Here is a 144,179-nt window from a genome sequence, read left to right on the forward strand (position 1 = left end):
AAATAAAATTCGAACTTAAGTGCATAGAATAGCTACCTGAACCAATATTTTTTTTAACTGCTAGTGGTAGATCTGACAATTAAACATGGCCCAATTTTGAAGATCAAGCGTGGCCCAGTTTTAGAGATTGAGCCTGGCCCCATCTTAACATTAGGCGTGGCTCAATCTTAAAAATTCAGCGTGGCCCAGTTGTAGCAACCAAGCTTGGCACGACGTTATCATTCCAGACTTTTACTAAGACTGGGCCAAAACTGGTTTGCGAGCTTGGTCCAGAACTTTACAGCACTGAACGAGGCCTGAGCCAAATCTAAGCCCATTGTTTGATCCTGTATGTGAACTCATCATTTGATACATTATTTACGTAGAATGTATAAATTTGAGTTAAGTAATGCCCTGAATTGTTCATATTTATAAGTGCATACACGGAAAGATTGGAACCCGACTGGTTACTGTTCTGTTTCCGACTCAGTACGGTGCAGAACAGTAATAAGTCGGGTTCCAATCTTTCCGTGTAGCAGACTACAGAAGCAGACTACATTCCAGCAATTAGTAAACTTAAGCAGCTTCGACGTGGGACATTAATTTGATGGTTGACCCCTTAGTAAATAGCAGTTATTAACTGATAGTTAATATTTTTTTTTTATTTTAAAATCACTGACATTTATATCACTGAAGACAATGAATCCAAATTTAATTACTCAATTAATAATTTACAGATATTTTAAATGAGATTTCATGAATGACTATTATATTCATTCATGCATTATATATGATTAGATCTGATTATATTTAGAATCATATATAATTACATATAATTATACAAAATTATTTTTCATCGGGGATTTTTCAATAATGATTTAATTATTTATATATCTACTTAATAACTTAACGTAATAAAAATTTTATTTTTTTTATTATTTTATATTTACGGAATTACATACTGAGATAACGGTTGTAATGAATAAATCAGAATTAGCGGTTTCGCAAATCAGATGCATGGTTTTCATTCCACTTATCACGTCATAGAATCTACTGATCACATTTTAATGCTGTCCATATCTGTACTTTTTGAAGTTGGGCCTCGTTATAGGTCTGTTGTTTTCATTATGACAGAGCAAAAAAAAATTCGAAAAAACCAGTAGCGTTTAAATACATACGGAAAAAAATTAGTACGTATCGTGACATTCATTAATGACTGAAAGGTTAGTTACGTTAAAAACACAGTACGCCAATTACAGTGATCTTATTACAGTTAGCAATGAGAAACGGATCGTTATTATAGCCATACGCATTGCTACTATTTATACATATAATGATATATCAATTCATCACAGAGGATTGCTTCCGTTACTAGACCCATTTTACGATGCTATGGATAACTCAAATAGTGAAAACTTTTTTTTCCATGATCTATTACGTCACCAAATTATAGTTTACATTTTTCATTATTGAGACCTGTGTCGTCGGCCAGACTCAATGTGTGGAAGGACTAATATCAATTGACCCTTTTCGTGACAATAATATTCATTACTATGGAACAAGAGCCACGAAAAAGCGTGCATGACTTATATTTGCTCCGAAATATAAATTAGTAGCGTTTAATTGCATTAATCTTTAAATGGAATTTTTATGAGTAATAGGATAAAAATTCACATACATGCTCAATATACATCCCTGTTAAGTTTATTTCAATCCTAAAATTCTTTTCATGTATGTAGAAAATGAAGAACCCAAATCTCACAAGGATTTTTTTTAGCTGTAAAATGACTAAAATCTTTTGATTCTTAAACCCATTAATTATTGTGGCCTTTTTATTTTATTTAGATTATATTATTTTATTTAACTCCAATTTTTCCTATATTAAAAATCTGGCTGTGTAGAAAAAACAGGAAACCTCTTCCGGCAGTAGGTTTAGCAAGTATACAAATATAGAATTGGTTTTATTGTTTGCTTTTTTCTCTGTTTTCTCTTGGGTTATTTTATAGCTATATATATGTATATATATATACATATATATAAATCGAAAACGAGTTGCACAGTTTGCCCATTTATTTTTCTCTCTCTCTCGCTTTTATTTTTTCATATATTGCTCAAAACAATTTTTGTGTATCAGCGTTATACCAGTTGGCGTTTTAGCCCACGGGGAAGTAAACGCCCATAGGGTTGCCACAAAAGATATCCGCTAGTAACGAAATAGTGGCTACTTAAAATCGATTTGATGCTACATCTCAGTAAATTATACCTTTGATGAATGAATTTTTCAATTCATTATTTTATTTTTCTTTTTCTCTTTCCATGTTTCTTTATTTATTTATACTCTATACATATTTTATTTTTGTGGAATTCTCTTTGACGTCTGTTCCTGTATTTCTGGTTATCTAAAAAAAAGCAGATTGAAAGAACTTTGCTACCGTTTTCAAAATTAGTAATCTCACTTTTTCTGATCAACATCTGAGATTGCCCAAAACGTTTATATATTATACCCACTCGTTTATTATTTGGACCTCATTTATCCATTTTGACGTTTTTGTGGTCTTTCTTATTTTTAAACTTAAATAAAATAGGGTAGACGAGCATTTTTAAAACCAGAGCATATCTGAGATAACGTCACGTAATACTTATACCTGAGTGTTGCATTTAAGATAAAGAAAAGAGGCACCTCTGCTACTATTAGACTCCATCAGGGGTGGTGCTTACGTCAAAGATTGTCAGATCGACAATTAGACAGTTAAAACTAAAGCCGTACTTGAGTTAAACAAATGTAAGATAAAGATTAAAAACTCGAAGAATCTCATGACTATATACCACTTTGTAATGCCTGTCTTAGGTAAAAATATAAAGCATTGTAATTTTGAAAGTATTTAGATGGAAGTAGTATATTTCATTTTGTAGTATACCCCTCAGATTTTTATCATGCCTAATAGGATCCGGTCAAATACAATTTCCGATATCAGATTCCTAGGAACATCTATGGATTCAACAGACTTATATAAACTATGTATATATATATATATATATATATATGTATGCTACATTTAAATGCACTTTTTTATACTTTTGTCTCGATAACACGAACAAAATTTGCCCATTTATATTTATTTGTATTACTCCCAAGCATTTTTTGTTTTAAACATAGAAAGAGTTATTATAATATATCATGCCCTTGGTTTCAATACGATACAATATGTTTTATACATTAGCTACATATAAATATATTTATAGAGATATTTCAGATATCTTTATAAAGGAATGTTTCTTAAGATGAATAAGCTACTGTTGTAGACGAATTGAACATCAAATAATTTCAGCTCTATTTTCATTGATCCACAAAACAGATTTGCTGAGGTCCGACTCTTGTAGGTCTATTGGATAGCCGAGTGGACACGATCGGCTTGGTCAACAATACCAAAAGATTGAGTATTTTCAATAACGAAAAGAGCAGTCCTATAATACACAAACGCTCGAAGAAATTCAAGACTGTTTGCAAATCCGAGAACAATGAAAAAAAAAAAGAATTAGTTCATAGTCGTCGTCGTCGGTGGTTTAAAGTAATATAGAAGACATACTAAAAGATGAATTGTCGTGTGAGGGGAGGATAAAGATATATCGCAGCTGTAGTGTTGTGATCAGTCCGAGCAGATAAGTCTAATTTCGTTTTGGAGCCTGCGGCATTCAAGTGGAGAAATCCGCTCTAATTTTCCATTGGCTCGTCTCTCTTCTTTTATTTTTCTTTCTTTTTCTTCATTTCACATACACTTGAGAGGTGCGAACGCACGGTGCGTATATGGTTGAGAAAAACTTATTTACTTATATATTATTATTGTTGAAAAAAACTTATTTACTTATATATTACTATTGTTGAGAAAAGAATCAGCTACTAAGATTACCACCCGCTACTGTTTACTGGATTGCCTGGTTTACAGTATGACCCGTAATAAAGCAAATGCTAGTGTTCACACCAGGTGGCGATGTTTTCGCCCTTTTATAAAGTCCTATTCCAAATATGTTTCATTGTGCTCTTTTACACTGGCTGCTGGAGATTTTATGTGGCGAGTGCTTGACAAGTTTGGGAAAATTCACAGCAGGCTATCGAAAATGATGAGAGACAAGCCGCGCACGAGGATAGAGAATCCGAAAATTTTTTTATCCTTAATCCGATTTTTTCAGATGGGATACATTGTATAAAAATGAATATTTTCGGCACGAGTAAATTTACAGATAGCTTTAACTTATTACCTATTTATAAAAATCGGAAATATAAAAATATTTTTTATGAAAAATAGCAAGTTACAATAAAAAAAATCTGGGCATCGGTTGGCCCTGCAGGCCAGCCTCCAAACTTCCCGCTGTTTTCGAGCTCGAAAACATTAGTATAAATACATTTTCAAGCTCTCCGAGCTCGAAAATACCTTTGTTTCCCTTTTTTATGAACTTTTCAAGCGCAATAGGGTTACGTTTTATGTTGAAGTTTAAAAATTTAGAATCCAAAATAATGAATGAATGAGCGTTTTCTATATATTTATTTACAATTATGTTCAATAATTAGCTCAAAAATAAGTATTTACGTGATACGTTATATCTATATCGTGTAAGTATATCGTGATACGAGCAAACATGACGATTTTTGAGCAGTCACTTCCAATGTCTTATATAGAGAAGAACGTATTAGCTTTGAATAATTTTGTTCAGTAACTATGATGTTATTCACTGAAAAAAGCAGATATAGATTTTACATTCATTATTCCGTCGACGATATCTCTCGAACAGATTATCTGATTGGGTCGTTCTTGGCAGCAGTCGAATGATTTTATCGAATTCTACAGTTGATTAGATTATGGAATTGATCGATTCAACAGTTTTCATAATATCCAAAAAAAACGAAAAGAAAAAATTTTTTTTTTCGTATTTCTTAAATATCTCAGAGTCTATTTGACTAAATGATCTAAAATTTTCTGAAAATCTAAATTCAGAAGAAATCTTTCGAATGCCGCAAGAACCATCTAAATCGGTTCATTCATTAAAAAGATGAGAGGCTTACATCCACACACACACACACACACACACACACACACACACACACACGCACACACACACACACACACACACACACACACACACACACACACACACACACACACACACACACACACACACACACACACACACACACACACATACCGACATCGCTCTGAAAATGTCAGAATAGCATCCTAGTACCTTTAAACGTTGACATATGATGAAAACCTGATATTTGAAAATCGGGATGAAACCAATAACCCCGAATTTTTTGAAAATCGTCGATTTTCTTCCCGACTAGAAATTGTAGTGAGGCGGTAGTTTGCTCCAAATGAGGCATGCCGAATGTCAAACTTGTGGCAAGTGAGGCATCCAAATGAGGCCGATGTTTGGGATGTAACGCAGTTGCGAGACTCAGCGTTACTTGGCTTCCAAATTCGGCGGCAGTTTAGAAGCCACACTTGCTACAAGGGTCCTAAGCCTAAAGTGTCCTAAGCTTAGCTTCCGAATTCGGTGGCAGTTTGGAAGCCAAAGAATAGAAATAATTGTATTTATCAAATAGTTATTTAATTGTCCGGTAAAAGTGAATTATATATGGCCATATATTAAAACTTCCAATATATACAAAGCCATGTATAGAAATTTCAACTAAATTAAAAAAAAAAGACTTATTCAATTTCTGCATTTTTTTTTTTTTTTTTTTTTTTTTAATGATGCGGGAATCAATCAGATTTGTGATCAATTCAATTTCTAACTAAGTAGAAATTTTTAATTTAGGGAAAAAACGCTATAAATATTAACCGACCGCACACGATGTAGTGGGATTCGAACCCGGGACCTCACGCACGAAAGCCCGACGCTTTAACGACTAGGCTACGCTACCGACAGCGACAACTAAGTTTACTTGTGCTATATGAGATTGAAAGGATACATCACTTTGAAAGAGCAAAATATAATTGAAAATCTATTATTATTAATAACAAAGAAATTTCTTATTTTGCGATTTTCGGCCTCTTTAAGAAGAATTAAAATTATTCGGCTGTTTTTCAGCCTATTTAATGACATGAAAAATTTTCCGGCCTTTTGTCGGCCAAATTTCGGCCTCTTTCAATAAAATTTAACAGCTTCGGCGTGTTTTCGGCCAAATATTTTCACCTGGGTTGCAGGAAGTAACGGTAACCGAAGGTTTGCCGAAGTTCGGCTTGCCATAGATATCCCGAATTCCATCCATATTTGGCAAACCGATCTTCGCTTTGCCTAACATGGATGTAATAAGGCGCATATTACGCTTGCCTAAGTTAGGCAAGCCAAACTTGCCCCTCACTAATTCTTCGGCATTCCACACTATCATTTCTAGTCGGGTATAAGAAATAACTCATGAATTTTTATAATAAATGTTATTTTTAATAATAGTGGTAGAGCAAGATAATTCAACTGGGTTCTTGATAAATAATCAATTAAATTTAATAAATTTTATTTTTTAAAATTATGTAATTATAATAAAAATAATACGAAATTATTATTTTTTTTTTTTTAATCGAAAATATTTATTTAATTGCTCTTTATATTTCATAAAACCAAATGGTTGTAGTAAAATGAATAAGTACAACATATAAAAGTAACAGTTCAACATTAGTAGGTTCGTCCAGTAGCTACCGTTCAAATCTAGCGATCAGAAAGACGGCTGTTCGCGCCCAGAGCCCAGCAGAATTTTCACCGAGTTTTTTTCACATCATCTACTTCACTTAAAAAGTTTAAACGTTAATGATTACAAACTCTATTAGGATAATAATAATAACATTTTTTAAAAATTAAATTTATTTGTTTTGTTGATGCATGGGCCACGTCTGGCAACCAAGCCTGGGTCAGGGCTAGCAACCAGGCTTGGCATGATGTTATCATTCCAGACTTCTACCAAGGCTGGCTTACAAGTTTGGCCCAGAGTTCTACGTAGTTGAACCAAGCCTGGGCTCATTGTACTTTCCTGTCTGGGATAGAGAAAGAGAATAGAGCCAAGAAGTACCCAGTTTTACATCGTAGTTGTTTCCCAGTCTAGACCCAAGATATTGGGTAATTATAGGTGGCCAAAGTTCAATTACCCAGCCTTGGAGTGAGCTCGGGTTGCCATAGAATGGCCGAAGCTGGTTTACTCAGTCTTAGACCAAGCCTGGGTCACCATAAAATGGCCAAAGTTGGGTATCCCAGTCTTAACCCAAGGTTGGGAATTTATAAGAGTGGCCAAGGCTGGTTTACTCATTCTTGGACCAAGCCTAGGTCATCATATATGAAGAAAAGATTTCAATTACCCATCCAAAGTTTGGAAACCGGCCCTTGGATGGCCCATCGCCGGGCGAAGTATGATGATTAACGGCCAGTCAATAGCAACTTTTAATGGCCCATGGACGGCTGAATATACAAATAATAACCCCGGCCCATTAATGGCGATCGACTATCGGCCGATTAATGGCAGCCAGCAATCGGCCAAGCAAGCAAGTAAATTTAATTTAAAAAATTTTTTATTATTGTTATCCTACACTGTGAAAAGAGCGGTGTTAAAAATTACACCGGTGTAGGAGAGGAGTAATTCACTGGCATTAAAAATACCGGTGTTAAATGGGGATAACCGGTGTAAAAGCGGAGTAAAATCGGTGTAAAAGCGGGGTAACCGGTGTGAAAACGCAGTAATATCGGGGTAACCGGTGTAAAAGCGGAGTAATACCGGTGTAAAAGCAGGGTAAACTGCGTCCACTTGGAGCATTAACTTTAAAGATTGTAAAACACAAAAAATGTCAGTTCTTCATGAAAATTAATGAGAAATATCATTTATTAACAAGTATAGTGATCGAGTAAGTAAAAATATTCACAAAATAAAATATATATTTTAACACTGGTAAAGAATATCTACACCGGCGGTGGCGTTATTTTAACACCGGTACAGAATATATTTACACCGGCGGCGGCGTTATTTTTACACCGCCTTCGGTGTTGAAATTTAACACCGCCGATTTTAACACCTACACCGCTTGAACTTACCCCGGTGATTTTTTACAGTGTACACGGAGAGAAAAATATCGCCAGATTAAGTATACGTATCGCTATTCTGGCTATACGCTGTATAGTCATCTTACTTAACGATACGCCGTATAGCCAATTCAGCTATACAGAGTATCCTCACAGTGGATCGTCAAAATGACGATCCGTATCCTTATTTTAGGCATTTTATGAATCGCTGACATGACTATTGCGCAAACTCTGTATTTAGGCATCCGGCAACCGAGAACGATGATACGTATAGCCAATTTAGCTATACGGATCCTCACGCTGGCGATACAAATACCTATATCAACGAAACTACATATCGTTATAAAGGCTATTCGTCGTATTGTTAAATTAAATAAACAAATACTTAACCTAACCCAAATACGTATCTTTATTTTAACGATACTATAAATTATTAAATTAATATGAAAGTGTTCTTAAATTAGGTATACGAATCGTTATTCTGACGATACGTCATTTGAGGATAGATTGGATAGTCATTTTGGCGATATTTTTCTCTCCGTGTAGTAGAGTTCATCATTATTAACGTTTAAACTAATTCAGTGAGGTAAATGATGTTGAAAAACCTCGATGAAAAATTCTGCTGGGCTCTAGGCGCGAACTGGACGAACCTACCAATGTTGAGTTGATACTTTTTAATGATATCTACTTATTCATTCTACTACAGCCACTCGGTTTTATCAAATATAAAGAGGAATTTAATTAATATTTTCGATTATTTAGAAAGAAAAAAAAAATAATTTCGTACTATTTTTATTATAATCACATAACTTTTAAAAATAAAACTTATTAAATTTAATTGATTATTTATCAAGGACCTAGTTGAATTATCTTGCTCTACTACTATTATCAAAAATGACATTTATTATAAAAATTTCTGACTTATTTTTTAATTAACTTAATTTGTATAAATAAAGTTATAAAATTGCGGTTGTTGATTGCAAATAATAGCGAACTAAAAAATATTTTAATTGTTAGTTGTAAATAACTTTAATCGGAAAATTAAAATATATTATTAATTAAAAATTAGTTTACTTCAATACTAAATAATTATTAATTAAAGAAAACTATAATAACAAGTTATTTGAATAATTATTAATTGATTAGTAGATTTTTTCATTTAACAAAAATCAATCATGGACCACTGATTCACCAACAGTAGCCCAACGTTACGAACCGATAATCAGCCAGTCATGAGTAGACATTTATTGGCCAGCCATTGGCAGCGTCGTATGACTGTCGTTTCCGATACGGGAAGTCATATTCTGATATGATACCAGCGATGCCATTACGCTATCTTGATAAAAAATTAAATGGCTGCTAGAAATTAAGTAGGTTTGGCCCATTACGAATTGCCAATGATTGGCCGAGCGATGGCAGTCAGGCATCGGCCAACCTACGGCATTTTTTCCATTAACGGCGACTTTGTATGGGATAGTGGTAATACACTTTTGGGACTATTTATGCAGTACATTTTCACCGATTAGAGTTATTTCTTTTGATTCATTTTAAGAAATCCAAAATATATCATATATCGAATTTAATAAATTCCAGGAGTATCGATTTAAACATTGAATATCCCAGAGAGGAAAGTACCACGGGCCCAGGCTTGGCCCAGACTTGGCCCAACTTTGTAGAACCTTGGGCCAGGCTTGTAAGCCAGTCTTGGCCCAGCCTTGGTAGAAGCCTGGAATGATAATCTCGGGCCAAGCCTGGTTGCCAGACCTGGTCCATGCTTGGTTATCAGACCTGGCCCATGCTTGGTTGCCAGACCTGGCCCAGGCTTCCAGGAAACGAATAAATTTAATTAAAAAAAATTTATTATCATTAACCTCGCAGAATTCATGATCATTAACGTTTTAATTATCTAAGGGAGGTAAATAATGTGAAAAAAACTTGGTGGAAATTTTGCTGGACTCTGGGCGCGAACTGCCGTCCTCCTGATTACTGGGCCCGAACGGTAGCTACTGGACGAACCTACTAACGTTGAACTGGTACATTTATATGATCTACTTATATAAATCATAGGTATATCCAAACTTGGGTAATCCTACCTTGGCCCAAGTCTGGGTTGCCATTGGACGGCCAAGGCTAAGTTACCCAGTCCTGGCCCAAGCCTGGGCCAATATAGGTGTGCCAAAGCTAGGTTCCCCAGTGCTGGGCCAAGTAGGGGCCCGTTGTTCAACTATGGCAGCTCCTGTATGGGATATTATAGAGTTACTAGGGGAGACCGGGGCAAGACGGCCCACCTGGGGCAAGAAGGCCCACCTCAAAAATTAACCAAAATTTTTTTTTTCTTGTTTTCTTTTGATTATCATAAATTCAGATTATTTACTCATTTTTAGCCCGATACGTGAAACTTGGGGCAAAATGAACCACTCAAAAATTATAAAAGAAAATGTATTTCATAGTATTATAACCTAGTTTAATGATTAATTTAATAGAAATATCATTTTTTGGTTAATTATATGGATTTGGATTAAAATAGAGCATTTGAAAAAGTTAAAAAAACCAATAATCAATTTTAATTAAATAATTTCAATAACTTCTTAATTTAATAATTAATTTAAATTAAAATTCAGTTGTACAGTATTTGGTAATATGTTTGGAAAAAAATTAAAACACTCAATTTTTTTCTACAGAAGTGAAAAAATGACTCGTATTATATCAAAAAAGGTTATTTCGAGTAATATTAAAGTAAATACAGTTGTTAAAGAGAAAAATATAAACATTTGTTACGCGGGAAATTTTTTTACAATTAAAAAAAAAAAATTTTTTTTTTCAGTTTTTTTCGGAGGGGGCCGTCTTGCCCCAAAAAAAAAAAATTTTTTTCAGGAGCTTCACCAAAATTTTGGTGAATTGAGTTCAAGTTGGACAAGAGTAAATCAACTTGATGGTTAAAAGCCACAAATAATAATAACCGGCTTAGGTGGACCGTCTTGCCCCGGTTTCCCCTACTCTTAGTTCAATACATTCTTGTTAGTATTTATATACTTGAAATTGTAATAAACAAACTAATTTATCTTAAATACGAAAAAAAATAATAATAATAATAATAATAATAACATTTTTCTCTGAATACTCTTTATTCAATTGAGTATAATATAATATAGGAATAAAAACAGTATATGTAGTATAATTGAAAGAGCTAAATATGTAACCATAAGTAGGATAAAAAGTCTAAAAACATTTTAGTGTTTATTGTTGAGGAAACAACGGGAGTATAACAGTATACAAGCGGTAAGCTTCACCTCGTTTCTGGCAATTACAGGGGATGCCAGAATCCGCCACAAGAATCGTCAACTCACACCGGCAAACTTGTAGCCGCAGGCTTGCGTGCATCTTCCTCCCTTAGTATAGTCTATTTCCTTGTTTATCTCTATAAACATGGGATTCTACTCTCTTTATTCCACTTGGCACACACTAATGTGGTATCACAGAAGCCCAAACACCCGGACAACTTTGACTCCGTCGCGCTCATTCGCACATACTTGCCCATGTAATCGCACCCTCTCGCACCACAAAATTAACCCCTCCCTTTAGCACAAAGAGCTTCGGGACTCGTGGATCAATTGGTGCAAGAGAGAAATCTAAACTTTGGGGTAGTTAACAAAGATAGTGATAACAGACACTCCCTTGAAGAGGGTGAAATTGAGCACCACTGACTCGCCATGTTCGCCGCGAAATTACCCCATTGGCTGACAGATAATTCACTTCTATCACCATTGGCTAAACCCAGATACGCCTACTAACAAACAATTCCAGTACTGCCTTTCAGGTTTTCCCTCTCTTTTTTAATTCACACGACTCGTACGGCTTGGCTCTTGGCATACTCTTAGTTTCCCCCTCGAAACCTCAGCTATCAGCCGGCTAGTAGTGCACGCTCGTAAACAACATACGGATCATCACAATTACGATTTAATAATCTTTAATTCATAAATCATAAGTGGGTAATAATTTGTTTGCTCCAAAAATATAAAAAATGTTTTATTGATGGATTATTTTAAAAATAGTTATCACAATAAATTTTTGCCTTACAAATTAATAATCAAATAGCTTTTATTAAAAATGTGGAATTTATTATTGTTTATAGAAATTTTTAATTAATATACGTAAATTTTAATTATTTACAGTGTGACCAAAATTATGAAAAAGTTTCAAGACATAAAAATAATTTGTGCCAGATACTTTCATGTGATGTGTGTCATTTTATGCTTGTTTTACAATGTGCATTCAAATTAAGTTTTAACTATTCAAATTTATTCAAAACAATTTATGTAGCTGAAAAATAAAATCTTAAAAAATAAAAAAATTATATGGTGGTGATTTAATGTACTACTAGTGAATTAGTTTGATTAAAAAAATATTAGTTAATTGATTGATTGATGCGATGGAGTCGCAGCCACTGATCGAGACTTCGTCGCAAAATAGCCAAGACATAGTTTTACCAAAGCCTGCAACGAGTATTCCGAGACATAGCATCGATTATATTTTGAAACGTGCCGGACAAAAAAGGACTCATCAAGAGAATGAAGAGATTTCACTAACATCGAGGGACACACAAGAGAGCACTGGTACTTAATGATTTATTTTTATTTACTTGAAATAAAACAATTAAAATTTATTTTTTATCTTTATATAAAAATAAATTTTTCATGTTCAAAATATATTGAATTAATTAAAATGTTGATAAATATCATTTTAATAATTAATGAATAATTCATAAATCGTGTTTCTATAAGTTAATTAATTCGTGATAATTGCATGAGGAAATTAATTTTGAGGGGTTATGTGATGTAATATAAAAGAAGGTACATAAAAAAATTGTGCTTGAGAATATATAATTACGGAGCCCTCGGTTAAACCAGTGCATGACATTACATACACACGAATACTTTGTATTGTATAGTATACAGTATACAATGTGTATAGGGACTAAATAAGCGTCCGACGGTGACTAAAATGTTCGTCTGCAATCTAACCCTCTCCTACACAACACGCGTATGCTTTCAACCCACACCCAAAAAGGGCGCACGACGCAATTAATCACGACGATAATCAGAATTAGGAGTACAACCGCGAGACTACATTGCTGCATGTGGTGAATCGAGACTAAAACAACCGGACAACCACTTGTAAATAATTCATTTTCAATAAGGCATAAAATTTTTTTAATTTATTAAATAATTATTTTCATTGTAATTGGTGATGGCTATTATTATTTATTCTAACAACAATATATACATATTAGGGAGGTCTTTATTTGGGCTATGTTCGAATTTTTTTTTGCGATAGTCCTGAATAGGTTCCAAATATATTAAAAAAAATTCGTGCCAAATTGCAGCTCTTAATTTTCAAATTAACCCGGCCCCCACGACAGCCAAAATTTTAAAATGGAAATAACATGGGAAAATTTCTGTTATTACTTTGGAATTTTTTAAGTCATGAACTAATGAACGGGTTTTATCGAGACATTAATATTCTTATAGCAAATTTAACGCTCTACAAAAAAGGTATCTTGTGATTTTTTGCTAACTTTACTAGTTCAATAGTTATTCGAGGTCAAAATCGAAGTTCTAGTCAATTTCATGGTTTTTTCATTTTTATCGTAGTTTAATGATTCGAAAATGTAAAAAGTGTTATAATTTATATTTTAGGTGACTTTTCTTACCTTGAGGTTTACTCTAATAGTAAACTACTATTAAGTCTAAAAATACTAATTGATTAAATATTATTAAAATTTCAATGGAAAATAAAAAATACCAACACTATTATATTTTTTTTTTAATCACAGAGATTTTCATGAAGTTGTTACATTAGTTTTTTTAGCGCATCAAGAAACATTCATGGATGATCTTTAACCAATTGTAAAACGTATTGCAATTGTCTTTCATTCTTAGTATAATGTTTACAAAACCCTTGCAATAGTTCAACTCCTCTCTCAGACCAGTCATTCACAACCGATAGTTTTTTGACGAACCCTAATGCAGTCATATAGCTTTCATTTTCAGCCCATTTAGAAGGATCAATTTCTAAAAATTCTGTTTGTAACTCAAATCTTTCAAAAAATTTAATTGATTCAGCGGTTACAAAAAAATCGATATCATAATACAATAAATCGTTTATACTCTTGCATTGCAAGCGTTTTACGCTACATTTTTCACTTGTATGATCCAGGTCTTCTTCTTCCGGAATAGCATCGATTGTAATCTTTTCTTTTTCCGTATGCAGCTTACTCACAATTTTTAATTTTGATTCTAATGAAACATATTCATCAATAATTGCCATGATCGATAACTCCGGCGATAAGTACCATAGATGCTTCATGAAATTAGTTTGAATTTAAAACTAGAGTTTATCAAAATTTTTACCAATAAATATCAAAATCTTTCGACAATATGACCAAAATATCTTGCGTATCCCGAAATTTAAAAAATACTTGAAACTGCCAATTCAAGAATAACAAAAAATTTGGTGTAACTAACTTTTTAGGGTCACGGTTACCCTGGAATTTTCCTGAAAAATAGAGCCATCTGGAACATAAATTATAACACTTTTTACATTTTTTAATCATTAAACCACGATAAAAATTTAAAAACCATGAAATTGACTAGAACTTCGATTTTGACCTCGAATAACTTTTGAACTAGTAAAGTTAGCAAAAAATCACAAGATACCTTTTTTATAGAGCGTTAAATTTGCTACAAGAATATTAATGTCTCAATAAAATCCGTTCATTAGTTCATGACTTAAATAATTCCAAAGTAATAACAGAAATTTTCCCATGTTATTTCCATTTAAAACTTTGGCTGTCGTGGGGGACGGGTTAATTTTAAAATTAAGAGCTGCTATTTGGCACGAATTTTTTTTGATATATTTGGAACCTATTCAGGACTATCCCAGAGAGGAAAGTATACGACGGGCCCAGGCTTGGCGCAGGCTTGACCCAAGTATATAAAACCTTGGCCCAGCCTTGGTAGGACTCGGGAATGATAACATAGGGCCAGAAATGGTTGCTAGACCTAGCCCATGCTTGGTTGCCAGTCCTGTCCCTGACTTTTTTGCCAGACCTTGCCCATACCTCGAGGAAACGAATACATTTAATTAAAAAAAAATTTTATTATTATTAACCTCGTAGAATTTATGATAATTAACGTTTAAACTATCTAAAGGAGGTAAATGATGTGAAAAAAACTCGGTGAAAATTCTGCTGGGCTCCGAGCGCGAACTGCCGTCCTTCTGATTGCTGGGTCCGAACGATAGCTACTGAACGAACCTATTCTAATGTTGAACTGATACATTTATATGATCTACTTATTAAACCATAGGTATAGCCAAACTTGGGCAATTTTACCTTGGCCCAAGTCTGGGTTGCCATTGGACGGCCAAGGCTAGGTTACTCAGTCTTGGCCCAAGCTCGGGTAATCATTGTAACGGCCAGGACTGAGTACCCAATTTTGAGCCAAGCATGGGCCAATACAGATGTGCCAAAGCTAGGTTCCCCAGCGCTGGGCCAAATAGGGCCCTGTCGTTCAACTCTGGCGGCTCCTGCATGGGTCGCGAAAAAAAATTCGAACATAGCCTAAATAAGGACCACCCTAATACATATTATATAATATGTTTTATAATTATAAATATTATTATAATACATATAATATATATATATATATGTATATTTATATATATTTATATATATTTGTATATATTTATATATATATTACTCTATTGAATTATTAAATGCAACTCAATGAATAATTTTTTAAAATTAAAAGTGGATTATTCAATGGAAAAAAAATGTAAAATAGTAGGATATATAAAAAACATACAATATATATACGAAACACGTGATGTAGACTTAAACACGCGGTAATGTCAACGTATAATTGGAAAATCGTTACTATCGTATAATAGTGATCTCTAATATAAAACCCGCGTCTGTTACCACACGACTAATTTGTTGTCAGTGTGCTATATGTATACGAGTAAAGCGATATACCATCAACAAACGAATCGTCGGTACGTGCAAGACCATAAAAATAATTACCGTCATTTTATCATTACTTCACTCATTTAAAACTAATTATAATTATATATATATATATATATATATATATATATATATATATATATATATATATCATAAATATAGATGTGTACGTGTGTATATATGTATCGTAATTTAAAACTTTGTTATTAAATTCAATGTTACTGATTGAAAAATGAATGTTTGAAACAAAAAATAAAATAAAAAAAGGATTCTTAGGTTTTTGTTCGTTTTATAGGGGAGGGAGGGGCAAAATGGGGTACTGAAGGAAAAACCAAGTTTTCGAGGACTCAAATACATTAAATCTTTTTTTTTTTTTAATGATATCCAAAGTAAATAGAAAAAATTTTCAGTTACCGTTAAAAAAAAAATTTCCATTATTGCGGGCAAAATGGGGTATCCCCCAAAAAAAATAAAAAAATAAAATTTCTGGATTTTAAATGAGTTTGATTAAGTTAAATGTTGTTATAAGTAATTTACATGAAAAAAAAAACTGAAAACCACCTGGCCCTGCAGGCCAGTCCCAAAACTTCCTGCTGTTTCCGAGCTCAGGGAGCTCGTAAACATTATTACTTGTAAATTTTTAAGCTCTTCAAGCTCAAAAATTTGTTGGGCCGGTAAAATATACCTTCACTGGAAAATTATAATTTTTGTCGGACGATATCTTTGGAACGAATGAACCGATTTGAACGTTCTTGGTGGCAATTAAAAGGGCTTAACAAGACTTAAAACTGATTACACTTTAAGGCGAATCGGGCAAGTAGTCTATAAATTATACGCAAAAAACTGAAAACAGAAAAAAATTTTAATTGCACACCTCAAGCGCGAAAGCGCTGAGGGTGCTTTACGATCGCTCTAAATTTTTTGACTTATTCACTCACATTAAATTATCTCTAGACTTTTTCGATTACACTGAAATGGGTCAAATTTTATACCAACACAAAGACAATCTATTAAAGAATAATTTCGATCCAATTTCTAGTCGATTAATTATTCAATTAATTAAATATAAATTATTTTAATCCCAGTGACACGAGTTGTCAATTGTCGTGTATGAAACTTAGTAAACCAAGTAACTCTCGATAGACACAATTAATCGGCCTAACTTTTTTTTTATTATCTTTGTATTTTTGATCACAAGAACCCTATTGAAAATTACTGTCTAAATCCTTTTAGTTTAATTGTAATTAATTAAAAACGTAAAACTGATTATTCACGAAAAGTTTAGCGGCCATTTTCATTTTTGCTATTATTATTATTACAAAAGTAAAATTTTTTTTGTCTTTTTTTCTTCCCATCAACTACTGACAGCAGCACTAGCGTAAAACAGTAGGCTTGAAAAAAAAAAAAAGAGCGACATCTACAACAAAAATGCGGGATATTTAGAAAAAATTTAAATAAAACAAAAATATTAAACTGAAATCAAGAAATGAAAAAATCAAATTAATAATTCAAAAGTTAAATGAAAATTCATATTAAGAAAAAAAAAAATTAACGTAATGATTAAAAATAAAATGAGCGATTGAGGTGTGCAATTTTGGACTTTCCAACTCGATTTTCAGAAATCGGACCGAAACCAATAACTTCCCTTTTTTTGAAAATTTGTAATTTTCTTAGCGGGAAGTTAAATATTATATTTTACATGATTATAGGATACAAAAAAAGAAAAACAAATTTTTAATAGTTTTTATCATAAAACAAAAGTCATAAATATTTTTCAACTGACAATTGATTTTTGAAAAAGTTTAACAAAAACAATTAAAATAACGCTCAATTATATTTACAAAAGTGATTTTGGAATGTTTAAAAACCATTTAAAATATAAAATTTTTTTTTTAATAAATTTTCGGGGCATCCCGTTTTGCCTACCCTACCTACTTTTGCCCCCCTCCCCCTTTCCCTAATTGAATCATTGAATATTTTACTTTGATTTTATGAATATTTATTATTTTCATGATGCCAACATCGAAACTTAAAGTTTCAGTATTTCTACAGCCCGTCGAAACAAGTCAATTTCCAGCCGATGCTGCAAACAACTGCTAGCGAATTCGTAATTCAAAAATACTTTCATACAGCGGGCAAAAACATGCGTGTTTTTTCCCAAGGGAAGAAACACAATTGTTTCTGCCCGGTGTCAGTTATATTTAATGTTCATTTGCAGCCTTATTACTCTAATTTGTTTACTTGTCACTTCATTTTTTAAGTGACAGTTTTAAATAACCAAATAAAATTACTAAAAAATGAGTGAAAATAACATTTTTTTCTTATTTGCTATTTAATAAGTGACTGTAAATCACATATTTCTCATTCTCTAACAGTTCTCCGCATCATCGGCTTGAAATTAACTTGTTTCTTACTGGCTGCTGATACTGAATCTTGAAGTTCCGATATAGGTAATTATGAAAAATATAGTGTGTGACTCAGGATAAAACACAATTTCAGACTGCGGGTGATGTCAGCTCTCGCCTGCAGCTCAGGCAGCCAACCTCACACTAGTCTGAAATCGTCTTGTTTCATCCCTTGTCACATAATATACTATATCTATATTTCGTTTTTTATTTTTTTCTGTAATTTAATCACTTAAATAAATGATAGAACTGTACACGTGAAAGCAATTATTAACGCATATTTTATTCAGTGCTCTAATAACTGAATAAGGCCTCACGTTATACCGCGATCAATATATACATAACTATATACAAATATATACATATATATTACAAATAAATAATATATAGTATTTAAAGATTACCAAAACCAATACAAACGTTAGTTGACTTATTATATATTCTAATCATGTTAATTGTAATTAAACAAATAATAAAGTACAGTGTTTTTACACACTTCCATGTGGTTTTACTAGATTAATAAATTAAAGGGTTACTTAATCACAAAATTATCTTTTTTTCCTACAAGTTACTAATAAAAATATTAATATTTCATTGTACTCACGTAAACGCAATAAGTATATAATTCTTTATAATCTTATATTATTTTTTCCACTAAGACCTCAATTATCAACGCATATAATCTATTTTATCGTGTATTTTAATATAAAATTATAATGAATAAAAATAAAATAATAGAATTTTTAATTTAAGCATTAATAAGCTAATAAACGAGTACACGAGTTGAAGAATAAAATTATGCAAAAAAATAAGTTCGAATAGCCAAGAACCCAATCTTGTTTCACTAATCGAATTATCATTAATTATGATACCGCGCACGAGAATAAAAGAGAAGCTAAAGGCCTGTATACTTGCTAATAAGGCTTATAAAAAAAGAATAAAAATTGAAAAAAAAAAAAAAAAAAAAAACGAATGAAGAGACAAGACCGCACTTTAAGAGCTGAATTGACGTGTCTACTAATGGATCGCATTTCTCCCTGGATCTCCCTTATACTTGTTTTCTTTCTTCATCATCATCCTTATTTGCCTCTCCTTCTTTTCTTGACCTGTATAATCTTAAAACCACGCACCGTCACTTAGCTCGATAAGTCTTTGAGGATAGCAGAGAATTATTGGTAGCAAGAAGCATTCGAGGAATTTAACTAAAAAGTATACATACATACAGATAAATGAATATATATATATACAAAGTGAGTCAGTAATTAGTTTTATGATATAGAAAAAAAAAAAAAGAAAAAAAATATAAAATAAAAAGCTAAGAGAATTTTAGGAAGGGATAATGTCTGTATTGCAGATGATAGTAAGAAACACAAGTTCCACGAGATTAGCTAGGGCTGCGCCATGAGGAATAAGTGGTAAAAGTACAGGGAACGCTCATAAAACTCTTTGTTAGGGGTAATTCCGATCGCGTGACAGTACCACAGGGCCACTGAGCAATTACGTGTAATTTCATACCCGTTTATATTGCGAATACCTTGTTTTTCGGCCGTAAGTCACACTCCCGATGGAAGCACCCAAGGTAAAAGACGAAAAACATTAAAAAAAAAAAAAATCAAATGCGAATGAAACGAGGATAACAGGCGGGTAAGCTGGTTGGCTGGCAGACAGGCAACGTTGTGTTCAACGACTTATAACGCGATCAAACTTCTCGAAGTAAATTAATCCGATCGCTTTCAATCCATTTACTCTAAATTCATTGCATCTGTTCATTAAACTGCTATCGTATATTTAAATCTATCTATTGTTTTACGTTCAAGCTATTATATTATTTTTTGTTATCAATTGAATCAATAACCAATTATCTATACTTATAATTTAATAAAAAAAATTTTTTTTTTTTTATTCAATAGAAATTTTCATAAATTTAAATAAAAAAGAAAAATTCTCTACGTTTTACCAAAAAATCGAAAAAAACTATATGAAATAACAAGAATTCATCTCTACCGATAATGAAGTAATACTATTTTTATTTCAAGATTTTAGTTAGCAAACATTTTAATTTACTTATTTACAAATTTTATTTTTTATTTTTAGATTATAGACAATTTTTTTGTTTTTAATTATACAGTAAATAATTTAATAAAGTTCACAGCTGTCATATATTTATCTGATGGTTCTCACCGTAATTTTAAATTAAAATTTCTTTTATAATGGATAATAAAATATATATAAAAAGTAAACACTATGTAGACATGCTGCAGTAATACTTGAGCACCTGTAATAGAATAACTTCCTCTTCGTTGCTAGGACACGTGGCGAAACGGAAGCAAATCGGTAGGTTCTACTCGTGCATGGTTGTGAAGGTGGTACGGCATGCCAATGAAATCGATCAATTTATTAACTCTCTACTTTGTATATATCTTTCGTAAAATCCAAATAAGTTGATAAATTTATAAAAACATTATTAATATGGTTAAATTTAATTTGCCAATTTGATATCATCTATTATTACAATGTTGATAAATAAATACATAAATTGATGCAATGTGTGTTTAATAACCCGACAAATTGATTTCCGTTTTATTTGTTAAATTGTCTTCGTTATCTCGACGATCTCGCGAACGATTTAAGTGAATTATCGTCTCGATCAACTCTCCCAGGTGAGGATGTTATAGTTACATCATCGTATGTATGTACATTCTATCTTTCTCTCTATAAAGTGTATTTGGTATGTAACATATATGTAATAGTGTATATACACATACATAGAAGACCATTAATCGGCACAATTATCGTGTATATCGCAATGCACGGCTAGCCGTGAGTATTAGAGTAAGTGGTTTATTAATATACGACTTCGATCTAAATTGGCTTTATATACTTTGTTCTGATCATTTGCGAGATATGTTCGATCATATTGTATATGTGTATACATTATACATATATATAAATACTGAAGAGAGTTAGAAAATAGAGTAAACTCGACACATCGTCGGCAGTCTGATGCCGCTAGAGATATCCCAATAAAGCTCGCACGCCACCAAACAATTAAATTATTAACCAACAGCGATAACGTGGCACGGTAGCGCTGATTACTATTATAATGAACGTCGCTTGTACCTTTATGTTATTTCTTTCCTTTATATTATATTCACTCTCTTTACACTTGAGTATATTCATTTACTCTGAATAAAAAAAAACAATTATGAATTAATTATCAGTATGATTAAAAGTAGAACTTATTTTTTTTTTTTTATTAAATAAAATAATTAAATTTTTTAAATAAGATGAAATTGTATTTGACATTTAATAAATGCATATATATTTTTATAAACGGAAAAAATGGTAAAGGTCGAAAAAAATGTAATAATACATGAAAAATGAAAAGAATTTCTGAGGAAAAAGATATATCCTTTGAAATTCAGAGGTATATATATTCAATTTTGTATAAGGAAATCGAGACGCATGCCATGAAAAATTGTTTGTATGTGACAGTTTGATTTTTGTTGGGGACACATGTTTTATGTTAAAGAAAATAATTCAAGTTTAAAAAGAGAAAATTGTATTAAAAAAAAAAAAAAAAATTTTGTTGTGATAAAAATGATAGTCTTATTTTTGATAATCTAAAAAATATATTGAATACACTGAAAAAAAAATAAATAAATAAATAATGCTGATGACAGCTTAAGAGCCTTTTCACAAATGTATCTGATACCAGCATTATAGCCACACTCTAATTATATCTAATAATTTATTAAACCTGTTTAAAGTAATATTCGATGATGAAAACAAAAAATAAATAATCAAATTTGTTAAACTCTTTTATTAAGATTACCTTCCTGGAAGATTGGCTGTTGCTTTTAGCAAGATTGTGAATGAATAAAAAAAAACTAAAGAAATATATAAAAAACATAAAAAAAATACTAAATTCCATATAATCCTCTTTGGTCTTTGATGGCGGCAAGCCCCGCTCACTGTTTGACGGTATATGCTTTTTGTACACTTTAATATAATTTTTTTTTTATTTTAATCTCTTTCGATTCTAGTTTTAAATGCTGTAAAAAATTATACGACCGCTTGAAACGCAAAGGAAATGTTGTATAAAGAAAATTATAGATTGAATGATATAGACGGTTGAATATTACTTGAAAGGAAGTTGGGTGCAGTACACAAACATGTCGATAGGCATTTTCCTCCTGCGGGAAACTCTGCAATTATACGCGATAAAGCGATGGTAGATAGTTACTGTTAGTCGATCGCTAATGAACCGTCAATTAATAAGCCGCGAGTCGACTTTAATATGATTAACTCACAGACATCAATTTACTCGAAAGTGAGAAGTGTGTTGTTGAGGAACACACTTTCTTATGTTACTCAATATCATCACATCCGATCATGTATATTTAGGAGTAATAAAAAGTCTCAAATTTATAAACATATAAGTAAGAAAAAAAAATATAATTGAATCAAGAATTATTTTTCTTTGACATGGAAATCTTGTTTGAAGTCATTCGATTTTTTTAATTTTACAAAATTGCACTGATGGAAGGATTTCTTAGAATTAAAAAAAATTTTTTAGTATTTAAGAAAGCATTTCTTAAACATCATTTCTTTGGATTTAATAAATATTTCTTAATATTTAAGAGCTTGTTAGCCATCAACTTTCCTGTGAATTTCCTGAAGAAATACGGAAAAAAAAAATTATTTGTAGTTTTTTTTTAAATTCCTCATAAACAATCAATTTCAGAATCAAGTCAGCTATAGAACTCAATGAAGCGCATCGATTGCCGCAAGAACCATCTCAATTTGGTAATTTATTCGAGAGATATCGTTGTAGAAAGAAATGGTGAAAAACGGTTTTTCCAAATATCAAAAAAATTGGGTCGATCGATTTCAAATTCTAATCAGCTCTAGAACTCGGTAAGCTGCACCAATAGCCGCAAGAACCATTTCAATTGGTTAATTGAGAGATTTCGTTGGAACGAAAAATGATAAAAAATGGTTGTTTCTAAATATCTCTGAAAAGATTGAATTGATCGATTTCAAATTTTAATGGGCTTCAATCCTTAATAAAATTCGTTGAATTCTGCCTTAACCATCGAAATCGGAACGTTTCTTCATGTGCTATCGTTGTCGAGAAAAATTTCAGAATAGAGTTTTTTTTCTAATAAATTCAAAATCACTAAACTGATTGATTCACAAAACATTAATATTTTTAACAAAAAATTTTTTATTTAACAAATTTAGCGTCGAAGAAGCTTCGTTTGAATCTCTCTATATCATGAGGAAAATTTTTACACTATTTTGCAAAAAAAAAGTTTTATGACATTATGGGAATAGTTCCCATACCATTATGGGAATGGTTTCCATACCTATAGGCATTGTACCCATGCTATTCTGGGAACCATTCCCACACAGAAAAAACAGTTTACTTGGTTCAAGAAAAATATTGTCTTCCGAATTTTCTTTCTTGATTTAATAAAAGTAGATCACTTGATTCAAAAACTTTTTTTTGGTTCAAGACAGTAAATTCTCTTGCTCCAAAAAAATTTATTTTTGAAGCGAAATTGAAAATTTCTTGGTTTAAGAAAAAAAATTCTTGGCTACAGAAAATAAGTCATCTCTTGCCAAAAAATCAACGTTTTGAACGAAAAAAAGTTTAACTTCGGCCAAAAAACTTTTTCTTGCCCCAAGAAAAAAAATTTCTTACTTCAAAAAATCAAAGTTTTGAACGAAAAAAAGTTAACTTGGGCTAAGAAAAAATTTCTTGGCCCAAGAAAAAAATGTTCTTGCTCCAAAAAATAAACGTCTTGATTGAAAAAAAAAAAAAAACCCTTGGGCCAAGAAAAAAATCTCTTGGCCCAAAAAAAAAAAATTCTCTTGCTCCGAAAGTTTGCTTCTTCAATAAAGACTTAAATTTTTCTTAGTCAAAAATGTATTCTCTCTCCGAAAGGTTGACATGTTAATTCAATTTTTTTTTTTTAATCTGAAACGTAATTTTTTTTTTTTTTTTTCCGAGCAAAATTATTCAAGACTTGAATTTCAAGTAAACTTTAATATTAAATATTAAAGTCATGATGTATTATAGGATATACTATAGTACAATTCAAAAGGGTACTTGTAATTCTGTCAAATGACAGAAAAGTACTCGAACAAAATCGTAATGAATTTTGGAATATAACACTTCTAAAATAAATGTCTTACCAGGGACACTACATGTCGTAGGCGCGATCTCGTGGCGAGCACCGAACTACTCCCGCTGCTGCTGTCTAGCACCAGTGACTTTCCCCTTCTCCATATCGATCATTTCTCCCAAGAAATTTTTTCTCTTGGCTTAAGCAACTTTTGTTTTCTTGGTCGGAGAATACAAAAATACTTGCGTAAAAAGAATAGTACTTGTTCCGAGAAATTTTATTTTCTTTAACGAAAAAAATGCAATATTGCTACAATAAAATAATGTATCTTGCTCCAAAAAAAAATATATCTCACTTTAAGAAATATAAACTCTTGAAACAAGTGAAAATTTTTTGATTTGAGCGTAAAAATATGTTGACGTGAGAAAAAAAATTTGAAGATAATTGTTTACTTGGGGCAAGTAAATTTTTATTTTCCGAATAGATCAAAAAAAATATCTTGAATTAAGAATATTTTCCTTGATTCAAGTTAACTGTTTTTTCTGTGCATATATTATGAAAACCAACCCTATAATAGTATGGTCACAATTCCAATATCATTGGATAAGTATTGGCCCGATATCGAGTGTCAGTATTGAGCCAAGACTGTAGCTAAATGAAAAAGCATCTATACTCATTAAAAGTAAATTGAAAAAAAAAAAAAAATACATCGGTAGAAATGTGCGTGACAGTATCATATGGAAGTAAATTTGGACATAGAGAAATCGAGTAGACCGATGGAAATAATTTTCGTTGCATTAGCTAGGTCTCGAACCTGGTCCTTCATGGCTGCTAGGAAAGTCTCTTTTCTACTCGGCCTTGAGACTATAGATAGAAGCCGGATGTTTTAAACTATTATTTGTTAGTTAGCTGTCTTATAAGTATAATATGTGTGGAATTTTTAAATAATATAAAATCATAATATTTACAGCTTGAAGTTATTTGAATTCAAATTAAAATAAAATTATTAGCGAACTTGAATAAATTTGATAAAAAATTGACTCGTAGGCCGAGACTAGCAAATTGAGGCTCGGGAGTCGAAGATGGGCAAACTCTGGGGCCACGACTATCAAACCCAGGCTCGGGAGTCGAAAATTATCTAAATCTTGGGCCAAGACTAGCAGGCCAAGGCTTGGTAGTCGAAGATTAGCAAACTCTTGGGCGAAGACTGGCGAACTGAGGCTCGGGAGCCCAATATTTTACCAAGACAGGTTCCGTCGTAAAAATAATTTTTCCTACAAGGCTTGTCGTGTGTTTCAAAACTTATATCAGCCCTATACCTTCTTAGTACCTGATGTTTGCTACATAAATTATTGCAATCAGCGCGTTAGCTGAAATAATATAATCATCGAAAATTTTGAAAAATCACTGACATTTTATTCCGTATGTTTCATATACAGTTATCCAAAGAATTAAAGGAACAATAAAATTTTATAAATTTTTTAGTGATTTTTGGAAGGCTGTATTTTCGTGAAAAATGATCGTATCGAAAAAACAAAAAAAGCAAATTGAAGCTTGAAATCTCTAGTTTAAAGATCTTCCAGCAAAATATTTTTTCGAGCTACGGTTTTAGCGGAATCATAAGAAAAAGGTCGAGACAAAATTTTTCTAAATTTTTTGGTTTTGTTTTTAAGGTCTACGGGGCCAGGAAAAATTAAAAAAAAAAAAAAACAAATTCATGGCTCGCTTAGGAAATTTATTCAGCTACAATTTGCTTTTTTTTTGTTTCTCTGTACGTTAATTTGCTGCTGAGATAACAGCCTTCAAATGAAAAAGGATCCTTTTGTCTTTGATTATTGATATCTCAGCAAATAATGGCCGCACAGTAATTTAAAGGGCAGTTTGAGGAACTTGAATAAATTCCCTACAAACTTCATTTTCGATTTTCAAAAAAAAAATTTTTTTCATCCTTGATATCCATTTGAAAAACCCTTAAAAAATGGCCATTTTCTGGGTTTATAGTCGACTCATCGCTACTCTGCAAATATTGATAAAAAAAAATAATGTTGCCAGGTAATTTTACAGCTTAATGTACCCCAGTAAACCCTGGAAATTTTCAGATTGATCCATTGAACCGTTTGTCCGGGCCGATTGCTCAAAGTCTTACAAAACAATTAAAGGAACAAGTTTTGTTCCTTAATTTGTGTAATCATTACCAAAATAAAAAAATCAATTTTTTTCGGATTTTCTTTCATTTTTGCGTTAGTTATTCAGTAAATGTAAGGTAAAGAGAAAAAAAAAAAAATTTCTGAAAAACGAGATAAAACAAGAATTTTTTTACTTTTTTTTTTTCGTTTTTCGGAAATTTTTTTTTTTTTTCTCTTTACTTTACATTTACTGAATAACTAACGCAAAAATGAAAGAAAATCCGAAAAAAATTGATTTTTTCATTTTGGTAATGATTACACAAATTAAGGAACAAAACTTGTTCCTTTAATTGTTTTGTAAGACTTTGAGCAATCGGCCCGGACAAACGGTTCAATGGATCAATCTGAAAATTTCCAGGGTTTACTGGGGTACATTAAGCTGTAAAATTACCTGGCAACATTATTTTTTTTTATCAATATTTGCAGAGTAGCGATGAGTCGACTATAAACCCAGAAAATGGCCATTTTTTAAGGGTTTTTCAAATGGATATCAAGGATGAAAAAAATTTTTTTTTTGAAAATCGAAAATGAAGTTTGTAGGGAATTTATTCAAGTTCCTCAAACTGCCCTTTAAATTACTGTGCGGCCATTATTTGCTGAGATATCAATAATCAAAGACAAAAGGATCCTTTTTCATTTGAAGGCTGTTATCTCAGCAGCAAATTAACGTACAGAGAAACAAAAAAAAAGCAAATTGTAGCTGAATAAATTTCCTAAGCGAGCCATGAATTTGTTTTTTTTTTTTTTTAATTTTTCCTGGCCCCGTAGACCTTAAAAACAAAACCAAAAAATTTAGAAAAATTTTGTCTCGACCTTTTTCTTATGATTCCGCTAAAACCGTGGCTCGAAAAAATATTTTGCTGGAAGATCTTCAAACTAGAGATTTCAAGCTTCAATTTGCTTTTTTTGTTTTTTCGATACGATCATTTTTCACGAAAATACAGCCTTCCAAACATCACTAAAAAATTTATAAAATTTTTTTGTTCCTTTAATTCTTTGGATAAGTGTATTAACGCGCTGTTTTAATTTCAAGTTCTTGCAACTCCCCATCTTGATCATTTTTATTAATTTCTGTCCAGAAACATTGAACTTATCAAGCATAATAGTAAGCAAAGCTTCAAAAAACGATCTTTATTAATTATTTTCAATTTCTTGAATTCTCGATGATTACTAAAAAACCAAACTTTATTTGAGCTCAAAAATAGCAATACATTTAAAGGTATTGTCGACCTAAAAGAGCTCGAACCCTTGTAGGAAAAAAATTTTTTACGACGGGACCTGTCTTGGCAGAATATTGGGCTATACTGAACCTCAGTTTGTCAGTTTTGGCCCAAGAGTTTGCTAATCTTCGACTACCAAGCCTTGGCCTGCTAGTCTTGGCCCAAGATTTAGTGTTGTAAAAATTTCTCTCGGTGTCAAGCGGTATTGAAAAAAAAGTAGTTTTGTTTTTGGAATATTTACATAAGAATTTATACTATGTAGCATAATAATAATTCCTATGTTAACATAGCAAAATTTCTTATGTCAATATTGGAAAAATACCTTTGCGAAACTAGAAAAGATAGCTTTTTTCCGTATAGAATACGTTCCATGTAGGGTATACTCCATGTATACCCTCATTTCAAAAATCTTAAGTCTAGGCGCTGCAAAACTTTTTTTATATACACGCTGACAAACAAATGCTAACTATCACCATCTTGTAATAGGGAATGATTACCATATATATGTGATAATCATTATCATGTTTTTATGTTAACTATTTGTTTCTCATGTAGTAATAATTACTAATGCCAATAGTAGTACAGTAGGACGTCGTTATAAGACTAGCTCAGGGCTGTAGGGGAAAAAATTCTTTAAATTGAGATACCCCCACTATTGTGCTTAACAGCGTTTGTGCCCAAACCTTGCTATAAGACTATCGCCGTTGTGCGTTTTATTTATGTATTCGGTTCAACTCTACTCTATGATACAGTGAATCTATTTCATGTATAATTATAAATATACAGAATTTTGTCGTTCTTTTCTGTTAATTAATTATGTGATACCACAAAATTTCAAGTATTCTTTATGAAAATAAATTATTTAATCTACAATCTTTATGTACACTGTAAAAAATCCGGAGTGAATCCGGATTGAAATTAAATCCGAATTCACTCCGGATTCACTCCGCCACTCGGAGTTCCGGAGTTTTAACATTTAAATTAATTTACATTAAATTGTTAAACAGCGTGTGTGTGCGAGTGTCTGTGTGTGCGCGTGTCTGTGGATGTGTGTGCGTGTGTGTGTTCGGGTGTGTGCTTATGTGTCTGATCGGGTGTTTGAATTTGTGCGAATATGCTTGGGTGTGGGCGCGTGTGTTCGGGTGTGTGCGAATGTGTGGTATGTATGCGAATATGTGCGTGTGTATGCGTGCGTGTGTGCGAATGTGTGCGTGCGTGTGTTCGGGTGTGTGCGTATGTGTGTTCGGATGTGCGCGTGTGTGCGAATATGTGCGTGTGTGTGTTCGGGTGTGTGTGCGTATCGGTTGATCGGTACTGTAATACGCGAATTTTTGTTTCGATTTTACTTGGTGGAGTTATATTTTATTAATAACATTTTTAAAACTCCCCTCCGGAGTGAATTTCACTCTGGAGGGATTTAAAAAAAAAATTATTCACTCCGCGAAAACTCCCCTGCGGAGTGAATTTCACTCCGAGGGAAGTGAATAATTAAAAATTCATTCCCTCCGCATTCCCTCCGCATTCACTCCGGATTTAATCCGCATTCACTCCGCGAATTTTTCACAGTGTATTTACATTTTATCTCGATTTTAGTCGTAATTGTCATCAGTCTTATAGCGAGGTTTCAGCGCAAAACTTTTATTGAGTTGTTGGTGGGGGAAGCGTTCCGAACGAATTTTAACAAATTGAGGTGAAGAGTCTTATAACGCGTAGTCTTATAACGAGGACCTACTGTAGTTACCGCATCTAGATAGTAATATTTCTTGTCTGAAAAATTTTTTAATTTTGCCTTCTAAGATAGTAATGATTATCATCACGGATAAGAATAATTGCCATCTAGATAAGAATGCTTACCACCTCCGATAGTAATAGTTAACATAAAAGCATGATTATGATTATCACATACAGATGGTAATCATTCATTACAAGATGGTGATAGTTAGTATTTTTTTTTCAGCGTATATGGGTCATGTAAAGTATTCAAACTTGCTATATACATTTATTGACAGTACAAAGTCCAATTTATAACTTGTAAATAAAATAAGAATATTGATAAATATGTAAAATATTTTCAAAGTAAAGAAATTTGTTGTTGTTGTTGTTAAGTTATGTCAATTTTTTAAATTATATTTCATCGCGTTTTAATGTTGGCTTTGATTTTTTTTAATATGATGCATTCTTCTGAGTGATAAAAAAAAAGTCTTTAATAATATAAATTTATTTTTAAGTATTAAAAAGCACTATCTGTAAGACACAAATTTTTTCAAAGGTTACGCGTGTCTTTTATTGACGTATAACTCGATTAAGACGAAAGAAAATTGACGATAAATTTAAAGGCGTTTCGAATTTGTAAATCAAGAATCAGTATGTTGACCCATTGGATTCGCTTCGACAAGAGTATTTCAGTAGAGGAGACTGTGGTCCTAAGTGTTCGTCCATTACGTTATCTCCACGTGTCAATCTCTTAAGTAGCTAGAGGACTCAACTAAGACCCCCTTCACATACTACCGTTGATACAATCTTTCGTTTCTCTTTCTTCACGCTCACTGTATACATTATAATGTATAGCCTTGAAAAAGAAAAAAAAATACAAAATATCAAGTCATACAGGGAAATATTTCTTCCATGTTATCTAAATTATTTCACAAATTGTTAAATATATTAGACATATTACAGTCAAAGGAATTTAATAAAACATTGGAATTAATGGGATTTACACCTAATGAATAATTTAATAAGAAAATATTTTATCGAAAATTGATTAATTAAATTACAATAAATATAGCACGTAATGTAAATATTACAGCAATTATTGTAATATAAATATATTTTTGTGTAACTGTTGATATTAGGAGTACTATGTCACATTATTGACTATTTTGTTGATAATTATCAGGCACTCAAGCGTCTATCAACATCGCCATGGAAGGTCAAATTATTAGCTTGTTGGTTAACTAACGTGGCTTTGGGAAGTGAACCATAGGATGCTATATAGCCTCTACTCGGTAGCTGTTTATAACCCCGCAATTCGATACGATGCACGATGAGAGAAGGTTAATTGTGCAGTTAACGAGATCCCGGTAATTTGTCGTCACACTATAAATCTTCTCTGTAACTGCAATTATGGTAAAATTAAGATAATTAACATTTTGGAATATTTATAGTAGTCAATTCTTTCGATTACACTTTACTTATGATATTTCGTTAAAACATATAACATCATATCTTTTCATTGTGGATAAAATACTATCTTGATAATTATTATAATTATATAGCTACCAAAATTATTATACTGCAGGAAATTAAAAGCAAACAAGAGAGGTCCAATAATGTATATACTTAATTTCGTTTATAAAAATATTTTTTCTTTGTTAATTTATTTATAGTCATTTTAATCTTCGTGCCGAAATAGTATATAACACACCAAGGAAGAAAAGTTGAATATTCTAACCCATGTGTGTAATTGCCTACCCGATCTGAAGGTATGAGGATGGAAAACACACGAATTGTTAATGTCCTCCTTTCCTTTAAAGGAAAGCGATAAACACAATTGTGGTATGTAGGGGAGAAGTGCTGCAATTGTAACAAAAAATTTTATTTTTTCTATTTCATTTGTTTTTTTTTTAAGATAGTAAACTTAAAAACTGTCAGAAAGTTAGTTGATAGTATCTTTTATGTGACTGACTTAGTTAATTAGTAAAAAGTCAACGTTAACTTATCAAAAAATCAATTTAGTTAACTAAAGTCAGGGACCAAGATGCCGGCGCGCATGGTTTGCAATTGTAACACAGTGCAGGGGCAATTGTAACACTGAACGAAATAGATATTTTTCATCAAATTGCTTTTATTATTCAGTCTTAATACATACTATTATACTTTATTAACTCCTAACAATAACAAAAATCATCAAATTTATATGAAATTCGATTATACAATACTCTTGATATGTCTTTTAAACTATCAATACAAGTCTCACATCATAACATTAGAAAACAAATTTGTTATTAAAAAAATTGTGAAGCGTACAAAAAAAAGTTTTCACGCTTATTTTCAACAATTCTCAATATTTTGATATCGGAACAAAATTAATAACTGAATCTTTGATAAAATCCTCTTGTAGAAAAAACAATAGGCCCAAACTTGGCCGAGACTTGGCGCAAGACTTATTAACTCTAGGGAAAGCTTGAAATCCAAGCTTGGCCCGAGTCTGTCTAAGCATCGAAATGATAACACTGAGCCAAGCTTGAGAGACAGTATTGTGCCAAGACTGCGTCTAAGTATTTGCCCAATATCGAGAGCCAGTATTGTGCCAAGACTGTTGCTAAATAAGCACCTATACTTATTAAAAATAAATTTAAAAAAAAATATGAGTAGACATGTGGGTGACGGTAACATATGGAAATAAATTTGTACACAGAGAAATTGTACACAGGTGGATCGATGAAATTAATTTTTTTTGCATTTGCTGGGTCTCGAACCTGCATGGTCCTTCATGGCTGCTAGGCAAGTGTCTTATCCACTAGGCTGTTACGCTATTCACAGAAGCCAGATATTTTTAGGTACCATTTGTTATTTAGACTGGCAAACCAAGGCTTGTCACTTCAGTATTGGCTGAACCTTGTCCCAAGACTGACAAACCAAGGCTTGTTACTTGAGTAGTGGCTGAATCTTGGTCCAAGACTGGCGAATCGAGGCTCGTCACTTGAACGTTGGTCGGATCTCGGACCAACCTTTGGAGGCCGTGCCTGAGTAGCCCAGTATTGTGCCAAGACTGGCCCCGTTGTCAATATTTTTTTTCCTACAAGGGATTGCAGCACCTCTCCCCTACGTCTTTTTTTCCGCGAAACAGGGCAGGAATTTAAACTTTCGGTGTAAATATGGTAAAAAAATTATTAAATCAATAAAATGCTATTGTTTTTATTATTACATTACTTAAATTGCATATTTAAAATTCAACATTATTATTTTCCGGCGCTATCAGTCAGAAATTAGCCTGTTTTGACTGAGTCCATACATTAAAACTTCCAGCATCAATGCACGTAATGTGCTAAATATAGTGTGTGGCACGAAATAAAATACAATTTTAGACTTCGGGTGATGTCAGCCCTCACCTTCGCCATGAGCAATCAACTTCAATCTCGTCTGAAATTGTCGTTTATCATTCTCTGCCACGCAATATACTATTCCTTCATTAAAATTTCTAGAATAGAATTAAAATAATTTGACTAAAAAATATTTAGTTATTGCTTAGAATCGTGATTCCATCTGTTCATAACAAGCAAAAATCAAATTTAAGACAAATTGCTTTGAAACCAGGTTTTTCAGTAAGTATTTGTCGGCGGATTGATGGTATATTTACTTAATTAGGTATTGTGTAAGCATCAATAACTTATAATCTTATACATATGATATAAAATGTATTTATAATTTCAAGATTATTTTTGAAATTTTTTACTTTCGTGCCGGCTTACACTATTTGACATAATTTTCTTATTTTTTTATGTATTGACTCTTATGTCAACCACCAAAACTTAAGTAATCTGTAAGGGGGTTCGGCAAAATGAGCTAGGGCCGTCAAATCGGGTTCAGTGCTCCCCCCTTAAGATATCAGACTCGGGGCTCTGGTTCCAGGAAAAATATCTTAGAGCGGTACCCCTTCCACTCTTAAAAGGTGGAGCATTGAAAATAGAAGCATGTGCAGTCTTACTATCTATAAGTATATCTATGTGTATGAAAACAGCTGACTTATAGTAGCGGCTCAAACGCATACGCAAGTAAATTCCACTGAGTGTACCCTAGTTGGAAGGAACCATTGGCCAGAGCTTTAGCCAACCTTGGCCCATCGTCAGCCAATGCTCCTCGGCTTCGCACAAGGCTTGGGTCGAGCATTGGCTGACCATTGGGCGAGCCATGGTTCAATCCTTGGATGATAGCCATGATCCAAGCCTTGGGAAACAAAAAATCAAGCTTCGGCCAAACCTCGGGAAGCAAACATCTAAGGCTCACCCAATGCTCGATCGAAATTATTATTATTTAAATTAATAAATATAATTAAAAAAAAGTTTGACCACACTTTTATTGACATTACATTGGAGTGTAATTAACTAATTACTGAATTAATCGGAAATAACGAATAAAATTATTTGGGGGCTATCAGGGTTCGAACTGAGATCCTTCTGATTACTGGGCCGGGATGCTATCTACTGTACAAAATCTGATGTTCAGACAATCATGTTTTTTTTGCTTGTTAATTATTTAAATACAATTTAATTCAGAAATATTAGATCGTAAAAGTGGCCATCAAATTTGGCCCCGTTTAATTATAATTAATAAAAAGAACTTAACTAAATTTCTATATCTATATATGTTTTTTACATATACTTCCGTCATACCAGTCGCGCCTGCGCGAAAAAAAAATCTGACTATTTTTTGGAGCGAAATTTAAATTTCTAGTGTAATAGAAAGGAAAAAAACATATTGTCCTTGAAACTTTTATCGTACATTTTTCTTTTTTTTTTTTTTTTGCAAATGAGCATTAAGAGTCGTGCACTTTTGGATTTACCAAACTTTTTTTTTCTCTATGTAAATTAATTACAAAAAAATTTTAATGAATCAAATTTATTTTATATCCAGAAATTTTTTTTTCACCTTCTTTAGGGGGTACCCCATTTTACCCGAAAAAATGCAATTTTTTTTTTAACGGCAACTGAAACTTTTTTCTATGTCCCAGGTAGGAAAGAACAACTGGACAAGGCTTGGACCGAGCCTGAGCCACCAGTCAGCAGCCTTGGATAAGGCTTGGCTAAACATTGGACCAAGGATCGGTCCAGGCCTAGGATGATAACAATGTCCCCAAGCCTTGGTAAAAAAAAAACCAGGCTTGGATCAAGCCTTAGGAAACAAAAAAATCAGGCTTGGTCCCAGCCTCTGGGACCAAAAAAACCAAGGTACCCAGGTAGGAATTGCCAATGCTGACAATTGGCCGAGCCTTGGGCCAGTTGTCATTTTCCGAGCCTTGAATAGCCTGGGCCCAGGCTTGGGCCAATGGTGTGATATTTTTAAACTAAGCCTTGGGAACTTACCACTGGGCCAAGCCTGAGCCGAGACTTGGACGAATGGTGTGATATTTTCAAACTAAGCCTTGGGAACCTACCACTGGGCTAAGTCAGAACCGAAGCTTGGGCCAATGGTGCGATATTTTTAAACCAAGCCTTGGGAACTTACCACTGGGCCAAGCCTGAGTCCAACTTTGAAAATTTGTTATCAGGCCAAGTCATCAAGCCTGAGACGAGTTTCTCAAGACTCATTTAAGCTTGTAGCTTTTATATTAATAGAAACAATTTTTTTTTCTTTTACAGTTTATTAAAATACCCATAAATACTAAGAATGATTAACAATTTTTTATTTAATTTCTACATTACACTATTATTTGTAGATGGTTGAAATAATTATCAACAAGAGAATATTAATAATGAAATTAAATTATTTAAAAATTATTGAATAAAATAATCAGTTATTACTTTAAATTACGCAAACACATTATATGGCACTCTAAATATATTACATTTTATTTCTCTCCGTATATGATTATTTCTCGTTAAACATCCAAATTTGGATGTTCAACGAGAGATTTAAACTACGCACTACACGCGTCTTAATTTTTCGACCAATAAAAAATCAAGGATACATTTTCGATGTATCGATACTAAATATTAGCACATAGATTGGCGTGAGCGTAGTATTACATAACCTGCAATACATCTCAACGTATTATTATGGCTCCAAAACGTTTTATGGAAAAATATAATTCTGATTCCGAGTGAGAAAATACCGCAATTTGTAATTATTTAAGTGCTGCGGATGTACTAGTTATAAAATTCCGATGCTACTGAAGTATTGTCATTGATTCGAGGTTAAATATTAAATCATAATAATATTTATGTTTTTATTATTATAATAAACATTAAATTTAATATTGCAGAGTTTATCGCAAACAAATATTCTAATAAAAAAAAAAACAATTAAGATTATCAGTGTTATAAGTACGTAGCTATCTAGAGCTCGAGATCGCGAGGGTGGAAGATGAACACGGAAAAAAGATTAAATAAAATAATCTATATTTTATTAAATTCATTGATATGTTTTAAAAGTTCTTTAACATCACTAAAATTTAAAATGTTTTTATTTGGAGGACTTTTCATTGATTCATTTTAAGAGAGCGAAGAAATTATTCTTGCTTAAAATATAATGCTATCCAAATAACATCGGACTATGTTTTAAAAATTACTATGTCCATAATAAAATATATAGTGGTCATAGTAAATTTCGATTTAAATATTGTCGATGTTACTATTGCCATAGTAATTTTTTAATCATGTTTATTTCAATTCGCGTTAGGTCGCTAACATAGTCTGACATCATTATGATACCGTTAGCATTTCAAACGAAAATAATTGTATCCTATGGTTTATTTATTCCTTAAATTGATCTAAGATTTGAAGATGACAAATTTTTTTGAATAATAAAACATGTCATTGAATAATAACTTTCGATATAACAATAAAATGCTAGAAAATTACAAGGTATATATATAGTCCTAAACCAAAATCAGAGTGGAAAAAGACTAAAGCGCGTGATCGGACAGACAAGTAAACAAACAGACGTTCCGAATGACTTAATTAAAGGTATATATATATATACTAGTTTTTATTAAAAATATTGATTACAAAAACAAACATGGTTATTTAATAAAATTATGGTGTTTGTAATTCAATAATCTCCAACAAATACAAATGCTGGTTCTTAATTAATTAATCTTTGTTGTTAAAAAATTCAAAGAATAAAATGCTTTACTTGGAATAACAGTAACATGTAAAAACAAAATAATTTATATCGAGGAGTAAAGGTATTCGTGGACAAAATGAATCTTATCAGTATTTAAATAATTATAAAAAAAATTTTTTTATTAACAGGAGAAAACAGTTGTAATTCGACGGGAGGCGGAAGTGATGAAGAACTTGGAACTGGATGTGATGATGCTAATGGTACAAATGGTAAAAAGAAACATCGACGTAATCGAACGACCTTCACAACTTACCAGTTACATGAACTTGAACGAGCTTTTGAAAAGTCACATTATCCTGATGTTTATTCTCGAGAAGAACTTGCGATGAAAGTCAGCTTACCAGAAGTTAGAGTTCAGGTGAGTTTGATCGGTGCGGTAATTATTAGGTTATACAGTATATATAAATAATATATAATGGTTAGATCAGAAGGATAATATAACAAGCTCGGTTAATCAAAGAAAATTTAATTAATTATATCTGGTGACAGCGATAAAACCACGCAATCGCGTGTATTTCAACACATATCGATCAGAGTTATATTAACTAGAACTCTCTACCACAGTTTATATTAAATTTTTTTTGTCCATTGATTGATTATACAAAATGCAAAATACTATTTGTGAAAAAAATCATAAATTTTGTTATAATATATTCATTATATAAAAGCATATTTCATTCTATAAATAAACTTACCACAAAATATCACAATTAATTAACCAGATTGAGTAACCACAGGAACCGGTAGCTGACAAAGAAAATTTTCCAAAGTAAAGAGAGAAAGATAAAGTGAAAAAGAGCGAGAAAGAATAATATTAACGATAAAAAAAAAATTTTTTTAAATAATAATAATAAAATAAAGTAGTGCGTCTGTTATGAGGAAAAGAATAGTAATTAAAATTTTTAATTGCATTTAGAAGCTGCCGTCGAGTTCATCCTTTCCCCCTTCACTACTTTTTTTACTCTAGTTCTCTTTTACCTGCCACTCTATACTCGGTCCCAGTCGTCGTGTGCCTGTGCCATACTCACCAACGACGATGAGACTTTTTCCAATTTTCACTAAGTGGAGACGAACTTTTTTACTGGTTTATTTTGTCCGTTCGACGATGCGAGCGTGGGTACTCTTGATCTCTTAAGCTTATTACCAAAGAGAGTAAGAGAGAGTTAGAGCTGAGAAAGAGTAAGAGAGAAATAAAAAATAAAAATCACACATGAGCTTTATCATTTTTAATTGACAACATGCTCATGTCACTCATTGTCAGATTTATCCCCATAATAACGTCCAACCAAATTACTAATTCCCAAAGGAAACAATTATCCGTCTATAACAATTGCACGTGACATTCAGCCAATATCGTATAACACAGTAATCTACCAATGCAATATAACCAGAAACTAATATAGATGATTACGGATATATATCTCGAGGTTAAATGGCTATTTATGCTCGCCTAAATTCAGCTCAGTGATTGCGCGCACTATCGACTATAGTATAGTCATCAAGACCATTAAATCGCCGCGCGATCACCACGCTAATTTATTCAGAGTCGGCGGTTGTGATAAAGCCCCCCTATAACTTGTGTATTGGCCGCTCAAATGGAATCCACTCTGTGCGCACGTTCATCCCATCTCAATAAATATATATATTATATATGTATATATTCCACGATCTGTTGTCCGCAAGCGCCGCCCCTTCTACCGCACCTTACGTACTCAATTGTTCTCGTGGTAAATCCATTTTAGAATTTGTCTCATCACATTTTGCCATAACCAATAACAACCTGTTATATGTAATGTCAGAGAGTACATTATCATGAACAATAATCACGAATTGGCGGAAGCTTTATGACTTAATGCACCAAGAACATATAGTACAGTATAATAATATATTTATAAAATGTAACAATGATGATTTCTGCATAAAGTAAGAACCATTAAATGGCATTTCTCTGTCATCGTAATGCGCTAGAGATGGCATTATATAATATAAAATAAGCTTTTCTACTTGTATTGGAACTACCTCGACGCCGTTACATTATATTATGAGCCTATTGTCGAGGCCACGTATTACCCTTCCTGTCACGCGATCACTTATTCTAACCATCCCTTTTTCTCGTTTGCTTTTACTAATATACTTTCTCTCTTTTCTGTTCATCGTATTACAGAGGGAATATACAAAAGATAGTAGATATCCAATGTAACTAATTTGACGATTTCGTTGCTTGACTCTCGTAATCGATATGTCGTTCATGTTCGTGAATATTTTTTTATTTTTTTTTATTTGCACGGAATCACTATTTTATGATAGTTTAGTTCATATACAACACTGAATAAATTTAAATAACTTTATGCTGTATAAAAATTATCAAGATTTAAAATTATGAGTTGTAAAAATAAATTTTATTTGTTTTTTGGAGATCGTTACGAAAATACGATAAATAAATTTATTGTATATATATATATATGAACATGTATTCATCAGTTAAATTATATTTGTTATTTTGTTTTTGATTTTTATCTGTACTGAAAATCTATATTGAAATTGAATCGTCCAGAGAATGCGGAAATTAAAAGGTATTTCCTCCATCGTGAACAAACTATTTTCAGAGTGGACCTATTTTATTTTGGTCAATGTGAAATTGGCAATGACAGGTCTGACAGGTTTGTGAACGCTCGGAAAAGAGCCATGAGGAATGAGAGAAAAAAAGGAGATTGATTTTTCGCGGTATCCCAACTAATTTGGCGTCCAATCGTTTAGCTTTTCCCTCTCTATACTTCTATTTCTACCCTATTTGGACTCTTTTTGTGATTTAGCATGGCACAATTGACAATTGGAATGCATCCGATTGCCTGCAACACTCGATCACTAACTTATATATATATATATGTATATATTCATTTATTTATTTATAATTTTTACTTTTTATATATTTTCGTGCACAAAATGATATTTTTTAAAAAAGTAAACAATGTTATCCTGTAACTTTATGTTTTTCGTCATGATATATAAATTGTCTCAATAGCCAAACAATAATGCAACATTCTCGTTTGAAGTTTGACTCTTCTTAACTCGCAACATACCGTTGAGGAATCACGCAAAGTTATAGCTCGAGACATCGTGCGATAATAGTATACAGAAAAAAATAAAATAAAATCGACAAAAAAACAAAAAGTCGTTGGTAACAAGAAAAGATATTTATATTATTTACCAGACAGTTGGCACGGTAACGTTACGCCCGAATTTATACTAAAGTAGTCCAACATTTTACGTATTGACTTTCTTAAAAATGACATTAAAAAATCATCAAGCATGACGATTGTTCATGTATTAATCAAATTCCTCAAATATATATGTATATATATTAGGGTGAGCCAAAAAAACCAACCTATCGAATTTGTGTCTTAAAAAGGACCTATATATTGAGAAAAAAATTCTCCCACTGGGCAAAATTTTTAGCTCAATTTTAAAAGGTGTCGGTAGCCATCTGAAATTTCCCATTTAAATAACATGCAAAAAAATTTTTTTTGATTAAAAATATTATAACTTTTGAACCATGGGAGACAAAAATTCGGCTCTAGAATATTGTTGTAGGGCATTAAATTTCTTGAAAGATAGTCCTGGGAGTCGAATTTGTAAACTTGATATTTCGTATACTAACAGGCTATCAAAGTCTAGAGTCAACAGAATCATACAAATTTGAGGCTTTATTTGGATTTTCCAAATACTTTTCTTTTATTGTGATCGATAACAAAATATTATTTGTTACAACGTGGATATTGTTGGTAATTTCATTGCACTACATGTAGAACAAATTTTCTCATAGTATTGATATTTTTAATAATAAAGTCTTAAATTTGTATGATTCTGTTTACTCTAGACTTTGATAGCCTGTTAGAATACGAAATATCCAGCTTACAAATTCGACTCCCAGGACTTTTTTTAAAGAAATTTAATGCCATACAAGAATATTCTAGAGCCGAATTTTTATCTCACACGGTTCAAAAGTTATGATATTTTTAATCAAAAAAAATTTTTTTGCATGTTATTTAAATGGGAAATTTCAGATGGCTACCGACACCTTTTAAAATTGAGCTAAAAATTTTGCCCAGTGGGAGAATTTTTTTCTCGATATATAGGTCCTTTTTAAGACACAAATTCGATAGGTTGTTTTTTTTGGCTCACCCTAATATATATATATATATATATTAGACTGGGCCAAAAAAATCGACTATTTATTTTATTCAACGATACTGTAAAAATATTATTTGGGATGACAAAAAAAAATTATTGTGAAAATTTAAGCTCTCAATATTGATATTAAGAAGTGTATCCTAGCAATTTTTGATTTTTTTTTTAATGAGCGGGTTTTTTTCTCATAACTCTAAAACAATCGAGATAAACGAAATAGACTTTTTTTCAGATGAACCGTTTCCTTATAATTATGCCTTGAACATTGGTATGATTTTACAATTTGATTGTTCAACTTTGAAATTTTGTAATTAATGTAAAAATCAGTTTCCGAAAAAAAGCCAATGAATATTCTCAAAGGAAATTGAATGCTCTAAAAAAAAGTCTCTTAACAATTTTTGCTAAATTCACTCCTTCGAAAGTTATTTAAGGTTGAAGTTGACTCATAAAAAAAAATAGTCTTGTGATCAATTTTAAGAGCTTGACATTGAAATGAAAATAACTAGAAAATAATGCGGAATTCGAAAAAACTTTATTGTAAATAACTTCTACGCAATAAAATTGTCTAGTAAAAAGGTCCCATGATATTTTGTAATAGGTCTGATAGTTTCGCCGGAAAAGTAAAAAGATCTCAAAATTTAATATGAATTCGACTTCAATTTTAAATAACTCTTGAATAACTAGATTGATCAAAAAATGATATGAAACTTTTTTTGTAGAGCATTCAATTACCTACAAAAATATGCCTACCAATCATTCCTATGATGCATCGTTAGCTATTTATAAAAATCAGAAGACGTAAAAAAAATTGTTTCCATGTTATTCTTATGGAAAATAGAAAAGTGCGATGAGAAACCTCATAATGTTAATATTAAGAGCTCTAATTTTCACAGGCATCTTTTTTTATCTAAATAAAACTTTTGAACCTGTTTCCGAGAAAAAAAAAAAATTTGTTATTTTTTGGATCACTCTAATATATATTATATATTATCGGATAAAATGACTTCGGATAAGAAGTGACGGTACCGATTTGATGACTATTAATGGTACTAGGTTTCTATTCCAGTTTTCAAGATTGGTAAAACAAATGCGGAAATGTGTAAAGACTATTACAATCGAAAGAAGATACTATGGCAGTGGAAATAATTTAAAAATAACATTCGAATAATGAGAGAATTTATGTTACACTTAATATAAGAAAATAGATATTTATTTATTTAATTTTTCAAATTTAAACTGAGCTTTATTGACTGTGTTGACTATCTTTTTCTAGTCCTTTTATTATTTTATTGTAATTAATTATTTGCATGCAATTAAAAACTATTTTTTTATGATGTCAAAGAAGTATAACTTTTTACGCGCGTACATAAGTACACGTACCAATTTTTTTCTTTTTCGAAAAGTACAATTAAAAACAAAAATTTTGAATCAAAAAAACATCCGAATCAGTCAAATTTAAAAAAAGTTGTAGCTGGTTGAAAAAAAAAAAACATTTTTTTCAAAAATTTATAACTATTTTTTGGTTAGGTGAAAAAATTTGAAAAAATCATGAGAAACGTTTTTGATAAGGTAGAAAAAGAGAATAAATTTTTAGCCAAATCAAAAGAGGTCGGATACTGAAGTGATCGATTTGGCGTGGAATGCCCCATATATTATTTGAATTTGTCCAGTTCAGTCAAAGTATAAGTTTGAGTTTCACTTTTAATTGAAATCTTATTGCAGAAAGTGAAAAAACGTAAATCGAATATAATTCGAATAGAAAATATAAATATGGTGCTGGTTCGCGTGCGACTGTGCGTGTCATAGGTGAGTGACCACGCAAGTCTTTGTGTATACATATGTTCACTAGATGTTTATGTATTTGTGCACACACGAAGTGTTAAATTGGTCACGCACGTCCAAAAGTATACTTTTCTAAATGGGTGTAACCATGACTACTCCTATGCTATTGTTTAATTTATACTCGATTACACGTCATATATAATAATAATCTTTCTTATGAATGATAATGTCACTTTTGTTATAGTAAATTAAGATATATATATATATATGCATAGGGGAAGGAGGGGCAAAACGGATTAAGGGACAAAACAGGGGCCCCCTAAAATTTGATAAACAAAGCTTGATTTTAAAAGTGTTTTTAAATTTTTAACGTCCTACTAAGAAAATTGTAAATTTTTGAAAAATTTGGGAAGTTATTGTATTTACTCCGATTTTCGAAAGTCGATTTTCATCAAATGCCGACATTTGAGGTCTTAGGAAGCTATTCCGATTAAATTCAGAATGATGTCCGAGCATCTGTGTGTGTGTGGATGTAACTTCCTATCTTTTTAATGAATAACCCGATTGAGATGGTTCTTGCGACAATCAAAAGACTTTGTTGGCCGTCAACTTTCCTGAGAATTTCAGATCGATTTAGCAAATAGACTCTAAGATATGGAAAAAATACGAAAAAAAAATTTTTTTTTCAGTTTTTTTGGAACTTTGCAGAAACGGCTTAATCGATTGGTTTTAAAACCTAATCAGCTCTGGAACCCAATAAAATGCGTCAACCCGACTAGAAATTGTAGTGAGGCGGTAGTTTGCTCCAAATGAGGCATGCCGAATGTCAAACTTGTGGCAAGTGAGGCATCCAAACGAGGCCGATGTTTGGGATGTAACGCAGTTGCGAGACTCAGCGTTACTTGGCTGCCAAATTTGGCGGCAGTTTGGAAGCCACACTTGCTGCAAGGGTCCTAAGCCTAAAGTGTCCTAAGCTTAGCTTCCGAATTCGATGGCAGTTTGGAAGCCAAAGAATAGAAATAATTGTATTTATCAAATAGTTATTTAATTGTTCGGTAAAAGTGAATTATATATGGCCATATATTAAAACTTCCAATATATACAAAGCCATGTATAGAAATTTCAACTAAATTAAAAAAAAAGACTTATTCAATTTCTGTATTGTTTTTTTTTTTTTTTTTTTTTTTTTTTAATGATGCGGAAATCAATCAGACTTGTGATCAATTTAATTTCTAACTAAGTAGAAATTTTTAATTTAGGTAAAAAACGCTATAAATATTAACCGACCGCACACGATTTAGTGGGATTCGAACCCGGGACCTTGCGCACGAAAGACCGACGCTTTAACGACTAGGCTACGCTACCGACAGCGACATCCAAGTTTACTTGTGCTATATGAGATTGAAAGGATACATCACTTTGAAAGAACAAAATATAATTGAAAATCTATTATTAGTAATAACAAAAAAATTTCTTATTTTTCGATTTCCGGCCTCTTTAAGAAGAATTAAAATTTTTCGGCCGATTTTCGGCCTATTTAATAACATGAAAAATTTTTCAGCCATTTGTCGGCCAAATTTCGGCCTCTTTCAATAAAATTTCACAGTTTCGGCCAAATTAAGCTGTTTCGGCTCATTTTCGGCCAAACATTTTCACCTGGGATGCAGGGAGTAACGGTAACCGAAGGTTTACCGAAGTTCGGCCTGCCATAGATGCCCCAATTCCCCTTAAGCTTGGCAAGCCAACTTCTAGAAACCTTTGGAACGCCTAACTTGCAGGAAGTAACGGTAACTGAAGGTTTGCCGAAGTTCGGCTTGCCATAGATATCCCGAATTCCATCCATATTTGGCAAACCGATCTTCGCTTTGCCTAACATGGATGTAATAAGGCGCATATTAGGCTTGCCTGAGTTAGGCAAGCCAAACTTGCCCCTCACTAATTCTTCGGCATTCCACACTATAATTTCTAGTCGGGTTTGTCTTAGATGTCACTTTTTTTCAAACATATTAATACGCTAGTGCTGCCACCAGTAGTTGATAGAGAGAAACAATGAAAAAAATAATAACAACAGTAAAAAAAAATAGCCGCTATATTTTTCACGAATAATCACTTTTACGTCGTTAATTAATTACAATTAAACTAAAAGGATTCATATAGTCATTTTCATAAGGGTTCTTGTGATAAAAAATACAAAGACAATAAAAAAAAAGTTAGGCCAATTAATGGTGTCTATCGAGAGTTATCGTGCTCACGAAGATTCATACGTAACAATTGACAGCACTAGTTTCTTGGATTAAAATAATTAATTTAAAATCAATGAATTCACAAATCGACTCAACGTTGGGTTTTAATTATTCCTTAATAAATTATCTGCATGCGAGTACACAATTTAATAATTTTTTTTGCTATGAAAAGGGTGTAGAAATATTTTTGTATGAGAAAAATTGTCAATGAGGAAGAACCGTCAGTAAAGCACCCCTAGCGCTTTCGCGCTTAAGGTGTGCAAAAAAAAAATCATTCAATGAAAATAAATATTTTGAACTGAAGAATAGAAACAAAATAAATCATTTGAGGTTATACTATAAAAATAATTAAAAAAAAAAAAAAAACTAAACACAAAAATGTATTTTTTATGATTTAAATTAGAGTTTCTCTATATCTAATGCATTTTTATAACAATCCAGTAATAATTAATATTGCACTTGGTTTAGCCAGTTAATAAAACTCACCGTTAATGTCTATCCATAGCATTAATATGACTGACTGTTCCGGTACTGGGCACGGATTCATTTTGGTGTACCAATAGACGAACAGTAAAATTAATATAATAATACTATTTTTTCATATTGTTAATATGTTTTCTTTCATTTTCTGTCATTCAAGATGCATATACAAAAAAAAAATTATTGAAAAGCAATTCTCTACATTTTCTATAAGCTTAAGATCATTGACTAATTTCTTAGCAAAACCATTAAGAGACATGAAAAAGTCATGAATCCGAGACTATTGCTATAATTATCATTTTTTTTTCATATTTCGGATATATTCTAAAATCTATTTTATATCCTATTTTGTAACTAAGAGATTAAGGTTTTAAATAAAGAAAGTTTTATTTAATTTCATCGTGAACGAGTTAAAATATAATATAATGATTATCAAATCGTTCCAGTATTGGGCCTTGTTCCGGTATTGGGACATTTACCTTACTTTGATCCCACACACAACCCAATGAGAAAAACCGATAATCATTTTTTTATTCTCACGTTGGATTTTCCCACTTAGGTCCTACACAGAACTCAATGGGAAAAAATGGCTATTATTTTTTATTTTCACGGTGGGTTTTCCTACGACGGGATCCCCCACAAGCCCCAACAGGATAAAATTTACAATAATTCAATTTCTTTTCAATTAGGAATTCCCAGTTGGGTTTTTATTGGGTCCTCAGATGGATTTCCCTATTGGGCATGCCTTATTGGTACCCAATGAGGTCCACATGTATAGAATAAAAATTGGTAGATTAAGATAAAATATTCACAATAACCGATTAAATGTGGGATCCCAACAGAGTACAAAATCATATAATTACATTACTTCCTCTGTTGTTAAAAAATTACTCTCTAGTAAAGTAAAATATAGCCTAGTGATATTAATATTTTAACGGAAAATATTGAAAGTTGAAATAAGAAATACCAATTTTTTGGAATGGCTCAGGATTGCTTGAAATTGCAGAGTAATTTGCATCAAAAAATTATTTGCGGGTATTTTCGAGCTCACAGATGTATTTACAATAATTCACAATCAAGGAGCTCGAAAACAGCGAGAAGTTTTGGGGCTGGCCCGCAGGGCCAACCGTTGCCCCAATTTTTTTTTATTGTTTTCGAAAAATTTTGGTTTTGTACAAAAATAGTATCAAATCAATTTGATTTTTTTTCTTATTAATTTACAAACAAAGAGCTCCTATTGTCAAATTACTTCAAGTGTATTTCATTTATCAACTTTAAAATATTTACAATTTTGAAATTTAATTAACTTTCAATTATTATTTAATCTATTATTTTAAACAATATACAGTTGGTTTTTTAAAAATATTATCTTCTTTGAAATTAAAACTAACTTAAATCTTTTACTTTCAAGTTAATAAAAAATAGTGATTAACAAATAAAAAATTAACAATGTAAAGTAGGTAATTAAACTTTTTCAAAAATCTAAAGTGTTAGTCGAAAAATGTTAAGAGGATGTGCCATCTATTCTCTTTCTCACACACATGTGCGACTAGAAATTTTTAGGTGCACCCACTTGGGAACCAATTGGGTTGTCCAATGGGGACCCTACATTGGGATGTAACGCAGAAACGTACTTTGGCCCCGATCGGGCAATCCCAATACGTTCCCAATTGGGTAAGACCTACGTAATCCCAAACGTGCGATCCCTATTAAAAAAAATATTAAATTGCAAAAAAAAAATTAATTAATTTTAATTAGATCCGAATTGTAATCTATTTTGTTAGAAGCGTTACTTAAAGGAATTATGTATGATTTTGACTGATGAAAAAATCCCGATGACTGCTGGGCTCGAACCTGCATCTTTCCGATCCAAAGTCTTTGATGCTATCCACTGCGCTGACGCACGTTTGCGATTGCGTGAGTGTAAATAATATATTCATCATAATACCAAAGAATAACTTGGAGATATAAAAAATCCGTGATGGAATAATCGACGTACTCTTTGTATAAATATATTATTATTCTGTACTTTGTTTAATTTTTAGCCAGTAAACAAAATATTAAAAAAAAATTAAAAAATTTCGCGATCAAATGGATTACCAAATTAAAACCTCAGGGTACTTCAAGTAAATCAAGAAAAAATTAGTTGATAAAAATTTTAGTCGATCAAAATTATACTAGAAAAAATTGAAAAGAGAAGAGGGAGGGACACAAAACAGAATATCCTATTCAGAAGAAGTGAAAATCAATTTGATTTGAAAATTAAATAAATTTGATAAAATGAAATTATTTATAAACAATTTAGATAAATAAAAAATTAATTTAAACATAAATATTGTGTACGAGTTTAAAAAACAAATTTCTTTTATTATCGAATTTTTGAAAAAAAAAATTTTCAATAACAAATTTTGAGCATTTCAGATTATATATGAATCATAAAAGTTATTAAAATAATAATAATTTTTCCATTGGGATATCCCAACGAGTTCCCAATCAGGTCCCACTTAGGAATAACTGATGCTGGGTAGGTGATTTTTGCATTGGGCTATCCCAACGAGTTCCCAATTGGGTCCCGATGTGGCAAAACCAATGAAAGTTATTTATTGTTGCATTGGGCTATCCCAACGAGTTCCCAATTGGGTCCCACTTAGGAAAAACTGATGCTGGGTAGGTGATTTTTGCGTTGGGATATCCCAACAAGTTTCCGATCGGGTTCTGACTGGGATAGCCCGACTGGGCATGCCACAGCGATTCCCAATTGGGGCCCAATATATGTATTGGGACAATTTCTAGTCGGGGAATGAACGGAACTGTCCTTGTTGCACTTACATTAGCAAATGGAAATTTCAAATGAGCCGTTCTCAGATATAAACTGCAATTTCCGAACGAGAAACATTTCATTCGATAAATAATAAGTTTACGCATCGAATGACATATTTTGTTTAATAATTTGGGTCTTTACCTGTGAAAACGGTTCATTTGAAAATCACCTGGTACACTCTCTTAATGACTTTTGTTTTATGAAAAGAATTATTGAAAAATTTTTTGTCTTCCTTTGCATCCAATAATTATGTAAGTGTCATCTTTCTTTATGTAAATGACATATAAGACAATTTAATTTAATCAAATTTATGTAATTTCCAGAAATTCGTTTTTTTTTTTTCACCTTTTTTAAGGGGTACTCCATTTTGCCCGCAAAAAATGAAAATTTTTATTCAATGACAGCTGAAAATTTTTTCTATTTACTTTGAATATCATAAAAAATAGAAAATTAACGTATTTTAGTCTCCGAAAACTGAGTATTCTCTTCAGTACGCCGTTTTGCCCCCCCCCCTCCCCTATTTGATTATTGTTTTGTAAAGAGAAATACAAAAAATAAATTGTGAAAAAATTATTGTCGGAAAAGAACATAAGTCTCCATCACCTCGGAAATCAACTTAATCCTCTTAGCTTTATATCGATGATGAACTCCAGACGTTGTTGTCCAACCGTGAACCATAAGCTTCGTGCTTTAGCAATAATAATGATGCCAATACATACTGGCGACACGATAAATCCGTTTAGCTTGGAGAAATCGGTTAGAACAGGCGCACTCGACGCGTCTAAGTTCTTACCCCAATGCGGTTAATATTTGCTATGAGTATATGAGACGGGTGTAAAGCGTGTATAAATCAAATTAACGTTCGAGCAATGAATTGTCGTATACATTTATATATTACATAAGTAGGGAAACATAATAAATGTCACGGAAAGTAATTTTTCTTATATTATTTTTTTATTACAAGGAACAAATATTATGAATTATTTGGATGCTGAGCTAATTGTTCTGGTGCTTTTTTTATAAAGTTAGATCCACGCAATTGTTATACATTTTTATTACTATGACCAGAGCGATAAGAAAAATAATTGCATACACTATGTTATAAATTTCACCGAGTATATATTTATAAATTTTTAAAGTTTATTTTTACACTTGCTGTTTATGGTATCTTTAGCATTAATTTAAATAAGTAAAAAAAATATTGTCATACGCATATTATGATGTTATGAGACTATGAATATAAATATATTTCAATGTACCATACTAAAAAATAAATTTTTATATTTTATAAGTGACGTAAATAAATTTATAAAAATGTTTTTCTTACTATTGGAACGCGTGGGTGAACAATGTTTCCATGCGTAAAATAAGATAATGGCCGTGTATAGTAACAGGCGCGAAAATTTGGGGTGAGACGTTAGAATGTGCAGTGGTGTGGCGTATTATAGGACGAAGGGCGTGAGGATGCCTAGTCGGAAAACAGCAAAGACCGTGAGACGACTGACACCTGTCTGGTCGAAGGGTGAGCAGAAAAAATATAACGAAAAACGGAGATATCTACACGACGAATAGGGGTTGTCTCCAGAAAACTGTGAGCAAAAATATCTATCAAAGTAAAGAAATAAATTGTTTCAGTAAGAAAGAAGAATGAGCTAATCACCAATAATATTTTTTTTTTTTTATCATCTTGTATTAATATGATCTTCAACCTAAATTGTAACTGAATCCCAAATGATTAATAGCTATTTTGTCAATTAATAAATGGTCTGTATTATATCAAATATTATGAGTTTGTTTTGACACATGTTGTCTAAAGTTGCATTATCATTATCAATGAAATATATTTTATCTAAAGATGTGAATTTTCAAGTTTTTCGAACTTTACAATAATTGTTCGTCATAACAATAATAGAAACTAAAAAATTCAAATCATATTAAAAGAAACTCATTTTTTATCTTTATTCTGTTATAATGGAAAATTTTCAAAAAAAAAGGAAAATTATTGATTTCAAATAACCCGATAAAAAAAGATTTTATAAAACTGTACACGTTATATATGAATTATATACAATTGGATAGAGGTAATGCATAATTATATAAAATTTTTATATAATTATATACAATTATATACAATCGTATACAATTCTTTATAAAAATGCAAAAAAGAATAATAAAATTATATACAAATGTATATATTTGTATACAATTATATAGAATTGTATATAATTATATATAATCTATACGAATACAGTATGTGATTATATCTATTTGTATACATATTTATACAAATAAATATAATTATGTACAATTGTATACAATTGGATCGGGCCATTTTTTATATCCAATTTATATATAATTTTATACAATTGTATAAAATCTTTTTTCATCGGGAAATTTTCTAAATTCGTGCTCTTATCAGATGGTGACATTTTGAAGTCATGTAAGAAACGTTTCTGACTAATTTTCGGATGATATTTAGACGGATTGTTTATAATATATTTAAAACTATACCTTATCGTATACTTTTTAATATATTCGAAATTTATAAATTAAACTATACACTGTAAAAAATCACCGGGGTCAGTCCAAGCGGTGTAGGTGTTAAAATTGGCGGTGTTAAATTTCAACACCGAAAGCGGTGTAAAAATAACGCCGCCGCCGGTGTAAATATTCTGTATACAGACACCGGTATACCGGTGTTAAAAAAATTTTCCGGTGTTAAAATAACACCGCTGCTGGTGTAGATATTCTTTACCGGTGTTAAAATATTTTACTTTGTGAATATTTGTACTTACCCGATCACTATACTTGTTAATAAATAAAATTCTTTATTAATTTTCATAAAGAACTGACATTTTTTGTGTTTTATAATCTTTAAAGTTAATACTCCAAGCGGACGCAGTTTACCCAGCTTTTACACCGGTATTACTCCGCTTTTACACCGGTTACCCCGCTTTTACACCGATATTACTCCATTTTTATACCGGTTACCCCGCTTTTATACCGATTTTACTCCGCTTTTACACCAGTTACCCTGATTTAACACCGGTGAATTACTCCTTCTACACCGGTGTAATTTTATTTTAACACCGGGCGGAGTTAAAATGAGTCCATTTTTAACACCGCTCTTTTTACAGTGTAGTCACATGAAAATGAAATAAAGTTTAATCAGCGGTACTAGTTCATTGTGGCCAGAAGGTATCTAAGTATTTCAAAGTCATTTGTATTATTATTAAGTAAATCATATGATCGACTCACTACTATAATATATTGAGGAAAATGAAAAGTAAGTTAAGATAATTGCATAAAACTTTTCATCAACAACATTTGCAAAATTGATTGAAAGAAATCAATGATTTCCATCAACTCAAAACAGTATTTTTTTCAAAATCATAGTTGTCTTATCATATACGTAGATGACTTCAGCTCCATCTCTTATTTTTCACTGTAATCTCACATTTCATTTCATCAAATAGATCGTTTTTGACAAAAATATTTCTATAATAAGCCGAAAACCGTAAAGTCTTTTATTCAAACCTCCCTGTGAAATTTTTCCAATTTTCATGCTTTTGAATCAATTGAAATCCAGTTGACTCAAGTGCGGATAGGCCAAGTACGCAGCGTATTTCGGAAGAAAACACGATTTTTATCAGTGTGGCAATATTTTTTTCTGTATATTCACCATAGATATCATCCTTATTATAAATATTTATAAAATCCTGTTTTTCATTGAAGCAAGTCTAATTGTTGCAAACTTTCAATCCAATCGTATTCAGGCTTACTTAAATTTAAATTTCTCGCAGTCAACAATATCGCATTTTAAATTAATTATATATTTGTAAATTATACTTTTTAATTTTCAATATATTATTATATTCTAAAAATAATTTCAATGAACGATTAACATAAATAAGGAAGCTGTATTTATTCTTATCCTGATAAAGACCACATGTCATAGAATTGATAATAACCGGAAAATAAGAAAACAATATTACTGAAAAATTCTAAACTTCGGTTATATTGAAGCCATTAGCTAAATTAACAACTATTCAATTATAATCGTATTAAAAAACCGCATTAATAATCTTCAAGAGGACACAATAATTGCAAAATATAGTTTAGTATATAGAAGCACACGAGCGTATACCAGGTTTAACTTTATGCAGTGTCGTCTAACGAGTATTATAATCACTGTCGCGTAACTCAATATTGCCCCCTCGATATGCTAAACTTGGTGGAATATAGTGTTAATAGGTGTGGAATGGTGCAGGACAACACTCCCCCGCACCTATTAATTGCGCTTCACCCTAAATGCAAATTGTTCGAAATTGAGCGAGGGCTCCCCGAATATTTGGAAACTCCATTACCAGGCCAGTGTTCGCTCGTCCTTTCGTAAAGTTACCCAGACCACGTAGTAGGTACTTTCCAGACTACTAACATCCTGTGGACGTTAAGACTAAATTAACGTTTTAGGTATAACATTAACATCATGTTTCCTTTCATTATCCACTATTATACTACATACCCACATCCTGAATTTATAAAATTTTTAATTAAATCTTTAATAAACTTGAGTTATTTTTAATAAACCTTTCAATAATATTCGATTTTTCGTAAACAATATACCAGCAAGCGATTGGAAAATAAGCAAATAAGTGGCTAGCAAATTGAAAATAAACTCATTTCACTTGGCAACCCATCAAATACAAGGAAAAGGATAAGAAATTAAACCAAAAGAAAACATACGAATACCGGAAGATTAGCTGTCCATCCAAGTGAAGAACTGTGGCTCAATTAAGTGCTTCGTTCAGCGCTTGGCTAAAAAGGGTTGGCCATGGACTGTTCAAACCCCTTCAATCCTCTACGCTCTTTCTCTGTCGCAGTCTCGATGCCGCTATATAGCCCCTCAAGCATCAATCATGTCGGCAACCCTTTACCTAGGGCGGTTTTACTCTTCATTCAAACGGAGTGTTGTGCTCAAACACAAAAACACTTCATTTGGCAGATTAGCTGTTAAACACTGTGGGGCATTGGTACACGTGTCGTAAAAGAGCTCGAATATACCTCTCGACTGTTGCTATTTTCTTAGAATTTTTGCATTACTTTTTATTGCACTTCATTTACAACCTGTTCTATTTGTAATTAAATAAAAATAAATTAATTTAACTCGTTTTTTGATAGATAACTCACAAAATTAAACTATGCTGTAAAAAATGAGAATCGCTGTGATAAATTCATCATTGACTGTATTTATAAGAGAGACCATACTCTCGTTTTAATATTTTTGACAGTGTACAGAGCAAACGTTGCTCAAATGTACTTTGTCGGCGTCTACGTACAATAATCTAGGCCGGCAATTAACAATTAGCTGGCGGTTCTTGTAATCGAATTACTAGCCCTATTGTCGGTATCCCAGGTACAAACGTATTCAATTCCACTCGACCCTGGACTTGGTTCCTTTTTTTTTTTTTTTTTCATCTTTTTTTATTTTTTTGTTCACTCCTCTTGCTTTTCTCTTTATCATCCTCGTTTAAGATCAAATTTCTTGCCGCTGATCGCAATGCAAGACGAGACTGGCACTTTTAACCAAGAGTAATATATATAAGGAAGTAAACATGATGCAAGCGAATTGCATTTATAGGCCGGCGCGATCTTGAGAAGGATCTTTTACAAAGGCAAAATCCGCTCGTCTCATGAGTCCCTGAATGAATGTCACTTTGTGAAAATATATCCGTTTCAAAGTTCGAGGTTTTTCGGGTCGTTGATACCCTTGTGTATACTAAAACATCTATAATATACACTACATACTGTGTATACCTGGACATATATATATATATATAGTCGCCTATGTAACCTTCGTTACTACCCTTGACATTGTGTCTTCACTCTGTAGTTCTACACTAATAATCCGAGAGGATTAGTAATGCCATGGATATTCTCTCCTTGAGAGAGTTATCAGACTCTGCCAAGAAAACCGATCGTTTAATTTACAGCTAAGTATCGGAATTTCAACCAACAAGTTTTCTTCAGATTTCTTCCTTTCTCAATCTCTCTTTTAGCCGGTTTATAGTCTATCAAGGCAATAATTAGTATAAGAAGTCATGGAAATATACGACTGTTGAGGACGTTGGGATGTTGTCAAGTGCAGAGAGAACCTTGTGGATGGCAAACATTGAATTATAAGATATCCTACGGTCACAACTATTAATTTGGTTCCCAGGCCGCCGGAAAATCGACGGGAGAGCAAGTAAAGAGGAAAGAGACAGCCTCCGGGTCTAACAGATTACTGTCTACAGCTTACTAGTATACTACTGTACCCTCTCTAGTTCTTTCTCGCTTTATATGTATATATACACTCGTGCTGTATGCTATACTGCCAAGTTAATAATCATCAAAAGTCACAGTGTTTGCCGAGGGCGGACGCCCTTTGTGCCCGCACGCGTGCTCCTGACGCTAATATGACTCCGTTGGGATTTATTACGAGTTATTATAGCGACATTACATCCTCGAATTTCACGCTGACAGAATACACAATGTACTATATATATACATATATATATATATATATATCTATATATATATATATATATATATATATATATATATATGTATGTATGTTCACGTTTTGGCCTCTTTGTCATTGTGCTAAATTAAATAAATCAATGTAACGCAGACAAATATATGAGTTATGAATTTTGAAATTACCACAACTAAAATTTAATAGACAAACCATTTTAATTATCACTACCATATGTATTTTTTTTATTATATATATATATATATATATATATATGATTCTATAAACAGCATTATATAACTAAAAATTATAATCTAAAAGCTATGACCTAGGATAACTGTTAAGTGGGCACCCTCTATTCCGTGACTGGAACACACATTGTCTTGACGTTTAACAAAGGGTGCATTGAGTTCAAGTCTTTGTAGAAAATGCACGAGCGCGCCGTCAAAATACGTGGGCCATACGGCTAATTTAGTGAAATTAACCGCGAAAGCCACCAAGGTCTTTTATTTTATTTATTGTCTTTTTTTTTTTTTTGTTTTGTCAACTAATATTATTAAAAATTTTTCCAATAAATGTATTAATGTAATGTATATGTATAAACACATTGTAAAAAAAAAAGAACAATGGATACCCGTTAGTAAACATTTGGGTGAGATTATCCACCCTTATACATAAGGCACACTTGAAAGTTTTATTATTATTTTCCAGTACTATGCATTTTATTCTCATTGTAAAAGCGCAAAAACGTATCCTATTTGAGATGTTATTTGTAGCACATTAGTATTGTATCGCAGACGTTATACAAGACCGGGTTAGAACGCAGGGCGTTAGAGTGTTTAAGGGTGATTACACACGAGGACAGGGGTGGCTTTATATTGCAATAGTTTTGTACCAGTGATTCTCAATTGTACGTTATACTACTATTAACCATCGACATTTCCTTGAATTTATACAGTGGCATTAATATCGTTACAAGTAAGATTTTTGCATAGGATATTAAGTACAATGTAATTCAGTTGACGATACGATGTCCTTTAGGCTTTCAAAATGACAATGTACAAAAAATATTCGGTAGACAATATAAACAGGAAACATTATACGAGAAGATAAAATCTTATCAATTATATTTTCAATGTCGCATACAGTTGGTCATCATACAAGCAACACAAACTCAAAGTTGACGCACGACTACACGGAAAATAAATTTTGTGATTGGAAGTATCTCAGATGTCGCTATACATTTAAAAAAAAAATTCACTTTTATAAAAACAATACTTTCTTAAGTAAACGGAGAGAAATTTATGGTAACAATTACAATATATTATGGGAATGGTTTCCATAATGCATGGTAACCGTTTTTTTTGAAATGTTGATTATAGGAACGGCACCCATATATATTATAGTTATCATTACTATAATATTATAGTAATCGTTACCATAATATTATGGTAACCATCACCATAATATATGGTAACCATTACCATATATTATGGTAATGGTTACCATAACATTCTAGTAACCATTACCACATATATGGTAATCATTACCATAACGGTATGGGATGATATTTCATAAACGTACTATGAACGGTTACCATAAATTTCTCTCCGTGTACGATCTGAGGAAATCAATGAATTTGTTTTATGAAATCGATTCGTATGTAGTTTCCAGGGGTGAAAAAACTAATTATTCACGTTCTTTAGCCAAAAGATCTACAGACTTAAACTTACAAATGAATATTATTTACGAAACAAGGAAATCAATAGGGTAATTATTTTTCTAGAAGATCCATTTTTACAGGGGTTTTTGAGGGTGTCAAAAATGTAACTTTGTCTGATTTTTGGAATGAAAGGAATATATGTAGTCATTTAACATAACAAAAGGTCGGACGGAGCGGGCTGGTAGCAGCTAGTAAGTAAATATTAATAAGCTTTTATTTTCTGCAATTTAAACCCGTCGAAATTTAGATCCTCACAAGGTACTGCTAAGACCTACGTACAGTTGAACTTAAAAGTACTTATTCAAAACCTAATGCATAAAAACAATGTTCTATTTAACACCTACATGGCGAGAATAATCTCGTTAAAACGCAACTATACGTTTACTTATTACAGCTATACTATGTATAGTCAACTTTTTTTTTACGATACTCTGTGTAGTCATTTTGGCGATTCAAATATCGTTGCAGCGTCACGTTAAAATGGCAATACTATTGTCATTACAGATATCCGAAGAATCGCTAATACACAGCTTCACAGCTCGGATAGTAGAAAATCTATCAGGGAATGAACAAGCGGATAATAGCTTGTTAGGAACCCGAAAGACAACAAGTGGAGGAACCCCTTTTCATACACTGAGAAAAAAATTTTCTTCTGACAACTAAATTTTAGTTATGACAACAAAATGATTTGATCGCCCATTGCCAATCATATATTTGGTTGTTTTAACTAAATATTTCATAATCCACCAACAAAACAAATTCTTAGAAACTATAAAACATTTAGTAAAGATAATTACGCGTTAAGTAGCAAGCATAAAATTAAATTGATTACCTGTAGAGCTTATAAAGTAGTCATTATGAAATATATTAGTGAGCCTTAGAGAATGAGTTATTAATAATAATTGAATATTATTTTAAAATTACAGAATATTTATTTAACACTTAAATAAATGCATATTTAGAAAAATAATTTATTTTCTTGCACGGAAAAAAATAAATCGAACTGGCTACCATGTCAGATAGTAGTCAGTGCCATCTGTAGAAAAAAAAAATTGACATAGCAGTGGGTCCTATCTGCGTAGTACTGGCTACTCTCTACATTGTTCTCAGCGCTATGTCGGATGTTGCTCACTACTATCCTACATATTTCACTCTTACATATTGCCCAGTTCTATGTACATAGCAGCCAGCCGTATGTCAGATAGCAAAGGTTACTTTTTAAACATATTACCCACTGCTATCTGCAGATAGTGCCTGCGTCTATTCTTACATATTGCTGGTTACTGTGTATCATAGTAGAGAGTTTTATGTAAGATAGCAATGAGTACTATCTGAGATTTTTTTTCCGTAAGGACTTAAATAATTTTTTTTAGGGATGGCGCTAGTATTTATTATTGACAACGAACAAATAAAATTATTATCATAACTAAATTAATTATGACTTATTCAACGACTTTTACGTATTTAAATATATAATTATTAATTATATATGATATTTGTTTTTATTTGTTTATATTTATTTATATTACGTATTTAAAAATATAATTACATCATATGAGTTCGTTAATTGCTGGACACTTAAATTTTTAATTTTATTTTATAAAATAAGTTTTTTTCATTTACGGTAGTAAATTTATAATAATAATAATTATTATTATAATTAATTTATTTCCATAAATGAAAAAAACTTAATTTTTAAAATAAAATTCAAAATTCAAGTGTTCATTAATTATAATTAATAATCGTAATTGTATAATAATTGTTGTTATAATAAATTTATTATCATGAATGAAAAAAACTTATTTTATAAAATAAAATTAAAAATTTAAGTGTCCAGCAATTAACGAACTCATATGATGTAATTATATTTTTAAATACGTAATATAAATAAATATAAACAAATAAAAACAAATATCATATATAATTAATAATTATATATTTAAATACGTAAAAGTCGTTGAATAAGTCATAATTAATTTAGTTATGATAATAATTTTATTTGTTCGTTGTCAATAATAAATACTAGCGCCATCCCTAAAAAAAATTATTTAAGTCCTTACGGAAAAAAAATCTCAGATAGTACTCATTGCTATCTTACATAAAACTCTCTACTATGATACACAGTAACCAGCAATATGTAAGAATAGACGCAGGCACTATCTGCAGATAGCAGTGGGTAATATGTTTAAAAAGTAACCTTTGCTATCTGACATACGGCTGGCTGCTATGTACATAGAACTGGGCAATATGTAAGAGTGAAATATGTAGGATAGTAGTGAGCAACATCCGACATAGCGCTGAGAACAATGTAGAGAGTAGCCAGTACTACGCAGATAGGACCCACTGCTATGTCAATTTTTTTTTTCTACAGATGGCACTGACTACTATCTGACATGGTAGCCAGTTCGATTTATTTTTTTCCGTGTGGCACGTACTTACTATCAAAACGTTCAATTCACGCTTAAACCGTTAAGACTGTTCAATTTACGTTTAAAACGTCAAGACTGTTCAATTTACGTTTAAAACGTTAAGAACGTTCAACTTACGTCTAATATTTCGACTCGGGCGTGGTTAGATATCACGCGCAATGAGGATTCTTGATTATACCTCCGGTTAATGTCCACCTTAGTCGTCACTTGATTATATTTTTCGACTAACAGTGGGTCGGAAGATGGGGATGACCTCGCAGCGCGTGTATGCCCAAAAGGGTGAGGAAACGGTCTTCGGTCGGCGGAGGTGAACTTAAGTCCCGTTACATTAATTAATTGATTGTCGATAGTTATTGATAAAAAAAATTTAATGTAAATTGGAAGATGTCAAGTTGAAAATACAGTCTCATCTACCATTTCACATGATATATTTCAACATTCAGACTCAGTAACTTGTGTTTATTAATCAATTACTTGTAATAAGTAAAAAAAGGCCATTCGGCAGCCGAAATGGAAGTAGATTTTCCATTATTTATTTAATTATTTAAATCCGTAAGATGGACGATGGCGTTTAAAGGTTCATCTAAAGCTTATAAGGTCAATTATATTTATGGTTGTCAATTTTGAAAAAATACTTTATGTATATGTGCTTTCATTTTCTAGGCTGAAAATTGTTACTACAAAAAAAAAGTTCACTACAATTAATTTTATCGTTTGTAGGTAGGTATTGACTAAAACCTGATCAATTATAATTGTATACGTTTAAGTCGGGTTGCAGGTTCAGACAGCCTCAGACTCTCATTAAAAATTATCATCGGACTTAGAAGAGCTTGTCTAGGCTCTATTTTACATTTTTATAGAACCTGATAGTACTTAGACTGTATTTTATAATCACTGGGAAGATAAAACTCACATAAAACTTAAATATTATCATACATGATACATAAAGATTTAAAAAATTATTTGAATTAAAATGATAGTATGCTTTTATTTACAAATGAAGACCTTGATATCAGGAGATCAAACAGGCTTGCAGCAAAAAATAATAATATGTTCAAAATGCCTAATTTTACTACCATCGTCCATGAGCATTCTTTTTTGGTGTCAGCTATTCGTCTGTGGCAGGAATTACCAGCAGAAATTACAAATTCATCGTCACTTCAAATCTTTAAAAATAAAGCATATGAATTTTTTATGAATAAAGAATCAAATTCTTGACAATTACTATGTTTGCAACCTCTTACTGAACATTGCATAGACTACTGTTTCTCTATATAAATTTGTATGAATTTATATTAGCTTTGCAAAATATCCTTCAGTTTATGTACCTTTACGTATTAGAGAATTATTTCCTTTATGTTCTAAATATATATTATACTTACGTGATTGAATTAAAATGTTACAGTTTTGTACTTGCCATTAGGCTCAATGCCTTGGCATATAAATTTAAAATAAAAAAAAAAAAAAAAAAAAAAATATTCATATATTACTATTTATTATCATTGCTTACAATCAACTTGTTTATAATGATTGTTAATTAATAATTTATTATTTCATCATAATTCTTATGACCGGCACAATACGATTTCCTGACTTCCACGATATTCGTTTAGCTATCTGGAGGTGAATTAGGTTAGCGATCGTTATGAGTAGTACAGATCGCCCCCTTTACGAGATGCGTATTACGATTCATTAGATGCTTCCAATCACAAAAAAGTTTTTTTCAGGTAGAAATAATTTTAGTCCATGAAGGTATTGTATCTTTATCACCATTCGTACACAAGATCCCAAGTCGAAATATTAGACGTAAATTGAACGTTTTTAACGTTTTGAACGTAGATTGGAGTATCATAAATTGAAAACATATTTATCATAAAACTAAAACCTATTTATACTTACAATCAGAAAACATAAGCATACCAAAAAATTTTTTTCATCGATTTTGTACTCCTGGATTATAATCACGTCAATTCCCTAAAATTTTGTCGTCCGCTTTTCTGGCTCTTAAATAAAAAATTGGTAGTTTGAAAAAAAATTTTTTTCAGTTTCATACTTCTATCTTTAACACTATATATGTATATCTGTTCATATATTATGATAGCAAGGTGATGAAAATTGTGATTACAAATATTGAAATAAATTAATTGATGTTATCATTAAACTATAATCATAACTCATGAAATTACCAATTTTTTATGAACCAAAATACAAAAAAATCGTTCAATTTACTTTCAAAATGTTAAAAACGTTCAATTTACGTCTAAAACGTTAAGAACGTTCAATTTACGTTTAAAACGTTAAGAACGTTCAACTTACGTCTAATATTTCGACTCGGGATAGTATACATAACGAATGAGAAAAAGGTTTCGACACTCGTATGTTAGCAACTCGTGAGCCAATTCACACTAGTTGACAAAAGTTCTTCTTATTCAGTTAAATAATATCCTAATAATGTGAATCTTGGCCGCAAACTGTTAATTCGGACGGTAGCGCTTGCACGACATTTGCCTAAGTCATGTGACACTTCTTCACGGAAAATGTGTAATTTAACCCGTCTTCGGCTCGTGCATCAAACTTTATACTTGAAAAGTACATATTACAAATTTCGGTGTATCACCATCAATGTATGAAATGTGATAAATTTTACAAATATACTTTAAACACATGTATTAAAGTAACTCTTACTGTAAATAAACTCGCTTTTTCTTTGCCTTAAATACTAACATTTTTGATTAAAACTGTTAACGTGTAATTAAAAAAAGAAAAAATTAGCAAATTTGAGATTGATAGCTAAGATAAACGACGATTCACTGATCATAATGTTGATTTATTATATTGGTAAAATAAAGTAAAAGCTGTGTAAGCTATATTTATGCATTTTCGATACAAGAATAATAAAATCATACATATAGAGTTCAGGCTGCTAAAACTGAGATATTTTAACATTCCAGTATAGCGCTTGGTAATTTGATGTTTTAAATATAGGGTATTATAAAAATATTTATTACAAAATAATTTAAATGTTAACAAAACAAAATTATAAAAACAAAGAAATTAATCATTATTATTCAACTCATAAAATATTTATTCTTCGATTATTGAATAAATGAAATTAAGTGTGTTTTTCGTAACAATGTAATAGTGAATGAGAACAACTGCAGAAGATTGAATTTAGTCGACAGTTTGACATGGGGTGTATAAAAAGAGTGGTGAATAATAGACTCCAACCCTCTCCCTCTTCAAGGCGCATACCATTCATTCTTTTTTCTCCCTCTGTTTGATGCAACTACGGAATCTCACTTTAGGCTTATTTTAGCATCTCCCCCTAGTGGCAACATCGATAGCTCTTTAATAGATTCATGATGATTACATATCCCTTAAATAAAAATCACGCAGTCGATGTGCTTCACCAACCGAAGATATTGTTTTTTTCTTCTTTGTACCAATTCTACTCGAGTGAATTCTATACATAAACCATTAAACTTATTTCACCCTAAAATGCCTCTGTGGTCTTTCTCACATTATCAACCATTTTAAATTTTTTAGGTATTTACCATTTTATTATAAAATGATGATAAATTTGATGCTTATAACAGCTTAAAAACACATTCCAACAACTCTTTCAAAAACCTATTTTGTTATATACTCCATATATTGTACAATATTAATGGTAAGTGTGTCTAACAATAAAGAAAATCTGGTAATACATCGCGGTCAGGACAAAAGCTTGTCTCTGCATGCAGTTGTTACGAATACCTTTTACCGTCGCTAATCCAGATACGATGAGGCCACGCGAGCTATAAACATAATGTGATCGGTGTCCCAGAAACAACATGAGAAAAGAGGGTTTAGGAATCGAAGCAGAAGAAACAAAATGAAAGTAAACTGATTTTTCGCGCGATATCAAACACCGTGTAGCTCTTGAGATGAATCCATCAAGGACCGTATGTCGTATTTTAAAATATTTTCAACGACTTGATGAACCCTGCGCAATCAAAATATGTCATCTTTATGATAAAAATTATTCGTATGGGACTCAGAGGCATAAAATCTACTCAAAATAAATAATTTGAAAAATTTGTTTTAAATTATTATTTTTTGTTCATCATTTACGCTCGTTTCACTTTCACTAATTAAATGCATTTGTTCATGAAAAAATTAAAATTGATCGAATATCTTGTTCATATCACCTACATTGAAATGCGAAACTTCAATTGAATGCCTGGTTAGCCAGTGGTATCAACCCAATTTCAGACCAACCGAAATTAATGGGTAAAAAATGATTAATATCATCCCGCGGAAAAAATTGTTTTTGCTTTCTACATTAGTTTCTGGCTTCATTTTAACTCCATCTAACATATTTTTTAAAATTAAATATTATTATTCGATTATTATTTAATATTAAGAATATTATGCTACTGCTAAAAGACATGTTACAAAAACCTGTGGCTGCATCAGGAATTAGTGCAGTGGATACGACAGACCAGTCTCCTAAGGCTGCAACAGCAATAGTCTTGATGAAGCTACGGGACGATCTAACAGGACTTGGAGAAGTTGCAGCAACAGGTTTCTTTTTTTACACAAAAATAACAAACGTATAATCTAAATTATTGACTAAGACACAAAGAAGTTTTCAATCACCTTTAGAGTTAAAATAATTTCAGCTGCCAAAGTACAATCCTCATCTTTCTGAGCTTCAGGAATTTAAGATTTTAATTTATCTATAATTTTTGTGGAAAAATTCAGTTCTGAATTTATTCCAGTACTGCATAAAATAAAATAATTCTGATAACAACTACTTGGAAAAAACAAATTTTTTTTGTTACTGAAAATTAAAATATGGCTGCACTCTCCGCACTGATTAACTTACCTCTTGCTTTTCTATAAACCGTAACTGAGCATTTTTAAACAAAAAAATTACTTTTTTCTCTCAAAAATGAATTTTTTTTGCATTAGTCTCCTCTATTTCATCATCGAAATGCTAATATTTTTTATTTATTCATTTACTTAACGTCGCATTAAGGAGGTTCGATCCCGATTTTCGATATAATATCAAAATTCTGAAATTTTTTTTACCGAAAGAGTTATAAAAAAAAGATCACTGTTAAGATTTGAAATCGATTCACTACACCGTTTTCGAGAAATAAATTTTCAAAATTCGTCCTTATACACGGGCGTAAATGGGAATAATTTTTCAAAGTGCTATAGTTTTTACTACAATAATACCATCGCTATAAACTATTCAGTATCAAATAATTAAACATTTCTGAACACATGAATATTTTTTTTAAATTTAATCATGGGTTTGTTAACATGTGATCTAAGACATTTCTTACTTTACTGCCCTAGGTGTGTAATATACTATTTATAAATAAAACAGCTTAAAGTAATATTTTAATCCATTGGTGAAACTTGGGAATAAATTTTAAAGTACTATTTAATGTTCTGATTTTGCACAACTCATGATGCGAAGCGTCAGAGTGTGCTTTACGATCGAAAAATTTTTTTCGCCTCACTTCGGCATCTATTTCAATTATTATACTCTTATTAGATCACGGAATTAAGATATTTTGCATGCTATTCTGAAGATAATTTAATGGAGATTAATTCCATACTTTTCAAAAATTTATTAAGTTCAATAAAAACGGAAAAAACATCAAAATAGTTAAAAAAAAAAGTTCCTGTGCGTCAAGTACGAATCCCGTATATATTCCCGACTAGATATTATCCCCAAGCATACATTGGAACCCCATTGGGTATTGATAGGGCAAGCCCGATAGGGTTATCCCGATTGGGATATGATTGGGAACGTATCGGGTTAGCCCAACATAAAAATAAAAAATTGCGATTGGGTTTATCCAATTGGGATAGGATTGGGAACATGTTGGGTTAACCCAATGCTAAAATTAATGACTCGATAATGGGTTTGCTCGATTGGGATATTTTTGGGAACTTGTTAGAATGACCCAACGTCAAAATTAATAACTAGCTGTTGGTCTTACCCAATCGGGGAATAATTGGAAACACGCTGGGAAAACTAAATGTGAAATTTAAAAAAAACAAAATTTTTACTTTTAAAAATTGAAAATAATTTTTAAATGCTAAATATTTCCGTTTTATTATGTATTTAAAAAAAAAAAAGATCAAACCTCAAAAATAAAGGAAAAAAAAAACAATAGCAAAACATATTTTTGATCTATTGCAGATTACAAATTTAATTATAAACTCAAAAAAAAAACTAAAACTTTAAGGGAAAAATAATCCATATAAAATATCTACGACTTTTATATATTATTATATGTAAAGATAAAAATCGAATAGTTGTGTATGTTGACACCAGTGATGCACGTGGTGACAAAATCTTATGATTATAATACAAGCGTAGACAAGTTCAGACAGGTTCGCGCGTAAAACAAATAACTAGTGGGCAAAACCCCATATACACGTGACTCTTGCGTTGGAAAACGTTGGAAAATGAGAGGATTTAAACAAAAAATTTATTTAAGCAAATTTTTTTTATGTTGGGATTTCAGTGGGATTTTATTGGGTTGGCCTAAAGTTTCTGTAGGGTGTACCTACTTGAAACCCTATAGGGTATGCCTAATTGGGAAACAGTTGGGCATTCCCAATTAGGACTCAATAGGGATGACCCGCTTGGGATGATCTTGGGCTATGCGTTACATCCCAACGTTTGGTTCCCAATGGGGAACCCAATTTTGGATCCCAATAGGTCTTAGAATTTTTTTTCTAGTCGGGACTTCTCAAATGAATTATCAGGTATCATCCTAGAATAATCAGAATAATTTCTGTAGACCAACACTCCGACTAAAAATTCCAATTTTGTTTTCATTAGGTCCGAATCATAACTTAGATCATGCCACAGATTTTTCTTATAACAACAAAGTTTGGAATTCTCGCCACATCCTATTTTAGTTTTCCTCATGAAGACAAAAAAAAGTTCGAATCAGGCTTGCCGTATTCTAGAAAGCCTCATTTGGCCCGAACTAGTCATTCGGCATGCCGCACTGGAATTTCCAGTCAAAATATCGATATCTGTTAAAAACTCGAACTCCGAAAATTGCCTTGAAATCAATAACCTCTTCTTCTACGAATTCTCCATCGCAGGAAGTTGAAAATTGAAAAATATGTCAATCTCATGTAAAGTGTCAGAATAGCCTAATATCATATGACATGGGGGAAGGAGGGACAAAACGGAGTACTCAAGGAGATATTAAGTTTTTGGAGACTAAAATACGTTAAATCTTTTATTTGTAAGATATTGAAAGTGTATAGAAAAAATTTTAAGCTGCCTTAAAAAAAACCATTTTTTAGCATTTCTTTCTCCCACGATATCTCGTAAACGAATTAACCGATATTGATGGTTGAGGCGGCAATCGATGTGTTTTATCAAGTTATAAAGCTGATTAGATTTTGGAATCAATCCATCGAGCAAAATAAAAGTTATCCAAATAAAACATTTTTGAAATATCTCCGAACGCACCCTACCGATTAAGCTCAAATTTTTACAGCTTCAAGATATTAACAAGCCGCGTCGAATGACACCTCAAAGATCGAAATCGGTTCATCCGTTCAAGAGTTATGAATATTTACATACGTACGTACGTACGTACGTACACACATGCATACACTCGGACATCATCGTGAAATTAGTCAGGATAGCTTCCTAGAACCTCAAAACGTCAAAATCTGATAGAAATTCGGTTTTTTCAAATCGGACCGAAACCAATAACTTCCCGAATTTTTGAAAATTTTCAATTTTCTTAGCGAGAAATTAAAAATTTTCTTCTCTGCGGGTAAAATAGGGTACTCCCTAAGAAAGGTGAAAAAAATTAATTTCTTTAAATTAAGAAAATTTGACTCTATGAAACTTTCTCATAAGTAGTTTATATTAAGAAAAATTACATTTCACATAATTATTGGATACAAAGGAAGAAAATAAATTTCTAATAGTTTTCATCATAAAACAAAAGTCATTAAAATTTTCGACTGACACATTCGATTTTCGAAAAAGTTTAACTATAGTATACTAACTTTAAATTGTAAATTTTTTATTTGTTAATCACAATTTATTATTAACTTCAAAGTAAAAGATTTAATTTTTTTTTTTATTCCAAAGAAGATATTTTTAAAAAAGCAATGATATATTGTTTAAAGTAGTAGATCAAAATATTGTTCGAAATTAATTAACTTTCAAAATTGTAATTATTTCCAAGTAGATTATTGAAATACATCTAAAGTAATGAGACACTGTGAGTTCTTTTGTTGTAAATTGAAAAAAAAAAAAAAATTAAATTGATTTCATACTATTTTTTTATAAAAACAAAATTTTTCGAAAACAGTAAGAAAAATCTGGACAACGGTTGGCCCTTTAGGCCAGACCTACAACATCCCGCTCTTCAAGCTCGAAAATACATTTGAATCTGATTCTATTTTTATGAGCTTTTTAAGCTTAGATAAGTTACATTTTATGTTAAAGTTTGAAAACTAAAGAATCTAAATTACCGATTAAGATGGTTCTTGTGACAATCGACGTATGTTGTAGCACTTCAAAGCTGATTATCCTATCAAATTGATTGATCCAGTCATTTCAGAGATATTCGAAAAAAAACATTTTTGACTATTTCTTTCTCAACTATTTCTCGCAAACGAATAAACAGATTACGATGGTTCTTGCGGCAATCGACTCGTTTTGTAAAGTTCTAGAGCTGATTAGACTTAGGAATTGAAGTCGTTCGTGAGAAATTTCAAAAAATCTAAAAAAAAAAATTTTTTTTCGTATTTTTTAATTTTCTTAGTCTATTCGATCGAATGATCTAAGATTTCCAAGAAAATTGGCGGCTCAAAAGTTCTTTGGATCCTAGGAATTATCTGTATCGATTAATTCACTAAAAAGTTTACACACACACACACACACACTCGGACGTCATTCTGAAAATAGTCAGAATAGCTTCCTAGGACCTCAAAACGTCGATATCTGATGAAATTTCGATTTTTGGAAATCAAGGTGAAAACAATAACTTTCCGGATTTTTCGAAAACCGCCGATTTTCGGAAATCTCCTTAGCGGGAAGTTAAAAAAAGTTCAAACTATTGCTCAATTGTATTTTTGAAAGTGATTTTGGAATGTTTAAAAAACATTTTAGAATACAACTTTTTTTGATAAAATTTGGATGGTACCCTCTCCTCCCCTCCCCCTTTACCGCTTTTTCTCTCTTTCCCCTATATCATAAAAAGTTTCCATACTGTACATTATTGACAGCACCAAACTTTCAGGAAAAACTTATAAAAAAATGATTTTTTTTTTTTATTAAATTCAAAGTCGAAAACTAGCTCTTAATCTCATATATCTTAAAAAAAATCATCTAAACTTTATCTCACTTTTAAGATATCTTTAAATCTTTTAAAAATCACCCAATTCTATGATATTTCACTCTGTATTTCAATCAATTCCGACAAAATTAATACTAAACTTAAATAAGTTTATTTCACAATATCATTGAGAGCGGAGAACTTGTACTAAGGGAAGTACCTACTTAAACTGATTTATCGCATAAAAAGGTTAAGCCACGTTAGTCCGGTTCTTTATATTTCCGCAAGAAGATGAAAACGACAACCTCCACCGGCTGCTTGATATAATTCTCATTTTTTTCTGGGTGATATCTATATTTCCAGTACTCGCGTGGCTATCAACTCCTTGTCAGCAAGCAAAGAGCATTGAAAAAAATTGTATCGATGTATATATATAGGTAAATATGATATAAAAAAGCGACGACAGTCACTTCTCATTCTATCCATCGCAATCTCCCGACGCCCGCCGCCGTCATACCGTCGAGAAGATAAGAGGATAAAGTAAAATTTACTTATTTTCTCATCATTTCAGCGTGGCATCTTGTCCGTAGTCTTTTCTCATTTGCTGAACGCTGAAAGAAAATTGCCTCTCGTCATAAATAGAATATCATCCTGATGAGCTCGGGAATGTCGTCTCCAGGAACATCCTCCTTTTTTTTATAATCTCTTATTTTTTTTATCTATTATTCTCTCTTTTCTCTTTTAAACTCTTGCACTCATAATAAACAAGGTATATATTTAATTTGCTCCAAGTTGTTATATAAAAATAATATTTTATCTTTATATACTATTAAAAATTATTTATTTTTTATCATTTTAATTTAAAAAAAACTACTTAAAAAATATAATATTATCATACATTATCCATCCAGATAAAATATAACTTGAATATTAAATGAATTTATTCATGAAGTTATTAGAATAAAATATGAATATTTTCAGATCAAAATTTTTAACATGTTGACTTTTTGAGAATGCGACTACTACTTCCAGTCGTCTGTTAAGAAACGCGCATCGAGAGTTTGACGCCGCGGCAGCCTGCCAACAGCAGCAGCCATGTTACAATAAAGAAATCAACATGGCCGACTTACAACCCCTCCTGCTAGACGTCCAAGACCCTCTTTTGATCTCTCGCTCACTTTCGATTTCACCCTCGAGCTTGTTACCCTCCTGATCTCGAAGGAAGGGTGGACCGACGTGATCCCCTTGCTTTTCTTACAAGCTAGTTTAGGGGTGGACCAACCCGCTCCGCCCAGACGCTTTGCCTCGAGCTTTCTACTTTTCTCGCCCATCGGCTCTCTTTAGCTGTGTTCTTCACACTCAAGAGAAGAAAATAAAGAACTCTTCACTTATATTACATATATATCTTATTTCTCGCGGCCCCTAACTGTCTCGTTATCCTACCGGTTTTCTCACTTATTCTTTCAATAATAAAATATTCATAACATTTTTCATTATACTTTGTAAAGAGCTCTTCTGAAAATTTAAATGACTATATAAACCTTATAACTAAGTCTTAATAGCACGTTTTTGCTAGCAATTACTCAGCTAATTTCATTCTAGTTATATGAACATCAAAAGCAGTAGTCGGTTTTAAACTATTAATTAAAAGATAGAAAAGAGATGCCGAGATATATTAATGACTTTAGCTAGGATTTCAAGATATTAATTAATGCATTACCTCATTTCAAAGTGCTACCGTATCTAATTTATATATTTTATAATAAGTTTACCATCCAACATTTTACCGCTTGCTTTTTAGAAAGTCATTTTTTTCAAATTTTTTTCTCTAAGCGTAATCAAAAAATTTTTTAACTGATCAAAAGCATGTAGGGAAATAAAAAAAAATTAATGACCACTATACTTAAAAATTTGTAAAAAATAATTGAACAAAAAATTTTTTTAAATACTATATTGAAGAAAAAAAATCTGTCTATATCGGGTGACCCTGCGGGCCAGCCCCAAAACTTCCCGCTGTTTTCGAGCTCCTCGAGTATTGTTTTGAATACATTTTTGAAATCTTCGAGCTCGAAAATACTTTTTCATGATACTAGCATCGAAACTTGAAGTTTTAGTGTCTCTACAGTCCGTCGAAACAAGCTAATTTCAAGCCGATGATGCAAACAACTGCTAGCGAATTCGTAATTCAAGAATACCTTCATACAGCGGGCAGAAACATGCGTGTTTTTTCCCAAGGGAAGAAACACAATTGTTTCTGCCCGGTGTCAGTTATATTTAATGTTCATTTGCAGCCTTATTACTCTAATTTGTTTACTTGTCACTTCATTTTTTAAGTGACAGTTTTAAATAACCAAATAAAATTACTAAAAAATTAGTGAAAATAACATTTTTGTCTTATTTATTATTTAATAAATGCCTGTAAATCACATATTTCTCATTCTCTAATAGCTCTACGCATCATCGGCTTAAAATTAACTTGTTTATTACTGGCTGCTGACACTGAATTTTGAAGTTCCGATTCAGGTAATCATGAAAAATACAGTGTGTAACTCAGGATAAAACTCGATTTCAGACTGCGGGTGATGTCAGCCTTCGCCATCGGCTCGGGCAGCCAACCTCACCCTAGTCTAAAATCGTCTTGTTTCATCCCTTGCCACACAATATACTATTTACCATTTCTTTCTCCCGCGAAATGTCTCGAACAAATTAACCGATTGAGATGGCCAAGGCGGCAATCGACGTGTTTTATTAAATTCTAGAGCTGATTAGATTTGGAATTCGATCGTTTAAGTCGTTTCTGAGAAATCAATAAAAAACTAAATAAAAAGATTTATTTTGTAATTCTCCAATATTTTCGAGTCTACTTAATCAAATTTTCTGAAATTTCCAGGAAAGTTGATGGCTAACAAGCTCTTTCGATTGCCGTCTGAAACATCCAAATCAGTTCATTAGTTAAAAAGTTACGAAAAGTTTACATACATACATACACACACACACACACACACACACACACACACACACACACACACACACACACACACACACACACACACACACACACACACACACACACACACACACACACACACACACACATCCGAGTCAAAATTAAAAGGTGATTTGAGCCTCCAAATCCTACACGAGGATAAGGAGGTTCAAATCATCTTTTTAGAATATGAAGATCTATTCATCAAAAAGGTGATTTAAACCTAAACGTGGTAACTTTGTCCACTTTTACCAAGTTTAGGTTCCAATCATCTTTTTAAAAAGGTAAAGTAAGCCTCCAGAGCCTAAATTTATGGATTGAGAATGATTCTCATCAATTAATAGGTTGAAATTTCTATAAAAAATCTAAAACCATCTAATTGCATTAGAATATGACTTAAAATAAATATTTTGAAAAAGAAAAAATTAATTACTCGTATTGTGTTGAAAAAGAAAAGATACAAAAAAATTTTTAATTTTAAAATAAATATTAAGTTATAGAGAGATACAGAGATCGTCTTTTTTTCCAAGCCTACGTTTGTGTGCGTAACATGTAAGTCGTCGCGAGCAAAATAATTTAATCGAAGTCGATATTAATCGAAGATTAACGGAGACTACTGAAATATTACTCTGCAGTTTAGAGTAAAAATTACTGGTGTCCGCTCAAAATATCACAAAAAACATTTCCCATACAAAAATAACCTGATATAAAAATTACTAAATACAAAAATAAAAACTATATACTAAATATCTAGTTAACAATATCTGCATACATTAATATCCAATTGATATGATATAAATCTGATATGAATAAATGAATGAAAAAAATTGATATGAAATGGTGGCAATAAGTTTTTATTACCAGGTTATTATTGTATCTGGTTATTTTTGTACTTAAATATTAATTACAAGGATATTATTATGTCTGGTTATTTTTGTGTGAAGTTATTTTTGTAGATAGTATTTTTTGTATCAGTTTATTTTCGACTAGTTTTTATTGTGATGGTTATTAAAAACATGGTATTTGGGACTGTAACCAAAATTACTTCCATAGATAAGAAAATTTATTCAAGTTATAAGCAGTTTTTCATCATAAAATTAATGAGTTTAAAAGAATAGTATATTGGAGAGTAAAAATTAATCGCATGGAGTAAAAATTAATAGATTAAGATGAGATATTCACAATAAGACTTTTAAAAAATTACTGCATAATAATGTAAAAGTAGTCTAGCAACGTTAATATTTAAACAAAAAATATTAAATTTAAAACAAAAAATACCAATTTTTTGCAACGACCCAGGATTACTCGAAATTGTAGAGTAATTTTTATCAAAAAATTCTTTCCGTGTTGTAACTATAATAACATGCTAAAGAATCGAGCTCATTCGGAGTTACAGATTAAAAATATGCTAGGCCTTGGAGGGTTAAAACATCTTTTTAAAAAGGTGATTTAGTCCTTCATGCGCTTCGTTTAGGGTATTGAGGACTGAAATAGCATTTTAAAATATATGGTAGGCCATGGAGGGTTAAAATACTATTTTAAAAAGGTGGTTTACTCCTTCATACGCTACTTTTAGAACATCGAGGACTTAAATAACATATTAAATTTAGCGGCAAGTCCAACATCAAAAGAACTGAGGCTTTTGAGGTTCAAACTACTTTTTTAATTTTACGCACACACACACACGTACAGACATACACTATTTCCCTCTTATTTAATGTCAGTAGAAATTTTGGTTTTCCTTGATTATTGTTCAGGCTTGCGGCCATGTTTGACTGTACCGCCAAACACTTCATAACTGGCTCCTTCAGTTCCTTCATTTCCCGACGCAGTCTTTTGGAATCTTCATCCCTGACTTCGCTACGGGATCTCATATTTCACCATCTTTTGAAGAATTTTTTAACTGAGAAAAGCGGTTAAAATATAATTAACGCGGAGACGTTTGCTCTATACGTGCGATTTGATTGACATTAAATAGGTGTACTAAATCAGTAATCTTAAAGGGCGAGACATGAAGTATAATTAGTTTTTTAAAACTAAGTTTATTCGAAATAAGTTTTATTGCTAAATAATATCTTTAGCACCTGCTGTTGGTCCTTGCCTATTATAGTAAATAAAAAATAATATTTGACTACACTGTTAGAAGTATTTATTTGAGCCAAATAAATATTTGTTAATAGTTAATAAATGATTTATTAAATGAGATTTATTTGGGCCAAATAAGCCATTTCTTAATAGTTAATAAATGGCTTATTTGAATAGAAAGAAATGACACGTGATGTTAATTAAGTGAGGCTATGACAAATAATTTATAGGACTGTTTAATTTTATTTTTTTAAAGAAAATAATACACACAATTAATGTTAATTAAAGATAAAAATTATTATACAAAAGATATAAAAAAAATGAAATATTATAATAAATTTTTACTAACAATCACACTCATTCCATTCAAAGTTATAACCTGAACTTCATGTGTCATTTCTTTCTAATTCAAATAAGCCATTTATTAACTATTAAGATATGGCTTATTTGGCTCAAATAAATCTCATTTAATGAATCATTTATTAACTATTAATAAATCTTATTTGGCTCAAATAAATACTTCTAACAGTGTACCATTAGTTTGTTATCAAATAATACATCGTGAAAAATCTGGAGTGAATATGAATTTCATTCCAATCTGAATTAACTCCGTCACTCAAAGTTCCGAAGTTTGAAAAAAAATTTTTCTACATACAGAGTGAATAAGGAGTTTTTTTTAATCAGTGGAGTTATTTTGAAGGGATGGGGATTTTATTTCAATCTGTATTCGATTTGAAGTTTTAATGTTAAAATAAACTCCCCTCCAGAGTGAATTTCACTCCGAGGGGATGTCATAAATTAAATACCATCCATTCCACATTCACTCCGAATTTAATCCGTGTTCACTCTGCAAATTTTTGCAGTTTATAAATATATTGACTACACAATTAGTAAAATTGATTGTTTAAATTATAGTTTGTAATCCGTTATTGAACAAATTCACTTTTGATCACTAATACTGATAATCCGTATCAAAATTATAAAATATTGACACTGAAATAATTAACTTAAATATAATTTTAAAATAAAAAAGTATACATACATCATAATAATTTAACTTATCTTACATTTCAGGTATGGTTTCAAAATAGAAGAGCCAAGTGGCGTAGACAAGAAAAAATGGAAGCTGCGAGGCTTGGTATTACCGACTATCACCATCCATCTGGCATGAGGTAATTATTTTAATATTTATAATATTATCTAGAAATTAGTAGTTAAATAAATATTCAATATTTATTCAAAGAAATTTTTTTACTATTAATTTTTAAAAAATCGCAACACAATCAAATAAACACTTGATCTATAATCATACAATAATTTTTATGGATCAAAGTAAGCTACAAAATCTATCGAGTCCTGAAAAATAAAACATTAAAATTTGAATTCAAGTATGAAAAATATATTATTATTATTGCATTATCGTTATCTATAATTACGTTAATAATTTTTTTTCAGAAATGTTGGAGGTTCAGCGTTAGGCTTACCTGGAGATCCATGGCTTACACCACCTGGACTACTGACAGCGCTTCCTGGATTTTTAGCAGCACCACACACAGGTTACCCAAGCTATCTAACGTCTCCGAGACGACTACCATCACCTCCAAATGTATCAGCAATTGGAAACGGTGTTCCAAGTAAGGACTAAACAAATGAATATTATTTATTTATGAAGCTCGATTATTCAGTAATTTTAGTTCGTTTCTATTGTCCGTAGGTACGATGAACGGGGGAATCCCCGGAATTAATACAGTTGGGCATACACAGCCGTCACCAAGTCCACCAGGTCACGATCCAAGAACATCTAGCATTCAGGCCTTGAGGATGAGAGCTAAAGAACATGTTGAGAGTATTACTAAAAGTTTACAAATGGCAGGATGAAATTACTATGCTGTTTATAATAAAATACAAGACCATGTACCTCCAGACAAAACGAAAGGATGTCTTTAGATTATATATTAATCACCGTATATAAAAAGTGTCAAAGTAAAGTTATCTTACCGTCGCTGTGAACAAAAATCTCAAATGAGAGTTGCAAAAATGTGCAATATATATAAAAGCGACAATTACTTAAAACAAAAGACTACTAAATTTTTTTTTTAACTTCCCACTATGAAAATCGACAATTTTCGGAAGTTATTTTTTAAGGAAATAATATCTTTGTAAAGACACAAGTGAGATTGAGAAAAGACATGAGTGATTTATAAAAAAAAAAATTTTTTTTTGATCAACTACGTACATGCCACAAACTGATTTACATTCAATTACTATTAATTAGACATAACCTATATAAATAATATACATAGATTTATGAAATTATAAATAAATTTGTATGTAGAGTATGTGTGAAGTGATAATTAATATACTGGTTAAATTAATTTATTAATTATACCGGTCTATGCAAATTATTCTAGATAATTTTTAGTCTAGATATACATAATGATTAAAATAAAAAGAAATGAACAAAACATGCAAAGAATAATTGATAAATAATGGTGAATTTTAATTGATTATATAAATAATATGATGCAGTATTAATATGTTGTAAGACCGCGAAGTGTGGATAATAATTGCGTAGCTAATGAGTAATCAGGATGAAAAGTTTGTGCGAAAATCAGCATTGTAAATTAAAGACTATTTTGCTTGCAATTTGCTCTCACTTAAAAGTGGTTGAGCACCGTTTTAGCATATACATAACTTTGTGATGACGCACAATGGATAGCAGATGATATATATGCTATGTCTAAAATTGTTGTCGGAGAATGATAAACTTTTTTCTTTTGTCCAACTTCATTAAAACAACATTTCTTCTGTTTCTCCCAACATCACCAAAAACAAAAAACTTCTATTTGTATATAATCTTGTGATGAAATAAAATTCGATGTACATATTTAATTATTTGTTTTAATTCATACAACCTGTCTCATAAATTAATCAACTATTTATTTACATAATTTAAATATGTGTGCATACATTTAAATAAGTGTTAAAGTAAAAAATTAATATATGTATTAATAAAAAAATAAATGAGAAAAAATCAATTGAATGAATATATACTTATTAAACTCGAAGAAAATCGAATATCCATAGAATAGACAGAGGCGGCGTATGTTTGTTAACGAATTAGCATTTCAAAGGGTGACTTTAATTAAGTCTCAATTAATTTCACCCGGGGTATCTCGGGCATTTAATTATTCAACTTTCTTTTAGCTTAATTGCAGTCACGAAAATCGTTGAGTTGAAGAAAGAATATTAGTTTGCCCAGCCAGTCAATAATTATAATCTAAAGGCAACATTCCGCCTATTACGTAAAAGTCAATTGAATAAAAAGTAAAGCAAGTAGAAAAAAAAATTCTAATATAAGGGAATAACTTAATGGTGAAATTCCTATTGACCAATAGCTAACATTGCACCATATACGTATATATATGTATATATGTACTCTTGAACAATTGATTCCAAATAATCGCGAGAATGATTAGGTATTCTCATCACCACTATACGTTTAGGGGTCGTCGTAAAGTGTAAGAGGGTGAGATACTAAAGTACGAATGAGAACTAGAGAGAGGAGAAAAGAGGATGGAGTGTTACGTTTAAGAGAAACGCTAGAACTCGCCCAATAAAATGGTAATTTCTGTTTGGCCAAGTTAACCATGCGAACGAGCCTGGAAATTCGAATCCATACGTACTCTCTAACTTCTAAGACCAATATAACGAGAACCGGGGACTTCTGCACTTGACAGTGATATCGTTTATCCAATGTGAAAAGCGATTCGATATGTATACAGCAATACACATGTGTGAATTGCTTTTTTTTTCATAAATTGGCTTGTCGTTCCTTTTACTATTCATAGTTATCATGAATAAAGAAAAAAAAACTTACTATTAGAGGAGACCGGGGCACGACGGCCCTCTTAAGTCGGTAATTATTTTTTATGGCTTTTAATCTATAGGTCAACCTAATTTGGTCCTTTCTTAAGTAAATCCATTAAGGTTTTAAAAAAATTTTTTTCTGGGGCACGACGACCCCTCTCTAAAAAAAGCTTAAAAAAAATTTTGTTTTTTTTTTATTGAAAGAAAAGATTTTAACCACAAATATACTATTTCCGTACCTTTATAATCCCATGGACTTCAAATTTATTAGAAAAAAATGTATTTAGCTGATGTAACCAGTCTTATTGAAATTTTTATTATTTGATTTTAACCACTATATCATCTGTTGACCTATAAGAGCTTTAATCAATAAATTTTTCAAATTCATTTTAGTTTAAAAAAAAAAAAAAATTTCTGTAGCAAATTTCTTTTCAGGTGGTCCATTATGCCCCAGATATCGCAGATCAACTTAAAATATCTTTAAAACATCAGAGATATCATGATTTGACTGAAAATGGAAAAAAAAAATTTTACAAAATTTTTGAGGGGGGCCACCGTGCCCCAGGGGGCCGTAGTGCCCTGGTCTCCCCTATGTTTTTCTCAAATATATGTTTTTATAACTCTGATATAAATACAACGTTATTATTATTTTGAATTGATATTTTTATTCGATCAATTTTTTTGTTTGTGTCATTAAAGTAATATTGAAATAAAATGTGTAATATAATATGAGAATTATTGATTGAATACGATTTAACGGACGGTGATTTTAAAGTTAAAATTGGAACGGAAATCGCAAAGGCTTATTAAATTTGTTTAGGGAGCAGGTGGAGTTCTACCCGTTAGATTCATCGATTCCAATGTCCTCCGTGTAATGTATATAATAGTATATGTATATAGATGAAAAGCTTATCCTTGTCTAACTTTTATTACATCTTTCTGACATCGGAAAAAAAAATAGCAAAGAGGAAGAGGAAAAGAACATACAAGTTTTCATCTGGAATCAATTTTACTTCGATAAAATTACTGTCAAAAGCAAATAACATCATTTTAAAAGAATTTCAATTTTAAAATTTTAACATAAAACATATGTGTATAGTTATACATATATATAAGTTATTAGAGTTATGATAATAAAACAATTAAACAATTATTTTTATCAAGTTAAATTAATGTATATATTTAATCAGTTGAAGGAGTACTTAAGTAATACCGAGAAACAACCGGAGAGGTAAAATTTAACATTATCAATTAAGTTCAAAGATATACTATAAGCTTACTGGTAATACATATATGCAGACATAATATTTACTCAACGTTTATTAAAGGATTCTTGAGGGGTTAATATCAAAACATGGCATCTCAAACGAATAAAATTTTCATTAACATAACTACTGGGGTTTCTCTCACCCGATTGACAACAAAAGTAACATTAGAAAACGAAATTGTATTTATTAAATTTTTATTTAAATAACTAGATATTTGTAAATTTTATTTAAATATTTTAATACTTTTTAGAACTATAGTATATTAAAAAATTAATTTAAAATGTTACACACAGTAAAAAAGGATTCGTCAAACTCAACACATCCGTGTGTAAAACGAACGTTTACACTTATTTATATGTTACTTTAACATGTTGTAAGTGTTAAAAGAAAGTTACACACGCATAAGTTAAAAATAAAAATTTTCCAAGAATTCTTTTGTGATGGTCGAGATTATATTTAACATATTTTGTGTGTTGATTTGATAGTAACATATAAAAAGTGTTACTTTCGAATAAAATGACATTTCTGTGTGTTAAAAAATCAATCGATTGCGACAGTTCAAACAAGATTAATACTGTATGTTAAATTGACACACAAAAGTGTTAAAAATTCAACACTCAGAATTTTAACACACGTTTTTTTTTACACTTTGACGATTCGTTTTTTACTGTGCATAATTTGCATATATGTACTATATACTCTGTAGAAATGAATTGAAGTAATATTATTAAAATAAGTCTACTACATCCAAACAAATTTTTAAACTCCACAATTAATTTTATCGACTATAATTGCGATTGCTATTGTTCAGAAATAATTTTAAAAAATTGTTCTAGAAAGCATGACGTATAATACTGTATGCCATCGATCAGGAAAAAAAACAAATACTCTTTTATATATATATATATATATATATATATATATATATATATGAGTATCGAACAAATACGCCATGTCTGTGTTTTTGCCGTTAATTGCATGCTTTTTCATAGTGCACCGCGTACCAAATGAATAATTTGCATTTCAAAGCCGTGCTTTTGAATAATTAAAAATAAAACAGCAGTTAAAAGTTGACCATTAATACGCTTTTATATCAGTAATATTTTACATCATGTAGATTGATCATAAACTGAATCAACAAAATTCATTTTTCTCTCAATTTTTTTTTCATCTTCGCAATCAATTCCCAGTGAATTAAAATTAAATCACCAAGTCATCAAAATAATAATCTAAAATAAAAATATGATAATTAAATAAAAAATATATATAAGCAATGAAATATAAATCAATTATATTATTAATACTATTTTGACAATCAATTAAATGCTGAAAAATAAGTACAATAAATTCTGATTGGTTTGTTAAAAATTTAGTGAAACTGAAGGGCAAATGGAGTAGAGATACGAAGTAGAAATAATATAGCTAACAATGATTGAGAGGAAGAGGAGGAACAAAAGCGAGACAACGCATTGAACGTTTCACTTCCTGAACCGGAGTGGCCTGTATTTGATTTTATGCAGTACGCATTCGGTTTCCGCGAACGTTAATTATCACTGACCACCTACAGCCCCATTACGTTTCAATCGACCTCTTAATCAACGCATGATTGGTGTACTAATTGATTGCTACTCCGTAATTATAACAGTGCGCTGTCGGGTACGATATCGTGGCGCGGTAAATTAGAAAATTTCAACACATTTACGATCTATGAACTTACCCTTAAAATATATCAAATTTCTTTTTATAAAAAAATAAACAATAAATCAATGCTCATAAAAATCTCTAAAAAATACTTAAATTTATTTTGACAACGAAAAAAATTGATAAAAACTATATTACAACGTATAACGTATTCAATTTATCATCAGGTAATTGCATTTAATTATTTTTAATAAACTCTAATAGACAGAAGTAATTAGCTACATAATTAAATTATTCAAATACTGAAATTTAGCATCAAAGAATTGATTACAAATTCCGGCAATTACTGTACAAATTAATTAACTGGAATGATTAAAATACAATTACAAATATTCGGGACAGTTAAATTTTATAATAATTCGATATATTTCTTAAATTCTGTATAATCATAAATTAATAGATATTAGTTTTTTTTTCTTCTATTTCATCATACTATTATAGCAAAAATAGACCTATTTATCATCAAAAGAAATAAATGTATGAAGAAAAATGAAAATCTATCGATATTTTACCGAGCATTTGGCTGAGAGTAAACTCCCTTTGATTGCAAAGGGTAAGTGCTGCCATAAAACGTTGTATGCTGAAACTCACAATGCAACCCCTGTGAACACTGCCGGCAACAAATTTACCTAGAATTTTGCTTAGAGGGTAAAAGAATTTTTATTTTATATTTTAATTCCAAATAAATAAAAACTTTTTATTTTGTAAATAAAATCACGTAAATTTAAAAAAATACTAAAATAATTCGAAAAAATTTTAAATTTGCAAGTAATTAAAAAATAAAATCAATAATGTATTCATTATTTACCGTGATATAAACAAAAATCGAAATTTTTTTTATTTTCTCTAAATGTATTTCTATTGAACTCACATTGGTTGCAATAAAATAATTATTCAAAAGCCATGTCTCAAATAAATTTGTTTTTCATTACATCATACACAATTATTTGATTATTTAACTAATGGAAATAATTAAATAGTAACGAAGGATTTCCCCTGACAAATAGCAATACAATTAGTCGCAATACCATTAAATATTAACGTTAAATTGTTATAAAATAGAGATATACAAACTGTAATATTTTTGTATTATATATATTTATTTTAACAAAAATTTACGATATACATTTATTCACGATGTACATTTATAACTATGATTATAATAGGTAAGAAAAAATGTATGTACGTAAACAAACTAAATTATTATAATATATGTAAAATATTGTAGGTATACAATACTTTATTCATTTCCAAATTACAATAGAAACTATATAGTAAAGGTTCCAACAGACAAGATTACACCATGTCACTTATGATAAGTTACTTATACTCTAGTCGTTTTATGAGTCATATATAATTGAAAGGGCGCGAGTTTTGACGACGTCATTTCATGATCCATTGTATGAACATACACTCACATACCGACCGCCTGTATACATACACCAAGAAGCAATGCATATTCAAAATCCAGCCTGCGGGCCGAAGACCGAGTCCCTTGTTTTTGAGTTGGCGCACACGAGTCCGCAAATTTAGTTACTTCATTTGAGCCCCTCGTGCTCTACGTTTTAACCCGTCAGTGTATGTCCGGCGTTATGAATTTTAATAGCTTTAGCCGGGGTTCAACGAGTGAGAGGGTATATACTATATATGTGTATATAAAAGAGTACATCAAAAATACTATAGAGAGGAGAGACATGAAGGGAGTACGCGTAATCCGCGAGTGCAAAAATGGCAACGAATTTTTCACCCAACGTCAAATTGTCGATAGATTAATTTAACGATAACAACAAACAACATATTCAGGCATAGCGTCGAGACCCGTTAGTTCTGAATATTTTGTATATACAAAATTTTTTACTCTCGTTTCCATAAAAAAAAAAAAATTATTTCTCGTCACGCGGCCATCACGTTTTATTTCTCCACGTTTGACATACTTTGTCACATCTAATTTTCATTTACTAAAATTATATGATATTTAAGTTATATCATAACGGCATAATTCTTTTATTCAAATTTACATTCTGAATTGTACCACTTGTATGTGTTTTTTTTTCTTTTTTATTATTATTATGTATGAATTAGATATTCAAACGTTAATTTATTCTGAAATAGAAAATCACATTTTGTTATTGATTCTGTTAAAATGATCAGGAATGCTTTGTGATACGCCTCCCCAAAGCATATATATGCGGATATGGTTACATACATATAGACATACACTACATGAATATAACACTAACAGAGGGAATAAAATAATTTTTCAATCTTTTTCATCATTTATAAAATGATTATTGCATACAAAACTCACAGATGGCCAAGCGTTTTGTGGTTGCCTTGATGCCCCATTCGCAGCTCGTAATGAACTTTCGTTTTGTTGGGAAAATTTCATTGGCCCATTATGAAACTCATTAAACCGGCAAACATCGTCCAGCAATTCTCTCATCGTCTCTACCACTCGTCGTATTTGATCTCACAAAACATAACTTCATTCAATTTTCCCACAACAAATAGACTAAATTATAATAAAATTTTCCCTAATTATATCTTTATATATGTTGCTTAATTTATCATTGTTATTATTATTATTATTATTATTATTATTATTATCATTATTATAACTAAAATGATTATAACTAATTTTGAGACATTAAATTTATAACATAAAATACTTGATTACTTGTAGGGGTGGGAGGGGCAAAACAGGGTACTTAAGGAAATACCAAGTTTTCGAGGACTCAAATACGCAAAATCTTTCTTTTTTTTTTAATGATATATATATCCATGTACACTAGGGTGGGTCAAAAAAATCAACTATTTTTTTTTTACAAGTGCCACGGAAAAATGGGTTGCTAAACACCTTAAAAAAATTCTCACCAAATATAAGCTCTTAATTTTAATAAAAAAATCCTCCACATCGCAGTTTTTTATTTTTTTCTCAGTCCAATAGAAAAAAATTCATACCTCATCATTAATTGACTGCACAGAAAAATGTTCTGGAAGAATTTTGTAGGAAATTTAATGCTCTACAAAGAAGGTATCTTATATTTTTTCCGTAAACCTCACCATTTGATTAAATTAATCGTTCGAAAGATATTCATCATCAAATCTTCATGTGTACTGATTTTAAGAGTTTTTGATTAGATAATCGAAAAGTTTAAATTTAACTTATAAGTTTTGAGAAAATTTACACGAATTTTAGTTTTTATAAAATGAGAAACTTCAAAATATTTCTCAAGTTTTTTTTTGTGTGTAAGTATCTTTGTCTACATTTAAAAAAGTGAATTATACATTACCTATCGCTTAGTTAATTATTTATTAATAAAAAAAGTAGTTTTCATTACAAAAAATTGAAATTGCTCTGCGTTTTTTATTAAGCATTGGTTATATACACTTCTAATGCGACACCTCGCTCTACCACATCATTAACAACTTTCAATTGTGGGAATAATTTTTGAAGACGTTTTGAAGAAATTATAAAAAAAAAAAAAAATGATCGTGATTTATAATTATTAAAAATAAAATGTTTAGAATCATTGAAAAGAAATTTTCAAAAATTTTGAAAATGAAACTCAAATAATACTTATATTAGTGACAGAAAATGAAATTTGTATGAAATTCATAAATTAAATTGAAATTTTTCGATTATCTAATCAAAAACTTTTAAAATCAGTACACCTGAAAGTTTGATGATGAATATCTTTTGAACGCTTAATTTAATCGCCAAAACATAAGATACCATTTTTATAGAGCGGTTAATTTCCTACAAAAATTTGTATTGCGCATTTTATAATATCCATTTATTGTCGAGTTATAAAATTCATAAACAAAAATGAAATTTGTCTTAAAATGATCAAACCTAAATCTTCATTATCATTCAAATGGTGAGGCTTACGGAAAAAATATAAGATACTTTTTTTGCAGAGCATTAAATTTCCTACAAAATTCTTTCAGAACATTTTTCTGTATAATCAATTAATGATGAGGTATGAATTTTTTTCTATTGGACTGAGATAAAAATAAAAAACTGCGATGCGGAAGATTTTCCTATTAAAATTAAGAGATCATATTTGGTGAGAATTTTTTTAAGGTGTCTAGCAACCCATTTTTCCGTGACACTTGTAAAAAAAAAAAAGTTGATTTTTTTGACCCACCCTAAGGTACACTCATGCCATAGATTAAAGGAACAGAAAAATTTTAAAAATGTTTTAGTGATTTTGCAAGGCTGTAACTTCGTGAAAAAAAAATCATATCGAAAAAAAAAGCATTTTGTAGCTAAAAATCTTTAGTTTCGACGCATTTTAATCAAATTTTTTTTAGACTTTCAGCCATTGCACAAACATGAGAAATACCGCGAGACAAAAATTTTCTAAATTTTTTCTTTTCTCTAAGAGAGTCCACGGGCTGCGAAAAAATTGTTTCAGCTAAACCAATGCATAGGTCGGTTAGCAATTGCTATTAAATTTAAATTTAATCAGCTTTAATTTACACTTTTTTTTAGATTCGTACGACAACTTGTCGCTGAGATAACAGCCTTCAAACGAAAAATGATCCTTTTGGGTTTGATCATCGATATTTTAGGTACTAATGATCACACAGTAAATTTGAGGGTGGCGTTGAAAACTTGAATAAATTCCCTACAAGACCCTTTCATCATTTTTGGAAAAAAAAAAAAATTTTTTATTTCTTACATCCATTAGAAGTAAATACAAAAAAGTGACTTTTTTTGGTTTTTCGGTAAATCAATCGCTACTTTGTAAATATCGATAAAAGAAATAATGTTCCCAGGTACTTTTTAAGCTTAATGTACCCCCAATAACCCTGCAAATTTTTAAATTGATCCATCGAGCCATTTTTTGGGGTGGATTGATCAAAGTTTTGCAAAACAATGAAAGGAACAAGTTTTGTTCCTTTAATGGTGTAATCATGATCAGAATGAAAAAATCATTTTTTTTTACTTTTCTTAAATTTTTGCGTTCGTTACTCAGCAAATGCAAGGAAAAGACAAAACAAAAAGTTTTCAAAACATCTAAAAAAAATCAAAGAAAAAAAAAAATTGAAACTTGTTTTTTTTTTATTCGAAATTTTTTTTGAGATTTTTTGGAAATTTTTTTTTTTGTCTTTTGTATATATATATATATATATATATATATATATATATATATATATATATATATATGGTTACATGACTAAATATCGCATTTATAATATCACACGACAAAATATCACAGTCATAATATCACCAGCCTGTACATTGAGATAGCATTACGTCAAAATATCACATGATATTATGTCGTGTGATATTATGACTGTGATATTCAGTCGTGACACCATATATATATATAGCAAATTTTCTGGTGTATATTCTTAATGAACTCTTGATGAAACAGTGCCAATTGTTTTGAGAGATGTCTACAGTAGCAGAGCACCGTCAGTAGAATCTGTCGAATCATCATCACAGGCAAATAGGTATTATGAGAGAGACGATAAGTGGAATCTTTTTCTCTTGACACATTGAATAGTGTTAGTTCTAACGCCTAAGGCGGCCATGTGGTGCCACTGCATCAGTTGTTGAAAGGCTGCAGCTCATTCGACCATCAGTAGAATTCAGAGTTTCGCAAATTCGGTTCATTTGCCGCATTGTCAACGGCTTAAAAAGAAATGAGACCCTCTTGAGAAAAATCGCAGCAAAGACGCTTGAAGTTCACCGACGCGCCAAGAGTGCCGAGATAGAAGAGAAAAACCAAAAGAAAAAGAAAAATGAAAGAAGAATAAGAATAAAAAGAGGACAACGATGTGATCCTTCCGCTAAAGAGATGCATCACGCTTTCAAAAGCAATGTCTTTTATACATATACATCAATCCCCATAATTTATCTCGCCTCACCAATTGAACAATTTACTTATAATAATATTTTGTATACTATTATCGATAATAGTAATAGATATTATAATAACCACAATAACATTATATCTTTTTTTAAACACTACTTTATTGTTTTCAATCAAAGCTTAAATTATTTTTGAATTGTTACATTATTAGGAGGTCCATATCGAGGATTAATCATAGCCGCGAATCAGTCTTGATTATCAATAACTAAAAAAATTTCTTAAGTTGTCTGTAATCACCTGAAATAAAAACTATAATAATAGCAACAATAAAGTTTAAATGTATGTATAACTATCTAAATATATACTCAGAAATATAAATGAACTAAAACCAAGTTAATTAACAACTTAGTAATTTAATCAAGTATCAAGCCTCAGGCTTGACCAAACAACGCCTCCAATACGGTGACAGATATATTAGAAATGGCTGAATAGAGCTGTCGGCATTACATTATTCGACTGGTAGATCTCCAGAGCAAACACACCACCAACTTTTCCCATGCACCCCTTCCAGCTTCCAGGGGTTCTCAGGCTAAAATGTCATTATGACATACTGCAATGACTTTCAATCATTAATCTCGATATAATATTTTATTTATACCATTTTAAGAAATATTTTATCAAGTTATGATTTTTTAATTTAAATTTAGTTATACAATCGTATATTGACAATAAATATATATTGAAATATAATAAAACACTTGAGAGGTTTAACGAAAAAATAAGAGTAAAGTAAAAATGATGTAGGAAGATGAATAGACGAAACGAAAATGGGAAGCGCTGAACTGGTATAAACAAGGGTCGCTATGCAATATTAGGAGCATTAAATCGCCATAAAGAACGCATTAAGGGTGCAGGATGCCCTTGAGGGGTAGTTTAACGTTTAATTGTCCTCCTCTGTTATATAAGTTTCCATTTGTACCTACACATCATTTTAAAATCCATATACCCTAAACGTATTCACTTTTCAATTGTCTACTGTGACTTAAATTTATAATATGTATATTATGTATACATAACAGATAAACCAGTTTAAATTTTCAAAGGTATCAAAGAGAAATCAATCCTTTCTGCACAATATTTTATAATGCGTATGTTGCATAACAAACATATAGCTGTCAAGCTATTTATATATTATTTTATTTTAACACGCTAATTATAATTGCGTAAAAATATAATAAATGTAATTTGTATAAAAGGTATAGTATTTTTTTATTTATTCCATCTTTCCAAGTAAATATAATACATAGATTTATATATCAAAGCGTAATAGCTCGATTGCGGATAGCTGGTTATCAGTAAACAAAACTATCTCCCAACAAATAACGTGATACAAGTTGAACGTGAGCATTGGTTTGCGGTAACTGGAGAAGACTTACTGTAAGAGATAGTTTATAGAACAGTTTGATAGTGAAATGTATAAGATACGAATAGATTCTCGTACCCAAGTTGCTATTGAACCGATTTTGAGCAAATATCACTTGAAGCAGCTTGGCGAGACGAAATTTACCGCGGGGGGGACAAGAAGTATTGGTGGGGAGTAGCGACAGTGAGAAGCATGAGATGAGAGGATGAGTGAGAGAGAAAGAGGAGGAGAGGGCTGCAAACGTTCGTCACAAGCCCTTCGGCAAATTTCATAACCGAACTTGTCGTATTTACCGAGATTATTTCAATATATTCGACTCAACCTAGCAATCTGTTTGCGAGCCTGGTGTATGCGTGAATGGAACTTTGTGCAGCGAGTTACTCTTTCTCTCTCTCTTTATATATATATATATATATATATATATATATATATATATATATATATATATATATATACATATATATACATATACATATATATATATATATGCTCGATAATAAAATGTCCATATATGCGTATGTCTTTCTCAGATACTAGTTATGATAGTAAATGATAAACCGTCAAACTATGTTAAAAAATAATGTATTAACAGACTCACCCCGGAGACAATCCTTCTCATATGACATGTAAACATTAGAAATATTTCTGAGCTCAAAGTTGTGAGGTAAAAAAGTTGTCTCCGAAATACTCTTCTTTTATTGCAGATTTCAAGTGCAAACGTGTTGGGCGTATAATCATATGAAGTTCAATATATTATCCTACAAATAGTTTAACAAATATAGTGCCGATCAGGTCTCATGGGCTTTTTATGAATTTTTTACTCGATACAAATATACAAGTAATATTACTTAACTTCATAAAATTACAAGCATTATAAATTCAAAGACAAATGTAACTGGTAAAACTGTGCAAGCAATAGGTACAGAAAAAAGAAAAATGTAAAACTTATACTTTGTAAACATTGAACTGATAAATAAGAATACTATTCAAATGCAAAAAATGCCGATCAGAAAATCGCCTTTAGCTGCTCACAAGAATTTATTTTCTGTGTATTTTATTCACACTCAATCATTTCTAGACTCTTTTGAATACTCTAAACTAGAATGAATTGTAAACTATCATTCAGGTAATTTATCAATCATTAATTCAAACACAATTTTAGGTTAATTTCATTACACAAAAAAAAATTCTTGCAATTGGAGACATGTAAAGTAACGCGTCGTGGGTTCTCAATAAGAGAACGATCTGTATAGCTCCTCGCAGCAGTCGGTATAGATATCGTATAGCAATCTGAATAGCAACTGTACAGTGATATATTCTAACTTCATTCGCGATATTGTTGCTGTCATCGCGATACCGTATTTCTAACCGAACTAACCTTTAAATAGCTATCGAGTATCACACGACAGTATCCAAACTGTTAATGCTAGTTACAAGATTTTTTTTCATCTAATATTTACAAGGTAGGAGGAGGGGGGGGGGCAAAACGGGGTACTTAAAGATATACTCAGTTTTTGGAGACGGAAATACGTTAAATCTTTTTTTTTTCAAGATATACAACGTGAATAAAAAAAAATTTCATTTGTTAGGGCTAAATGGGGTCCCCCCAAAAAAGGTGAAAAAAAAAAAAAATTCTAGAAATTAAACAAATTTGACTAAGTTAAATTTTCTTATAAGTAATTTACATAAAGAAAAATGACGTTTTACATAGTTATTGTATGCAAAAGACGAAAAAAAAATTTTTTGCAGTTTTAATGAAACAAGTCATTAACATTTGTTGACTGACACTTTCGGTTCCAGAAAAAGTTTAATTAACAGCTCGTTGCACGTCGTCAACGATTCCTCCAATCAGGGAATTACACTTGACTGTATTCTAAATTCATCCAATTATATATTCTAAATTATTTCCTCCAGAACCGCGAACCAAGGTGATAAAAACAACGAACACCAAGGTGCGGTAGCCTATGACGCTTGCGAAGTTAATGTATCTTCCTTGCTGGCCTGCCTGAGTTTTAAACCGTGTTACGTTTAGGCAGCCCTCTTTTTCTATTTTCTATTTTTCTTAAACTGATTACCCAGACAGGAAAGTACAACGGGCCCAGACTTGGTTCAACTATGTAGAACTCTCGGCCAAACTTGTAAGCCAGCCTTGTTCCAGGCTTGGTAGAAGTCTGGAATGATAACATCGTGCCAAGCCTGGTTGCCAGCCCTGACCCATGCTTACTTGCCAGACCTAGCCCATGCATCGAAAAAACAAATAAAATTAATTAAAAAAAAAATTTGATTATTGTTAACCTACTAGAGTTTGTGATCATTAATGATTAAATTATTTAAGTGAGGTAAATGACGTGAAAAAAACTCGGTAAAAATTCTGCTGGGCTCTGGGCGCGAACTGACGTCCTTCTGATTGCTGGGTTCGGACGGTAGCTACTGGATGAACCTACTAATCTTAAACTGAACCCCTACCTACCACCCACCTAATCCCCTTCTTCCTATCACCCTCCCACTCCCATAAAATTAATTAGATGTTTTTTTTTTTAGTACTCACTTTTTTGACATCTATTATCTAAAGTTCGTTTTGCAGAAATTATTAAGCAATTTAAAACAAGCCTGTCATTGAAAAATATCAATATATTTACCATAATATAATTCTTGTACGGTGGCGAGATCTACCCACGGTGGCAAACCACTAAATATTATATTCTAGTGTTTAAGTTTTTTATTGTTGATTTTATACCTTTGTAAATATTCTGTTCTGAGTAAAAATAAAATATAACAAAAAAAAAAAAAAAAAAAAAAAAAAAAAATGTTAAACTGAAGTTTTTACATGATCTACTTGTTCATTTTACTACAACCACTCGGTTATATGAAATATAAAGAGCAATTTAATTAACATTTTCGATTAAGAAAAAAAAAATAATCATTTCCCATTATTTATATTATGATCACATAATTTTTGAAAATAAAATTTATTAAATTTAATTGATTATTTATCAAGAACCCAGCTTAATTATCTTGCTCTAACACCATTATTAAAAATAACATTTATTATAAAAATTCATAAGTTATTTCTTAATCAAATTAATTATCATAAGTAAAATTATAAAATTACGGTTGTTGATTGCAAATAATAACGAATTAAAAAATGTATTTATTATTAGTTGTAAATAATTTTAATCGGAATGTTAAAATATTTATTAATTAAAGTTTATTTAAATTCAAAAATAAATAATTATTAATTTAAAAAACTATAATAATAAGTTAATTGAATAATTAATAAAAAACCTGGGTTAGCTAATTTTCGCCCAAGGATGGGTAACTATAGGTATACCCAAACTTGTATAATCTTACCTTGGCCCAAGTCTGGGTTGCCATTGAATGATCAAGGCAGGAGAACCTAGTCTTAGCTTAAACTCGGGTAATCATTGGGTCGACCAAGGCTAGGTTACCCAGTCCTGGCCCAAGTCTAGGTTTCCATTGGATGGCCACGATAGGAAAACCCAGTCTTGGCCCAAGCCCAGGTAATCATTATAACGGCCAAGGCTAGGTTACCCAGTCCTGGCCCGACCCTGGGTCGCCATTGAATGGCCAAGGCTAGATTACCCAGTCCTGGCCCAAGTGTGGGTTTCCATTGGATAGCCAAGACAGGAAAACCTAGTCTTGGCTCAAGCCCGGGTAATCATTGTAACGCTAGGTTATCCAATCCTGGCCCAGGCTCAGGTAATGGCTGGGATGGCCAGGATTAGGTACCCATTCTTGACCCAAGCATGGGCCAATATAGATATGTGCCAAAGCTAGGTTCCCCAGTGCTGAGCCAAGGAGGGCCCCTTCGTTCAACTCTGGCAGCTCCTCTATGGGATAATTTGTTTTTCGTTAATAAAATCTAAACAGTCAAGTTACTATAAAATCCCACGGGAACATCGTCTCGATATTGCACTCGAGAAGGTGTGGCAAGTTGCTTGTTACCGTTAAAGTTCTATTCAAAATTGTCTCTTTTAAATTATATTTTCTTTTCCAAAAATCACCACACGGGAAGTACCGCTCGCGTAAACACGAGGAGGCGTGAGTGATTTTTATAATAATTGTAAAGTGTATAAACAGCGATTCTCGTCCGAGTGAATTGCTGGAGTCGGGGATTCATACCGAACTCATATGAGCTAAAGACTCAATAAATTCAAAGTGTAAACCTGTAAGTTTAAGCTTTAATAGTTAAGTGTAAATCCCATAGATTTAAGTGAAAAGAACCTTAATGTTAAGAACAATTTAACATCTTGTGAACTGAGTACAGCAAGCCCATAGGGGAATATTTCAATAAACATCTATCATAGGGAAAACCTGCATATTAGATTATTTCTAATATTAAGAACCGCATCCCTTCTTCCTGATCCAAATCATCTTTCGATTAGGGACCAACAGAAGCCGTCCACGGGAGTTTGCAGTCCAAAGACAACAAAGACCAACTTGCAAGTAAGCAGCGAACAACGAAAGGTAGGCGAAATTACCAAATTCTGCATCGAAACTACAGAGAGGCCCCTGCGGGGTTTATCGTTCGAGTTCTCACAATAAAAATAAAACCTAGAGCTAATCCTCTAGGAAAATCACCCTGTTTTCCCAATGCCTCCCACTTGAGGCCTACGCGACCATTTCCAATAATTAATTATTATTAATTAATTAAATCCGGACACAACAAAAGTAATAGATTAAAAAAAGATTAAAAGTTAATAAAAATTCGAAATTATAGAAATTGTAAATATTTTCAAGTTGATTATTGAAATGCACCTGAAGTAATTTGACACTGAAAGTTCTTGAATTGTAAATTGATAAGAAAAAAAATTCAAATTGATTTCCTACTATTTTTTTACAAAAACGAAATTTTTCGAAAACAGTAAAAAATAAATTCAAAATAATGCTCAATTATATTTACAAAAATGATTTTGGAATGTTTGAGAAACAAACTTATCTTTTTATAACATTTTGGGGTTACCCCATTCCCCCTCCTCTTTCCCGTTTTGCCACTCCCTCCCCTATATATATACCCTTATATATTCATAGTTATATAAATATAATATATAAACATATATATTTTTTTTTTAAATTATGTTAATCTTAGAAAACTATAATGGCAATTGTCTTGTAGGACAGAGCGGGGCTAATTATTGCTCTTTCGATTATATATAGTTATTTATTTTTAACTCTTCTCATTTTTTTTAAAACTCCGAAACTCCGAGTGACTAAGTAATTCCTCTCGATTTTTCGCAGTGTAGTTTAATAATTTATAGTGAAAAGTTACTTTTATAATTAACAACAAAAAAACGAAAAGCTGTTTTTTTTTATTACCATTTGAAGTCTAATTATTGGCTATATATCATTACAAAAATTGAAGTAAATTAAGGTCAATATATATCAGAGTCGAACTAATTAAATAAAGGGTCGCAATCGGTGAAATGAAGCGTCATAGACGAGCGTTGACACGTGCCTTGACGCGTGCCGTCTCGTTTCTCTATATCTTACCTTTTCTCTTTGCCTTATTCTCTTGATCGCTCTGTCTCACTTTTTCTTTATCTCTCGTTCAATATATATGTACAAACGTACCGAGAGACCTTACAATTGTTCAACGTTGATGTAACCATCACATGAACCGCGTTTGACCGTTTAACATAATGCTCATTATTAGCACGAGTGACACGCGCGTCATGTTACATGTATCGTTCCGGTATATTCTAGAATCAATTTGAGTTTACAATAATGCTCGTTAATTTTCGACTATAGCCAGATGTAGTTATTTGATCATTCTTTTTCTTATTATTATTATTATTATTATTATTATTATTATTATTATTATTATTATTATTATTATTATTATTATTATTATTATTATTATTATTATTATTATTATTAGTATAATTTTTTTTTTATAATCATTGATATAAAAGATAATGGAATAGTCGCGAGAAAAGATAAAGAAATAAAATAAAAATATGAAATAAGTAGTAGTGGGTGTAATCGGCTAACGATTTGAGATTCACTAAAAACGCTAATCCTTTCCGCAATAATCCATCGAACAGCGTCAACTTGACTATAAGAAAAAAGATAGGCTAGTAGTATAAATACATGAAGAAAAGGTGCAAGGGAATGATTATTGTAGAAAGAGAAAGAGAGTGAAATAATAAATAAAGTATAACAAGTTGTAGAAATGAAAAGGTTCCATTGTTTCATTCGATTTACACCCATTTATAACGGTTGTACACGAACAGTATAGATGCTTTTTTACCATACCCCTTATACTCTCTTACAGTGAAGTTGCGATACAGAACCTGCAATTTACAGGAGAATGAAAAGTTAAGCCGCTACCAAGCTTAGGGGGTGGCTCCCAGACAATGGGCCTCGGCTTTGAAATCTCAACAGCAAACAAACCAGACGATCCGAGGCCCACGGCTCAAAACATAATTGAGATATTGAGATCTGATTAAGATGAAATCAATAACACACTAACGTATAGTAGGTTATATTGGACAGCGAAGAATGTTGAGAGAAGCTATTATTATAGATAAAAGAATGAAGAGTGGAGAAGAATATGGATTTCCGTGTTCACGTTAAATCTTCGGAAGGTAATGCTCGTTCTTTATCGAGAATTGGAAAACGAAGCGTGTGTCATTGAGTTATATATATATATATATATATATATATATATATATATATATATATATATATATATATATATATATTCAGTTTTATTTTATTTTTACAACATACTCTCGATAACGTTACTAATCGCTTGTCAGGGATCAGTGACATATTTCACTACACATATAAAAAAAAATCAAAATTTTGTGACAAATACAAAAGCCATATACTACTCTTGCAAACTTATACGAGTATATAATGATCAAGTGATGGTTTTATTTTATATAAAAGCTGACAAACTATATTACAGCTTAACCGCGTGTCCCCTTTCACATTTACAATAAAAGATACTTCTGTGGGTAAACATTTCGTACTCTCTCTTTGGGCGGCGACAATATATACATAATATCCCGGGTGCTTGCATCTGCCGTCACAACGGGAGGTCTGATTGAACACCAAGAGATGATGAAATAAGAAGAAAGAGCACGCCCAGGGGCAAGCGCGAAAGACCTACTTGAAAAAATTTCCGTGGTTTTTCTTATATATTACTGACAAATGGATGTATATAGAGACATGAATCTATTCCGTTACAGTGTTTAATATGCTATTTGTGTGTATATATAGGCACTTAAATTCGATTTCGGTCATGCGGATATGGATAGTACCCCGCTGATATGGTTAGCACTAATTTACTCAAAATATTTTAATAAAATATTTTCTCCATCAATTTTCGACTGTATTAATTTGTTTCTCTATTTGTAGGCTAGTGATTTAAATCAAAATTTAAATCGAAATTTGAGACGACAATAAAAAATATTCTAACGATATAACACCCGGAAGAAGAATTCTGTAGGGCTTACAGAAAAAAAATAAAAAATACTGCTTATGTATATCCTATTAGTGCAATTTACACGGTTATAAATTAGTATAGTGAATCTACAGGTCCAAATATGTGTTATAAATAGAGGGGAGAAATGGCCTGGGAAAAAAAAATCGTAGAAAAAGACAGAATTTAGGCGTATAACGAAAATAATCGTGTAACCGAGACTCTTTGTAACACTTTGCACAAAACTTAACGTGCGAAAAAGAGAAAGAAAACTGTCGCCACAACACTTTTTTACGTTTTACCTTGTCTCTTATTCTTTATAGCTTTTTTTTCATACCGCCCCTAATTACCCACCGAAATCCCCTTAAACTGCCATTAAACCGACGCCACGAATGAGCCGTTTTGCTGTACATTGGACTAAATGGATACTGAGAGTGCCTCTTTATAGAATTTTCGCGTTCAACAGCGATATAAGAATATAAAGCTACCATGAGATTATGTATACCATGTCGACAAGCAGACTCTTTCAACAAGTTTAAGAATCCTTCACTTGCACTCTGACCGTTTGCATATTTTTAATGGATTCTCATGAGATTTCAGTCGATTTAGCCAGATTAAAGGTGAAAAATTCTGACGAGACGCGTTTGTTGTTGGTTAGATTACTTGAATATGTATTTTAAATAAGGAAATGGGGTAACAAAATCCTGTAAATATATACCGGTGTCCAAATTTACGGTCCATTCTTGTCTTAAACTTATCAGTTCTTAATATGTACATTGAATCATATATCCTACAAGAACTGATTTTTAAATATTTTTTCAGTCCTTCCCTTGTAGGAAAAAAATATTGACGACGGGGTCAGTCTTGGCACAATACTGGGCTACTCAGGCTCGGCCTCCAAAGGTTGGTCCGAGATCCGACCAACATTCAAGTGACGAGCCTCATTTCGCAAGTCTTGGGGCAAGGTTCAGCCAAGACTGAAGTGACAAGCCTTGGTTTGCCAGTCTTGGGCCAAGATTCAGCCAATACTTAAGTGACGAGCCTCGGTTCGCAAATCTTGGGGCAAGGTTCAGCCAAGACTGAAGGGACAAGCCTTGGTTTGCCAGCCTTGGGCCAAGATTCAGCCAATACTCAAGTGACAAGCCTTGGTCAGCCAGTCTTAGGGCAAGACCCAAAAGACATTTAATTGACAAGCCTTGGTTTGCCAGTCTTTGGGCAAGGTTCAGCCATTACTCAAGTGGCAAGCCTTGATTTACCAGTCTAAATAACGAATGGTACCTAAAAACATCTGGCTTCTGTGAATAGCGTAACATCCTAGTGGATAAGATACTTGCCTAGCAGCCATGAAGGACCAGGTTCGAGACTCAGCAAATACAAAAAAAATTAGTTTTATCGATCCACCTGTGTACAATTTCTCTGTGTACAAATTTATTTCCTTATCTTACCATCACGCACATGTCTACTCATATTATTTTTTTAAATTTATTTTTAATAAGTATAGGTGCTTATTTAGCAACAGTCTTGGCACAATACTGGCTCTCGATATTGGGTAAATACTAAGATACAGTCTTGGCACAACACTGCCTCTCAAGCTTGGCTCATTGTTAACATTTCGATGCTTAGACTAACTTGGGCCAAGCTTAGATTTCAAACTTTGCCCAGAATTAATATGCCTTGCGCCAAGCCTCAGCCAAGCTTGGGCCTATTGTTTTTTCCTATAAGGGTTATAGAAACTTCTTTACACGTTATCTCATCCTTTTATTATTTCAACGATTTTTATTAATATTTCTTCCAATAAAAAATGATTTTTTCTTTAAACATAGTGCATCCACTTTTTTATGAGATGGAGGTTATAAAAAAATTGGAAAATCCAAAAGTGCACGACATATAATGCTCATTTATTGTGATATAATAAAAAAATGGCGGGAAGCACGAATAAATTAAAAATATATACAATATGCTTTCATTAAAATTTGTTATGTTTTTTTTTTTTTTTTTTAATTATATTAGTATTTTTTTTTAAATTATAAAAGAACCTACTTAAAATATCTCGATTAATAACAAAAAAAATATATGTAAATAAAAAAAAATAAAAAAAATTGAATTGAAAAAATTCAGGCTCACCGATAAGCAAAAAAAAACAGCTGTACTAGGACGGTAAAGCGCAAGCACCCCTGGTGGAATAAATGTACGTATAATGTATAGATCACCATCCATGTTAATTTTACATAGATATATATAGATATTAGGGTGATTCAAAAAACAAACAAATTTTTTTTTTTTCTTCCAAGCAGGTTCAAAAGTTTCGTATAGATAAAAAAAGACGCCTGTGAAAATTAGAGCTCTTAATATTAACATTATGAAGTTCCTCATCGCACTTTTCTATTTCCCATAGGAATAACATGGAAAAAATTTTTTTTACGTCTTCTGATTTTTATAAGTAGCTAACGATGCGCCATAGGAATAATTAGCAGGCATATTTTTGTAGGGAATTGAATGCTCCACAAAAAAAGATTCTTATCATTTTTTGAGGAATCTATTTGTTCAAAAGTTATTTGAGGTTGAAGTCGAATTCATATTAAATTTTAAGATTTTCTTACTTTTCCGGCGAAATTATCAGACCTATTACAAAATTCCATTGATCCTTTTTTGTAGACAATTTTATTCCCTAGAAGTTATTCTCAATAAAGTTTTTTCGAATTCCGCATTGTTTTCTAGTTATTTTCATTTTAACGTCATGCTCATAAAAAAATAGTCTTCTGATCGATTTTAAGAGCTTGACATTAAAATAAAAATAACTAGAAAACAATTATTCCTATGACGCATCGTTGGCTACTTATAGAAATCAAAAGACATAAAAAAATTTTTTTCCACGTTATTCTTACAGGAAATAGAAAAGTGCAATGCGGACAATGTTAATATTAATATTAAGAGCTCTAATTTTCACAGGCGTCTTTTTTTATCTATACGAAACTTGAACCTGTTTGGAAGTAAAAAAAAATTTGTTTGTTTTTCTAATCACCCTAATAGATATAGTTATACAGCCTTTTTTATTCTTTTATTAATTGAAATTAAACGACACTGAGTTACCTAGCCATTTACAATAGGGAACCTACAAATCGTTCAAAGAATTTAAAAAAAACAATTTGACTCAATGACTGGATTTTGTCGCAAGTTATCATGTATACGGGTTTCAGACTTGACGGACAGGAAATTTTTTTAAACTATTTTGATGTTTTTTCCGTTTTTATTGAACTAAATAAAATTTTTGAAAAGTATGAAACTAACCTCCATTAAATTATCTTCAAAATAGTATGCAAAATATCTTAATTCCGTGAACTAACAATGGTATGATAATTGAAATAGTTGCCGAAGTGAGGCGAAAAAAATTTTTCGATCGTAAAGCACACTCTGATGCTTCGCATCATGAATCGTGCAAAAACAAAAATTTGCTCGTTTACGTAGGTTTAAATGAAACAGCTGGATAATTGTGAGATATAAAATACTGCGTTAAGAATTAGACGAGGATGAGGTCTGAAACCCCATAAAATTCTCCACAGCCTCTTTCGCCACTCTTTTCCCCCCTACTATCCGATCGCTTCTGAATATATATATATATATATATATATATAGATATATATATATATATATATTAGACTGGGCCAAAAAAATCGACTATTTTTTTTTTTTAACGATACTGTGTAAATATTATTTGGGATGACAAAATAAAATTATTGTGAAAATTTGAGCCCTTAATTTTGATATTAAGAGGAGGTGTATCATCGCGATTTTCGATTTTTTTTAAATGAGCGGGTTTTTGTCTCATAACTCTCAATCCATCGAGATAAACGAAATCGACTCAGATACATTTTTTGAAGGAAATTTGATGTTCTACAAAAAAGGTTTGATTGAAATTTTCCGTCAGATGAACCTTTCCTTATAATCATGCTTTGAACGTTGGTATGATTTTAAAATTTGATTGTTCAACTTTGGAATTTTGTAATTCATGTAAAAATAAGTTTCCGGAAAAAGACAATGAATATTTTTGAAGGAAATTGAATGCTCTACAAAAAAAGTCTCTTAATAATTTTCGCTAAATTCACTCCTTCAAAAGTTATTCAAGATTATTGAAGTCGTTTTACATAACTTCAACCTTGAATAACTTTTGAAGGAGTGAATTTAGCGAAAATTGTTAAGAGACTTTTTTTGTAGAGCATTCAATTTCCTTCAAGAATATTCATTGTCTTTTCCCATTAACTTATTTTTACATGAATTACAAAATTTCAAAGTTGAACAATCAAATTTTAAAATCATACCAATGTTCAAAGCATGATTATAAGGAAACGGTTCATCTGACGAAAAATTTCAATCAGATCTTTCTTGTAGAGCATTAAATTTCCTTTAAAAAATGTATCTGAGTCGATTTCGTTTATCTCGATGGTTTAAGAGTTATGAGACAAAAACCCGTTCATTTAAAAAAAATCGAAAATTGCGATGATACACCTCTTAATATCAAAATTGAGGGCTCAAATTTTCACAATAATTTTATTTTGTCATCCCAAATAATATTTACACAGTATCGTTAAAAAAAAAAAAATAGTCGATTTTTTTGGCCCAGTCTAATATATATAGATATATATATATATATATATATATATATATATATATATTGTAACATGATGAAAATTCGACATCGACCCGAGGTTTGAAATTATTTGAATAAAATAAATAGTTATCCGTTGAGCCAATTCTGGTGACACCTATGAGCAAAGATTCCGACTTTGACCAAGCAATCGACTCGACGCATTGATTGTCACGGGAGATCCGGGATAGACGCCGAACTGAACGGCCACGTTTTTTTATTTGAACAATTCGACTCCGACCGATTTCGATCCCGACGATTGAACTACGCGATTTACGACTAACACGACCAATCCGAGTTTTGAGCAACGACTAGTTAAATTAATTGATCGCGACAATTAGTTTTGACCGACAATAACCGACTCCGTGAACAAGTGAACAAGCCGAAGCCTCGGCCCGAAAACTGAACAAAGTGTACTAGTGAATTTAGTATTGAACAAGTGAACCGCGTTCATGTAATAATTAATTAATTAATCGATTACTTAATTAATTACGCGTAATAATTATTTGATCGTGTAATTTAACGCGTTACCGAAATAAAATCTTATTGCACGCCTCGAATGCGACGCGGCGAGGTTGTGCTTTATAACGGACCTGTCAAGGTCACTTAACTTTTCCTCATTAAACTGTATATATTATGTTTATGTCACACTCACACGTCATAAAAAGCACATTAACCTAAAGAGGAAACACTAATTAATAAGACTGATACTTTCATTAAGTTGTCCGATACGTATTATAATAAAAAAAAGTTCAATAAAAAATATGTATCGTGGACGTCAGTTAGTCTGTAGTCCAAAATAAGTCTGTGGCACGGATATTTCGTGAACGGCTTGTCAAAATGACTATTTTTTTTTCACTGTCTTCAGAATTATGCAAAGAAGGTTCTTTTCGAAAATCACTACTGTAGATCCTCTTGTTTTTTATTAAATAAATCATTTCTATTAAAACCGGTACTATTCCATGTAAACAAACACACACTGCAGCCATTTTTTTATTTTATCGGGAATTTTTTTTTTTTTATCATCGAACTTTGCTGATATCATAAGGTTCTACTTTACCATCAAATAATTTTTTTTTTTTATTACCAACTGTCATAGAATTAACTAAATTAAAAAAAAAAACGACGAATTTCTTTCTAGATATTTATTAAAAAATTTTGTAATTAAAAAGAAAATCAATAATTTATATATTTCATTGTAACATGAGCGTTCGAGGTGTGCACTTTTGGATTTTCCAAACTTTTTTATATTTTATTTTATTTCGTTCGAGCAATTCTGAGAACTACGGATTATCTGTGTCTCATTCGCAACAGCAGTCTTGTCGCCTCGCCGTGTAAGAATACTCTGACGTCACTCGTCAAGTATTTCGTTAATACGAACGCTGTATGTGTGTCTCCGGACAATAAAATTATTTTATTTTAATTTCGTCAACCGACTTTGTTTTTTTGAGCAATGAACTGATTTGTTTTCCGATCAACTACGAGAAATTTTGTTTGTTTATATCGAGTCAAGCCGACACCGGCAAATTTATATTTTGTTGTAACCGATTATTTTTGTGATACCGATCAATTATTTTGTGTTTAATATACGACTAATTATTTTATGTTAATTCTGATCAATTATTTATTGTAATCTTGAGTGCCTGACCTTTCCCCGACCCGCCACCCTGAGCCGATTTCGATAATTGTTTATTTGGTGATTGTTACATCACCTGGCGCCCAACTAATAATTTTGAACAAGGTTGCCAAAAATCGTAAGTGTATTCGGACTTCACTCCGGTAGATCCCCGGTGGTGAAAAACCCGTTACAATATATATATATGTAGCGACTACGTCACTACTTATATTATTGATATTCATAATTTCGGATAGTCGGTCAATCATCGATCGTCATCGATCGCCGAATATTTCCCCCACGCGGATACGATATTCGGTAGCACAAATACACACAAGTACACACGTACATTAGAGAGATACACGGCAACTAGTTAACACATATCTAATGCGACCAGCATTGCCTTGTATTATATAATTCATTAAATAAAACTAATTATTTATTATTTTGTTAACGCTAATAATTGGAGTTAGATAAATTATTTATCGTAGTGATTAAGTTCCATGAACCTCATCCCAGTCACTACATTGGAGACTGCCCGACATGATTTTCAAGAGAACGCCATTTCGTGCACACATTCCACGTGGCAAATAGCTTGTTAAGTGTACAACATCGCGTCTTCGCTGATAGCTGGTCGAAAAATATTAATTCCGCAAATTCTTTACAACAGTGAAGTGTGTGAATTAAGTGTTGTGCAAGCCTTTTATCACGGCTGGTGCATTGCGGGGCATTTTGGACATATGCCGCACTAGTTCATAATTTAAGGGCACCATCGGGGTGAAAATTAAATTGTGATAAAAGTGATCAGTGAATTCCTGTGCAAAATACAGTGAATGAAAATTATCGTTCGCGTTCAATTTTCGCCCAGTAAAAATTTTCGTGCAGCTCGAAGCGTCTCGAACATTCTTCAACGGTGAGTCAGCTTCGACGGACACTAATCCGCTTACAGTGGTATTATTAAGTTTTTTGTTAGTTTTATTGTGTTAGTATTTCTCATATATAAACCATGTCCGATCCAAAGGTAGGCGATGAGTTTGTTGACGCTAAACCAATGATCATCAACTCACTCAAGGCACCTAGCTTCAACCCAAAACGAGTGAGTTTATGGTTCGCGCAGCTCGAAGCTCAGTTTGCGATCCACGGCGTAGCAACTGAGAGAGAGAAATTCAACCACGTGGTTTCTCTCATCGACACCGAGTATGCATGTGAGGTTGAGACCATCATCATCAACCCACCAACGACGATGCCATACGCCGAGTTGAAAACCACGCTCATCACGTGTTATTCAAAATCAGAAGAAGCTAAACTGCGTCAGCTTCTAAATGGCGAAACGGTCGGTGACCGATCACCATCACAGTTCCTCCGCCATCTTAAATCGCTTGCGCCGTTTAACGCTGTTCTGAAAGCAAGATGGCTGGCAAACTTGCCCAAGAAGACACAAGAGCTTCTAGCCATCTCTCCATCAACTGCCACCATCGATGAGTTAGTCGAAACAGTTGACACGTTACACGAGATGTTTCCAGTGACTCACACCGCTGCCGTAGTTTCATCATCATCTTCGCAGGAGACGATGGCGCTGCAGAGACAAGTAAGCGAACTATCTCAACAAGTAGCAGCACTGACGACAGCGTTCGACCATAACCGTGGCAGATCATCAACTCGAAAACAAAACCAACGCTCCCGAAGCAAATCAAAGCCACGCAAGCTTGATAAAACAAATATCTGCTATAACCATACAAAGTTTGGTACAACCGCGTACTAATGTACGCCAGGATGCAAGTTTTCGGGAAACGTGAACGAGAGTCACTAGCGGCGAAAAGCGACTCTTGCATCTTCTAACCGCCTATTCGTCGTCGATCTAACTACGAATACTCAATACCTCGTGGATTCTGATTCAGATCTCTCTGTTTATCCATACGGGCGGATGAAATGCAAACCTACACCAGTAGAATACCAACTTCACGCAGCAAATGGCTCGTTGATTGAAACATACGGTTGCATTACACTGTCGTTAAACCTCGGTTTACGTCGAGAATTTACGTGGAGATTCATCATCGCTGACGTCACGAAACCAATCATTGGTGCCGATTTTCTAAGTCATTTTAACTTGTTAATCGACCTCAAATAATTACGTGACGGCTCCACTGGTCTCCAAACACGCGTGGATTCAATATGCTCGGATGCAAAATGCATCAAATTAATTAAAGGTGATACAGCTTACCATAAACTGTTATCAAACTACCCGGCTATAACTCGATCTGAAGGAATTACTTTAGCCAAGAAGCATTCAACAGTGCATCATATCAAAACGACATCAGGACCTCCAGTATCGTGCAAAGCGCGACATTTTGCGCCAAATGAATTAAAAATTGTGCAAAAAGAATTTCTCAAGATGGTTCAACTGGGTATCGCACGCCCATCGACCAGTCCTTGGGCATCTCCACTCCATCTTGTACCCAAGAAATCTGGAGACTGGCGACCATGTGGTGACTATCGACCACTCAATGCCCGCACGATACACAATAACTACCCGGTCCGACGACTCAACGATTTTACCGCAACGCTGCACGGTAAAAAGATGTTTTCAGTGCTAGATTTGGTTAGAGCCTTCAACCAAATTACCGTCGCCGAAGAAGACATCGAGAAGACAGCTATCATCACATTTTTTGGCTTGTTCGAATTCCCATACATGACGTTTGGACTTTGAAATGCCACGCAAACTTTCCAAAGTTTCATCAATGAAGCCACACGAGACCTACCGTTTGTCTTCCCGTACATCGACGACGTGCTGATAGCTTCAGAGAACGAAGAGCAACATCTCGAGCACCTTAAAGTTTTATTTCAGCGCTTACAAGACTACGGACTTGTCATCAACGCAGCCAAATCAGTGTTGGGCCAGCACGAGGTAAAATTTTTAGGTCATCACATCAGCAACAAAGGTATCAAGCCGTTGCCCGACAGGGTAGACGCAATTATTAACTTAAAATTCCCTAGTACGATCTCTGTATTACGTTTTTTCTACGTGGTTTTCTAGGTACCATAAATTTCTACAGGAAATTTATTAGAAATGCTGCAGAAATCCTTGCACCGCTGAATAAATTGTTCGAGGGGCCAAAAGTTAAAAGATCAACGCTGATTGTTGAGACACCGGAACTCCAACAGGCCTACGGCAACGCAAAGCAGGCATTAGCCAACGCTGCAATGCTTGTGCATCCGAACGACGACGCAACTTGGGCTATTTTCTCTGACGCATCAAACACAGCCATTGGTGCAGTTTTGCAACAACTAGTTGGCGGAGAGTGGCAACCACTTGCTTTCTTCAGCAGAAAACTACAGCCATCCATTCAAAAATTATCGACGTAAGATCGTGAACTTCACGCTATCTATGAAGTTGTCAGACACTTCTGTCATATTTTTGAAAGTAAACAAGTTGCAATTAACACCGACCATAAATCGTTACTTTTTGCTTTTCAGCAACGTACTGAACGAGCATCACCGTGGCGATTTCGTCGCCTAGGCTTTATTGGCCAATTTCCAAGTGATTTTAGACACATTTCTGGACACGAGAACATCGTTGCAGATACGCTGTCGCGCGTTGAAGCCATTTCAACGCCGATTACCATGCACGAGCTGATAAACACTCAGAAAAACGATCCTGAAATACGAGATCTTCTTGCCAACGCAGCAACGTCACTACAGTGGCAACGTATTATCTTCAACGACCATCCGACCACAGTTCATTGTGATGTTTCATCAGGTAAACCACGTCCGTACGTTCCTGGTCAACTTCGAAAGAAAGTTTTTGATGTGCTGCACTCTCTGGCACACCCTGGTACAAGAACGTCTCAGAAACTAGCAAGCAAACGCTACGTTTGGCCATCAATCCAGAAAAATTGTCGAGAGTGGGCAAAAGCTTGCATAAATTCCCAGCGAAACAAGATTCATCATTACGTGTCTTCATCTCTTGCTCGTTTCGAATTGCCGACGCAACGTTTTGAGCATATTCACATTGATTTAGTCTCTTTACCAGTATCTCGCGGCTACAACAAGTGCCTGACGATCGTCGACAGACTTACCCGGTTTCCAGAAGCATTTAAAAATGGAGACGCAGATACAGTCGCACTCGCGCTGTTTAGAGAATGGATCTCAAAATACGGTGTACCAACTAGAATAACGTCTGACCAAGGAGGACAATTTAGATCATCGTTGTTCCAATCTCTAAATAAATTAGTTGGCATCACACATTTATTAACGACGCCGTATCATCCTCAATCCAATGGATTGGTGGAACGCTTACACCGACAACTCAAGGCCGCACTGTTGTGTCACGACGACACTTGGTATGACGCGCTACCCGTTGTCTTACTTGGTCTACGAGGAGCCTGGAAAGAGGACATACAAGCTAGCCCAACCAAACTTGTATACGGTGAGCCGATTCATTTACCAGGTGAACTACTAGTTCCATCAGATAAACACGCAAATGCCGAAAGTGTTGTGCGTGATTTAAAATCATATTTTAATAAATTCGCACCGGCCGAGACCTCGCGTCATGGAGAGCGTTCTGTTTTCTGTTTCAGAGACCTCAAAACTTGTTCCCACGTACTGGTGCGAGTCGGAAAAATTGGACCATCATTCTCAGCTTCGTATGAGGGTCCGTACGAAGTCGTCGCGCGACACGATAAATATTTTATCGTGAACTACAAAGTACCAATACTGCAATTTCTATTGACAGACTGAAACCTGTCTATTTCGTGGTCGACGACACATAAAATTATTTTTTTTTTATAATTTACACTCGTTTAAATTCATTTTTTTTTCGTTTATTATTTATTGCATTCTCTCTAGCTAGTACTTTCCTCAGAACGTAGCAAACATGCTCAAATTAGTGTTGTATTATTTTTGTTTTGCATTGTAAATATCTCTTATTATTTTTCGTTTGTACATAAGCATCATATTTTTTTTTTTTTTAAGAGGGGAAGTACTGTAGCGACTACGTCATTACTTATATTATTGATATTCATAATTTCAGATAAGTCCGTCAATCATCGATCGTCATCGATCGCCGAATATTTCCCCCACGCGGATACGATATTCGGTAGCACAAGTACTCACGTACATTAAAGAAATACACGGCAGCTAGTTAACACATATCTAATGCGACCAGCATTACCTTGTATTACATAATTCATTAAATAATACTAATTATTAAGTATTTTGTTAACGCTAATAATTAGAGTCAGATAAATTATTTATCGTAATGATTAAGTTCCATGAACCTCATCCCAGTCACTACATATATATTTGGCGACGATACTTTAGGATTAGATTGCAATAATCACTGCTTAAGTCGCTAACTACCAAAAAGTGAAACGTTGTGAGAGATGATGAAAAGAGGAGAGATAGAAAAAGGTATTTGTGGGGAAAGAGGCGTTTTGTCTAAGTATACTATAGCTGAGACTCCTCAGTTAGGTGTGTCTATTGTATACCCCACCTAAGACGCCGTGTTGGAAGTTACATGTTGGAAATGTTATATATTGTAACAGGCATAGGGACGAGATTCCCCATGAGCGCGACCAACGAAGGGTTAAAACCTTGAGTGCGCAGAGAACCAACAACATCTCAATGTATCAAATCTAATACTTCTGTTGACTGTCTTTCACTCTTTTAAAAAGGCAACGCAGTTATCTTAACTTTTAAGCAAATTTTTTATTCTGAAAGGAATTCCGCATCACTCAACTTGTACTGTTTACTCCCAATTGAATTAATAAATTTTATAAGATCCTTCGCATTAAGATGTCCTAAAGGCCAATGCCATTTTCGAATAATAGATTGTTCTCCTTCCTCGGTAACACCTGCAGTGATAGCACTGCACATAACATGATATAAATCTCCACTTCTTTCTGCTCTTAATTTGAATATATTCATTCCCTGTTTAAAAAATCTCATAGAATCCAATAGATTCTTATAAATTCCCATAGAGATTTTATAAGAATGAATGAGTTCTATCAGAAGTGCTATAGTTAAATATAGGGCCTTATATCATACAGCTATAAGAATCTATCGGATTTTCTAAGCAGGGTACTCCATCACTATTTGCAACAACTGCTATATTTTTTTTTAATGTAATCGTGTCCCCACGGTCAGCTATTTTGGCTACTGAAACTAAGTTACTTCTTGTTTCAGATACATATAACGTATCATGAAACTCCACATACCTCGATGATTGTTCATCAACAACCTTTAACTTCACAGTCCCTTTTCCTGCAATCTGACTAGATGACTGATTCGCTAAGTTTATTTTTCCTTTAACAGCTCCATTGGTTTCCTTGGAAAGACTAGCAACTCCACATAGGTGTACATTGCACCCGCTGTCCAGAATCCAAGAACGCTTCTCAGCTTGCATCACCTCATCTGAAGCTTGGCTTAATTACTGATAGATAGGCATCATATGTGTTATCAGCAATATTTGCTGATCCCCTTCCTTCAAAATGATTGTATCTACACTGATAAGACTTGTGTCCAACGCGGTTACACTTGAAACACCTAGTTTTATTTGGTTTGCTAATATTTTTAATATTTGCAGCGACAAAGGCTTCAGAGTTCTCAATGACACTAGCTGACTTCGTCCGTGCTTCTCTTTCTTCCAAAATTTTTACACTAAGTTTATCTACAGAGGGTAGTTCGTCACTGGATTCAACGGCACAACCAAAGTTCTCGTAGCTGTCAGAAAGACTGTATAATAAACATATTATAAGGATGTAAGGATTCGGATCGATTCCTATAGCCTTTAACTTACCCAGAGTTACGAAGAATTGATTCACATGATCTCGAACATCGCCTCCTTTGGGCAAGCTTGTTAGCATTAGTTGTTTAAGTAGATTCGCTCGTTTTGCAGGCCCTTTTGACGCGAAGACTGATTCCAGTTTTAACCATATCTCCGTTGACATTCCACAATATTGCACGTGATGCAGCTTACTAAGGTGTATAGACCCGAGTGGACACATGACCTTATTTTGACGTCATACGTAGGTATATTTTGACCATAGATAGTTCATACTTGATCATGTATAATTCATTCGTGATCAAGCATGATCATGCATGACTTATCCTAAATCAGGCTTGCTCATGACTTACTTTAGAAATAATTGTATCAAGAGATGTCATCTCTCGGAAAAGGTCATGGTTGAACATGCTCTGTCATCCATGATCATGCACGGTGCAGACATGATCGTACAAGGCTATGCATGGTCAATTTTAATCTTTCACGGTTCTATGCAACTAGTGAAAAATATTCATGAATATTCAGGCTTGATCATACATGACTAAGCATACTCGTTCATATTCATAAATGAAAGTTAGTCGTTAATAAAAACTGTGTTAGATTAATTATAATTATTCTTTCCTTTTTTATTTTATTATTTATTTAATTTAGATTAATTGCCCGGGAAAAAATCAGCATGCATGACCATGAGATAATCATATTTTTTTTATGAAAAACTTCAAATAATTCAACATTTATTTTTATTTTGACGATAGTAGTTAAAATCATCATTTTTTAAACCGATAAACAAAATATATTTAATTTATCATTTTTGGTTCGATTAATAACTAAAATCAATCTTTTTTTTGCGAAAAATAATCTAAATGAATTTAATTAAAAATTTCTTTTTCGAATTAATCAAAGAATTAAATTAATAAATTCTTGCCAAATTGATAATGAAACTCAATATAATTACTTTTTTTTATTAATAATTAAGATTAATGTAATTCTTAAATTTGCTTGTAATTGATAACTACAATTCTTTTCATTCATTGTTCAAAAAAGATTTAATAACTAAATCAAGATTGACTTCAATTAATATGTTATTTTTTACAACCCTAAGGTTTCAAAAGATGTTAAAAATCGTCGTAAACTGAATAAGATAGGTCAGTCTAGTGGACAGCGGACGTACTTCCTAACATGACGGTCGTGGGTTCGAGACCCGTCGTGGGTAAAATTTCAAAAGTAGTTTTCAACCAGTAAACATTAACTACACAATAATACTTGCAAAATACGTTAATTTCAAATTGACTGGTCATTATTAACTTCCCGCTAAAAAAATTGCAAATTTAAAAAAAAAGGGAAGTTATTGGTTTCGGTCCGATTTGCAAAAACCGAATTTCTATCAGATTTTGACGTTTTGAGGTTCTAGGAAGCAATCCTGACTAATTTCACGATAATGTCCGAGTGTATATATGTTTGTACGTACATACGTACGTATGTATGTATGTAAATATTCATAACTCTTGAACGGATGATTGTCGCCTCAACCATCAAAATCGGTTAATTCGTTCGCGAGATATCGTGGGAGAAAGAAACGCTAAAAAATAATTTTTCAGAAAACAATGGCAAACAAAAGTATTTTCGTATAACCTCAAATGATTTTTTTGTTTCTATTCTTCAGTTCAAAGTATTTATTTTCATTGAATATTTAATCATTTAACAATTTTAAATACATTTTACATTATGAGTGTGATATAGCAGACATCACACAAATTTAACATTATTAATAAATCGAGTAAACCATTAATAAAATAAAATTAAAAAAAATGCGCATTCACAAAATTTTGAAATTAATAGTGCTCTTTTTATAAATATTATTTTTCTAATTATTTACCTTATTTATTTATAATTTAAAATTTGTCTGTCTGCTACATTCACATTCGTTTTACATTAATACTGTTTAATAATTGTTAATATTTTCACTATGAATAAATGCAAAAAATAACTCATTTTATTTACTGTTCCGGTATTAAGACAACCGAATTCCGGTATTGGGACAAGGCTATTTTAGCGTTCCGATATTGGGTCTTTTAAGTGTCATAGAAAATTTTTTTTTTTTATATTAAATTTAAGAAAAATGAGCTAATTTGGTTATTTTTGAAAAGGCAAATGTCTATTCTATATGATGTAATAAATTATTTTGGTTTATAATCTATTTGAATACTTATAAAACGATAAAAATCAGTCATATACCCTTCGTCGTTCCGGTATTGGGACATTTACCTTAGAGCCTAATTGTAGTAGATTTAGAATAAATGATAACCAGAAACAAATAAAGGAGCTATGAGCTGAGTCTATTTAAATTCTTCGAATCTATAGGACGAGACAGATGTAAACCTTGTATAATCAGCAGCATATAAAATACTAATTAAAAGCATAATTAAGAAAATCAAAATCTAATTGAATGATGTGATAAAAATTTTCTATACATACATCCGCAAAAGACAAAAGCAGTGATATTTAGCAGTCTATTCAAGATACTGAATTATGCTTGACCATCAGCTACAAATACTTTTGGTAATAATCTAGCTATCCCATATGTTACATCAGTGAAGTAACTCAAAAGTGTAGCTTCCCTGATTAATGAAACGATTTGCAATGATAAATGCCCATAGGAAAGGTGATTCAAAAGTATTTTAAGTATTCGATAGCATTAAAAAGTATTTAAAATTTTTTTCTAATCATTTTAAATCGTTTTTTTTAATAAGGGTTAACAATAATTTTCCTTGGAATGATAATGCCAAAGATCAATTAATTTCATGTCAAGATTAAAAAGGTATACGATGAAACGCTTGATTCTAAACAAGAAAAGGCTACTTAATGCTCGTGAAATCTTTCCGATATTTGATTACCGTGCGGTGGCATAAGCAAATATTTCATCCAAAACATAACTGTAAGAAGAGTAGAGAGGAGCTATCAAAGAGAAAACTTACACATCGGTTCATATTATTTGCAGTGCAATAAAATTGTTAGTTGAATTAATGCAATAATTATCAGTTGCATGCTCCACACGTTTTTCTTTTTAAATCTTACAAGTGTTTTTATAGCTATTCAAAATTCACATGACAAATTATTAGGACTATCTGTAAGAAGTTCGGAATCTGTATATGGTTTTAAATCCATTAACTGCAACAGCACAACAGTTTACAAGAAGCTTTCTTTGAATTCTCTCGTCTATTTTTATGTACCTGATAAGTGTAGTAGTAAATCAAAGAAACATAAGTCAACGTACTACATATTATAAATATGTAGGAATATCATACAAAAACTTAATAGCGTTAATGGACTTAAATTACACTAGCGTAAATCTGAAATGTTTATTATAATTTTAAAATATAAAATATAAAACACTGCTAAAAAAAAAAAAAATTTTTTTTTATTGCCGTTACTTTTATCATGAATTCTGATGCTTAAACTCGTAAAAATCATAAGTCATTGAAGTCTATGCCAATATTTGTCATTCTGATTCAATTTAAACGTTTAGCTACGTTCAATACGCATTCATCTCGCGCAACAAAATATTTTCCAGTTACTTTCATGCTCCAGGGTTGCCTCACGTATTATTTCCCATGTATCGACAAGAAATTAATTTTTTTTTTTTAACATTTATAGTTAAATACACGTGTATTTAGGTAAGTAACTGACAAGATATTATGAAATTAATTTTTTTTAATTTGATGTATTAATTTTTTTTTTGTCTATAAAAAAATGGATTCATCGCGAACAAAATGCCTAGATCAGCCTGATTTATTTTGCTATATTTGTGGTGTATAGATAACAGTCAAAAATCGACGAAACATTACAGTTCTGATAAAGGAGGTTCATTTTTCTTCTTTCGGACGACAAATCAGATACCAAGATAAGCTATAGATTCCCCATAAAGTTTGTAAATCTTATGGAGAAACTTTGCGCTTGTGGAAGAAATGGCAACGTTCAGGGTTAGATTTTAGTATACTTATGACTTGGATAGAGCCCAAAAATCATTTCGATGATTGCTACTTTGTGTAGTAGGCATCAAAGATTTTAATCCCTTTAAAATAAGTAGAAATAAAATTATACTTCCACCACTCCACATTAAGCTTGGCCTAATGAAACAGTTTCAAGGCATTAGACAAGAGTAGGGAATATTTCATCTATATTTGCCGGAAGTTTCCAAAATTGAGTATGGAAAAATTAAAAGCTGGAATTTTTAATGGTCCTCAAATTCGAACATTGAAGACAGATGAGAATTTCATTAAAGTTACTCTCTAAACATGAATAAGTTAAATAAGTGAATATTCACTAATTCTGAGTGCCAACCGAACCACTTTTTACAATTGGTGGTTCGGTTTGCACTTTGAATTAGTGAATATTCATTTATTTTCACTAATTCATGTTTAGAGAGTATGACTATTGTAGAAGCTGATGCTTGGAGTGGTTTTATATTGGTAACAGAAAATTTTCTTAGTAATCACAAAGCGCTAAACTATGAAGAAATCGTTAAAAAATGCTGGAGAGCTTTCAAAATCTTGGAGCAAACACGAGCATTAAATTACACTTTATTCACAGTCGTCTGGACAAATTTTCTTATAATTTAGGAGATTACAGTGAAGAATAGGAAGAGTGCTTCCATCAGGACTTGAGAGTAATAGAAGAGCGATATCCCATACAAAGTCACCGTTTATGGAAAAAATGTCGTAGGTTGGCCGATGTCTGACATTTAATTTTTAACTTCCCGCTAAGAAAATTGCAAATTTAAAAAAAAGGGAAGTTATTGGTTTCGGTCCGATTTTCGAAAATCGAATTTCCATCAAATGTCGACGTTTTGAGGTCCTAGGAAGCTATTCTGACTATTCCCGGATGGACGTTCGTGTGTATGTGTGTGTGTGTGTGGGTGGGTTGGTGGGTGTGTGTGTGTATGTGTGTACGTGTGTGTGTGTCATCTTTTTTTTGTCCGACGAAATTTTTAGAACGAATCAACCGATTTGAACGTTCTTGGTGGCAATCGAAAGAGCTCACCAAAACTTAGAATTAATTAGATTTTGGGGTAGATCCGTCATGTAGTTTACAAGTTATACGAAGAATAAAAATTAAAAAATTTTTTTGTTTTTAGTTTTTTGCGTATAACTTATAAACCACTTGCCCGATTCACCTCAAAATGTTGAGACAAATCGCTTTTTGTCTTCGCGATTTTTACCAGCAGCCACCAGAATTCGCGGGTTGAACCCTGGCTTAGGCTGGCCTCTAACAAATTTTATTTTACTTGGACAGAGCAGTGGGCTGGAGTTCTTGCAAAGCAAAGACCCGCACTTATTCAAACTCGGCAACGTATGAGAAAACTTATCAACTTACCTCACGGCTTATAAAATTATAGAATATTCTTATTGATGGTCGAATTACTATTTGTAACTTAATTAATATTTATTTTATCAGACTATTTGATAAGCTTACCAGTAAAATAGGAAATAAATAGGATGAACAGATAGTGGATACAGTGAATGATTGACAATTGCAATGATTGTTTATTGCCAATTATAATAATAAAAATTACTTACAAGAAAGTGCAAGCGCTGGATATAATGTAGACAGATGCGTGGCACAGTATAATTTTATTTCGCGAATATATCACCGGTAACGTACAGTAATATTTAATGGAACTAACTTTGTTTATAATAATCAGTAAACTTGGACAGTAAAGTATATCGCAAGAGAATTGCTATTAATACAACTATAACGCAAATTAATTTCCCGATTTACAAAGTAGTTATCCGTATTAACAAAGTCGCAAATAAATTGCTAGTATATGACAGTAAAACTAAATTATACGTCTTATCACTAATTGATCCAGGATCGAAGTGAAGTTCAATCACCGTAAGGTCTTAGGGCTGAGTTTTTGGGCTCGCTCCCCACTTCCCCTCACGGTCATGCGTTGAGGTGATAACTAGTCATGTGACCATGGCACTATGACTAGCTTTAGGTGGTTTAGACGGCAACGAGACGGGGAAAAATGGGAACCGCAAGGCTGAGAGAGAAGATGACAATTCACATTGTCTCAATCCCCCCCACCAAGCCAAGGTTACCTTTTTGACCTCTCGTCTAGGTTGTCCGACTGAAAAGAATGATTTAGTTTATTTACAATATTTACAATGCGCGTAAATCGCCTTAATAATGGCAAGTAGATCACCGTAAATGCTTGGCAAGTATTGCCGTAATATAAAAATTGATTTTATGAAAATATTTACAGGTATTGCCAGTCGTAAGGGATACTAAAAATATTAGAGTTTAGTCACCCTTTTCAGGTTCACTTCTATCCTGGGACTTCGATCTGGATCAGCCTAGAAGTGTATAGTTACCGCTTACGAACTAATATTACAAGATACTGTTAAAAATAATTTCGTAATATTTACAATTAATAATTAAATACAAATATTTTTTTTGAAAGTCTGAGGACTGTAGAGGAGTAATACTATTTAAAAATTTCGATTTTTCAGTCTGCCAACTGCTCCCAGACTCGACGCTGTAATTAAAAATTATTACAATTGGCAATAATAAATGAAATGAATGAATGAGATGAGTATGAATTTGATGGAAAATGTTGTTGGAGTATATCCATGCATGACAAATTTTCTTATCAACTACTTAATATATTAGTTTACTTAGGTTATTATAAGTAATATTTTCTTGTTGTATGAGTAATAGGTTTCGATTATCCTTAGCCTCTTCAGTTGACGACAGTGAGTTTAACGATGCTGAATTCAATTGACGTGTCCTTGAGGAGAATGTGTGAGTTATTTCACTTGAATTTATTTTCCATGTGTTTTCTTTGGAGTTTACTTGGATGTCCGCTAACTGCCAAAAATCTAGTCCAAGGATGACAGGAGTAGACAATCCTGGTACAACGGTCAACCAAGTGATAATATCGTGGCCGTCTAAGTTTATCCGAAAGGGCGCACCACCTCGTGTTTGTGTTGGTTTAGAATTAGCCATAATGACCTCACGAGCATCCATGGGGCCTGATATGAGTTCGTGCAGTTGGTTTTCTTTGATGTGTTCGTATGCAGCTTCAGAGATGTAGCTGCGTCCACTTCCACTGTCCAGTAATGCGTCAATCTTGTGTTGACCAATATATACGTTGGTGACCATCTGACTGACTCTTGACGGAGCTTTTAGACTCGCTGAAGAAAATTTTCCGCAAGGTTCAACTGTGTTGTCACAAAAAACTGCTGAATGAGTAGATGACTGACTGTAAAGTTTGGGAGCTACGCTTTGTGTAGTTTTAATTTTATCTGTAGCGGTCTGTGCTTTTTGGTGTTTCGTTTTTATCTTAGGTGTTTTACTATTATTTAATTTATTTATTTTTGTGACTTGACGAGGATCCAATGTTTCTGAATTGCTTTGAATGTTATTTATTGAAGGTGCGAAGTGGATTAAATCGTCAACTCGAGTATCTTGAACGTCGCCGTCGGTCTTATCTGAGTATTTTACATTGGCCTGATTGTCAGAAATTTTCATAGATTTCTGTCGCACTTTTAATCCTGCTTTAATCCGTAGTTTATCAGTTGTGGGTGCACAACATAGATCAGAAACGTGGCCCATTCGACCACAACGACCGCAGACAGGTGTATTCTTTACAGAAGTTTGTTGCGCCGGAATGGTATTTGCCGAAGAATTGCTTGATGTTATTCGTTCTAATCTTTCCAGAAATGATTTCATGAATGATTCAAAATTATTTAGTAAAGCTGGAAGCTCTAAATTTGAGTCATTTGCTTTATTGTCAGACTGACTTGAATTTCGATGACAATTGCAATAATTACTTTTATTAGAACTGGGTGTTTTGTTCTGTGATGCATGTGGATGTGCGGTAGTTATAATATTGATTGAATCAAAATCTGGAAAGTCTTGAATACAATGATCGACGAGACCACGTGCTCTTTGTTTCTTTGAGACATTGTAGTGGGAATTGAGTGCATTAGCCGTCGCCTGCCAAGCACTAACACGCGTAAATAATTCCGCATAATTCGAGATATTTTCCCCTGCAAATTTTTGCAAAAAATACGAATTGAACCGCGCGATTATTATGCGAATTTGCTTCGCTTGCGGTAACGGCTCCTCCAATTGCATAAAAGCTCCTTGCATCCGGTTCACGAAAGATACTCCAGTTTCGTCATTACCCTGCTTAGCTGCGTAGATCTCTTGCAATAAGTCCTCATCGGTCTGTTGCGTTTGCCAGATTTTAAAATAGTATTTAAAAGTTTCCCAATTAATAAATAATTCTTCATTTTGATAATACCACTCAAGGACGTTGCCGTTAAGTGTATTGGTAACAACCGTAGGGAAATTCTCGAAAGAAATGTCATAGCTGCGCATACGTTGTTCTATAGTCCTGATATATTTTCGTGCATCAAATGACGACGTACGATTCCGAGAAGGAAAAGAAATATTCCACGATTTTACAAATCGACTGATTTCGTACAGATAAGTAAAATTAAAGCCCATTGCGCTCGTACATCCAATTGTCACGTTGTGTGGGTGATGGAACGTTACAGGCTGCATATGTGCTGGTATCATGTTAGATGGTAGTGGCTGCGTGTGCACATACGACGGTAACGTATGAATTGGTAGTGGGACCGTTTGATGCGCGTACGGTTCCTGCGCAGGTGCTTGATGTACAGCTGATGACACGCTGCTTGCTTGAGACGATTGCACGTATGATTGCGGGGCAAGATGGCCAGCCGTGAGGAGATTTGCTGCCTGTGAGACAGTGGCCGTTGAAAACAATTCTCTGGGCATCAATGTGCTAGAAATACAGCTATTTGGAAACGTTAGATTATTTCTAGCTTGTATTGCCGTTCCCGAATTCGATGATATCGGTAACGTATTGGAAGGTCGTGAGATTGTACCCGTCAGTGACGACTCTTGGCGTGCGGCTTGCAAGGCTGCAGATTCAGTTTGTAACTGAGCTATAGCATTTGACAAGACTGCTATTGAGCTCGCATTATTTATCTGTGCAGTTGGATGGCCAATCATATTATTTACAGGAATGTCGTTATTATTATTCACTGTACTGTTGTGTATACCTCCCGTGAGGTCTAGCAAATCATCAATGGCACTAGTCGTAGGAATTATTGAACTTGATGCTGGATTAGTCGGAAAATGAAGTAGATTGTGACCAATATTATTATAATTATTACTAGTAACTGCTGGAAGTGTTCTTGGAATCGGTGTCCTCGGCAACATGATGTGATGACTAATTAAGCTATTGAGATTACTGATAATTACAGAAATTTTATTCTAATTACAATTTTAATCTTCGACTAAATCTTTGCAGAAAAATAATTTATTTAAAATTATCCGATTACTATTAATAAATCTTCGAGTTAATAAATTATTAAATTTTAATTAATGAATCCCTGATGACTAACAAATTTTCATTTATTACTGCAAAGATTTTATTTGTAGTTTGCTTAAGTACTTAATTTATTTTGTCGAGCAAAAGATATTTTATTTTAAATCGGAAACGAGTATAATAATCTTTTATGTTACAAATTAAGTTATTTACTGGACTTAGAAGATATACGAACAAAATTTTAATTTTAAATTTTAAGTGTTTATTTTGCGTTGTTATTATCAAGTAAACTGTAAGGTAAATAAACACTAACGTCTCATATTATGACGCGTGTAGCTAGTATACGCTCAAGGTCACAGAACAATGAAATTTCTATAGGAACGAACCGGCACAAAAAAATTACAATGACGAATATTATTTGATACAATTAATAATAAATAAAAGAAATTTGGAAATTAATTATTTTGTAAAATTAGATGCTGGTGATGAGTGATAAAATGAAATGAAATTATGAATGTAGAAAAGTATATTTTTTCTGATACTGGTAAGAAATTTTTTTTTTAAAATTGATACTGGAAATTATTATAAAATTTTTACTGTAAAGCCGTGAGAAAAATTAATAAAATTTTTCGTTGCTGGTTTGAACTACTGCAAAGTCCCTGTTCGAGCGCCAGTTGAGACAAATCGCTTTTTGTCTTCGCGATTTTTACCAGCAGCCACCAGAATTCGCGGGTTGAACCCTGGCTTAGGCTGGCCTCTAACAAATTTTATTTTACTTGGACAGAGCAGTGGGCTGGAGTTCTTGCAAAGCAAAGACCCGCACTTATTCAAACTCGGCAACGTATGAGAAAACTTATCAACTTACCTCACGGCTTATAAAATTATAGAATATTCTTATTGATGGTCGAATTACTATTTGTAACTTAATTAATATTTATTTTATCAGACTATTTGATAAGCTTACCAGTAAAATAGGAAATAAATAGGATGAACAGATAGTGGATACAGTGAATGATTGACAATTGCAATGATTGTTTATTGCCAATTATAATAATAAAAATTACTTACAAGAAAGTGCAAGCGCTGGATATAATGTAGACAGATGCGTGGCACAGTATAATTTTATTTCGCGAATATATCACCGGTAACGTACAGTAATATTTAATGGAACTAACTTTGTTTATAATAATCAGTAAACTTGGACAGTAAAGTATATCGCAAGAGAATTGCTATTAATACAACTATAACGCAAATTAATTTCCCGATTTACAAAGTAGTTATCCGTATTAACAAAGTCGCAAATAAATTGCTAGTATATGACAGTAAAACTAAATTATACGTCTTATCACTAATTGATCCAGGATCGAAGTGAAGTTCAATCACCGTAAGGTCTTAGGGCTGAGTTTTTGGGCTCGCTCCCCACTTCCCCTCACGGTCATGCGTTGAGGTGATAACTAGTCATGTGACCATGGCACTATGACTAGCTTTAGGTGGTTTAGACGGCAACGAGACGGGGAAAAATGGGAACCGCAAGGCTGAGAGAGAAGATGACAATTCACATTGTCTCAATGTATTCAGTTTTAAGTCTTGTTGAGCCCTTTCGATTCCCACCAAGAACGTTCAAATCGGTTCATTCGTTCCAATTACATTTAATAAGTTTTATTTTTAAAAATTATGTAATTATAATCAAAATAGTACGAAATTATTTTTTTTTTTTCTAAATAATTGAAAATATTAATTCAGTTGCTCTGTATATTCTATAAAACCGAGTGTTTGTAGTAGAATGAATAAGTAGATCATATAAAAGTCTGTTCAATATAAGTAGGTTCGTCCAGTAGCTACCGTTCAGACCCAGCAATCAGAAGGACGGCAGTTCGCGCCCAGGTTCCAGCAGGATTCTCACTGAGTTTTTTTCACATCATTTACCTTACTTTAATAGTTTAAACGTTAATGAACACAAACTATTTTAGGTTAATAATATTAAAATTTTTTTTTAATTAAATTTATTTGCTTGCTTGGCCGATTGCTGGCTGCCATTAATTGGCCGACAGTCGAACGCCATTAATGGACCGAGGTTATCATTCCGACTATAAGCGGTTTATCGGCCAATTAAAATTGCCATTACTGAGCCATTAATCGACATTCTTGGCCTAGTAATGGCCCGATCTAGGGCCGATTTCCAAACTTTTTATTGGATACCAAGGCCGATTATTGCTGGACTCTACAGCCCGAGTAGAATTCTGGCTAATGAAGATGAGTTTAGAGCCAGTCACTAGCTCAACATTACCAGCTAGCAGATTTAGCTAATAACGAGCTCACCATTGGCTAATTTTTGTTTCAAGAATATTTTTAGCTCACCGATACCTTGTGAGTGAACAATATTTATTATTTACAGATGGCGCTGTACAAGAATGAAATCTTGACTCACCATTGCCTCACAGCTGGCTCAAAGTAATTTGTTATAGATGGCGCTATTTTCAAATTAATAAATTTCGACAATACCCTATTCAAAAATTCCCATAGAATCCACTCAACTGCGACAAAAACCGCATAAAATCCTATAGACTGTATTGGTTTCTATGCGGTTTTTGTCGCAGTTGAATGGATTCTATGGGAATTTTTGGACAGGGTAAGCATCAACTTAGTAAATAACAATAAATCAACCTAACCTCAAATAAGTATAGACGACGCTAGATAAAAATGTAACTGGAACTCACCAGTATCTCATGGTTATCCAACGAAAATTGGTTACAGATGGAGTTGTACAAAAAATGAAATTTACCTCATCAGTATCTCGTAGTTATCTTGTCGCTAATAGTTACGGGTAGCGCTACATAAAAATATAACTGCAACTCATCAGTATCTCATGGTTGTCTAGTTAACATTAGTTACAGATGGAGCTGTATAAAAAATAAAATTTACCTCGCCCATATCTCATGGTTATCTTGTCGCTAATAGTTACAGGTGGCGCTGCATAAAAATATAAATGTAACTCACCAGTATCTAATGGGTGTCCAGTAATTATTAGCTATAGATGGAGCTGCTTAAAAAATAAATTTCACCTCACCAGTATCTTATAGTTGTCTAGTCACTATTAGTTACAGATAGCATTGCATAAAACATATATGGATCATCAAATTGTAGTCGATTCAAACGAGCAGTAGCAGCCCAGTGGATAACACGCGAGACTCATCATCCCAAGGATCCGAGTTCAACTCCCGTCACCTCCCAACTGGACATCACGATTAATTCGATGATAAACTCATAAAAAAATTAATCTAAATACAAATTGTAAAGCCAGTGTAAAAAAAAGAAAAAAAAATTTTTTTAGCCAGCGATTAGCTATTTATAATTGCACACTTACTACCTCATTGTTTTAACCTAGCTATTGGATATATGTTTGAATCTATCCACTGGCTTGTTTTGATCAGTCAGCCATCGGCTAAGATGGCGTTACATAGTGAGGTTATGGCTGGCCAATTCTATTAGGCAGTGATGAGGTATAACTAAAATCTGTTAGCTACGGGCTGGCCACCTATGAAATTTAATTCTACTCGGGAGACATGATGCACTAAATTCTTTTAAAAGAAAATCCTATAAGATTAGTTCTTAACACGTGTTGTTTTGTCAATGCATTTTCTTATGCTTGTCTAAATAAATTGCGTATTACTTTAGCCATTATAGAAAAGTTTAATTGGTTAATTTTTGATTATCAAAACAAAAAAAATCTAATTTTACATCTTAATATGGCTGTTATTAGTAATATAAAAAGATGCCGCTAAAATAAATAACTAGAGCCAATTTCATAAAATTATACTCACAACTCGGGTCATTTACATGGAATATTTCTAAGACCTCTCAAATATATAGGGCAACAATTGTTGATTTGTGTAATCAATGGGAAATAATAAAGAATATTAAATATGATTAAGCAATAATTTATTCAACACGTGAGAAATACAAACCCGTTCTCTACAAGATAACCGATAAAATATCAAACATTTATCATTATCAATTATAGATTATTTATAATCATTGTCATTACAGTCACGTACAGAAATAAGTATAATTTACAAACAAGTAGTTTATTATCGATATCACTGAGGAAGCGACAAAAGTTAAAGTTTCATTTAATGCATTCACGTAGAGAGCTAAATTAAAGAGCATGTGTTTATGCATATATGAATAACCTTCAGTACATATAAGTATGTATGTATAGGTAAAATATACAGTTTAAGACCCCCGACGGTGTTCTATGCACACGCATGCCTTGACGCACCTTTTATCAAGCGTAAAATGCTCTTTATTCGGTAAAATCAATCTCATGGAAAAGGTCCCCTTTCGCTTGTACTTTCGAAATAACGGATGCTTTGATCTTTTCATTGGAACATCATCTGACTGTTAGAGAATCTTCATACTACAGCAATAAATCGCTCAATTTCATCGTCAAAATGTAGATCCAGCTTTTTTATTGAGCTTAATATACTACCTTACATATATCTCAATACATCTTTTAAGAGAAAAATTCTATAAAAAAAAAAATTTTTTTTAAGAAAAATATATTTTGATAATTTTATCAACAAAAAAACAAATAATGCTATTGTGTTTAAAAAAAAAAATTACCCATTATTATTAACTTAACTGTACAGCAATAATTTATTTCGTATTTATGATAGCAAAAATTTAATGCTTGTAAAATAAATTTGTATCGTAAAATTAATTGACGATAATGAGGTGCTTATAAAAGGGAGTATAAATTGCCTAGGGGTGGATCATTGAAAGTGGTCGGTCTAAAATCCCCTTAATCGTGCGACACATGTATCAGTTACTAAAGCATCAGGATAGAATTTATTACCACGGCTAAGCCTATATCGTTGCTCTCAGTATTATTATTATGTCGAAATTACGAGGGGTAAAGAAAATAAGACACGATTCGTGGTATAAGCTCACGCGGGGCCCGCGTCGTAACGCCAAGTGAAGCGACCCCTTAATGCCCAAATGCATCCTAATGGTCTTAATGAAGTGTGTACACTCGTCGTATGAAGGTGAACCGAGTTTAGACCATCATAATGACACTAATTTTTAAGCATAACCGTACACTCAGTTTAACAACGTGCGAACGTGTAAATGTTCTCAAAGATTTTTCTGCGGGCAAATGACACAATATATTACTTATAATAACATTCCCAAAGTCTTTAGTTTTATGTTTGCTTATTCGTTTCTTCTATAATTTCTTAAACTATAATAGACTTCATAAAATTCCCACAGTCAAATTGAAAAATAAAAAAAAAAAAATAATTGAATATTTTTTTATTTACAGAAATTTACGTTTATTTTAAATTATTATTTTGCTTAATTTAATCTGATGGGAAAAAAATGATCATTATTTTGATTGTATATTATTTTCATTATTATTATAATGATATAAAGTTATTTTGTAGATACAATGAAACCAATTATACATCAACGATGGATAATGTACTAATTGATGTCATTCACTGATATATGTTAAAAGAGGATGTCATTAAGGCTCGCTTCAACGTCACATCAGATCATTTTGCATGAATTCTTTTCATACCGACGCTTCCGCGCGACTTTTATCCCGTGACGTGAGAGAAAAACCAGGCCTATCTCAAGAAAAAAACCAAGTGAGAGCAAAATATAAAACAGTAAAAATAAAAAAAAATTAAAGAAAAAAATAATATAAAGAGAGATGAGCTAAGACAAGAGGTAAGTGATAGAAAGAGAAGAAAAAAGAGTGTAAGTATGAAGTGAGCATATTACCATTGAGAATAAGGACCTGAGCTTCGAGATGGGGGCCGCTTGGAACGAAACGGGGGTGGTGACAGGGTACAAATGGGGTGGTACAATGGGCACTAATGGATCTCAAGCCGCCGCGAGAGGCGCTGCTTTTAATCTAATTGTCCTCGGTAGTCGCCGCGATTTACAACAGTGGTTAGCAACTTGCTAGGTACCACATATTTTTTTATACCTTTAATACTAAAGATAAATTATTTAATAAGTTTATTATGAGCCATTGAGTTTAATTGCTAATTTATACGAATAAAATTGAGATAATAAATTAAAGATACGTTGAAATTAATTGCTATATCATTTTTTTAGAGAAATATATTTTGTATAAAGCTTTGTAATTAAAATATTAATTAAATAGAAATAAAATCAAATTTTTAATTAGATTTTAATTGAATTCCTCGAAATAAAAACTTGTTTTGTTTAAAAAAAAAATAGCTTTTGTTAAATGACGACAGATAATTTGTCGTTTTTATAAAAATCAATTTAATCATATAATTTAATCATACATTTTTATCACATTTCTATTTTATTATGATATACTTTTTTTTTGCTTGTATTGTTATCATAAATCCAATGAACTGATGGTCGGTAGACAGGTGGTGAAGATAATTGTCTACGACTCATCGTCCCCAGTGGAATCGTAATAACAACTTATGATCACCAAAACACAAATTGATATAATCTCATAGATAATATATAAATAAATTGGTCGAATTGTAATTGCTATTGTGCGTGTCACGATTCGTAAACCACGTATAGAAAAAAATAAATGATGAATAAAGCTAAAAAATATATAAATTCAACTCTTTTTAAACTATTAACTAAAATTCTATACGTTGGATACGTTATTAAAAAAAAAAACAAAAGAATACACACCTCATATTAATAAAGAAAAAAAATTTACGTAGTTTTATACGTTTTAGTAATAAAAATATGTTATTAATTCATTGATTTTACTAATAGATTTTATAAATTTTTTTATTCAAGTATATTTTCCGATTTAATATTTAGTAAAATCATTAAAACTATATCTCACTATTAAATGCACAATAATTGTATAAGTATGAGTATACAATTGAACCGTCAAATATGTAATTCGAGTTCCATTTAAAGTACTTGGATTAATCATAATTATAGAACAGTTATCAGCTAAATAAATAAATAATAATAGTCATAATAATAAAAATCTTGTTATTATTTTTAAATTTTATATATTTAATGTTCTGCTTCATTTCATTTTAAACGTTATATAATGATTTATTACCTACATATTTACATGATTAATTTGATAATTTAATATAATACAATTTTATAGTACAAAAATTATTAACGAATATATTTTTCAATTTATTATTTTTTATTTTATTATTATCGTTATTTTTTGTATGATTTTATCGATATGTTTACTATAAAAAAAAAAAAAAAAAAAAAGTTATTGCTAGTAAATAAATAAAAAATGGAAAATCAACCACTATATTATACTGTGGCGGTTGGGTTATAAACAAATAATAAACCAGGGTAATGTTAATGATGAAATGTGGTTTTCAATAAAACAGATTGCTACACTCTATATACATAATCACTAAAGAAACGGTAACTATTATCGGTTGTTTATTTACACATAAATCGTTATCACAAAATCTAGAACTTTCAACTTTCAAATGAAATAAATAAATAATTCACTTTCTTATAATTATTATTAATATACCTATATCGTCAACCCACTCTAGTTTGTCTTTGGTAAACTCGTCACTCACATAATTATGTATTTTAAAAACTTTCAGCTCCGAAAATAAATATTTATTATTTTTCCTAATTTCCCGATTTACGAATAACTTCTTCAGCTTTGACCCTAAGTACTTGTGCACTCTGCCTTCTTATTTCATCTTCAGAAGATGTTGAATCATCATCACGATCATTTTTTGAACTTAAATTTTGTGGAATATTCTGAACATCCATAAGAAGCGGATGAATTTGCTGTAGCTGTGAATTAAGTTGATCACGTTGATGTTGCTGTTGTTGTTGTTGCTGTGGCTGATGTTGAAGCTGCGAGTGAGCTAATACACCGGTTGAATTAAAACCGACAGGAAGAAGTGAATTTAATGATGATAAAGGTAGCCCCATATATTGTGATAATAATGCAGCTTGAAGAGGTGCTGGTATTTTAGAAGCATTTGCCGGTGATACCCAGGGTGAAAATACTGATGGCATATACCAGGGAAATCCACCACTTGGAGTCGATGGATTATGCATCAATGGTGGAGCAAGTGATAAATCGTTTATATCTGAAACAAATAAAATAAATTAAATAAATTACTGATAATTTAACAAGAGTCTTATTATACTAATGTATATAAGGTTTCCGAACATTTAAACGAATTCGTTTTGTTCAACTTGACTCCACCCTTGAAAATCGACTCTCAAACTTGCCTTTATATTCTTTATGCCACGATCGATGGGGTTTGATTAAAAAATAAGGGAAAAAAAAGTCCCTTCATGCGGCTACTCAATAGAATGAATACAGCCGTAAGTACCGACTAACATCAAGGGGTAAACAAGACATCTTTTTATATTTTGTTTATTTTTTTCTACATTTATTTTTTATTTTCATATTAGTCAAAAAGAATGGAATATACGAATAAAATAGTATATTTTTGAAGTATACATTTTATTATAAATCATATTGATATATACTGTTTAAAATTTCCTTCGAAATTCGCAGTAAATTACTTGAAATTATTGGCAATTTCAAATCAGTTAGAAATATTGAATATAAATAGGATTATAAATCGACTTATTTAGATACATGATTTTTAGATTACTTGTAAATTTCCAAGTCATAAATGTCATAAAAATTAAAATCACAATGTATTTTATTTTAATAATTGATTCGTTATTGATCATAAGTCAATTAATTTCAAATATTTATTCATTTTTAATGTAATAGTTATTCGAAAAACCACAATTTTCCTCGTGAATTCCTTTTTTCCATGTACAATTAATTTATAAATACTTTAAATTTCATGACAAAGCTTTAATAAATTCACAGTTATGAAAAACTAATCAAGGTTTTAAAAAAAAAATTAATATTGTCATTTAAAAATTTCTTAAAATTCAAATCCAACTCAATGTCTTGATTAATCGAATATAAAATATATATTATCAAATAGTTACATTGTATTTTCATTAAAAATTACGCTTTAATTTCTTTCATTGTGTAAAAAATCGATTTTCATGTCAAATAAATTAATTTTATTAAATTTCGATATCAATTATCCTTGATAATTAAAAAAGTTTTTGGTAATGGTCTAGAAGTGGGTTCCATGCGTTTTGAGCACCTGACAAAAAATCCCCGACAAAATATCTCTGGATAAAATATCCCCAGTTTTGTGTCAGTTTTTTTGGCTTTTTTCACTATTTTTGCTTTCTTTTCATGGGGATATTTATGGGGACAAAATATCTCCCATAATATTATTATATAATATTTGCCACTTTCACTATTTTTGCTTTCTTTTCATCGGGATATTTTGTCCGGAGATTTTTTGTCGGGGATATTTTGTCAGGTGCTCAAAACGCCTGATACCCTAGAAGTGGGGCTCCACATATTTTTCAAAGTTCCAAGTGCTTACACCTTAAAGATCTATAATTAAACTTTTTCCACGTGTTCAGCCACATGGCGGATTAAATTTTCTGTATGTGTTTTTTTCTTTAACACTAGATATCCATCCGGACCTTGCAATCAAATTGTACAAAATTGATAAAAATAACATAAATCATGCTACTTTTCAAAATTAAATTTTTTCTAATAGATATAAAGGAGGATGGGGTAGAGCGGACCACCTAAGCCAATTATTACTTTTTGTGGCTTTCAACCATCAGATCACTTTAATTTTGTTCTATTTCGAACCAATTCATGGACATTTTGCCGAAATTCTGGAAAAAAATTTTTATTTTGTGGAGCAGAGGCCCCCCTCCAAAAAATGATAATTTTTTTTTTCTTAAATGTTTTTATCATTCAGAATGTATTTCTTCACGGAAAAAAGAGCAGTTGAAAAATTACAGTTTCGTATAGTAGTAAAGCGCTCCGAGTCTGAAACTGTAAAAATTACATTTTTTACCAGTAAATTTTACAGAAATAACAAATATTACAGTTTCAGACTCGATATTGTCGATTTAAACTGTAAAATTTGCTGCTTAAAATTGTATTAATTTTATTACTATAACAAATTTCTAAAATTACAGTTTAAGCTTTAATGCTTAAAGATTTTTGCCCCGAAAGCCCTTTTTACTGTAGAAACTGTAATTTTTCTGTGTTTCTGTTGACAATTATTTTTGATTTTATATTACTCAAAAAAAATTTTTTAAGGTGTAATAAATCGTTTCCCCTCGATTAGCTTAACTACTAATTGTTATTTAGTAAAAAAAAAAACAATTCTATATTTCTTATTTGTCATTATTTTGAAACCAAAAAACGGGTTTTTTTATTTTTTAGATTACAGATCATTTTGCATTATTTAAAAAATTTTATCAATTAAAAAATAAATTATTATTTTCGAATATTTTTAGTGGCCAAATTTGCCCCAGCTATAGAGAATCAGCCGAAAAATGGATTAATGTATTAAATTTTTTATAATTTGACAATAAAAATATAAAAGAATCATTTTTTAAGAATTTTCAGCTGGTTCATTTTGCCCCAGGTGTCATGCGTAGGGCTAAAAATGCGCAAATATATCAGATTTATAGTAATTAGACGAAAAATAAAAAAATTTTTGTTGATCAAAATTTCAGGGGGGCTACTCGGCCCCACCCTCCCCTAAGTAATTTTATATAATACCGTAAGAAGGACGGTGGCGATGGAAAGGTCTAACTAAGAGTTACAAAAGATTTTTGATCTCTTGTAATAGTGAAAATCGGCATATTATTTGTGTTATTTCAATACTTTTAATGTGTACAACACCTCACCTAACATTTTGTTGCAAGTAGTTTGGACGGTGTCTGCCTCTCTTTGCTAGAATAGTGTCTAGCTGAAGCCCACAACACTGTTTTACGCCGGCGCGTACTAGTAGGAGATGTAGTCTAAGGCAAGAGTGCGTTAACACAGCCTTACTGACGAGTCCGTTAACGTACTCAGGACGAAACTACAAACATTATGGCAAATAGGCATATACCTTAAGTTTTGGTGGTTGACTTAAGAGTCAATACATAGAATGACAAGTAAAATATGTCATTAAGTGCAGTGTAGCACGGAACTGAAAAATAACTAACAATATCGCTAAATCAAGCATAATTTATACCTTTGGTATACACTTATAACTTACTGTGGCTTAAATAACACCTAATTGATTGAGAAATGATAGAGAATGAAATTGGTTTCAAGGCAATTTGTCTATATTTGGATTTTTGCTTGATATAAACAGGTAGAGCCCCGATTATAGACCATTACTCAATTTTTTATACTGTATGAACGATTATTATTAAAAAATGCTAAAATTAAAACATTTATTTTTATTAAGACTAAAAATTTTTTCAGAGTTTTGCATCATATAACACGTATACACGATCGTCAGTAAGAATGATGGTCGAGATAGAAGTAGACACGATTACCGAATATGAGGCCACCCTTTCGGTAATTCTTTTCCTGACATTAATCGTTATTCGAGCAGGTGTGTCAACGGGTGTTGATCGTAATATTCTCTAATTATACCGGTATGACAAACATGTCATTAATAATAAAAAAAAACTAAATAGTACACTCTTAAACCAAGTGTGTAGTCAAAATTAACACAATTTTCAAATAACATTGAAATGCTGTAAGCAATCCATAGATATATAACACACACCGTGTATATATAATGTGTTCTAAGTGACTACAAAAAACTAGTTTCACTTATCGTCTTAAACACGGAACACTTCTAACACATTTGGTTTTAAAGTGTAATAATAATAAAATAATTTAATTCATATTACCTTGACCAACGTGCATATAACTTGGATCACGTCCCAGTGTTTTCTCCTTTTTGCGCCATTTCGCTCGACGGTTTTGAAACCACACCTGCAAGTATTAATTTCAATTATAAATTATTAAAGATTTAATAGTAAATTGGTATTTAACCAACTCATTAAAACTTATTAAGTCTATTTTATTGGCATCGACAATATCACGAGCAATTAAATTGCGGATTAGATTCATCCCCTGGAGCAAAATGGTAGAGAGAGCATAAGAGAGGGATAATAAATTAAAGAGAGAAAGGATCATCTCCTATGATACCTGACAATATATGTAATCCACAGAAGGGGTAAAAAAGAGCATGAGAACCTCGACGAGAAACGAGTACGTATATCGACTAACTAACAAAAGCTTCCTCTCCGGGCTGATTAAGCTAATTGTTAACAATTATCCTGATTTCCTCTGGACGCCGAGCCGCAGTACTATACTGAGCAATCCCCTTCCACCCAGTGATTTTCCCCAAGTTCTGTGGACCCCCAGCTTTCTCGTGCTTGCCACACAACCCCCTCGACGCAACACTAAATGCTTTCACTTTTCGCTTGAGTTACCCTGGATTTTTTAGCGACCACCTAGCTGAGTTTTACATACAGAATCGTTATTATTGTTATATCAATTTTATCTTCTTCTATACTTGATGATAAATTCAATATGTATCAATAAAAAATGTTTTCATTTTCATATGACAATGCTCGTTCCAATGAAAAGCCCTCAAGTTATTTTTAGAACAATTTCATTTAATACTCAAGTTAAAATTTTTATCGTTAATATTGCATTGAAAGAGAAAATCACTTTTATAAAAAAAAAATACTTTCTTATTGATCTAACAAATCAATTTATAGCAAATAAGCAATAAAGTTTTTTTTTTTTATTGAAGAAATTATAATCTATTTTGTAGTAATTTTTTTCAAAAAAAAATTTACTTATTACGGAAAAAAAAAAAAAATATTTAATTTTAGAGTTAGTAAAATTTTGTCAGATAAAATTTCTAAAAAAGAGAGTAAATTCTTCAGTCAAAAAATAACTTTATCGCAAATTCGCGATAAATTAATTTCTTGGAACAAGAATGTATTTTTTTTTTATATTTGTTAAATTAAATAATGAATTCGTGAATGAATAAAAATAATTATTCGAAACATAATTTAACAAAAAATATATTTCTAAATCAACACTTTCTTAAAACAATTATTTTGTAGTCAATATTTTTGGAAACAATAAAAAAAAGTACGATAATTATTTACTTTGGAGTAATATTATCGATTGAGTATTTTATGCCGTATTTTATTAAACGATTACTATGTCTGATGTCGGACTGTTAAATTTTAATTAAATTAATATTATAAAATTTCTATATATTGATAGATTCGATAATAAAGTACTTGAAACAGTTATACTTGAATTGGACTCTACAACTATAACGATTATAGAATGGGAATTGAGAATAAAAAATAATTTCTGGATTCAATGAATGAAGAAAATAGTGAACGAAATGATTGGTGGAAAAACGTCATCGAACGATCACCCATTATCGTATCATCGTGTAGGCCTGAGGTTGAATTGAACAGCACGAGAATCGAGGGTTGGGAAACGTGTCCATTAATGTGAAAAAAATAGTGAGAGCAGCTTGCCAGCTATTACGGATTCGAAATCGAGTGTAACCAGGATATTTCAGGGGAGATAGATTGAAATAAAGTGGCCGTGGCACCACTGCGCCTGGCGGATCATTTAGCGGTTTTGTCGAGCGACGGCCAATTGCCGGCATTGTCGCTTCGCTGTACCACAATGGGCCAATCGGAATACTCTATCTCTTTTCATCCCCCGCGAAAGCTTGCCTCCGCGCACTGCATTCCGTTGTCGCGACCCGCCACAGCCTCCGCTCTCTCATTCACCCCTCGGACGTTCAATGTTCTACGCTTTCTGTTCCCTCGAGCTTATTCACTCGCTACTCGCATCATCCTCTACTCTCTTCTAATCGTTTCACTCACAAGCGCGTTATTTGGGTGTCAGATAGTTACGCTAATCCAGTAACCAATTTTAGCCAGAACAAGAATTATATATATATATATATATATATATATATATATATATAATCCATCATATGAAAAGAAAATTTCTCGTACCCGTTATTTTTATTCTTTATTTTTATATTTTAAGTAAATTTTATAAAAATTCAACTATTGTATTTGTCCTCATGACGCAACTTTACAAAAATTTTAGCATTTTCTACTTAATTTAGTCAAGTAGGTTCCAAAAATACTGTTGGTTAAAAAATTTATATATGTATTTATAATATAAATATATATATAAATTTTATATATATATGGGGCATTCCGCACCAAATCGACAGCTTTGGAACCCGACTCCTTTTGATTTGGCTGAAAATTTTTTTCTGTTTTTCTACCCCATCAAAAACGTTTCTCATAATTTTTTCAAATTTTTTAACCCAACCAAAAAAAAGTTATGAATTTTTGAAAAAAATGGCTTTTTTTTCAAATAGATATAACTTTTTCCGAATTCGACTGACTGGGACATTTTTTTTTTTCAAAATTTTTATTTTAAATGAACTTTTCGAAAAAAAATACAAAAAAAATATTGCAACCTACCTTGGTTGTTTTTTTTTTTTTTTAGATTTTTGGAAAAAATCGAAAATGTTTCGATGTTTACCATTTTTGATTTTTTTTTATTATATAAAACTTTGACATTTTCTGCAAATCCTCAAATTTTTTCGAACTGATGTTTTTTCGATCAACATTTTTTTTTTTTCAATTGAAAAAAAATTTTTTCTCAACTAACGTTATTTCTCATTACACCACGCTAAAACTTTTTGAGAGTGCTCAGAAAACTTCTAAATTTAAAAAGAAAAAAGAAAAACAAAAAATTGAAATGCACGGAGAAAAAAAAAATGGGAATTTTCTCAATTTTGTTTAGGGGAAATTCCTTTGTTAACATAGCAAGTTTTGCTTTATCAACATAGGAAATTTTACTAGAAAAAAACGAGAATATGACGATACTTTATAGAAACTACCTACAAATTATAAGGATATCTTCTATATTACCATTCAAAAAATTTCTATGTATACATAGAAGAATTTCTCTGTTAATATTGCTGAAATTCCTATACTAACATGGGTATTTTTACTATGTAAGCATAGGAATTTTTCCTATTTATCAGAGTAATTTCTTCTATATGTTGACATAAGAATTTTTCCTAGGTTGGCAAAGAAGAAATTCTTCTATTAACGTAGGAAATATTCCTACGTTGACGTAGTAAAAATAACTATGTTGACACAGGAAAAAGTTTTATGTCAACATAGAAAGCTCGCTCAATTGCCTTCAATTTTTAATATACAACTCAATGATTTAAATATTTTTTCTAATAGATAAATGATTTGAAAAATTTATAAAATATTCTAAAAACCAATTTTATGCAGGTTGTCACTGAATATAGCCACAATTTTCAACCGACCGCCTTGAAACTTACGTTTTTGGTATTTATGTACGTATTTCGTGGGTGACTAACTCGATTAAGTTTGAAAATGAGCTCAATCGGTAGATTAATTTAGAAGATATAACATTTAGAAATTAAAAAAAAAAAAATTTAGATTTTTACTGATCCTTTCTTCAATAACTTTTGAATGTGACAACTTATCGAATTTCTACGAAATGCATCTGAAAGCTCTTTAAATAAACTTCAATTTTCATGTTTATATATATGCCTAGATCAAAGAAATTACATATCTCATCACTCATTAAATGAAATTTTGCTATTGCATTCTTTTCTAATGATGTTAAAAAAAACTTTTTTTGTGGCTTTCCCATTGCCTCCGATTGTAGCTATAAACTTTTCACATACACACGCAGATATGTGTATGCATCACGAAATCTACTTCTATTTCGGCTGCCAAATGGCCTTTTCTAAATTAGTTCGAACTGAATTATTTCTTTGAGTTGTCTATTGTTTAGTATAGTTATGAATATAGTTCACAATTCAAAGCTTTATCAATAATTATTGTCCTTTTTTATAATCATATATTATCCTAAGATAACCAATGAAGTTTTAAATAATATGCGCAATACCCAAATATAAACTATTAATGTTAAATTTAATTCAAATATTAATTTTCGAAAAAATTATGAGCGGCATTCATTAAATTCAATCGTATAAAAGAAATTAATATATAAAACAAAGAAAATTATTTCTGGTACATAATCTTTTTTAATTAGTAAAAAAAAAAAGACCACAACAACTTTAAACTCGGGTCAATTATTCCGTTTTTTTTTTTTTTTATTATTATTAAAATTATTCAATTAGTAAAACACTTTTAAATAGTTATAAGTTAATTTTCATCATTGTAATCGACCATAATAATTGGTCATTGTTGTATGAAACATAAAAGAAAATTACTAGACAAGATTTTGAACAATAGCTTGGTAATTAGTTAAGTGGACGACAACGAGCTTGAGTAGCAAGAGCATACCCAAGTGAGCGCTTTTAAATCCTTATACTTTCTCTCTTTCTCTATCTTTTTCGCTTCATCTCTCTTTTATTTTCGCTATTCCGTATAGTTCTTCTTTACAGGAAAACCCATTAGTATAGTAAAGTCATCTTTTTTTTTTCCAAACTAAGCAATGAGGTAAACAAAAATTTACATCGTTCTCTTGCTAACTTCGAAGCAAATTCTAGTAAAAAATAATAATTTCCTTAATTGAGGATCAAAATACACTGCAAAGAAAAGCGATATATAAAATAAATGAAATAGATAAGGTGATATAACTTATAGAAAAAGTAAATTTGTAAGCTCAATATTACTCCGCTCAATTAAACGAATACTATTTACTAATAACCGTTAGAAATTTTATGTTAAATTTAACACAAATGATGTGTTCCAAACGGTCTATCTGAATTTTTGTGATGTTAATTCAACATATTGCGTTTGGTTTAATCGATAACACATATTTTATATTAAATAATTGAACCCATAGAATCTGTCATGTGTGCACTTTTTTTTTTTTTGCATAAATTCAACAGATTTATACTCTCGAAAACTGAATTTGTGAAAATTAGTGAATATTCACTATTTTCTATTGAATTTCGCTAATTCACTTTTAGAGATTAGTGTTAAAATTAACTTATATATATGGGGCATTCCACACCAAATCGACCACTTTTGAACTCGACTTTTTCAAAATTCGACTGATTGGGACGTTTTTTTTTATTCAAAATTTTTCTTTTTAAATGTACTTTCCGAAGAAAAATACAAAAAAATGATTGCAACCTATCTTCATTGTTTTTTTGCAGATTTTTGAAAAAAATTCAAAATTTTTCGATGTTTACCATTTTTGATTGTTTTTTTTCATATAAAACTTTGACATATTCTGCAAATCCTCAAATTTTTTCAGAGTGATGATTTTTCGATTCATATTTTTTATTCCCAAATAAAAAACAAAATTTTTTTTAACTAGCCTTATTTCTCATAACACCATGCTTAAAATTTTTGAGTGCTCAGAGAACTTTGAAATTTGGAAAAAAAAAATAAAATTAATTAAGTTAAATGGTAATCATCGAAATAATTTGAATTTTGTAAGAAAAATCAAGTTAAAAAATAGAAGGACCTTCTGAATAATTTTTTTGTATTTTTTTCTGAAAACTACATTCAGAAACGAATAAAATAAAATAAAAAAATTTTCGTTTGGTCCATTTTTGGACCGATGCTGGAGATTAAAAAACAATTTTTTCCACATTCATTGTTTTATGGTTAAAATAATTTTTTTTTTAATTCCCATCAGGGGAGTGTTTAGCCAAACAATACTAATTTTGTGGTATTTTTCGAACAACACAAGAAATGTGTTACATCCCTGATTAAAAGAAACGATTTGCAGTGTTAAACTCCCATAAGAAGGGTGATTCAAAAGTATTTAAAGTACTTAAAAGCATCAAAAAGTATTTAAAATTTTTTCTTTCTAATCGTTTTAAATCGTTTCTTTTAATAAGGGATTCCGAAATTTCCAATTATTTAATATAAATATTATGTTAAAGAAAATTTACACAGATTGCTTGCGTTGAATCAACAGATTGATGTGATGGAAATCAACACAAAAAATTTGCGAAACAATTCTTCAACACAAATACACAAAATTTATAACTGTGTATAATATGACTACACCATGAAATAACACCAGTACGCCAGTGTAAGTTCACTTTAAAACCGTTTTTTGTACAATTATAAGAAGATTACTAATAACGAATTGAAATTTAAATAAATATTTAAACTGACCTGAACTCGAGCTTCCGAAAGCTCCAAGCTCGATGCTAGCGCTTCTCTATAATTAACATCAGGGTACTGAGTTTTCTCAAATGCCTTCTCCAATTGATGAAGTTGATGAGTGGTAAATGTTGTACGAGATCTTCGTATTTTTTTAGGTCGATCCATATCATTCATTTCAGGTAAATCAGATATCGTCGGTAATTCCTTGAAATCTGGTATGTCAGATTCTCCAGATCCTCGTACATTACGTACTGATTCCAATAAATTAGCATGATCTGAAATATCTATAATTAAAATAAATTGTCAAATACATTTTGTTAATTTAAAAATTATCTTCAATAATCCAGTTTTATATTAACAAAAAATAAAATAAAATAAGAGCATCCTTAAGTACGCGGAGGATGAGTTTAAAAAAATAGTAAAAATGATGAAAACAAAAAAAATTAAAAATAAATATTCATAATACAGTTCGAAACGAATATAGGATACACGTGAATTGAAAAACTATAAATTCAACTGTACATTATTTTTTATTTCATTTTTTATAAGCTTCTTGATACCCAATCGTTACCCAACGAGGCGATTTATGGATCGTCAATATGATCCATATATCGATGACGTCTGACCGACGGATTTGCCAATTTTTAATCCTCAAATATTTTATTTTTATAGTCCCCTTGAATACTGACAACCCTCTACTGATTTTTTTTCTCCACCTCATTTCTATGTATATACATATATATATATATATATATATATATATATATATATATATATATATATATATATATATATATATATATATATATATATATATATATATATATATATATATATATATATATATATATATATATTGTATCTCTCGCCTGATGCTGTAGACCTCTCGAACCTGATATTAGTACACATGTACATTTGCCGATTTCGTTTCAGCATAAGCAAAACCGTTATTGCCGATTAGTAAATATTGTTTTACAATCTCTCGTTTCTAAACTTTAAAACTAAACGACTTTTATTATCCGTCACATATTACATATAACAAAAAATTTTACATGATAATTAAAATTAAATAAACTTAATTACAATATTGATCAATCAATTATTAGTTATAAAAATAATTTTAAATTAAATATTAATTTAACTAACTAAAATAATTTATGTCCCTATTAGATAGATTCTAATATTAATCCTATATTCAGGATACTTTGGATAATATGAGGTATCATGAGTAGAATGTTATGCTGAGTCTGCAGATAAGATACTTATACTATCTCACACACGTCTCGGAACATCCCCATGATGTTTATATAGACCTATATGTATATATTACTATATATTCCTCATCTAATAAACACAACCCAACGTATTCAGCATCAGGTAATCGCACTCACACGAGCGCGCCAACAGACACGCGGGCATGTAGAAGCTAATCCATTATGAATAGAGAGATTTTAATGTTTTTATGACGTAGCACAATGGGGTACCCACTTCATGTCCAAGCTCACTTCATTGATTTTTATAAAATGTTGTACCAAAGCTACACTCTGCTTTTAAGAGATCATACGATTTAATGGGGGGGGGGGGGAAATGATAAAAATACTAATGTCCATTATTTTTCATTTACGGATTTTAAATTAATTACACTCTTATATAATACCTTTATCTAATTTTTATTTTGACACTATTGTTATATATACCTCCAGAGAAGGATACATATATAGAATAATACAATAATTGAAGACAAATTTAATAAATACACCAAAATATTAATTTTGTCTAACTTTCTCATAATTACTCTAATAAAATTTAATTGTTTATAATTTATGATAACTTTGTATTATTAACATAAAATTTATTCTACATTATTTGATTATAAATTTTGAAATATCAGTTTGCGGAAAGATATTCAGTTCAAATATTTGTTGAGAAAAAAATCAAAGAACGTTAAGCAAATTTATTCACATTAAAATCACTTTAATATATGAACTATTTTTTATCTTTTATTTATTAGGTTAAATTTAAAAAAAATACAATACTGGTTAAACTAATAAGATAAATTTTATCAAAAAAATTGAATAAAAAATGCATATTTTTTCGAAGAGCTAGTTAGTTAATTAGTTAAATAAATAAAATAAATTACCTTCATCTTTTGCGTGGCCTAAAATCTGATCAATGCTGTAAACATTCCTTTTTTGATTACAAGTTTGCGCCATATTTTCTTGTATCGATATAACCAAAATTATTATAACAATTATAATTAAACAAACAAACAAACAACCATTGAACACTTTAAATAAAAAACAAATTTGATAATAAAAACCACGTGATTAGTAAAAAAGTATTTCAGATAAATTTTATACTTCCACCCTTAATTGGCACGTAAATAAAATAATAATAATATGTAATTATATTATTATGAAACTTTAAATTGTCACAATATACAATTGTGAAAACAGAATTAACAAACCAACCCTCGGGTAAAGCACGACTACCCGGTGCGGTAACTGTCAGAAGAATGCGTGATTCAACGGCGCAACACGGACTACCCTTAGTAAACGAAAGTGCAGCCCTTAATATCACGTATATTCGCCCCACCTCATTCACACTGACACCGCCATATTAGCTTCTAACCCAATAGCTGTACGACGTTTTCACGCAAGCTCTCTCACTTGTCGAGAATTGAATGGTGCTCAGGGCGGGGAATATTTTACTTTTCCGCGTAAATCTGTCTTTTTCTCTCTATATCAACCCCTCTTATTCGCTTCTTTCCGGGCATTATAGTTGCTTACACTCATTCGTGTATTATTTTAGAACCGTCAGTTATCTCTTCTTATCATATTTTTCTTTTTCGAAATGTAATTGCTTTTTTTTTTCATAAAAACCACCAGAATAAATCCGCTTAATATAGTACATTGGTATATTCACTTAAGTTTTTTTCACTCTTCACCTTTGAATTATTCTGAGTATTTAAATTTAATAAAATAAAATATTAATACAGGACAATTATATAAAAGCATTAAATTGAAGTGGAAGAAAAAAAATACATGGTCTGCTATATTGAATTGATGATGCTTTTAATTTTTAATAATTCAAATATTCAAATTGAGTTAACAAACCTACACTGTAAAAAGAGCGGTGTTAAAAATAAACTTAATTAAACACCGGTGTAGTTAAATCGATGTAAAAGCGGGATAAACTGCGTCTGTTCAGAGTGTAAATTTTGAAAAGCTTATAAAACACAAAAAAATGTCAGTTTTTTAAGAAAATTAATAAAAAACATCATTTATTAACAAGTATACAAAACAATGAAATATTTTTTTTTTTTTTTGTATTTATAGTAAAATTCAATTTCTGATACTACATATAAACTATATTTTAACATCGGGAAATTTTTTTAACACTGATGAAGAATATTTACACCAGCGGCGGTGTTTTTTAACACCGCTTTCAGTATTGAAATTTAACACCGAAAATTTGAACACCTACACCTCTTAGACTTACCCCGGTATTTTTTTACCGTGTAAAAATCGCAATAGTAATAATGAAAAAGAAAATTAAAAGTGAAAAAATATAGAACTCTCTAAAAACGAATTAGGGAACATCACGTGACAATCACTATTTGGCAGTGAATAATCACTTATTGCCAGTGAAAAGTATATACCACTATTTAAATTAGTGACATACTTTTCACTAGTAAACAGTGAATAGTCACTATTTTCACTATTCCATATTTAAGAGAGAAGAACATTCGTTCTTCAAAAATATTGATACAGATCTTCCCTCGCAGATTTGAATCACGGTGGAAACACCGTGGAAGTGTAAACACCGTGGATCCACCATGGTTACACGGTGGGTTTGTTCCATTTCACCACTGTGTATACACGGTGTTTCCACTGTGATTACGCGGTGTATCCACCGTGATTCCACGGTGGCTTTGTGCTATTTCACCACCGTGGTTCCACGGTGTATCCACCGCGTAATCACAGTGGAAACACCGTGTATACACGGTGGTAAAGCCACCGTGGAATCACGGTGGATACACCGCGTAATCGCAGTGGTAAAATGGAACAAACCTACCGTGTTTCCACCGTGATTCAAATTTGCGAGGGTTCATATAGACACACATATTGTAAAAAATTTGAGGAGTAAACGTAAATTAAATGCGGAATGAATACGGGGTAATGATTTTATTATTTATTTGTTATCCGCGTAAAGTAAAGTTTAGATGGAGTATTAGATATCTATATTATTTTTTTAAAAAAACTTCGTTAACTGAACTACGCAGTGTGAAAATTTTTATTATTTAAATCAATCATTTGTTTATGACTTTGCATAAAAATTTTTATCATTAAATATAAATTTATTTCAACATTGAAGCTTTGATCAGACTGAATACGGATTAAAATAAAATTCGAATTTACTCTGAAATTACTCCACTGCCAAAAATTCTGCATTAATTCCGTACGTAATGTTTTTTGAAGCTGGAACTCTGAGTGATAAAATGATTTCAGATTAAAAATTCACTCCAATAAGAGTAGAAAAAAAGTTGTAAAACCTATTAGTATCCAATTGGGTTCCTAATAGGGACCACAACGTTGGGATGTGACGCATAGCCCAAGATGATCCCAATCGGGTAATATCCCTATTGGGTCTCAATTAAGTATACTCAACTGGTTCCCAATTAGGCGTAACCTATAGGGTTCGAATTGGGTACACCCTGTAGAAACTTTAGGCCAACCCAATAAAATCCCACTAAAATCCCAACGTACAAAAAATTTGCTTGAATAAATTTTGTATTTAAATCCTCTCATTCCAGTACAATTTTTTTTTGTTTATTCACTTTTCGAAGAAGGCCATAGCCTTCCCAATCATGAGTTCTTCGTAATATTATCTGTTATTTTGTCATAAGACAACCAAGAGCTTGGAACGATATCAATATTTTCTTTTAAACTGTCGTCCATAAAAAGAATTAACTTATGTCTATAACTTTTTTTGAAATACATGCAAACATTACTGCGAATTCCAATTTATATTAGTGTCAACTTACAAAAAAAAATTAATTATTTTACAAACTCTCACTTTGCACGAGACATAATTTATATAACCTATATTCACTATACTAGCACTTTATTATTATTTTTATCAATTGTATTGTACTGAACTAGCACTTTTTTATTATTATATTTATTAATTATATTGCACGGCATTGTAACTGTAAAAGATTCAAAAAATTACATCTTGATGAGTTACTTAAATGTTTTCCGATGCAAGAATCACATGTGTACACACAAAAAAAGGAATTCTTGGGTCAAGAAGAAAATCGTTTCCAAAAATAAATTCTTAAATTAAAATATCCTCTTTTCTTGTTTGAAAAAATTTTCTCTTGGTAAAAAATTTTTTTTTTTTTAATTAGAGTATATAAAGCTCTTCAATAAAGAAATTCAATTTTGATTTAAAAATATAAATTTTTGCTTTAAATGTTTTTAGTTTCTCCGAACAAGAAAACAACTTGGTTGGCTCAAGAAAATTTAGCTCTTGGTTTTAGAAGATACCAACTCATTCTAAAAACATCGTTCTCTCGAATGTAGTCGATATCGATTCATTTCGATACATCGAGTTTTTAAACGGAGGCACATTTAACTTACTCCAAGTAAAAATTAATTTATTTAAAGATTTGATAACATTTAGTTCAAAATAAATGTAGACTTCATCTTAGAACGATTAATTTTAGATTTAAAAAATAAAAAACTCATTTTAAAACTAAATTATACATCAATGTAAATAAAAAATACTTTTATTTTAAAATATAATAAATAAGTTCAATTTCAAATTAATTGTTTTTATTAAAAATTCAATTCTCAGAATATATACAATTAATTATCAAAATAAATTTTGATTCTTTATTACAATAAGAAATTTTTTTTGTTTATGAAAATAAATTAAAGGTTATGTTATTTATCCTGGCTTCATTGACACTATGAACTGCATGATACCACACTAAAAAGGAAACAATTTTATATGAACTTAGGATTAGAAATGAAAACAAACTTGATTATCTGATATATGATTAAAAACAGCATAAATAAAAATTAACTTACTTTTTTCGCGATTGAAACGACACCCTTTAACTTAACTTAAATCAGGAAATAACACCAGATATAATGACTAATAACTACAATAACTCACATTTTTACCGAACACTTCAATTCAAAACAATTTATGTATATGAATTAGTTAATTGTATAATTAATAAACTAATACTATTAGAATATTGGTGTGTAATATATAATTGCACATATACGGCGCCAGCGCTGAACAGACTCGTTTCATTTTTTTGGGATCTTCGGGCGTCTACGTGTATACACAAAGTAGTGTCCGAAGTAGAGAAGCTGCATAGACCCGAGTGCTCCTGTTATCCGAATGCTGCTATGGAAAAAAACCAAGAGCTTGATTTTCTTGACTTGAATTTTTTTTATTTTTGTTTCAAGCAATAGCCACTAGTTGGTTTAAGAAATCTGACTCCTTACGTAGAGAAGTTAAATTTCATAGAATAAAATATTCAATATACATGAATGAAGAAATTCAAAATATTAATTCAAAAAACAATTTACTTTCTTAAAATATTTTTTCTTTTTGAACTAAAATCATATATTTTTAACTTAAAACTTTAACCCATTTGAGTCGAAAAAATAACTTTTTGAATCAAAATAATCAAAATTAAGAAAAAATTTTCTTCAACCAAGATTTATTCCATTTTCCTAAATATTCTCTTGACTCAAGATAATTCTCTTTGAACCAAGATAACCTTTCGGTCAGTGTATGGGTATCTGCCCATTAGTTATTTGTTTTAAGCGCGGACCTGTCTGAACTTATTTACGTTTGTATTATAGTCACAAGATTTTGTCACCACGTGCATCACAGGTGTCAACATACACAACTATTCGATTTTTATCTTTACATATAATAATATATAAGTATATGAAAGTCGTAGATATTCCATATGGTTTATTTTCTGTTTAAAGTTTTAGTTTTTTTTAAGTTTATAATTAAATTTATAATCTGCAAGAGATCAAAAAAATTTCTTGCTATTGTTTAGTTTTTTTTCTTTATTTTTAAGGTTTAATCAGTTTTTTTTCTTTTTTATATGAAAATACATAATAAAACGTAAATATTTTGCATTTTGAATGGTAGCTATACTGGACGATCCTATTAATTAATGTTGAACTGAATCTTTTATTTGATCTATCCCAGAGAGGAAAGTACCACGGGCCCAGGCTCGGCCCAGACTTGGCCCAACTTTGTAGAACCTTGGGCCAGGCTTGTAAGCCAGTCTTGGCCCAGCCTTGGTAGAAGCCTGGAATGATAATCTCGGGCCAAGCCTGGTTGCCAGACCTGGCCCATGCTTGGTTACCAGACCTGGCCCATGCTTGGTTGCCAGACCTGGCCCAGGCTTCCAGGAAACAAATAAATTTAATTTAAAAAAATTTATTATTATTAACCTCGTAGAATTCATGATCATTAACGTTTTAATTATCTAAGGGAGGTAAATGATGTGAAAAAAACTCGATGGAAATTCTGCTGGACTCTGGGCGCGAACTGCCGTCCTGCTGATTACTGGGTCCGAACGGTAGCTACTGGGCGAACCTACTAACGTTGAACTGGTACATTTATATGATCTACTTATATAAACCATAGGTATATCCAAACTTGGGTAATCCTACCTTGGCCCAAGCCTGGCTTGCCATTGGATGGCCAAGGCTAGGTTACCCAGTCTTGGCCCAAGTCCGGGTAATCATTGTAACGGCCAAGGCTAGGTTACCCAGTCCTGGCCCAAGCCTGGCTTGCCATTAGATGGCCAAGGCTAGGTTACCCAGTCTTGGCCCAAGTCCGGGTAATCATTGTAACGGCCAAGGCTAGGTTACCCAGTCCTGGCCCAAGTCTGGCTTGCCATTGGATAGCCAAGGCTAGGTTACCCAGTCCTGGCCCAAGCCTGGGCCAATATAGGTGTGCCAAAGCTAGGTTCCCCAGTGCTGGGCCAAGTAGGGGCCCGTTGTTCAACTCTGGCAGCTCCTGTATGGGTACTTATTCATTTTACTACAACCACTCGGTTTTATGAAATATAAAGAGCAATTTAATTAATATTTCCGATTAAGAAAAAAAAAAAATAATTTCGTATTATTTATATTATAATTACATAATTTTCAAAAATAAAATTTATTAAATTTAATTGATTATTTATCAAGAACCCAGTTGAATTATCTTGCTCTACCACCATTATTAAAAATAACATTTATTATAAAAATTCATAAGTTATTTCTTAATTAAATTAATTTTTATAAGTAACATTATAAAATTACGGTTTTGATTGCAAATAATAACGAACTAAAAACTGTTTTAATTATTAGTTGCAAATAATTTTAATCGGAATGTTAAAATGTTTATTAATTAAAACTTATTTTAATTCAAAAATAAATAATTATTAATTTGAAAAACCATAATAATAATTTAATTTAATAATTAATAAAAAACCTGGGTTAGCGAATTCTGGTCCAAGGATGGGTAACCATATAGGTATAGCCGAACTTGGATAATCCTACCTTGGCCCAAGCTTGAGTTGCCATTGAATGGCCAAGATAGGGGAACCCAGTCTCGGCCCAAGCTCGGGTAATCATTATAACGGCCAAGGCTAGGTTACCCAGTCCTGGCCTAGACTTC

General features: G+C 31.7%; 3 protein-coding genes across 6 annotated transcripts; 2 read left to right on the top strand and 1 right to left on the bottom strand.

The window, feature by feature from the left end:
* Positions 1 to 11,927: 11,927 nt before the first annotated feature.
* Positions 11,928 to 76,378, top strand: LOC130663575 (retinal homeobox protein Rx1-like). Of its 3 annotated transcripts, XM_057462869.1 has the most exons (6): positions 11,950 to 12,022; positions 12,210 to 12,650; positions 36,981 to 37,210; positions 74,510 to 74,607; positions 74,891 to 75,069; positions 75,150 to 76,378. In XM_057462869.1, the coding sequence occupies exons 2-6, from the start codon at positions 12,467 to 12,469 to the stop codon at positions 75,311 to 75,313; spliced, it is 855 nt and encodes a 284-aa protein (XP_057318852.1). In that variant the 5' UTR covers positions 11,950 to 12,022; positions 12,210 to 12,466; the 3' UTR covers positions 75,314 to 76,378. The 3 variants fall into 3 exon arrangements, with proteins under 3 accessions (XP_057318851.1, XP_057318853.1, XP_057318852.1); XM_057462868.1 differs by having other exon boundaries at positions 11,928 to 12,650; XM_057462870.1 differs by having other exon boundaries at positions 11,928 to 12,650; positions 75,130 to 75,282.
* A 25,860-nt stretch (positions 76,379 to 102,238) lies between these two features.
* LOC130663193 (uncharacterized) lies at positions 102,239 to 102,994 on the top strand. The gene has a single exon (XM_057462310.1). The coding sequence runs from the start codon at positions 102,239 to 102,241 to the stop codon at positions 102,992 to 102,994; it is 756 nt and encodes a 251-aa protein (XP_057318293.1).
* A 21,429-nt stretch (positions 102,995 to 124,423) lies between these two features.
* Positions 124,424 to 137,995, bottom strand: LOC130678775 (retinal homeobox protein Rax-like). 2 transcript variants are annotated; one of them, XM_057486236.1, is made up of 4 exons: positions 137,605 to 137,995; positions 135,474 to 135,739; positions 129,162 to 129,246; positions 124,424 to 125,479 (listed from the first exon to the last, which is right to left on the bottom strand). In XM_057486236.1, the coding sequence occupies exons 1-4, from the start codon at positions 137,675 to 137,677 to the stop codon at positions 125,007 to 125,009; spliced, it is 897 nt and encodes a 298-aa protein (XP_057342219.1). In that variant the 5' UTR covers positions 137,678 to 137,995; the 3' UTR covers positions 124,424 to 125,006. The 2 variants fall into 2 exon arrangements, with proteins under 2 accessions (XP_057342219.1, XP_057342218.1); XM_057486235.1 differs by having other exon boundaries at positions 135,474 to 135,748.
* Positions 137,996 to 144,179: the final 6,184 nt, after the last annotated feature.

This window comes from Microplitis mediator, chromosome 2, assembly GCF_029852145.1.
Source record: "Microplitis mediator isolate UGA2020A chromosome 2, iyMicMedi2.1, whole genome shotgun sequence".
In the NCBI taxonomy this organism is placed as follows: Eukaryota; Metazoa; Arthropoda; class Insecta; order Hymenoptera; family Braconidae; genus Microplitis; species Microplitis mediator.

What these genes read in the sequence shown, in the direction of transcription:
- LOC130663575 (XM_057462868.1), top strand. Translation starts at nt 12,467, where the DNA reads ATGGAGTCGCAGCCACTGATCGAGACTTCGTCGCAAAATAGCCAAGAC. An exon ending in CACCATCCATCTGGCATGAG is followed by an intron (nt 74,608 to 74,890) that starts GTAATTATTTTA and finishes ATTTTTTTTCAG; the next exon opens with AAATGTTGGAGGTTCAGCGT. An exon ending in AATTGGAAACGGTGTTCCAA is followed by an intron (nt 75,070 to 75,149) that starts GTAAGGACTAAA and finishes TATTGTCCGTAG; the next exon opens with GTACGATGAACGGGGGAATC.
- LOC130663193 (XM_057462310.1), top strand. Translation starts at nt 102,239, where the DNA reads ATGTCCGATCCAAAGGTAGGCGATGAGTTTGTTGACGCTAAACCAATG.
- LOC130678775 (XM_057486235.1), bottom strand. Translation starts at nt 137,677, where the DNA reads ATGGCGCAAACTTGTAATCAAAAAAGGAATGTTTACAGCATTGATCAG. An exon ending in AGGCCACGCAAAAGATGAAG is followed by an intron (nt 135,749 to 137,604) that starts GTAATTTATTTT and finishes TTTTAATTATAG; the next exon opens with ATATTTCAGATCATGCTAAT. An exon ending in TTATATGCACGTTGGTCAAG is followed by an intron (nt 125,480 to 129,161) that starts GTAATATGAATT and finishes TATTTGTTTCAG; the next exon opens with ATATAAACGATTTATCACTT.